This window comes from Bufo gargarizans, chromosome 1 (genome assembly GCF_014858855.1).
Source record: "Bufo gargarizans isolate SCDJY-AF-19 chromosome 1, ASM1485885v1, whole genome shotgun sequence".
Taxonomy (NCBI): domain Eukaryota; kingdom Metazoa; phylum Chordata; class Amphibia; order Anura; family Bufonidae; genus Bufo; species Bufo gargarizans.
In genome coordinates this window covers 57465120-57609298 of record NC_058080.1, presented here as the reverse complement: position 1 = coordinate 57609298, position 144179 = coordinate 57465120, and the positions used below count along the sequence as shown (strand labels likewise).

Genomic DNA, 144179 nt, shown 5'->3' with positions numbered 1-144179 from the left:
CCATCTTTTCTCTCTGAATTTTCGGATGTCTTCTCTGAGAGTGGAGTTCAGGATTTGCCCCCGCACAGGGAGTACGATTGCCCTATTAATCTCATCCCAGACGCCAAGCTGCCTAAATCTCGTTTTTACAATCTTTCCCAACCTGAGAGGATCGCTATGCGTGCTTATATCTCTGAGAGTCTGAGAAAGGGACACATACGACCCTCGAAGTCACCTGTTGCCGCTGGTTTTTTCTTTGTTAAGAAAAAAGATGGTTCTTTAAGACCTTGTCTGGATTTCAGGGAGCTGAACAATATCACAATTCGTGACCCTTATCCGCTTCCTCTGATCCCGGACCTATTTAACCAGGTTGTTGGGGCTAAAGTCTTTTCCAAATTAGATTTAAGAGGGGCATACAACCTGGTCAGGGTCAGAGAAGGGGACGAATGGAAGACGGCCTTCAATACCCCTGAGGGCCATTTTGAAAACTTGGTTATGCCTTTTGGTTTGATGAATGCCCCAGCCGTTTTCCAGCATTTCGTGAACAGCATTTTTTATCATTTGATGGGAAAATTTGTATTGGTGTATTTGGATGACATTTTGATTTTTTCTCCCGATTTCAAAACTCATAAGGAACATTTACGTCAGGTCTTGCTCATCCTGCGGGAGAATAAATTATATGCGAAACTGGAAAAATGTGTGTTTGCGGTTCCAGAAATTCAATTTCTGGGGTTTCTTCTCTCCGCTTCTGGTTTTCGCATGGACCCAGAGAAGGTCCGCGCTGTGCTTGAGTGGGAGCTTCCTGAGAATCAAAAGGCGCTGATGCGTTTTTTGGGCTTTGCCAATTATTACAGGAAGTTCATCTTGAATTATTCTTCTATTGTTAAACCACTCACTGATATGACCAGAAAGGGGGTAGATTTTTCTTCTTGGTCAGTAGAGGCGCGTAAGGCTTTTTCTGATATCAAGGAGAGTTTTGCTTCCGCTCCCATCTTGGTGCAACCTGATGTTTCGTTACCCTTCATAGTTGAGGTTGATGCTTCTGAGGTGGGTGTGGGGGCGGTCTTGTCTCAGGGTTCCTCTCCTGCCAATTGGCGACCGTGTGCCTTTTTCTCAAGAAAACTCTCCTCCGCAGAGAGAAATTACGATGTGGGAGATAGGGAATTGTTGGCCATCAAGTTGGCTTTTGAGGAATGGCGCCATTGGCTAGAGGGAGCCAGACACCCTATTACCGTATTTACTGACCATAAAAATCTGGCCTACTTGGAGTCAGCCAAGCGTCTGAACCCGAGACAGGCCAGATGGTCGTTGTTCTTTTCTAGGTTTAATTTTGTTGTCACGTTCCGCCCTGGAGTTAAGAATGTGAAGGCAGATGCCCTGTCACGTTGTTTTCCGGGAGGCGGGAATTTTGAAGACCCGGGTCCCATTTTGGCTGAAGGTGTGGTGGTCTCTGCTCTTTTTCCTGAATTGGAGGCAGAGGTGCAGGCAGCCCAGTCAGAGGCTCCTGATCTTTGTCCTCCTGGGAGGTTGTTTGTGCCTCTCGCTTTAAGACACAAGATTTTTAAAGAACACCACGATACGGTCCTTGCTGGGCACCCGGGGGTAAGAGCCACACTGGATCTCATCGCTCGGAGATTCTGGTGGCCTGCGCTTCGTAAGTCGGTTGAGGGTTTTGTGGCAGCCTGCGAGACTTGCGCTCGTGCCAAAGTCCCTCATTCACGGCCATCAGGTCCTCTCCTTCCCTTACCCATTCCTTCCCGTCCTTGGACACATCTGTCCATGGACTTTATCACGGACCTGCCTCGTTCCTCGGGGAAGACTGTGATTCTGGTGGTGGTGGACCGTTTTAGCAAAATGGTGCATTTCATCCCTTTTCCTGGTTTGCCCAATGCTAAGACGCTGGCGCAGGCATTTGTTGATCACATTGTCAAATTGCACGGTATTCCTTCAGACATAGTCTCTGATAGGGGCACGCAGTTTGTTTCCAGATTCTGGAAGGCTTTCTGTTCTCGCTTGGGGGTTCGGTTGTCATTCTCTTCTGCTTTCCACCCGCAGTCGAATAGCCAGACAGAGCGCGTCAATCAGAATCTGGAGACATATCTGCGCTGTTTTGTGGCGGAGAATCAAGAGGATTGGTGTTCTTTTTTGTCCCTTGCTGAGTTTGCTTTAAATAACCGTCGTCAGGAGTCCTCTGATAAGTCACCATTTTTTGGTGCATATGGGTTTCATCCACAGTTTGGGACTTTCTCGGGAGAGGGGTCTTCTGGTTTACCTGATGAGGACAGATTCTCCTCGTCTTTGTCATCTATTTGGCAAAAGATTCAAGATAATCTAAAGAACATGAGTGAGAGATATAAGCGTGTGGCTGATAAGAGACGTGTGCTTGGTCCGGACCTGAATGTTGGTGATCTGGTGTGGTTGTCTACCAAGAATATCAAATTGAAGGTTCCCTCCTGGAAGTTGGGTCCTAGGTTTATTGGGCCTTACAAAATCCTGTCTGTCATCAATCCTGTTGCATACCGTCTTGATCTTCCTCAGACTTGGAAGATCCATAATGTTTTTCATAAGTCCTTATTGAAACCTTATGTTCAACCCATTGTACCCTCGCCTTTGCCTCCTCCTCCGATTATGGTTGATGGGAATCTTGAATTTCAGGTCTCTAGGATTGTGGATTCTCGTCTTGTCCGCGGTTCTCTTCAGTACCTTGTTAACTGGGAGGGGTATGGTCCTGAGGAGAGGATGTGGGTCTCAGTGACGGACATTAAAGCCTCTCGTCTCATCAAGGCTTTCCATAGGTCCCATCCTGAGAAGGTGGGTTCTGAGTGTCCGGAGTCCACTCGTAGAGGGAGGGGTACTGTCACAACCAGACAGCTGAGAAGCTCTGACAGAGGCCTTTCAGAACCTCCCCCTTGAGTTCTGTGTTGTGGTATTCAGTTCCTCCTCTCATTAGCGTCTCTCAGCTGTTATGTGTTGGACTAATTGTTTCCCTTTAAATTCTTCCCCAGAATGCTTTTCTGGGCGGCTTATATTTCTTCCTGGAGTATGTGTGCTTGCCCATCTGGTTCTCCTCTCCTCCACAAAGTTAAGTGTTACACTGTTATCTGTTATTTTCTGTTTGCTGGATCCCAGGTGACCCTGACTCCCTCCGTGTCTGGTGTAGGGAGCCGGTGGTCGTGTCCCCTCACTATTGTAGGCAGGGGTCAAGTCCTGGGAAAAAAAGTGTGGGAACTCACCCAAGATCCACTGCAACCCCCCCCCTCCAAAAAATAAAAAAGCACAGAAAATCTAGCATGCTGTAATTTGTGTCGCTGCGGACTAAAAAATAAATTAAAAAAATAGCACTTTTAGAAAAGTTTGTCCTGGGATTCGATCTCATGACCTCTACACAGCAGAAGCAAGGCATATGCCCTCACAGCTATGAAAGCTGTCTAGCTTGCTACTTAAAAAAATATATATATAAGACTTCTACTGTAGGTAACTTTGCCCACTGTGTATGGATGTAGCAGAGCTGGGTGTCTTGGGGCAGCTGTCATGTGTATGGTTGTACACTAGGTATCAGTACACAAGGTATCAGTAGAAGTATCAGAAAAAGAAAAAAAAACACTTTGAGTTTGTCCTGGGATTCGAACTCATGACCTCTACACATTACAGGCAAGGCATTTACCCTCACAGCCATAAAAGCTATTGAGGTAGTTGCTTAAAAAAAAAAAACTAAGACTTCTACTTATACCTAGTGTACTGATACTTAGTGTACAACCATACACATGACAGCTGCCCCAACACACCCAGCTCTGCTACATCCATACACAGTGGGCAGCTGTCATGTGTATGGTTGTACACTTGGTATCAGTAAACTAGGTATCAGTAGAAGTCTTATAAAAAAAAAAAAACACTTTTAGAAAAGTTTGTCCTGGGATTCGAACTCATGACCTCTACACATTACAGGCAAGGCATTTACCCTCACAGCCATAAAAGCTGTTGAGGTAGTTGCTTAAAAAAAAAAAAACTAAGACTTCTACTTATACCTAGTGTACTGATACCTAGTGTACAACCATACACATGACAGCTGCCCCAACACACCCAGCCCTGCTACATCCATACACAGTGGGCAGCTGTCATGTGTATGGTTGTACACTTGGTATCAGTAAACTAGGTATCAGTAGAAGTCTTATAAAAAAAAAAAAAACACTTTTAGAAAAGTTTGTCCTGGGATTCGAACTCATGACCTTTACACATCAGAGGCAAGGCATTTACCCTCACAGCCATAAAAGCTGTCAAGGTAGCTGTTTAAAAAAAATAAAATAAGACTTCTACTTATACCTAGTGTACTGATACCTAGTGTACAACCATACACATGACAGCTGCCCCAACACACCCAGCTCTGCTACATCCATACACAGTGGGCAGCTGTCATGTGTATGGTTGTACACTAGATATCAGTACACTAGGTATAATTAGAAGTCTTATATTTTTTTTTTTAAGCGTTTACCTAGACGGCTTTCATGGCTGTGAGGGTAAATGCCTTCCTCTGATGTGTAGAGGTCGTGAGTTCGAATCCCAGGACAAACTTTTCTAAAAGACATTCTAAATGATCTCGTAGTGAAGGAGATGATGTCATTAGGGGGCAGGGGCGCCATGAGAGGAGTCGCAGGCAGCGGCACCGCACAGACAGCTTCCTCTCAACTGAAGCCGCCCCTTAACCTGCCCTGCACAGTGCGCTCCGTCTCCCCCTGTGAATCTGATTCAGCCGTGTTCTCCTGGCTTGAGGCTGAAAGGGAACGGCGTTCCTGCCATGAAAAAAGTGCAGGAACGCCGTTCCCATGCGTTCCCCCTCCACTCGACCCCTGATTGTAGGGTGCTCAGGGCTTTATAGTCAAGGTTCGTGGATATGCATACCTCCACCATTCGGATCTATGCATAGGCTGAGCAGCCAGGGAAAGTGCCAGGTCTTCTACAGGGGTCTCCCTTTCGTTCCTTAGCTTTTGGATCCAGCGAGACATTTATGCATGTTGTTTTGTCTTGTTACCTGTACACATTCCGTGACACCCAGACAGGGAAGAGTTAGTGCAGTCCAGGTGGCTAGTAGTGTAGTCTAGCTAGCCTGAAGTTCCTGAGCCTCTTTTAGCTCAGAAGATTAACCCCAAGGGAAGAGTTTGCCTCCTGGGAGAAACCTACAGATCCCACAAGCAGAGCAGAGCCAGAGTTCCAGCTAAAACAAGTAAGCTGAAGGGCAGAGGAATCATTAAGCTAAAGCAAGGGATATATACCTGAGGAAGATTATTTGCCAAGGATAAAAGCCAGCATTAGGGCACATGGGCCTTGGAATATAGCCAGCCAGAACAACTGAGGAATAGTGCAGCCTGGTCTGGAGCGTTGATTTTACCCTCTGAATATCTTCCAAGGAACTTTACCTGCCAGTTATAAGAAGCCTGCTAATCATTATTGCTGCAATGTGGAACTGAAACCGTATTGTACAAAGTTGAACTGTTGTTCCAGTAAAGCAAAGTTTGGTTTTCCATACCACCGTGTTCCTCCAATTACTACTGCTATAAAATCGGTGTGCCACCGTTACAGGCACTGGCGTCACGTTTCTTAAAGGGACCTTGCCCCAGGCACATTAAACACCTGCAACATCCAGGGCACCTCATCCACCATCAGGCCTGGTCCCTATATACAGAGAGTGCCCCAGAGGACCCCTGTGCCAGCCTCTCCTTCACTGTTGTCCGTCTGCCCAGGGTTTTCCTTGCCCATTAACCATGACCTCACAATCGCAATACCCTGCAGTTCTGGCGTGCTGCAGTTATGTCTCGGACTATAGTAGGTAGTTATGTACTCACTGATATTCAGCTCTTTGCCTTTCTTCAGTCTCAGTAAAGGTAGTTCAAGCCTATATCTTCTACACACAAGTGATGTAACAGATGTCCTATCCGTCCTTAAAATAACGGTGAGGCTGCCGGAAGCTAATAAGTCCGTCACCTAGATACGAAGGCGCATAGAGCCTAGAATAATTGCTTTGTCCTTCCTTTGTCTTTCCACAATAAACTTAGCAAAATCCACTTGACACCTCAGCCTATTTTCCTGGCTTGACAATCAGATATAAATTGGCTCCTCTGGGCCGTGGAGCCCAAAAAAGAGCTGAGAGGAGAGGGGACCTCTCCTTCCCTTAGCTCCTCACTCCATCTCCTTCTTCATCCAGACTCTAACTCCAACCCCCTAACTAGGCCTGAACTGTGCTTTATATACTGTGGTGCTGTCCCCATCTAGTGGTGGAATGTGTGTAGTGCACCTGACAGCCTGGTAACAGGGATTTCACATAAGAATGAAATACAGCATATACTAACATTTGACATAACAAGCTTTTGAAGTGCCCATATACACTAGTGGGACGCTGCACACCCAGTGAGTGGGAAAATGGCATCCAAGGAGTTAGAAAATGGCACCCAATGAGTGGGAAAATGGCACCCAGTGAGTGGGAAAATGGCACCCAGTGAGTGGGAAAATGGCACCCAGTGAGTGAGAAAATGTCACCCAATGAGTGGGAAAATGGCACCTAATGAGTGGGAAAATGGCACCCAATGAGTGGGAAAATGGCACCAAACTAGTGCGAAAATGGCACTTAATGAGATTAGGAAAGAATGAATGGAAGAAGATTAGGAAATCACCCCGGTGGATCATATATACGATACAAAAGTGACCCAATGGAGTGCCCGTGTATCTACCAAACTTATTACATGGACAGTCAAACTAAACCTGTAGATCATACATATGGTACATCTACAAAGGGTCCCTGACTCCACATACATCTGGAAAGTGGTTGTAGGAATATGTGCGGTCCACTGGGCTAGTACGCACTATGGGGGAGATTCATCAAAACTGGTGTAAAGGAAAACTGGCTTAGTTGCCCATAGCAACCAATCAGATTCCACCTTTATTTTCCAAAGAAGCTCTGAAAAATGAAAGGTGGAATCTGATTGGTTGCTATGGGCAACTAAGCCAGTTCTACTTTACACCAGTTTGATAAATCTCCCCATTGTATCTTTTTGTGGGGACTAACAATATGGCGGCTCTTTGCTATAGTGTGACGCTATTTTACAGACCTTTAATTATTTTTACTTATGCTGCTGTTTTCATTTTCTTACACTAGATGATGGGGGCCCTTTGGGGCCCTATGAATTATAGTTACCACCCACCTGTAGCTACCATATTGAAATACAGTTCAGATGATCTTTCCATGACCGCTCCGTCAGTCATGACTAATGATTCATGTTCGGACTGATGTCATATAATAGAGAAAAATAAAAGCAAAAATGTCATCAATATGTCAACCGCATGACAGGCCTGTAAATATTTCTGGAACAGTGATGCCACACAAGTCTGCTGCTTACCAGGGTGGGGGTAATGGGAGTAGGTCCATGACAGGTCATGGTGGAATCTGTCAGCTACGTAGCAAGTTTCCTTCAGAAGAGAGAGGCGATGAAGAATAGCTGAGCTGTGTGTGTCTGCTGGCCGTATTCTTACTATGATATTGATCTACTGCACCTCCGCTAATCCGTGGAATGAAGTGGCTAAGGCCCCCAGATCATTGTGTATCCAGATGCAGTGCCCCACATACAGTTGTGGTTGTGCATGATACTGCAACCCTGCGCCATTTATTTTAACCCCTTGAGTCCCAGAGACTTTTTTGTTTTTGCATTTCCATTTTTCTTCCCTGTCTTCTCGAAGCCATAACTTTTTAATGTTTCCGTTCACATATGAGGGCTTATTTTTTCCGGGACAAGTTGTACTTTCTAATTGCACAAATTAATATTGCATACAATGTAGTGGGAAGCGGGAAAAAAAATCCAAATGGGGCGGAATTGGGAAAAAACCCCGCAATTCTGACACACTTTTATTGGTTTTGTCTCTACAGTGTTCCCTATGTGGTAAAAATGACCTGTTACCTTCATTCTCCGAGTCAGTATGATTACAACTATACTACATTTATATAGTGTTTTAATACTGAAATAAAATAAAAACTTTGAAATTTTTTTTTTTCCGTTTCATTGAACTTTTATAGCTGGGGCTAATTTTTTGTGGGACAATCTCTAGCTTTTATTGATACCATTTTGGAGTGTGTCTGACTTTTTTATCACATTTTATTCAATTTGGGCAAGTGAAGCGATCAAAAATGGCAAATTGGCCATTTTGATGGTTTTTTTCTGTTTTATCATTTGCTTTATGGGAAAAATATTTTTGTATTTTAATATTTCAGGGATTTTGGGACATGGCGATGCCCATGATCATTATGTTTTTTATTTTTAAAATTTTTCATTTATTTTTATTATAATTCTGGGAAAAGAGATGTGATTTAAATTGTGATATTTTTTAAAACTTTTTTTTAGCCCTCTAGGAGGCTGCAATATGTAACATTCAGTTCGGAGAACAGCCAAGCAAGTGTGCATCTTGGGAGTTGTAGTTTTACCACAGCTGGAGTGCCGGAGGTTAGCTATCACAGGCTTAGGCCTCATGCACACGACCATTGTGTGCATCCGTGGCCGTTGTGCCGTTTTCCATTTTTTTTCACGGACCCATTGACTTTCAATGGGTCCGTGAAAAAAATCGGAAAATGCACCGTTTTGCAGCCGAGACCGTGATCTGTGTATCCTGTCCGTCAAAAAAATATGACCTGTCCTATTTTTTTGAGACGGACAACGGTTCACGGACCCATTCAAGTCAATGGGTCCGTGAAAGAACACGGATGCACACAAGATTGTCATCCGTGTCCGTGATCCGTGGCCGTAGGTTACTTTCATACAGACGGATCCGAAGATCCGTCTGCATAAAAGCTTTTTCAGAGCTGAGTTTTTACTTCGTGAAAACTCAGATCCGACAGTATATTCTAACACAGAGGCGTTCCCATAGTGATGGGGACGCTTCAGGTTAGAATATACTAAAATAACTGTGTACATGACTGCCCCCTGCTGCCTGGCAGGTGCTTCCAGGCAGCAGGGGGCAGACCCCCCCCCCCCCCCCGTAGTTAACACATTGGTGGCCAGTGAATGGCTCCCTTGATTACCGCATGGTGAAATTGTTCCTAACCCGGAAGTGCGCGCTTCTGGTTTTTCAGCATTTAGGTGCCGTGGTCACGCTTGTCCACATCATATAAAGGGTTAAAGGGGTTGTCCGAGTTATGAAAAAAAAATATATATAGCACTGTAAATCTGATGGGCAGCAATATATAACTGAGCTAAGCAAGTTTTAGGTATTTTTCCTCATTTCCCTGGTTCTGGCCCTTTGTTTACCTGCAATAACAACAATCTCTGCCCCTCCCCCTGCACTGCTAAGGGAGTGAATAAGTCTGCCCTGAGTGACCTGTCTGCCTGCTGGGAGACTCAGCAGCATGTTGTATGTAAAGGACTACAGGTCCCAGCTGTACAATGACACTGCTGATACACACAGGATCTTCCCCCTACCTGTTGTGCAATGCTCTGCAGACTCCTCTGTCAGCTCCTGTGCCCAGCATTTGTCTCCTCTCTGCCTGCAGCTACTCAGTAATGCCTTCAGCCCTGAGTCTATGCTGCTGAAGGGGTTAAGAATCCAGGGAGAGAGCAATAAGCAGCAGCCGACAGTGCAAGGGGGCGTGGCCAGCACAGTGACATCTCCTGTACAGATCTCTCAGGCTTGTGCACAAATCCTTATCAGAGCAGGAAGAGAAGCTGAGAAAGGAGCAACTACAGATGCATAAGTGCATGGCAAAGCTGTTACATTTGATTAGTTAGGCAAATTTCACACTAGCGTTTTTCTTTTCCGGCGCTGAGTTCCGTTCTAGGGGCTCAAATCCGGAAAAGAACTGATCAGTTTTATCCCCATGCATTCTGAATGGACAGCATGTTCAGGATGCATCAGGATGTCTTCAGTTCAGTCTTTTTGACTGATCAGGGTTTTCAGAAAACCGTAGCATGTTGTATTTTTACCTCCGGCCAAAAATCCGGAACACTTTGGCTGAACTTTTCCCATTGACTTGCATTAACGCCGGATCCGGCGCCGTGTGTTCCGTCAAACCGGATCCGGCTTTTGCGTGTTGAACCCAAAAAATTAGAAAAAACAGTTAAAGTCCATAAATGGCGGATCCGTTTTTTCCAATGCTTTTTTTCATTGTGATCAAAATCCTGATCAGGATTGAAATGTAATCCTTTTTAACATGTTTTTCCAGATCCGGGGGGCAGTTCCGGTGACGGATTCAAACAACGCTAGTGTGAAAGTAGCCTTAGACACATATAAGGAACAAAAAAATAACTTGGACAACCCCTTTAAATACATGCGATCTGCATTATTACCGTTTGCAGATATTAGCCCCAGGCCTCTGATGTTTGAAACAGCAGAGACCCGCAGGCTATGGCACCTGCTGCACTCACAGGCAGACGCCATATTTAAAACCCCTCCTTTCCCCGTATATGTATGGTGCTGGGACTCAAAGGGTTAATGGGATTGATCTGCTGTAGCTGCCCAAACACTAAAGGACCCTTCATTTTGATGTCGTACAGGCACTGATGAAGCATTGGTGGATGATCCTAAGAATAAGGCCTTATTCACACGTCCATGATGAAATGGGACTCTTTGTGATTCACCCATAAAGATTTCTGCGAAGAATCTGTGTTTGGCCCGTGTGTCCATTTTTTGCTCTCCGTGTGTCATCCGTGTTCTACGGACACTGCACAGCTAAAAATTAATTTTCAAAGTATCTCCTATAAATGGTCCATGAAACATTGTTTGCGTCCATGTTTTTCACAAACCCAGAGACGATAAAGAACGTAATGGATCCGCAAAAACCATGGACCCACGGACTGTGCTATAACATTCCATTACATTGCTAAAGTAGTCACACATACTCTGTTCCATCCATCAACTGCCACCAGCCATATCTACAGTTAGAAGCTCTGACAGTTATAGGGAGAGAGATGCATCAGAAAGGACATGTCAACTGAGAAAGGTTATGCCCAATGAGCTGTGATAGGGAGAGAGCTGCTGCAGACAGGACACTTCTCCTGAGCTATGATAGGGAGAGAGCTGCAGCAGACAGGACACACCTCCTGAGCTGTGATAGGGAGAGAACTGCAGCAGACAGGACACACCTCCTGAGCTGTGATAGGAGAGAGCTGCAGCAGACAGGACACACCTCCTGAGCTGTGATAGGGAGAGAACTTCAGCAGACAGGACACACCTCCTGAGCTGTGATAGGGAGAGAACTGCAGCAGACAGGACACACCTCCTGAGCTGTGATGGGGACAGAACTGTAGCAGACAGGACACACCTCCTGAGCTGTGATAGGGAGAGAGCTGCAGCAGACAGGGCACACCTCATGAGCTGTGATAGGGAGAGAGCTGCAGCAGTAAGGACACTCCCCCTGAGCTGTTGTAATAAGAAAGCTGCAGCAGAATGGACATTCCCCCTCAGAAAGGACACACCCCTTGAGCTCCCAGTTTGAAAAAAATCTAGCAGATCTAGCAGAGCAACTGGAGTAATGAATGTGGAGATCTCTGGACCCATGTGAGGTACAGGGCTGGTTCTTGCTTTGTTAGAAAGTTTATTATGTACTATATGATGTCTGGTTTTAATTTTTTTTGCATTAATCATGGCATAAACTCCTTTAGGCTTCATGCACACGGCTGTTGCCCAGACATGCCCGTATTGTTCACTTTTTCTATTTTTTTTTGCGGTGCGGATGGATCACGGACCTATTCAAGTTGAATGGGTATGCACCCGTCTGCGGCAACCACACGGATGGTGCCCGTGCATTGGGGACCGCAAAAATGCACGGAACGGCCAGCACACGGCCAGTTCATGTGCATGAGGCCTTTAAATAATAGTAAAAAAATTACAAGACACTGGCCGCTTCCTGAGCGTTTCCATTTCTGGGACCTCCAGTGATTAGCTGTATAGTTTTCAATTTCCCTGCAGCGCCACCACAGGGGAAATTAGGCATTACACATGCACTGTCCATCTAACGCATGCACATGGGTCCTCCAGAGACAGAGGGACTCTTTGTAAGTTAAGAGAGGAATCCTGATTGGGTGACAGCTGACCCCCAATAAATTCATAATTCCATGATTAAAATGGAATAGAATGAAAAGACCTTTATTTCCATTCTAGGAGGACAAGAGGAGACGACTTCCTATTATTGCCTGACACCGGCCCAAGTCAAGGTTAAGCTTCTCAATAGAATTTTTATTACACTGTGATGTCTTAATGGTGGCATGGTGAAATATTGCTGCTCCCCTCCGGTTTATAATTAAAAATAACAGATGGTCAGTCTCGGGGTACAAGGCTGACTTCATTCTCTCTGCTAGGAAGTCATTCATAAAGCAGTCAGTGTAAATCTTGCTGCAGGAGTGTATTGTATGGATACTAAATCTTCTTTGAGTGAATTACAATATAGCGCTCACTTTCCTGAGTCATAACTGATGCAGGAGAACATGGCAAGGAATGAGTTAGGCATGGTGGCAGACATGTATGTACAGCGTGATATCCTGTGTACTGAGTGCAGCTATAAGAATACATATGCATTATAGATTTCTCATAAGACCTTAAAGGGGTTCTCCACTTTGGTAAATTCCTTTTTGTTAGAAGAGTCCCTCAGCAATAAACTAGCTGATCATGGGATGTCTCGCTGCTTCTGTGATCAGTTCTAATCTATGTGAAGTTATTTCGTTTCCCTACAGCGCCACCGCAGGGGAAATAAAGCATTACACATTTCACATTGAAATCAATGGCATGTGTATGGGAATGCATGAACATGGTAGGTACTGCAGAAGGATGGTACTTCTGATAAGGGGAGGTGTCTGTGTCTATATGGGCAAAACTTGACAGATGAGGATCATGGATTTGGACCATCTAGAGAAGAGCGTTAGCTCCACCAGAGCTCCAGAACGTGTTATATTTGGAGGTATAATTCAGAAGTGAAAATCTTTGAGCTATGGTTGTGTTTGCTGTATATTGATTTGGTTGTGGAGGTCCAGGAGCCAGCGGTGGTAACAAGTGATCATGGGATTCCATAGCAAAATTTGGAATGGGGCCCACATGGCTACAAGCATTACCAACAGCAAGAACCGAACCTAGAAAACAGTAAAGCTATAATTATTTATGATTTAAGTAGCGTCTAAAGGGGAGTTGACATCTCTTTGACCCCTGCATGTTTCTATTGCAATGCACAGAACTGCCTTTTCCAGACTTCCATCTGGTAGAAGGTTAAGGCATGAGCTAGCTGTCCCTCTCTCTCTTAGAAGGGTGGTACCCTGGTCAAAGGGCTGGTGACCCAGGATCGGTGGCAGAGTATCGCCATCTCAACATCTTCTTCAGAGTCCATGCTACTAAACACTGGTCCCTATCTCCAAAACTCTAGGGGCTCTGACAGCTCAACTTTTATACAGTTTCTATCTGATCCAGAACCTTTTAGTGGGAGAGGTGAAGCTGGAGAATAACAGCCTAAACAAAAATAGTGTTGCAGTTCACAGCTGCCATAGACTAATTGAGACTCAATACAAGTCAATGGGAATGACTAAGCAGTTTCCAGACATAAACAACCATCTGACAGAGCTAAACCGGATGGTCACTGTGTCTGTTTTTTCCTCTGCAAAACTCAGCTCTACATAGTCCCTTATGACAGCAATGAAAAATGGCTAGTTTTTTACAGTACAGAGTGGAACCTTTAAAAGTCTCTTAGTATTAGCTGGCTGTGCATTAGACCGTTCTACAGTGCAGTGCAAATACAGAGAAATAGCTGTGCAAATGAGTAGGATATATTACAATAAACATAAAAAATGCAGTTCAATAATATAAAATAGTGTAAGTGTAGACAAAGTTCATAAGGTAAAATGAAGTATGGGGTAGATGGCTTTGCATAGCCGCAATTGGGGCAAATCTCCACAAGCATCCATACTCTAAAGTACCCTTGCTCCAGGGCACAACGCTATCGTTTTCGAAATGTCTATACATACTTGCACACTCAAGGTGGCAAAAGACTGCCAGAGGGATTATTCCTCTCTCCCTGCTGAATCAACGTGCACGTTCTTAAAGGGGTTGGGCACTTTTTCTTTTGGGGAGGTGGGGGTTGGCAAATACTTCCCTCTCTGGCCCCAGCTGTTCTGCTCGGGTGCCTGAAAGGGAACTTACTGTTTGATTTTGCTACAGCCTATCGTGGTGATTTGTTCCCCTAGCATCAAGTGACCATTTAACATGATGCAAGAGGATCAGGTCACCTCTGCAGCAGAGTCAAACTGGAACATCCAGTGCCCCGAATGGAGTAGCGGAGGCCGGAGAGCTGGGAGTCAATGTCAGGAAGCAGGTAAGTATGCTTCTTTTTGAAGGTCTGCCCAAGTTGCAGCTAGATGAGGTTCTAGTTGAATGACCATCAAGTATGCACCTGCTGTCCCATTCAAAGTCTATGCTGACACAGTGCTCTGGAATATTTGCTAGTAACTTATACTTAGGGGTGCACCTAGTCTTTCTGCTGCCTGAGGTGAAAACTGAAACGGCGCCCACCCCCATGGCAATTTCTTAACATAACCCCTTTGCCACAATGAAAGCGCTCATTCCCCATGGCCCTTCTGCTGCCCGTCCCTTGCCCCAACCTGGTGCTGCCTGAGGCGATCGCCTCACCTGGCCTCATTGGTGGTGCACCCCTGTTTATACTTTAAAAAGAGCTGCACATGCCCAGACACTGCTTCATCCAAACTGTGGTCTTGTGGCTGGAGGGAATGAAGGACCATAGCCCTAGTTTATGTGACTGGTGGACATCTCAGTGGTTGGACCCCTACGATTTGGTAATGTGATAATTGCACCTGGCTGGAATACCCCTACTAATGTATGGCCATCTTCAGTCTCCTTTGTCCTTCACAGAGGGACTGCTTGGCTGCATAGAAGCTGCTATGACCGACTGTACCCTTGTAGTTACACCCCGCCATAATGTATGGTGAAATAGAAGAGGTCCACTGGAGCAACAGCTGCTACATGCTAGCAGCTATTCATTCTGGATCATGGGGCTCATGTAATGTAGAAAGTGATGGTCTAACACCTTCAAAGAGTTTCATCAAATTTTATGTGGGAAAAGAAAAACATGCTAAAGACAATATTTTATCTCATCTCAAAGGTATAACACTTTTCATGGGAAAAATTTCTCGGCTCGTCTCACCGAACCCTGGTGTGGGATTCTCACATAGACGACGAGGATCTAACAAAATTAAAAGCTAATAGTTTATTTGCTCATCATTAAGGGTGTTTTTCTAATGGAGAGTGCCATCCAATCCCCCTGCACAAACACAGCCTGCACAGGTTAGGGAAACAAGAAGTTTAATCATGGTGCTTAATGCATCCCGAATGAAATGGATATCCCGTCATGGAATGCTTTTGTTCTCCTCAAAGCTGCAAGTCATAATATTCGAGGTGGAAACTAAAGTAAAGTAAACAGAAGAATATTGAGCGAAAGTGCTGAGGAATGTCACAGTATGTGTTCAATTTTCTGTCCACCAACATCATTTTACAAAAATGATGAATTTCCCTTTTTTTTTTTTGGGGTGGGGGGGAGTATTTTTGAAATCCCACACATTTTTTTGTTACACTGACCTCCGAACTTCCAGGAGTGAGAATTTATTGTTTTTTTCTGCTTTGTATGTGATATCTGAATCCTGTTAATATTTGGTAAGTGACACAACACTGGTTATTGCTTAGAGCAGCGCATTCCAAGACCATTACCGTAAGTAACTGCTCAGTCAGGCTTAGTGCAAGCCCCAGAACCTGAGCAGGCAGTTTTCTTCTTCATGTGAAATGGTCTACAACACTTATGAGGGGGACTAAAGCTTTTCAAGAGTTTGCTGCATGCACACCTTAAAGGAGTTCTCTGCTTTGGACAATCCCTACTTGATAGAAGCATCCCTTGACAATAAGCTGATCAGAACGTGAATCAATGCTAGGAACCTCACAGATCAACTGTGATCTGTGGGGATCCCTGGCAATAAGCGTTCAGTTTCCCTGCAGCGCCACCACAGGAAAAATAAAGCATTGCACAGTGCCAATTCAAATCAAAGGGGTTGTTTGGGTAATGTAAGACAGGACTAGTCCTCAGGAGCAAGAAACATTCTTGGTAACTTCTCTCAACTCTGGCCAAGAGATGAGAACCCTCCCAAAATTCTCTAATAGGGTGTTGAACATAGGTTTTCTACACTGGACAACCCTTAAATTGAACATGTTTTCTTCTGATGCCACAAACAACAGATGTAGTTGTGACCTCCCCTGAAGATCTGACCTCAGTCTCTCAGATTAGTTCCTCCCCTAGTGACATATGTAATCATGCCATTAGCAGATAGGGCATAGAAGACCAAGACCATCTTTAGATCCACTTTTATCAGTGGGGTTGCCAGGTTCTCCTTTGGTTTGGTCAGAAAGGAACAGTAGTTGATGGATACTGTTGAAGCACATGAGGGCATAAGAAAGAGTAATTGTTGGATACCACTGAAGTACCTGAGAGCAAATATACAGAGAAATCGACTACTCCAAATTACCAGAGTGGATTATGATCTTATTAAAAAGAAGAAAAATCCTGTGTAGGTCTTGAGGAGGGGTAATAAAATGGAACTATTGGTTGTTCTAGACAATCACGTAACACGAAAACCTCAAATTTCCAAAATGCAGTAACACTTGGATAAGAAGGGTTGGCAATTGTTATAAATCATGTGCTTAAAAATTGTCCCTTCCTTTTGAAGACCCTTCACCTCTAACACCTGGTCATCAGATGTTATTACTCAGGAAGACCCAGATTTGATGGTAAATCAAATGAATGTCCATCCATGTACTGTAATACGTGGGTAATCTGCCATAGAGAAATTATGCTTGGAAGGGAAGGGGGTTCAGAATAGGGAACTATTTTGTTAATTTGCCCTTATAGGGCATATGGACATGGATTGTCATTGTGAGACATCCTTTTAGAAGCGTTCTCCACCTGTTTCCATTAGAGATGAAGAGCTGCTACTCTGTTTCTTCTTCCTGCTGGTGTTAAAAACTTCCTACTATGTCAAAAACATCTACAGTACTTACCATGAAACAAGCATTTTTTTTATTTCATCCCCCAATGAGACCAAAAGACTCAAACACAAGAACTAATATAATAGTACATTTTTTTTTCATATTTATTCCAAAATCTGTCCCTTTGAGAAAGCTTCTTTATGGGACCTATTGACAGATTGTGTGTGTCTTCTTTCTATTAGGTTAGAACTGCAGCTGTATGGTATCTACAGTAGTCCTGTGTACATGCGTCTCTGCACGTTGGTTTCTGGTTGTGGTCACGTAGCTGGAGATGCAGTTCTTCATGCAGGTTGTTGTGAACATAACAATCCCATTAAGCTTTCATGATGGAGCCTGATAAATCCGGGCCCACATAATATGTCACTTTCTTTTTTTGTCTTACACAGATAACAGTTCCTGATTAACATCACATTCCAAGTAAGACGTGTAAACCTGTCAGTCAGAGAAGAAGGTGGCATCATCCAACGCCTACCACCAACCTCCCCTATCTATGGGGATGAAACCTGACTCAACACAATGTTGACAAAACAACTGGTAAAAAATGAGGTTTTTTTTCAAATCACACAGTTTTTTTGTCAAATATCTTCTACAGAATCTTCTCTTTTGTATTTAATTCTCACATTTGATAAAGCACCAACATTTTTCCACAGCTCTGTACATCGGTTGTAATAGTCCACATCAAGACCAGTCCCCAATGAGATCATCAAAGCTGAGTTCACTTATGTGTTATAAACTTCGACAGTCTGTTCCGGTAGAGGAACAGACTTCTGGAGTTCACTGTATCCAGACTAGCCGGATACTGCCGTGCACCACCGGATCCCATTGACTATAATGGAATCCGAATAGGGATCTGGACATTTTCTAGCATATATGTCAACTTTTGGCTGGTCTGACCATCTGAAAGTTGGCATTTGTGCTGGAAAGCGGTCAAATCCCCATCAATAGGATCTAGTGGTGCACGATAGTATCTGGCTATAACAGATACGGTGAACTCCGGTAGTCGGTTCCTCTATCAGAACAGACTACCAGAGTTCACAACGCATATGTGAACCCAGCCTAAGATAACTGTTGGTCAAACATGTGTTTGGTCAACATCATCTCCCCCCTCCATATGCATGCACACTTGGCTTGTCTGAGCATGCATGTATTCTCATATAAGGGAATATGCTGATGCCAGTTACCTCTGTCAGACACCTCTGGTCCCACCAACATCGTTGAATTTGGCCAATATTGATCTAATGTGCATGGCCATAACAGTCTACTTTTCCCTATGAACATATGAAGCACATGCAGATGTAGCTCCAACACAGCATTGAAGTTCCTTGGGCCTACAGAGGAAATGATTCTGAGGGCCCACCCTCTGTGTACATAGGACCTTTAGAGCCCTATTTTATTAGAGGTTAATTATTGTCAGGCCTTGGGCCCACCGGATGATCCTCTGGGCCAGTCCGACCCTGGTGTTTTTCTGCACGGGGTTCTACATTCCAAATGGACATCATAAAGAGAGGCCCTACCCCTGAGACCTCCTTCTATGTGCCAGAATCAGAGGCGGATTGGGAACTTAAAGTAGTCCTGAAAAATAACCTAAAAGTGGTCTCTAAATTGTAGGTTAGTCCAAATTGCCGGAAGGTGGAGCAGCACAAGTAGGCAGGGCCAACACAAGCCACAAGTGGTGCAGAACAAAATACCGCCCCAGCAAAACTTAAAACCACAGTGCAGCAAGAAATACTGCCCTACCACTATAATAAAAATGGTGATACAGCTGAATTCAGGAGGGCACCTGCAACTGCAGGCCAGGTACATAATACCTGATGTTCCTAGCATTAATTAATGCTGAGAGCATCAGATCGTTATGTATCTGGCCAGCGTTCGTGTGGAGGTCTCCGGCGGCCCCCTGGGCTTCGGCTCACTGGGAAATTTCCCCATAGAGTGTATTGCCAGTCCACCTCTGGCCTGAATGTATATTGGCTCCCACTTCGGTGGGCACAGCCTGTCCATTCATTAAATGCATTCCAGAAATGTGTGGCGGCTGCATGTTTATGGTGGATACGACTGACTACATAACTGCCATCTTGCTAAGTTATCATAGGCTATGTTCACATCTGCGTTGGAAATTCTATTAGGGGCCCTGTCCTGGATTCTGTCAAAAATGCAGGAAAAAATAGTACAACACACAAAAATACTGGACTCCATAAGCCAAGCTTGACGGACCCCATGACAAACAATGGGATCTGTCAGCTGCCATTGATTTCCACCATATGACAGATTTAAGTTTTTTTGCTCCTATAAAAGAAGCACATAAAAAAAACTGATGAATATCATTTTCAAAATCTTACGGATTAGAACTAGAGATGAGCGAATTTCAGGTTATGAATGAAACGCTTTGTTTACTGGTAAAAGGCGAATTGCCTTATGGATTCCGTTACCACGGACCGTAACGCAATTCTATAACGGAAAGCATAACGGAATGCCTTTAGAGCAGGGGTGCACAACCTTTTTTGATCTGGGGGCTTCATTGTCACATTGCTCTATTTAAAGGGGCCGCAAAAAAAAAAAAAAAAGTTAATCAGCACTATTACACAGGCCGATGCAAAGTGAATGGGGAGAAATGATCGCTACCACAGTCACTGCTCCCTCATTCAGTTCTGTTGATTATCGGCAGCACATTCCTGATTACACGGTGAGATGTGCTGACGATAATTATACATCTTTCATCCTGATAAAACATAATATATAACATATATTATACCGGCCAGATATCAGGGATGAGCGCTCCTATGAAGACTATTCCCAGTAATTGTCCGGAATATCGTGCCGTGTGATGATTTTTGACACAATCCTGCAGCATGGCCTTAAAACAGAAGATTTATACTTACCTGCTCCATCCGCTGTCTCCATCTTCCGGCTGACTATGGGTATAGTCACATGCTCCGATCCAGCCAGTGACTGGCTTCAGTGGTGATGTGGCCACAAGCAGTGTTTCACCGCTGCAGTCAGTCATTTGCTGGAGAGGTGGGAAGATGGAGACAGCGAGACAATAACCAGTAACAACTTCCCTTCACTGCAGAGGACGGCGCTCACTGGTTATTACCGCCTCCTGCACCCAGTTATAGGGGTCCTACAATAACCAGTAAGCACTTCCCTTCACTGCAGAGGACAGCGCTCACTGGTTATTACCGCCTCCTGCCCCAGTTATAGGGGTCCTACAATAACCAATAAGCACTTCCCTAAACCGCTGTTTTAGTCTGCATCTGAGCCACATTTTTTGCGGCTCGGATGCGGACCCATTCCCTTCAGTAGGGCCGCAAAAGATGCAGACAGCAATCCGTGTGCTGCCCACATCTGTTGCTCCGTTCCGCAAAACAGTTATGCAGAACACAATAGGCTGGTATCCGTGTTTTGCGGACCACAAAACACGGTACGGCCATGTGCTCGAGGCCTTACTAGTGGGGAAAGCACTTATTGGTTAACCCTGTAATGACCAGGCCTGAAAAGGCCTTTATGACCAGTCACTTTGTGTTTTAGTGTACGGGGTTCAAACGCGTATAACTTTTTTAGTTGTTGGACTACCAAAATAACTTACCCCAAAGCTAAAGAACAGAACAACAATTGTATGATACAAAGAGAACAAATTTTATTAAACAATTAGTGTAAAATAAAATCACATATATGTTAGCAGCATTACATTCACAGGAAAAATACCCACAGGACTACTATTCACTTTCTCAAGAAAGCGACCGCGAAACACGTGTCGGTATTCAGGACTATTCTGGTCTGTATATTCTATTTAACTGTCTCCTATATGTATTGATCCATCTTGTGGCACTTTGCACTTTATTTATGGTTGGGATTTATTTATATCCTTTATTTATGGGAGCAATTGTTATTTGTATGTATCATGAATAGTAGTCCTGTGGGTATTTTTCCTGTGAATGTAATGCTGCTAACATATATGTGATTTTATTTTAAACTAATTGTTTAATAAAATGTGTTCTCTTTGTATAATAGAATTGCTGTTCTGTTTTTTAGCTTTGGGGTATATTATTAATGTATTAACGGACAGCTTTATATTGTTTTTTTTTTGCTTTGATTATTGGGTGAGTACCAAAAGAACTTGCAGCTTTTTATTATATGAGACAGGGCTTTTTAATATATTTTTTTGTTTTATATTAGTTTATTTAATTTTTTTTTTTTACAGGAAACTGTACAATTTTCATTTTTTTAAGTAATTTTTATTCAAACTATAGCTCATTCTTTAAATATGCAAATTATTATAATTAGTTCCCTATTTTGTTTTGGACCGTTTTATTATATAATATGTATAGTTTCATGTGAATGGGGTGATAATAGTGATGGTTTTGGTTGATGTGGCCATTTTTTTTTCTTTTATGTATTTTATTATTTTTTCATTTTTTTAAAACTTATTTTTAAATAGATTCCTGCTACAAAAAGACCTTTCGGGGACACTGACTTTTTTTACTTTCCTTTTTTTTCCCTTTAATTAGTTTTTTATTTTTTTATATAATCACTTTATTACTTATTGTAAAATATATTTTTGCCACATATATTCCCCAAGAGGTCATAAAAAGGCCGATGTGGGACAGTGAGCAATTTTATTTTGCACTTTTTCCTTTTTATTGCATTTTATTTTTTTTACATTATTTGTTAAAATTCTTTTTTTTATATATTTTTGTAACACGTCTGGGGGACACTGACTTTTTTTGCACTTTCCCTCTTTTTCCCTTTTTTTTGAATTTTTTATTTTATTGTGCTTTTCAATATTTTTTTTTTACTTTATATATATATATATATATATATATATATATATATACTCACCTAAAGAATTATTAGGAACACCATACTAATACGGTGTTGGACCCCTTTTTGCCTTCAGAACTGCCTTAAAGGGTTTCTACCACTTGCTGTGGACACATTTCGTTTTCAGACACTAGCGATCCGCTAGTGTCTGATGTACCATACAAGCCAAGTATTATATTCCTCCGTTCCGCCGTTTTCTTTAAAAAAGCACTTTTATATTTATGCAAATGAGCCTCTAGGTGCTATGCGGGCGTCTTTTCAGCACTTAGAGGCTCCGTCTACCTTCATAAACTGCCGCCCAGCTCCTCGCTCCAGCACGCCCATCTCCTAGTGAAATCGATCCTCCCCCTGCTTCTGGTGTCCGAAATCTCGCGCCTGCGCCGTTCGTCTCTGCATTCGGCGGCATTCGGTGCAGGCGCAGTCAATGTCTGAGCGCTCAGACATTGACTGCGCCTGCGCCGAATGCAGAGACGAATGGCGCGAGATTTCGGACGCCAGAAGCAGGGGGAGGATCGATTTCACTAGGAGATGGGCGTGCTGGAGCGAGGAGCTGGGCGGCAGTTTATGAAGGTAGACGGAGCCTCTAGGTGCTGAAAAGACACCCGCATAGCACCTAGAGGCTCATTTGCATAAATATAAAAGTGCTTTTTTAAAGAAAACGGCGGAACGGAGGAATATAATACTTGGCTTGTATGGTACATCAGACACTAGCGGATCGCTAGTGTCTGAAAACGAAATGTGTCCACAGCAAGTGGTAGAAACCCTTTAATTCTACGTGGCATTGATTCAACAAGGTGCTGATAGCATTCTTTAGAAATGTTGGCCCATATTGATAGGATAGCATCTTGCAGTTGATGGAAATTTGAGGGATACACATCCAGGGCACGAAGCTCCCGTTCCACCACATCCCAAAGATGCTCTATTGGGTTGAGATCTGGTGACTGTGGGGGCCATTTTAGTACAGTGAACTCATTGTCATGTTCAAGAAACCAATTTGAAATGATTCGAGCTTTCTGACATGGTGCATTATCCTGCTGGAAGTTGCCATCAGAGGATGGGTACATGGTGGTCATGAAGGGATGGACATGGTCAGAAACAATGCTCAGGTAGCCCATGGCATTTAAATGATGGCCAATTGGCATTAAGGGGCCTAAAGTGTGCCCAGAAAACATCCCCCACACCATTACACCACCACCACCAGCCTGCACAGTGGTGACAAGGCATGATGGCTACATGTTCTCATTCTGTTTACGCCAAATTCGGACTCTACCATTTGAATGTCTCAACAGAAATCGAGACTCATCAGACCAGGCAACATTTTTCCAGTCTTCAACAGTCCAATTTTGGTGAGCTCGTGCAAATTGTAGCCTCTTTTTCCTATTTGTAGTTGTTGTGCTTTTTCATAAGTGTAAACAGTTATATCTACTTATTTTAGTTATAATGGGTATTCATTGCCTTTAAGAGCAATGTTGATTTATATTCACTGTTTTGTATGAAGTTTCATGTAGGCCAAAGTAAGTCCATGAGAAGATTACTGTGCTGTTCAAAAGCTAGTGTTATTGTAACAATATATTATACATTTAGAAAGTTAGAAGATACACCGCACCTGCAGATTCTGAGGCTTCATTGTTTTCCTATCTGAACATGAATTCCACAGTGTGAGAATTGTCTAGATGTTCCTCAAAGTATATATTCATGTATAAAAAGTTTGTCCCTCAGCCCTGAGACAAGGCCTCTAGATGTCAGAGGTGTGAAGTATTGAAAATATTAGGCATGTATGAGTTAACCCTTAATGGTATGATGCTTATTGCTTATACAACAGTGCCACCTAGATATAAGCAGTTAATACTACATCAGTAGCAAAAGTGCATTCTGGGTAGTATTATGACGTCATGCTCCTTATCAATGCACACACCCATCCAACAATGATTGGAAAGTTCCAAACTCGGAGGGCGTGTTCATCTGATAAGTTTTGGGTTAAGAAACCAGTTACCAGAAAGAAAGAAAAAAAAAGGAGAAAAAGGAAAAAAGAGAAACAAACATTTGGATTATAGATCTCTGGAGAATCATTTGGATTATCGGGAAAAGCTCTTGAGAGCTGGCTGCCGCCGGACTCTGCACATCACTTGACCCTTGGGTAATGTATATTTTGTTTTTATGTAGTATTGATCTAAATTAATTGGCTTGATACTTAGCCAGATACCCGCTCATTTGCGGACGTGTAACGTTAGTTGCTACATCAGTATTTTCTCTGATTTCAGTTACGATGCATATAACTGAAAAAAGGGGATAATATTGAAGAAACTCTTTGTTGGGAATCTTTGTATTCCCTAGTTTGATATCAAGCCAATAATTTATAAGTTTTGTTGCAATACTACCATTATCTGAAGATTGGTCATTTTTGGGTGGAGCAAGGGCTCGTATCTGTCATCTTCTTGATTGAGTTTTCCGCATAATCCATTAATTGTATATCTCTCACAGATTTAAAGCTGTATTGCATAATATTCTTATGTTGGTTGAGTAGTGTTTTGTTGGTATCATATAGTGGTGAATTTTGGGTACTGCATATCATTGTATATTATTGAAATTTATGTTGATTAATTTTTGATTGTATTTTAAACTATTGTATAATAAACCATTTATATTTTTGCATAGACGCTTGTACCCTGTTTTACTGATTGCACAAAATAATCAGGTTCTCGATTGAACTCTTTGAGATGTTTATGTCCATTTCACGGGTCAATATAGTTTTTTATAATTTTTCTTTTGACCCGATAATTTTTTTAAATATTTATATAAAGCATTTGCTTTATATACCCGACATAGTGGAGATAAGTGGTACCCGGTGGGGTCTTCTGCTGTTGTAGCCCACCTTTCTTTCCCATTCTGACATTCAGTTTGGTGTTCAGGAGATTGTCTTGACCAGGACCACAACCCTACATGCATTGAAGCAACTGCCATGTGATTGGTTGACTAGATAATCGCATTAATGAGAAATAGAACAGGTGTTCCTAATAATTCTTTAGGTGAGTGTATATACACTACATAATTTGTCCCCGAAAGGTCCATGAAAGACCTTGGGGGACACAGACTTTTTTTTTTTACTATTTCCACTGTAACTGGAGCATCCAAAGGAGCCCCAGTTACAGGGGAAACCAACCTGCTGTGGGGGCATTATACAAGGCACAGCTGAGCAGGGTCTCCTGACCCTGATTCTCTGCGCTCCTCTGCCCACCAGACACCCGACGATCACGTGATCGCTGGGTTTAAACTGCAGAGCGCTCCATGAGGAGAAGGCAGAACCGCTGATAAACTGCGCCTGCCTTCTCCTTGGCTCCCCCACTCTCACCAATAGCCAGGGACCTGTCCTGCTCCAAACTCCTGCTACAGTGCAGGGGCAGGAGCTGTCATCCTTCTCTGTGCGGCGCTCCAAGAAGAAACACAGCTGATCGCATGATCAGCTGTGTTTCTGTCCAGCAGGATGGGGGCCGCAAACCTTGGCTCTGGGGGCCGCATGTGGACCGCAAGTTGTGAACCCCTGCTTTAGAGGCATTCCGTTATTCATTCCGTCATAATATAAGTCTGTGGGCTGCAAAACGGATCCCTCCAGTTTACGTTATGCAGGAGAGGACTGCCCTGCATACCGTAAACCGGACGGATCCGTTTTGCAGCCCATAGACTTCTATTATGACAGAATGAATAACGGAATGCCTCTTAAGGCATTCCCTTATGCATTCCGTCATAGAATTGCGTTATGGTCCGTGGTAACGGAATCCATAACGCAATTCACCTTTTTACCAGTAAACTTAGCGTGAAAGAATTTAAAATATGAAATTCTCCCATCTCTAAGTCCCATATACTTACTGTATATTGTGTAGGGCATCTGGATATCATAGACTGGCATCCCCCAGTTGACCTGCCCTCCATGCCCTCTGGCGTTCCTGAGTTGTCATCTGAATGCCTATCATGTAATACTACATTTCCCCTGTAGCGGTCACTGCAGGAATAATGTTTGGAAAAGGCACAAGGGAGGAATTCTTCCTTTTGCAGATCTTGTTACAGAATTTGCAATAAATCTCTGAATATTTAGATAGAACCATCAGACGTGATTAGAGAAGCGGATATCAAATGCCGTGTAATTGCGTCACAGCGCTCGTTGTGGTTTCCGGATATTCCAATACCTTCTAATTATGAAATATAAGAAGTAAAGTCCTGAGTGTTATTGTATAATCAGTGGCTGGTGTGAACAGTGATTAATACGGCGGCAGGATTAGGTCATAGATGCTGTTAGCAATAACAATGGATTCCATCTTGGGAAGTGATTCACATTGTAACAGAAAACGGTAACCTTGTTACAGAAAATAAAGGAAATGGATACAGTGTATCAGTGAGGTTTATGCGTCCTGGATACTGTATTACAGCGTCTGCTATAGAGCGCTGCTGCCCTCCAACTCTACCACTTTTGGTGGCATCTCCTCAGTAGATACCACCAAAAGTTTCAGCACTACTCTTTTACAGCTTAATTTGAAACAAATGGTGCATGTCAGACATAGAGGCTTATTTCTCCCGAGGTGGTGCTACAGGGAAAGTGAACATTTACTTACCTGAACGATGAGTGTCCCGGCAGGAGGAAAACCTTAGGGGAACCTCCTAATGAACAAAGTTTTTAATTTCTTTGTAAATTTCAATAAAAATTCCATCTTCATATATGATTATTGTGGATTATTAATTTGAAGGGGTTTTCCATCTTCATATAGTGAAGGCATTTCTCTAAGATATTAAATAATTCGTACCCCCCCACCCATCAGAAACTGATTGATGTGCCAGCAGTGTATGAGCTGCATTTTCTAAAGGCAGAACCACAGCAAGGGTTTCCTTCTTCTGGGACAAAGGTCCAGTTTGCTATCTGTGTATTTATATGGACCAGGCAAAGTGGCTTCTTGGCAACCCCCGGCACCCATCTTGACCCAATTGCCCCTCCTAGTTACTCCCCTGCCGAGAGTTTGTCTGATATTCCAAAAAACAAAGGTCTACTTTTCCCCAGAAACAGTGCCCCTCTTGTATCTGGGACAGTTCTGGTAATACAGTCACTTTAATAAGACTGAGTTGCAATACAAGACACATCCTGTATACAAGAGTGGTGCTGTTTCCAATCTCATACATAAAGCCCCTTTAACTCCTAGGGAGTCTTTCACCTAAAATCACCATTATAGAACACTAACATCAGGATCTCCATTACATTCCCCATATTAGAATGCTGCCTTCCATATTGCTGTCCATCGCCGATTTTCTCAGAGAGAAACACTTTAATTCAATGTGTTAATTAGCTTCTGAAGGTGCCCAGGGGCAGCGTTCATGCGTCCGGTGCCCAGGCCCCTCGGTGATTTTCATACGAAACCCTTCCCCTTTCACCCCTCTGGTTCTTCTAATTACATCCTCCTTATAGTGAGAAATCCAGCACCAGCGCCGTTCAACAAATTCGCCGCGCCTGCGCACTTCATTCCCTGGAGGAGTTGTTTGCCTTTGTAGATATTTTCTACAGACCCCACAGCATGGCAGGACTTACGGTGGTCGTTATACTTACCTGGGTTCCGGCTCCATTGCTGCCTCATCTGCAGGTCCTGGGTCTCCATGTTTCACATGGGTCTTGTGACCGCCGCATCCAATGCAGCGGTGACGTGTCACCCATGAGACAGCTTTGGCAAGTCATTGGCTGCACCAGTCACGTGACCAGCATTAAACCGCATGTTGACGCGGGGAGACCCAGGATCTGCAGAGTCGGCACCCAGAGGCAGGGGCCAGGTAAGTATGACCACCATGGGTCCGGCCACGCTGTGGGGTCTGTAGAAAAGCTCTACAAAGGTGAACAACCCCTTTAAGCAAATATACATTTTGCCCTGTATCTAAATACCCTTGTCAATGCAAAGTGGCTTGTTAGCGCCCCCACCCCACCTCTGGCACTTGGTACGAGGACACCTCTGTTTAGTCAGGGGGATGGAGCTCCTTTAGTTTGAATTGGTTCCTTGCTACAAAGTATCATTGTCCTTAATTTCTAGTTGTTTAACAATGGAGAATCTTTTATTATTGATACATTTGATACAAATACTCTAAACATGCTAGGAATAAAAAAATACATTTGGTGACATTAACGATGAAGGTGAATGAGGACTTTCATCCTTTCGTCTGTGCAGATAGAGTAGACCTTATTGAGCTGGACAAACGATGGAGCCAGCATTAATTTCCTATAGCGGAGACTGACTGAGCTCCTGAACCACAGACTGCTGCATTGTGTGAATGTCACCAGTCTGACAAATGAGCAGAGCTGGTTCTCACTGGGTCTGTCTTCATGGCCCCGGCTCGGGAGCCAGACTCCTGTACATTGTACACACACCTAAGCCAAGGATTGTGTCAGCACAACCTTCCCTTCATGACTCTCAGCCCACACCAATTACCAATCCAGCACACAAAGCCTCCCTCCATACGAGCGCATGAAGTCCACTATTTTATACTAAATGCACTGGAATCAGGTTAAATTAAGAAAGTTATTTGGAACAAGACATTGAAAAAACAGTCATAGGAAAAGAAAACAGGAATAACCGCTGGGTTCAAACTTGACTCAAACATCCAAATTGCTGATTTATACCAAATGTGGAAAGAAGTGATTGTAAAATACGAAATAGGGACGTGAGACACATACAGATAAGTCTGCCATCTACAGCGGTGGCTGAAGAGACTAGGGCTGGGCATCATGCCACGGGTCACTGGGCATGACCACTACAATACTGAATCACCAGAGCTTTGCATTCTGGAGCTGGACACTGCATCACAAGTGACTTATCACTGCACTACTGAGTCATAAGTGACTTGTCACTGCACCACTGAGTCATAAGGGACTTGTCACTGCACCACTGAGTCATAAGGGACTTGTCACTGCACCACTGAGTCATAAGGGACTTGTCACTGCACCACTGAGTCATAAGGGACTTGTCACTGCACCACTGAGTCATAAGGGACTTGTCACTGCACCACTGAGTCATAAGGGACTTGTCACTGCACCACTGAGTCATAAGGGACTTGTCACTGCACCACTGAGTTATAAGGGACTTGTCACTGCACCACTGAATAATGGGAACTAGTCACTGAACTACTGAGTCATAAGGGACTGGTTACTGGATTACCTAGTCACAAGGGGCTGGTCTCGGCATAAAGTCAAGAAGAGACTGGTCCATGCACTACTGAGTCACAAGGACTGGTCACTGCACCACTGTCATAAGGGGCTGGACACTACACTACTGAGTCACAAGGGACTGGTCATGGCACTGCTGAATCACAAGGGGCTGATCACTGCATTAGTAAGTCACAAAGGACAGGTCACTGCACCACTGAGTCACAAGGGACTGGTCATTGCATCACTGAGTCACAAGGGACTGGTCTCGGCATAAAGTCAAGAAGGGACTGTTCTATGCACCACTGAGTCACAAGGCACTGGTCAATGCACCACTGAGTTACAAGGGGCTGGTCACTGCATCAGTAAGTCACAAAGGACTGGCCACTGCACCACTGAGTCACAAGGGACTGGTCATTGCATCACTGAGTCACAAGGGACTGGTCATTGCATCACTGAGTCACAAAAGGTTTGACACCGCACCACTAAGGGACTGGTCACTGCCTCACTGAGTGACAAGGGACTGCTTGCTGCACCACAGAGTCAGAAGGCACTGGTCTCTTCAACACTCAGCCACTGCACCATTGAGTCTTAAGGGACTGGACACTGCACTACTGAGTCACAAGGGACTGCTCACTGTACCACTGAGTCACAAGGAACTGATCTCAGCAGAAAGCCAAGAAGAGAATGGTCACTTACCGCTGAATAACAAGGGATTTGCCTTTATGCCACAGGATCAGTGGGCCTGGACATTGACACAGTAAATCATGACTGACTGATCGTTGCCACACTAATCCATGTGCCACATCTACGAGGAACTGTAACAACTCTAAAATTCTGTTCATATATGTTGTGGATTCCATTAAAAACGCAGTTCCAGATCCATTGCATCACGGACACCAATGGCACCCAATCAACAGAATTGACTTTTAAAAGTGTCTGTGACAGTGGCGTAGCGTGGGTTGCCAGCGCCCGGGGCAAGCCAATTATTGTAACTGTCCTCAATGGTAATAGTGTTCCCTGCATCACCCTCAATAGCAATCCCATTAGTAGTAATGTCCTCCATATTGTGCTCAATTATAAAACCCCCTCAGCACCTCAGTATTAATAATGCTCCCATAGGGCTCCTAGTAGAAATAAGGCCTCCTATAGTGCCCCCAGCAGTAACAAGGCCCCTCTATAAGGTACCCCTATAGAGCCCACAGTAGTAATAAAGTCCCCTTTAGTGTCTGCAGTAGTTATAATACTTCCTACAGTGGTCCAAGTAGATCTAAAGACCTCTGTAGTATCCCCAGTATTTATAAACACCCGTCACAGTGTCCCCTCTGTATCATTATACCGTATATAATAGCCCCCCTCTGTATTATCAGTATAATGAACCCCTTTGTATTATTATTATTATATATAATAGCCCCCTATGTTTTAATAGTATAATAATATAATGACCTGCTCTGTATTAGAAGTATTGGCCCCCTCTGTAATAATATAATAACCCCATCAGTATTAATAGTATAATGGCCCCCTCTGTATTCATAGTATAAGTACCCCCTCTGTATTAATAGTATAATGGCCCCCTCTGTATTAATAGTATAATGGCCCCCTCTGTATTAATAGTATAATGGCCCCCTCTGTATTAGTAGTATATTGACTCCCCTCTGTATTAGTAGTATTGGCCCCCTCTGTATTAGAAGTATTGGCCCCCTCTGTATTAGAAGTATTGGCCCCCTCTGTATTAGAAGTATTGGCCCCCTCTGTATTAGAAGTATTGCCCCCCTCTGTATCATTATGACCCACTCTCTCTCTATATATAGTAATGCTCCTCCCCACCCCCATAGTGCCCCCAGTGCGGTGTGCCTTAGGGTGCATGCATAAAAAATATATATATATATACTCACCTCTCTTCTGCTCTCCATCACCGCTTGTGGCGTCCCGGCGCAGGCGTTCACAAACACATTACTGTGCCCTCCTGCAGCACGTCATCACGTCATCTCGCTAGACCAGACACAGGTGGTCACAGCGAGGTAATCGCAATCTCCTGCACCTAGTGGCCTGAAGCCTATGAAGCATAACAGAGGGGACGGGAGCCATAGGCTTCCATTGCCCTCATTTTACTGCCTGGCGTCCCCTGCAATTTGGCGCCTGGGGCAATGGCCCCCCTGCCCCCCCATGCAGCACTATCAATTCCTATCGAATGTGACAAAATCTGTGACAAAGACTCCTGACGGAGCTTCTGATGCAGATATGAACATAGCCTAAAAACATCTAAAATATGTTATGACTACAGATATGGATTTGGGACCCATAACCTGTATACAATCTATATAGTTTTGTTGTCAGTGGATGACTTATAGAACATTCCAAAATGAATGAAATAGGTGATGCCCATATAATAGTTCCATACAGGACCCTAAATAACACTGCTACACAATTCCCAGATAATAGCTCTCGTGTCCTGAGTTTTAAAACCAGCTTCTGAGGAGAGTGGTGGCCATACACATGGATCAACATGGCCAATTAATCATATGCCTGACTGGTCATACAAACAATCTGCACATCAACATGCCAGACTGAACTGAGACTTCTAAAGATGCTATACCATACAGTTCCGACACAGCCAACAAGGGCCAAGAAATTCAACATGAATGATCGCTGGCATTGGCTGGTCACTGCTTTTCATGATCAACCAAAGTGTAACCTAAAGATCTCAAGACTCAATGCAAAATTTGTAACAGGGCCCTTATGTGCCATGCACCATTTATAATACTGGTGTCTTCTAATGTGCCAGAAGAGCCTATGAGCCTCAATTTCCATGGCCTAACGTTGTCATGTAGCTGCCTTTAGCTACATCCTTGGTAAGTCATTGTGGCCATCTTTCAACCAGTGTGCATGGCCAGCTTTAGATGGTGATGGTCCCAGACCATTTTTCCCTCTTGCCTTTAGCTACCTCCTTGGTGAGTAATTGTCCATCGCGGCCAACTTTCAACCAGTTTTCAAGGCCAGCTTTAGACGGTGATGGTCCCAGGGCATTTGTCCCTCTTGCCTTTCGTTACCTCCTTGGTGAGTAATTGTCCATCGCGGCCAACTTTCAACCAGTTTTCAAGGCCAGCTTTAGACGGTGATGGTCCCAGGGCATTTGTCCCTCTTGCCTTTAGTTACCTCCTTAGTGAGTAATTGTCCATTGCGGCCAACTTTCACCCAGTTTGCCTGTCCAGTTTTAGACGGTGATGGTCCCAGGGCATTTGTCCCTCTTGCCTTTCGATACCTCCTTGGTGAGTAATTGACCATTACGGACAACTTTCAACCAGTTTGCCTGGCCAGTTTTAGACGGTGATGGTCCCAGGGCGTTTGTCCCTCTTGCCTTTCGTTACCTCCTTGGTGAGTAATTGTCCATTGTGGCCAACTTTTAACCAGTTTGCCTGGCCAGTTTTAGACGGTGATTGTCCCAGGGCATTTGCCCCTCTTGCCTCCCTTATTATCCAGCCCATGTATTTTTTTCTATAAAAGTGCCGAAGGCTACTGAGTAATGACTACTCCAAAGCTGACTTGAATAGCACATAAGAAAAGGAAACAAAATTACCACCTCAGAGGTCTCTCTGGTGTATTAACACTGTGTTTGTTATGTCTGGATGGACACTGAGATCAAGTAGTTTTTCACTTTTGGAATAGAGTATTAGCATCAGCCGGCGAGAGATTCTTTTGTGTGTTTACTTTCCCCCGGCCAAACAAAATCTGAAGTTTCTGGAATTAAGGAATTAAACCAACAAATTCTTCTCGGGGTATGTTTAACACTTCTGTCCCGAGATAGCTCTGAGCACTCCATGCAAGCTCTGATCCTGGTAGACCGGAGCATAGGGGAGAGGGTCTACAATCCACCTCTACATTAGTAATTAGATCGCATGGCTGTATGTATTTGGCCTCAAGACTTTATTTCCGAATGTAATTATTTGCTTTGGTGCTTTTGCTTCCTCTGAAGGAAAACATGTCTAAATTGGCTTTTTCCTATAGATGTACAGTATGATAATGGAACCCTCTTTAAGATGAAAATAGCAGGCTTGTCCTCAGCATTTCCAGGTAATAAGAGGCATTTAGAACAGTTAATACTGTGTATGGTCAAGTGGTGTGCTTAACCAATGCCAGAGCTTGACTTTTTTAGGACCCTTGCAAGAAGTCTTACTTCTTAGACTACTTTCGCACTCCTATTTTGGGCGGATCCACCATGGATCTGCAAAAACGGATCCGTTACAATAATATAACTGCATGCACCCGTCATGAACGGATCCGTTTGTATTATTTGCAACATAGCCAAGACGGATCCGTCATGAACTCCATTGAAAGTCAACGGGAGACGGATTAGTTTTCTATTGTGCCAGATTGTGTAGGAGAAAAAAGGTCGGTCTCCATTGACTTACATTTTGTGCCAGAACGGATCTGTTTGGCTCAGTTTCGCCAAGTGGACAGCAAAACACTGCAGGCAGCGTTTTGGTGTCCGCCTCCAGAGTGGAATGGAGACGGAACGGAGGCAAACTCATGCATTCTGAGCGGATCCTTTTCCATTCAGAATGCATTAGGGCAAAACTGATCCGTTTTGGACCGCTGAGCCCTGAATGGATCTCACAAACGGAAAGCCAGAACGCAAGAGAGAAAGTAGCCTTAGGCACAAAGATGCCCGGATGTTTAGCATTTTATTTATAATCAAAAAGATTGTACCTTCCTTATTATACAGTATTTAGACCTCATAAATAGTGTTGAGCGAGCATGCTCGGCTGAACACCAGTTCGGCTCGAGCATCACAGTGTTCAGCCAAATTCCTATACAGCAGAAGTATCATTTCATATTTCACTGCAGGTTAAAGAGGACCTTTCACCTGTAAAAACAATGTGAACTAAGTATGCTGACAAGTAGAGCGGCGCCCGGGGATCTCACTGCACTTACTATTATCCCCGGGCGCCGCTCCGTTCTCCCGTTATGCCCTCTGGTACCTTTGCTCTGTAAGTTATAGTAGGCGGTGTCTGCCCTTGTCCTGTGGGCGTCTCCTTCTCCTAGGCTGCAGCGCTGGCCAATCGCAGCGCACAGCTCACAGTCTGGGAGGTTTTTTTCTCCCAGGCTGTGAGCTGCGATTGGCCAGCGCTGCAGCCTAAGAGAAGGAGACGCCCAGGAGAACAAGGGCAGACACCGCCTACTATAACTTACAGAGGGAAGATACCGGAGGGCATACCGGGAGAACGGAGCGGCGCCCGGGGATAATAGTAGGTGCAGTGAGATCCCCGGGCGCTGCTCTACTTGTCAGCATACGTAGTTCACATTGTTTTTACAGGTGAAAGGTCCTCTTTAACATGTAGCTGTATAGTGTAGTGGTTAAGGTTCTTGGCTCTAATGTAGAAGGGTGGGAGTTCAAATCCTGGCAGGAACTTTTCAGAAACAGAGGCTAAATTTAATTTAAATATATATATTGTGAGACAGTGACAGGTCTCACGCAGGGTAGAGGCAAGGAAGGGGTGGATAGTTCGGTCCACACCCCTATTCCACCACAGGCGAGACCAGCTGGAGGTAATCAGGCTGGCACAAAGCACCTCACCGAGTGTCAGCAAGGGGGAGTGTGTGGACAGAGGCCTGAAGGCTCTGTGTGGTCCTAGCCAGGAGGGCTGAGAGACCACTATTCCCCAAAAGGTACTGGAATTGCCACAGCCTGGAGGCTGCAGTATTGAGGTTGGCTGAGGAAAGCCGCATATGATGTCCAGGTGTGAACTGTGCTCTACAAGTGAGGTAGGGATGTATTTTGTTTAGGTAGTGCCTAGACAGGCAGGAGTTTATTTGCATGTTTTTCTTTATGCTGTGTGCCACAATAAATGCACAGTTTGGACATGAAAATCCGTTGTCTAGTGAGATATCTGTGAGTGTGACCCCCTGAAAAGAGACGATCATATATACAGTACAGACCAAAAGTTTGGACACATCTTCTCATTCAAAGAGTATGACTATGTATGACTTTTCATGACTATGAAAATTGTAGATTCACACTGAAGGCATCAAAACTATGAATTAACACATGTGGAATTATATACATAACAAAAAAGTGTGAAACAACTGAAAATATGTCATATTCTAGGCTCTTCAAAGTAGCCACCTTTTGCTTTGATTACTGCTTTGCACACTCTTGGCATTCTCTTGATGAGCTTCAAGAGGTAGTCACCTGAAATGGTCTTCCAACAGTCTTGAAGGAGTTCCCAGTCCGGTGACTGTGGAGGCCAGGTCATCTGGCGCAGCACCCCATCACTCTCCTTCATGGTCAAATAGCCCTTACACAGCCTGGAGGTGTGTTTGGGGTCAGTGTCCTGTTGAAAAATAAATGATGGTCCAACTAAACGTAAACCGGATGGAATAGCATGCCGCTGCAAGATGCTGTGGTAGCCATGCTGGTTCAGTATGCCTTCAATTTTGAATAAATCCCCAACAGTGTCACCAGCAAAGCACCCCCACACCATCACACCTCCTCCTCCATGCTTCACGGTGGGAACCAGGCATGTAGAGTCCATCCGTTCACCTTTTCTGCGTCTCACAAAGACATGGTGGTTGGAACCAAAGATCTCAAGTTTGGACTCATCAGACCAAAGCACAGATTTCCACTGGTCTAATGTCCATTCCTTGTGTTCTTTAGCCCAAACAAGACTCTTCTGCTTGTTGCCTGTCCTTAGCAGTGGTTTCCTAGCAGATATTCTGCCATGAAGGCCTGATTCACACAGTCTCCTCTTAACAGTTGTTCTAGAGATGTCTGCTGCTAGATCTCTGTGTGGCATTGACCTGGTCTCTAATCTGAGCTGCTGTTAACCTGCGATTTCTGAGGCTGGTGACTCAGATGAACTTATCCTCCGCAGCAGAGCCAGTTTCTTTGTAGCGCTTGATGGTTTTTGTGACTGCACTTGGGCACACTTTCAAAGTTTTCCCAATTTTTCGGACTGACTGACCTTCATTTCTTAAAGTAATGATGGCCACTCGTTTTTCTTTACTTAGCTGCTTTTTTCTTGCCATAATACAAATTCTAACAGTCTATTCAGTAGGACTATCAGCTGTGTATCCACCTGACTTCTCCACAACGCAACTGATGGTCCCAACCCCATTTATAAGGCAAGAAATCCCACTTATTAAACCTGACAGGGCACACCTGTGAAGTGAAGACCATTTCAGGTGACTACCTCTTGAAGCTCATCAAGAGATTGCCAAGAGTGTGCAAAGCAGTAATCAAAGCAAAAGGTGGCTACTTTGAAGAACCTAGAATATAACATATTTTCAGTTGTTTCACACTTTTTTGTTATGTATATAATTCCACATGTGTTAATTCATAGTTTTGATGCCTTCAGTGTGAATCTAGTCATGAAAATAAAGAAAACTCTTTGAATGAGGTGTGTCCAAACTTTTGGTCTGTACTGTATATATATATATATATATATATATATATATACTGTATATATATATATAGTAAGTTTTTAGCCATAATATATTTACATATATTATTATATATTTAGAATATATAATATATTATAATATATGTAACTAAATGGCTAAAAACATCAGTAGTAGTTTCCCACATATTATGCATTCATATATATCAGAAGTATGATTTTATATATATATATATATATATATAAAACAGCAAATACCGCAGCAGCACAGTCAGACCTCACAGAGGTCGGCTTCTCCTCCAAGATATGTACTTTTCAAAGAACGTCAGTCGCTGGTGCTGCGAATGACTGCTGCCGAAGGTGCCGACCCGGAAGTGAACCTGGCTGGAAAAGCGATGAGGGCTATGGGGGTGAGATTTAAATACTGTGAGAGGGAGCCTCCCCTCACACAAATACGTTCAGTCTAAAAGAGGCGCTACCCTCAATTAATACTACAAGAAAATTTAGCCTAGAACCTTCAGAATCACAGGTGCATATCCATGAAGCAAACATGATTATAAAAAATGAAAATGGCTGCACACCATTATACAAAAATTTGAACACGCCCATCTGCCTGGGGCTTCTGAGCAGAGTACGTATGTAGCTGGTTCCTACACTGCCCTGAATATTGTAGGCTTAAGTAAGTCCAAAGAGAGGCAGTATACTAGTGTTAGGGACCCATCTGCGGAAGCCACCTTGACGCCTGGTAGATGGGCCCGACACACGTTTGATCAAATATGTGCGCTAATAGCTTCCATTGACTCATTTATAGTCGGTATTGTACCACATTTATATAGAATGACCCCCATTTCCTAGCTTTATTGTTTGTATGTATAATGGTGTGCAGCCATCTTGGTTTTTGTGATTATGTTTGCTTCATGGATATGCACCTGTGATTCTGAAGGTTCTAGTCTATATTTTCTTGCACTATCCTCAGGATATGTCATCAGTATCTGATCAGTGGGGGTCTGACACCCGGGACCTCCGTTGATTAGCTCTTTGAGAAGGTAACAGCGCTCCTGTTGGTATGGAGCTGAGTGTGATACCAAGCACAGCCGCTATCCAATGTACGGCGCTGTGCTTGGCAAGCTGCAAGAAGGCCGTGGCGCTCACAGAAACGCCGGTACCTTCTCAAACAGCTGATCGGCGGTGTCCCGGGTGTCATACCCCCACTGATCAGATATCCTGCGGATCGCTCATCTGTAACAAAATCTTGGAAAACCACTTTAAAGATCCAGGGCCTAAATGTAAAATCTGTAACTGGGCCTCCAACCTCCTATCATGTTCTAGTTATAATACTGGTGTCTTACTTGACACAAATTGGAACATGTTTAGGCCCAGGCCAGGGTGTCAGTATGACTGCTACCTCTGTGCTCTCTATAGCTATGCCCAGACTGATAGTACTGGTGTCCTACTTTACGGTAGAGGGGTGTTGTCACCAATTATGCACCAGGGCCTAGTCATGACCAGGGCTGCTTTAACCACAGGAAGAACAATGTACCTGCACTAGATCCCGGCAGCTTCTCCCTCCTGGCAGTGGCACCACTTTTAACTGCATCCACATCCTCAGGACATGAATGCATTTGAGAAGTATGGTGGAGCAGGGAGCCATCGCAGTAGTTGTCCCTCTTTACATTCTATCACAGTTGGAAGCTACAGCCAGGGTCGGACTGGGGTACCTAGGGCCCATCAGTAAAACTCATTCTGGGGGCCCAATGCACAGATACATGCAAATATTACCTACTCATACAGCAGTAGGCAGCAGCTAGAAGAGGATTTATTATGGGGGTCCCTGCAGTGACTTCAAGAAAGTGGGTCTCTGGGTAAAGCAGATACTGGCTGGTCTTCCTCTATATCTAGAAGTCATCTCAGCCAAATGATTCATCTATAGTAACATAATAAACTGGGTAGTTTGTTAAATAATCTGTACAGTCTTTGTATGAATGCATAGGCTGGTTTAGATCGTGTGTGTGTAGTACAATCTACTGTGCCGTGTACTACTTGAGCAGGGAATATGGGACTAGGGGCCCTCTGGGTGACTCACCTGTACCCCTGTGGGCCAGTCCGAGCCTGGCTACAGCCACTTTTGCTGTTTAGGTCACTAATTATCTAATTGGCACTGTTGTATTTTGGAGCACTATCAAGATATGGCTGTAAGATGTCATCATGGCGGTCTGTATGGGATAGAGAAGAAAAGGGAGAGTTAACAACTCTAATAAAGACATCACCTGTGACTCCAAACCTTCCCATTAATGTGTCTGAAAAAATTGCTTCTAAACAGAATAGAATTTTCCTTATGATGTTTGTGTAAACAATTAAGATAAAGAAGTCATCGAGAAGGGGACCCACTCGCGACATGACCTTTTCCCATGGCCCACCAATGTTGTAAAATGGCCCCCGGTGAACACTATAACCTCTGCACCCCCTCTAGTCATGTCTTTGAAAGATTGATGGTGGCCAGTCCATAGTGCCCATGCCAGGTTTGTAAATGCGCTGCTGTGTCCTCCAACAAATTAATATCCATTCATTCATTGTTTGATCGGTGGGGATCCGATCACGAGAACAGTGGCCTGTGTATCCCGTCTGAATGCTGCTCCATTCAAGCACACGGCTATCTCCACCGTCCCATAGAGCTGAACAGAGCATGGGTGTCTGCCCGCCACTCCAATGGGGAACATAGGCTCCCTTTCTTGTGATTGATAAGGGCCCCAGTGGTAGGACCCCCATTGATGAGACACTTCACTTATGCTGTGAATAGAGGTTAAGATCTTGCAATGGGACAACCCCTTTAAGGACTGTCTGGCCTCAAAAGCAGTGCTGCATTGGAAAGATTTCTTGAGTATTTTGTCAAATTACTTCTTAGAGTCTAGTGTAAGGACCATAGCTCTCAAAAGGCTACTTATATAGGTGACTGGACCAAGAGTGGTCAGTGAGCCAGAAGAAAGCTGAATGGGACTCAATAAGGCATAATGCAACCTATCAGTATAAAGCAAGGTTGCAGACTTACCCCACCTTATGATGGGCACATAGACATTGTCACATGTATAGTGTATGGAAGGAGTGTAGGGCAAGATAGCTTTGGTTCCAGTTCAGGAACTGAATCAGAGTTCCATGGTGGTCATGGTATCATAATGGTGGTCATGTTTTAAAAAAAAAATGTATATCCTGTGTCTCCTTGAGTGTAGTGTAAGGAACTTAATGCTATACCTGCCCAGAATATGAAATTACCATATTTCTATTTTGTCCAGATCCTCGAATCAAAGCCTACATGATGAACTGAGACTGTTTGCCTTTTATGAGATGAAACAGGCATCCAGTGTATACGCTTCCAAATCTTTTATATCCTTTATTTTGGCCTGTGGCACAACTTTCAGAACAAGAGTAAACAGCGCGTTTCGGCATCTTAGCGCTGCTCAATAAACCTGGCCCATGTTATGTTCCTGGGGAGAATTTTAACAACTTTGGAAGTCAGAACAAATTATATCATAAGGTTTATGACGTGGACACAGAGCCAGTACAAATGAAGGGTCTATAATTATGGAAAGAGTCCTATAAAAAGCAATAGCTTGCAAGCAGCTCAGAAGAACAATGGGGTTGTCTTTAGAACATAGAAATTGAGTTACAGTGCCTTTTGGGTTTATTTAACCCTTTGAAGGCAGGGTGATTTCCAGTTTATTTTTTACTTTTTGCCTTCCAGGAGACATAACTTTAAAAAAAAATTCTGTCCACATAGCCGTAGGAGGGCTTATTCTTTTGCAGGACAAGGTGTATTCTCTACTGTCACTAATATATGTTAAAATCACAGAGAAAAGATAAAAAACAAAGATAAAAACATCCTGCACAATATGTAAATAAATATGCGGATGTCCACATTTATGAAACAAATCACAGAAAACAGATAATAATGCACTGACATAATAGACGCAAGAATTATATATGGACTATGCCCTCATATGATAAAAATCCGAGACTCTTAGCCAATATATTTTGATCAAAACACATCTGTGCCCACCTACCAGCGCCAAGGTGGTCTCAGTCAGGCAGGTCCTACACTAAACCTACCTATGCCGTTGGGCATCTATGTTCAGGAGAGCAGTTCAGGTTTTTTTTAGCGGACCATATGCGGAACCAATAATTTCAATGGGTCCGCTAAAAAAAAGGGAAGGTACTCTGTGTGCATTCCGTTTCCGTATTTCCATTCCGTTCAGCGTTTTTTTTTGCGGACCGTATGCGGAACCAATCATTTCTATGGGTACGCAAAAAAACGGAAGGTACTTTGTGTGCATTCCGTTTTCGTATTTCCGTTCCGCAACACTGAGTCTTGTCCTATTATTGTCCGCAAATCACGTTCCGTGGCTCCATTCAAGTCAATGGGTCGGCAAAAAATATGGAATGCATACGGAACACATGCGTATATTGCGGATCCATGCCCACTTTGCCCATGTGTTTACTGTTTACAAACATTACAGTACAGTACAGTAATGATTACAAATTTTCTGTTTCCATTTGCGATCTGCAAAAAAACGGATAGCATACAGAAACCATACGTAGATTTTTTGCAGAAATCTAGAACGGAAACAAAAACACTACGGATACAAAAAAGGAACAACTGATCCGTGAAAAACAAGCCCTTAGGCATCTTGCACACGACCGTGCGGATTCATTTTTTGCAGACCACAAAATACATACGGTCGTGTGCAAGAGGCCTTAGTCAGTGTTCCCTCTAAGCCTTGGTAGCTGCTGAGCGGAATCGGCTCAGAGCTGGGCACAGCGCCATTAAAGGTGGGCTATAGAAAAACCTAAAATAATTGTCACATTAAAGAGCATACAGTGTAACCCCTGCACCATCCCGTACAATAGAGTATAATCCCTACACCATGCAGTACAGAATACATTATAATCCCTATACCATGCTGTGTAATATACATTATAATCCCTGCACCATGCCATACAATATACATTATAATCCCTGCACCATGCCGTATAATATACATTATAATCCCTGTACCATGCTGTGTAATATACATTATAATCCCTGCACCATGCTATACAATATACATTATAATCCCTGCACCATGCTGTACAGTATACATTATAATCCCTGCACCATGCCGTACAATATACAGTATAATCCCTACACCATGCTGTGTAATAGACATTATAATCCCTGCACCATGCTGTGTAATATACATTATAATCCCTGCACCATGCTGTACAATATACAGTATAATCCCTGCACCATGCTGTGTAATATACATTATAACCCCTGCACCATGCTGTACAGTATACATTATAACCCCTACACCATGCTGTACAATATACATTATAATCTATACACCATACAGTAAAATATACACTATTAGGGCCCTTTCACACCTGCGTTATAGTCTTCCGGCATAGAGTTCCGTCGTCGGGGCTCTATGCCGGAAGAATACTGATCAGGATTTTCCTAATGCATTCTGAATGGACAGTCCGTCCTTCAGGATGCATCAGGATGTCTTCAGTTCCGGAACGGAACGTTTTTTGGCCGCAGCAAATAGCGCAGCATGCTGCGCTTTTTGCTCCGGCCAAAAATCCGGAACACTTGCCGCAAGGCCGGATCCGGAATGAATGCCCATTGAAAGGCATTGATCCGGATCCGGCCTTAAGCTAAACGTCGTTTCGGCGCATTGCCGGATGCGACGTTTAGCTTTTTCTCAATGGTTACCATGGCTGCCGGGACGCTAAAGTCCTGGCAGCCATGGTAAACTGTAGTGGGGAGCGGGGGAGCAGCATACTTACCATCCGTGCGGCTCCCGGGGCGCTCCAGAGTGACGTCAGGGCGCCCCAGGCGCATGGATGACGTGATCGCATGGATCACATGATCCATGCGCATGGGGCGCTCTGATGTCATTCTAGAGCGCCCCGGGAGCCGCACGGACTGTAAGTATGCTGCTCCCCCGCTCCCCACTACTACTATGGCACCCAGGACTTTAATAGCGTCCTGGGTGCCATAGTAACACTGAAAGCATTTTGAAGACGGATCCGTCTTCAAATGCTTTCAGTACACTTGCGTTTTTCCGGATCCGGCGTGTAATTCCGGCAAGTGGAGTACACGCCGGATCCGGACAACGCAAGTGTGAAAGAGGCCTAATCCATTCACCATGCTATGCAATGTACATTATAATTCCTGCACCATGCCGTACAGTATACATTATAATCCAAACACCATGCTGTACAATATAATCCCACAGTGTAGGTGTTATACTGTATATTGCACGGCATGGTGCAGGGATTATAATGTATACTGTACAGCAAATGTATGGAGGTTACACCATGCCGGACAATATAACCCCTGTGGGATAGACAGATGGATAGATAGATATACCTATATACAGCCTACACCTATATAGCATCTATACATATTCAGCCTATACCTATATACAGTCTACACCTATATAAGGTCTATACCTATATACAGTCTACACCTATGTACAGCCTACAACTATATACAGCCTATATCTATATATAGTCTACACCTACATACAGCCTATACCTATATACAGTCTACAGTCTAAACGGTGTAGATTGTACATACAGGTCCTTCTCAAAAAATTTGCATATTGTGATAAAGTTCATTATTTTCTGTAATGTACTGATAAACATTAGACTTTCATATATTTTAGATTCATTACACACCAACTGAAGTAGTTCAAGCCTTTTATTGTTTTAATATTGATGATTTTGGCATACAGCTCATGAAAACCCAAAATTCCTATCTCAAAAAATTAGCATATCATGAAAAGGTTCTCTAAACGAGCTATTAACCTAATCATCTGAATCAACTAATTAACTCTAAACACCTGCAAAAGATTCCTGAGGCTTTTAAAAACTCCCAGCCTGGTTCATTACTCAAAACCGCAATCATGGGTAAGACTGCCGACCTGACTGCTGTCCAGAAGGCCATCATTGACACCCTCAAACAAGAGGGTAAGACACAGAAAGAAATTTCTGAACGAATAGGCTGTTTCCAGAGTGCTGTATCAAGGCACCTCAGTGGGAAGTCTGTGGGAAGGAAAAAGTGTGGCCGAAAACGCTGCACAACGAGAAGAGGTGATCGGACCCCGAGGAAGATTGTGGAGAAGGACCGATTCCAGACCTTGGGGGACCTGCGGAAGCAGTGGACTGAGTCTGGAGTAGAAACATCCACAGGCGTGTGCAGGAAATGGGCTACAGGTGCCGCATTCCCCAGGTCAAGCCACTTTTGAACCAGAAACAGCAGCAGAAGCGCCTGACCTGGGCTACAGAGAAGCAGCACTGGACTGTTGCTCAGTGGTCCAAAGTACTTTTTTCGGATGAAAGCAAATTTTGCATGTCATTCGGAAATCAGGGTGCCAGAGTCTGGAGGAAGACTGGGGAGAGGGAAATGCCAAAATGCCTGAAGTCCAGTGTCAAGTACCCACAGACAGTGATGGTCTGGGGTGCCATGTCAGCTGCTGGTGTTGGTCCACTGTGTTTTATCAAGGGCAGGGTCAATGCAACTAGCTATCAGGAGATTTTGGAGCACTTCATGCTTCCATCTGCTGAAAAGCTTTATGGAGATGAAGATGTCATTTTTCAGCACGACCTGGCACCTGCTCACAGTGCCAAAACCACTGGTAAATGGTTTACTGACCATGGTATTACTGTGCTCAATTGGCCTGCCAACTCTCCTGACCTGAACCCCATAGAGAATCTGTGGGATATTGGGAAGAGAAAGTTGAGAGACGCAAGACCCAACACTCTGGATGAGCTTAAGGCCGCTATCGAAGCATCCTGGGCCTCCATAACACCTCAGCAGTGCCACAGGCTGATTGCCTCCATGCCACGCCGCATTGAAGCAGTCATTTCTGCAAAAGGATTCCCGACCAAGTATTGAGTGCATAACTGAACATCATTATTTGAAGGTTGACTTTTTTTGTATTAAAAACACTTTTCTTTTATTGGTCGGATGAAATATGCTAATTTTTTTAGATAGGAATTTGGGGTTTTCATGAGCTGTATGCCAAAATCATCAATATTAAAACAATAAAAGGCTTGAACTACTTCAGTTGGTGTGTAATGAATCTAAAATATATGAAAGTCTAATGTTTATCAGTACATTACAGAAAATAATGAACTTTATCACAATATGCTAATTCTTTTAGAAGGACCTGTAGGTGTAGACTGTATATAGTTGTAGGCTGTATATAGGTATAGGCAGTATATAGTTGTAGGCTATATATAGGTATAGGCTGTATATACAGTAGATGTAGGCTGTACATAGGTAAAGGCTGTATATAGGTGGAGGGCATGCTGCTGCAGAACACTATCACTGGGATGGTTTGTTCCTGCCAGTGGTTTAACCCCTTGTGTTCTGCAGCAGCATGCCCTCCAGGTCTGTCCCCAGACTCCCCAGCATACTATGTAAAAGGCGCAGCAGGCAGCTCTCGGGACAGAGTCTAGCTTCTAAGATGGCACCGCCTCCTTGTTACCTCTCCCTGTGCACTGCTGCTCAGTCCTCCTCTTCGGTCAGAAAAATAAGGAGGCATAAGTAGCGCGGGAATATGTGGTGGGCGGCGGCCCGCTTACCACGCACACAGAGGAAGAACTTATCAATAGTGTGGGGCGGCAAGTGTGTGCATTTTTCAAGCAGGGTGAGCGGGTGCTGAGCAGACTTATTAAACTTGTGAGTGCGCTCACCTGCGCAGCTTAGAGGGAACACTGCCCTTAGTGTGCTACTCCTAGTCACCTCTATGTTCTCTATCTCCTGAACATAGATGCCTAACGGCATAGGTAGGTTTAAAGTAGGACCTGTCTGACTGAGACCACCTTGGCGCTGGTAGGTGGGCACAGATGTGTTTTGATCAAAATATATTGGCTGAGAGTCTCGGATTTTATCGTATCAGAATGAGGGCTTAGTCCATATATAATGTTTGCATCTATTGTGTTAGTACATTGTTATCTGTTTTTTTTGTGTGATTTTTTTTTAACTATTATTTGTTGCATAAAATGTAGTGGGAAGCTGGAAATTCCAAATGGGGTAAAATTAGAAAAATAATGCAATTCTGCCACAGTTTTATGGGTTTAGTGTTTTACAGTATTCCTTGTACGATTACAGCGATACCACATTTATATAGCGTTTCTTATGTTTTAATACTTAAAGTGTCCCCATTGTCAGAATGAGCCCATTTATTTTCTCTGCACCTTCCCCTGTAATATAAGCTCATTGCTGGGTGCTGGGGCAGTTTTCTTCAGAGAAGTGGTAAATTTGTTGAGAGAACCCCTTGAAGGAAGTTTTCATCTTAGTAATGTTCGTATGATGCTACAGCTTTTCCACTTAGTCTCTGTTCACCTCTCCGTTCCCATTAAAGACAGACACCATGTTGGAACCTGATGCTCCTAGTTATAAGTCAAGCCACAACACAAGTGTGAACACAGCCTTATTAATAGCGGTCTTATGTACTTGTCGTGCTTCAGATTAGCCTCATTCAAAAATAAGAGCCTTGCAGACTATGACCATTGCAATATGAAAGAAACACTTCTATAAGGTGTTCCTGTAGTTAAAGGGGTTTTCTGAGACTTACACACTTATGACCTATCCTCAGGATAGGTCATCAACCTCTGATCAGTGGGGATCTGGCTTCTGGAACCTCTGCCGGTCAGGTGTTTGAATGGGCCTTAGCACTCAGACTAGCACAGTGTCGCACATTGTACTGTATAATAACCCTGTTTAGTTGCCACTTGAATGGGATTGAGCTGCACAAAGGCCATATGACCAATTGGTAAAATTATGTCACAGACCGAGGAAGGGCTGATCAGCAGGGGTGCCGGGATTCAGACCCCCAACCACTGTTGCCAACCTTCCCTTAAAAATTTTCTGGACAACTGAACCAAAAATCATGGACAGCCCAAAATTTTAGGGGCATACAACCAGCCCCCTTTTTAGAAATCACGCCCCCATTCCACCACCTTACAATGTCCTAAACATAATGCCCATGAATCACAAACATCCCAGAATAAAAGGGGTTGTAGCATCTACTATGACATCTTTGTTTATATGGCTGCAGTGATGATGCATGTGACGTGCTGGACGTGCTGGACTTTCTGGCATCACTGCTGCAGCCATGTAAACAAAGACTGACAAGGATGTAACGGGCGAGTGTACACCTCTGTCACAGTGTAACTATGCCTAGTACCATATAAATTGTCCACCTATAATAACAGTGCCCCCCAAAGTCCCACCAATACTAATAATTCTCTCCCAGAGTGCCCTCATTGGTAACAGTGCCCCAATGGTGATAATGCTCCACGAAAGTATCCGTTAGCAGTAGTGCCCTTCATACTGTTCCAAATAATAACACCCCCAATAATACCTGTGGTAGTAGAAGTAATAATACCCCATAACAGAAATCATTTCTCTCATAGTGCCTCCAGTAGTATTTAAGCCCCTCATCATGACCCAGCAGTAAAATTGCTCAAGGTGCCCCTAGTAGTGATAAACAGTGATGGCCAGTTCGCCGCGTTCACCCGCGAACACATGTCGGCTGCCATCTTAAATCACAAGTCCGGCGATGCACAGGTAAGTCCTTACCTGTGCCTGCGCCGCGAGCCGGTCTGAAACAAATGCGGTCACCGGGAACAGGCAGTTCCAAGAACAGCCCGATGAAGGCCCCCGGAGGCTGTTCTCGGAACTGCCTGCTCCCGGTGACCGCATTTGTTTCAGACCGGCTCGCGGCGCAGGCACAGGTAAGGGCTAACCTGTGCATCAACAGACTTGTGATTTAAGATGGCACCCCGCATGTGTTCGCGGGTGAACGCGGCGAACTGGCCATCACTGGTGATTAAGCTCTCCATAGTGCTCCTAGTAGTAATAAACCCTCATAGCTCCCAAAAGTAGTAAGGCCCCTCTATAGTCCCCAGGGTAGTTATAATGCTCCCATATAGTGCCCCCCAGTAATTATAATGCCCATTATAGTGGCCCCAGTAGCTTAAATGCCCCCAGTAACTTGAATGCCTGCTGTAATGCCCCCAGCAGTTTAACAGTCCACTATAGTGTTCCCAGCACCTTAAACCATCCCCTATAGGGCTCCAGTACTGTCACACATGGCCATAGATCTGCCTGGCAGATCTACTGATCATGCTCGGTCTGAGCAGTACATGGGGTTGGAGGACACGGGGGGGATGTAATGGCCGGGGAAGACACTGCCTGCACTACCAGCTCCACTGTAGTGTCCCACTAGGTAGGGGTGGGCACTACACAAGGGTCAATTGGTGTGCGTATTGCTCCTACTCACAAGGAACAGAAAGGTTATATTTAATTGTGCATTTAATGTATGTTCTAATGTGTTTTTGTATGCGATGTATCCCTGTATGATGCAACAGCAGGCCTAGTTGGGTGTAGTTAGACATCCCAGACACTAGAGGGAGATAGGGAGCCCCTAGTATAAATGTCCAGGCCAAGACAGGGAGAGTTAGTGCAGTGCAGAGTCAGGAGTCTGAGAAGACAGAGGTTAGAAAGCCTGCTCCTGACATGCAGCTGGATAGCCCTGGCTGCTAGCTATGACCAGGAGGCTAGTGAGAAGATCCAGCCTGCCTGAAGCCAAGAGAGCCTTAGTTAGCTCTGAAGACACCCCAGTTGCAGGACCCAACCTCCTGGGAGAAACCCACAGTTAATCAACAGCCACGTGAGAAAGATCCAGGGAAAGATAAGTAACCCTGATGGGCAGATGCAGTAGTAAGTGCAGCAAGAATCTAATACCTGAGGAAGACATAATTACCAAGGATTTAAGCCACCCTTTAGGCATCCGGGCCTTGGGATATAAAGCCAGAGCAGGAGTTCTAGAAAGGACAGTGTACACTAATTCTGAGGAAAGGTACAACCTGCTGCTGAGTGCTTGTGAATTTACCTCTGCATATCTTGCATAATTCATACCTGCCATTTTGTGAATAAGCCTACTTGTGGAACTGTGATTGAAAGACTGTGTGACCACCTGCTGTACAAAGTTGAACTGTTCAGTAAAAGTAACGTTTGGTTCACTATTCTACCTGTGTACCTACATCATTCCAACTATCAACCGGCGTGCCACCGTCCAAAGGCACTGGCGTCACGAATCCAAAAGGGACCTTGCCCCAGGCACTCAAAATACCTGTAACATCCAGGGCACCTCATCCACCATCAGGCCTGGTCCCTATCTACAGAGCGTGCCCCAGAGGAACTGTGTCTACCTCTCCTTCACTGCCACGCGCCTGCCCAGGGTTCTCCAATACAGTGAGTAACCCTCGATTGCCCATAACCGTGACCTCACTTCGCTATACCCTGCAGGTCTGGCGTGTTGCACCACCGCTATTCAAGCCTTACAATTTCCACTGGAGTCCCTGTCTTCTCTGACGGCAAAGCGCAAGAAAAGCAGCAGGCAGAAAACTTTCAAGGATAGCCGTGATTTCATTGGTGGCCAGTGGGACTCGTCCTTCTGACCACAGTCACTGCTCCACTTCTCTCCAGCACAGAATCAGCCCCCCTGATATATATGAGCATCGGAGCCGTTTGTTTAGGCGGAAGCCTAGCAATGTTCCCAGTGACGTCACCGGCACTAATGGGCAGGATTCAGCGCTGCCCTAGCCATTTTACAGGCTACAGCAGCGCTAAAGCCCGCCCATTAGTGCCGGTGACATCACCAGGCTCACTGCTAAGTGGAAGCCTCTTCCTAGCTTACCCATGGAGAGCCCCGTACATCACCGGATCTCTGCGCGATTCAGAGCAGGGCAAAGGAGAGCATGAAATGCTCCAATGCCCATGTCAGAGGGGCTGCCTGGGTGAAAATGGGCATATGTCTGGGTTCAGCTCTGAAGTCGGACAACCTCTTTAAGATATCACATGTGCGTGAGTGAATACCACGTGAAGTTCCCAGTATTTGTTGTGGGAGGTTCCATGTCTTGAACCCTCATTCATTTCAGCTCGATACATTGCTTAAATAGCTAGCTTTCTTTGTTATTTTTCACTGTCCAAAATGCGTAGGTAATCCAGTGGGACTACTATCTTCTTTTGCTATGCAGCGATTTTAAACTTTTCCTACAATAAAGGTGAATTTGGATTTTAACGAGCGCAGAGTCATTTTGTTTTGGATAGTAAAACTGCGCTTTCCCTTGGTGACCCAGAGATTAAACATACCCCCCTTCTCCTCACAGTCCTAGTGCTCCCCAACTAGGAATAGTGCCCGCACAGTAATGGTGTCCTTTTTGTGCTCCTACAATGGATTAATGCCCCCTTAATGCCCCACTTTGTGTCCCCATAATAGAACAATGTGTCCTTTTGCACCTCTACAGTAGAACTATGTATACCTTTGGGTCCCCACAATAAAATAATGCCCCCCTTTATGCCCCTACAATAGAATAACACCCCCCCTTTTTGCCAATTAAAAAAATAAATAAAAAAAGACTTAAGTTCCTCCCATTCCCATGTAAAGCTGCTAGATCGTCGCTATGAATTCACTGCATTGCACCTCCTGCAATGGGACACCAGTGTCACCGGAGTGCTCCCACCCTCTAGTAGGTTACCGGTCTAAATTGGGTGGCAGGTAGTCAATGGCTCTTTGCTCTGGCACAGTTTTCATCTGGATCCACATCCTAAGGGCTCATTCGCAGGACTATATGAATGGTTCCGCAATTCTGTGAAACGTTTGGGGACCCATTCATTTCAAAAGATGCGGACAGTACACAGTTCCACGGCCCCGCAAAAAAAAAAAAAAATAGAGCGTGTCCTATTCTTGTCCGGCAAGAATAGGCATTTCTATCATAGTGCTGGCCGTGCGTGGGCGGTCTGCAAGTTGCGGAACGCACATGGGCCGGTATCCGCGTTTTGTGGACCGCAAAAAACACTACGGATGTGTAAATGCGCTCGAAGGATGCAGACTTGATTGAAAATGCTGGGCACTGGTCCTTCCCCCGAGGGCTCGGTCACGCCCCCCCCCCCCCCCCCTGCAACCACGATCGACTCATTTTAATGTAAGAATGTCCACGCGTTAACAAGACAGGTTTAGCTTTATTGTTCTGGTAAAAGTTATGTTTGCCAAGTTAACAAAAAACAGAATGATAATTGATTTGGTGTCTATCCCACAACTCTTCACACCAGCAGCACAGGTCAGGTAAAAATTATCAAAACCAAACCATTCCCCTTACACAAATCCAGCTACACCGTGAAAAAATCTGTGGAATGCAAAGTCAGCAGTATAAAAATGTAAGAAAAGTCAGCTTCACTTAGATTTCAAAGATAGTTCTTGCTATAAAACTATATATATAATGTTCAATAAGAAAATTGTTAATTCAAAGTCTACAACAGATACATTTCATAAAAACCTCAATAAATTATATATTCATATATATATATTTATATATTTATAATTCTTAGTGACAGTTCAATTCATGCACAGCCTTGCATATTCTTATTCCATTACTGGGGGGGTGGGGGGTGGACACGTTCGATATCTGGAATGTACACACAGCAGACAGTTGTAAGAAAATATGAAGAAAAATAAAATTAAAAAGGCACTCGAATTGTAACTAAAACACACCTCCATCTACAATATTTGGCTGCAACGCATGTAGAATTCAGAATTATTAAAAGGCCCATAAAAAGGTGCAATAGTCCATCCAGAATCTCTTCGGTGCATTCTAATTTGGCAAGCTGACGTGGCATTAAAAATATATATATATCCTGGAATCACAGACAGGCTGTGGACTGATTTTAGAGATTGTGTGCATATAGTAAAAAAAAAAAAAGTATATCCCAAGAAGAAAGTTTATAAAAAAAATAAAAAATCTAAATAAAACAAAAAAGAAATAACTAATTTTAAAAAAATAATATCAGTGTCTGTTTTTAAGTGAGAACATCAGAAAACATTCACATTTAAGGTAGGAAAGGAGAGCTGGGCGTCCTTAGGTAGAACACATTTTAAGCAAATTATCTTAGTACATCATTTATAAAATTTGTTTATTGCAATATAGTAAAGTTCTGTCTTTTTTATTTATTTCAATGCAGTCCAAGATATTAAAATAAATACTGTATGAACAAGTTTGATGCGAGCGGATAGTGTTCACGACCTTGCAGGGTGTCCTCTCGAGGTTAATGATGAGCACTCCAATACCAGTTGTAAAAAAATAATAATAATAATAAAAAATAAAAATAAAAAAAATCACACGAATATCCAAAGCAACAGTCAGCAGGAATATTCCATGCAATCGCTTATTATTAGAACTTTCTATTGACCAGCAATCACTCCCACTTTGATAATTACAAAAAATAAACACAAAAAAAATGGTTTCACACTGTAAATGAAGACAAAAATTAGATAAATATAAATTAGAGTATTTTTTTTGAAAGCCGTTGTAAATAATCTCTCTCTGCTGCGCTGTCCTCTTCTACCAAACAGCAAATATATACATATACATACAATCATATAATGCAGCTAAAAAGACTATACATTTTGTACATTTTCGTTTCCAGATAATTTTGAATAAACATAAAAATAAAAAAAAGCAGAAAAAAAAATTCTCTGGACTGTTAATAAGTTAAAGGTGGAGGCATGGTGTGTACAGGAAAGCTAGGCCTAGGATAAGCGGATTAATAAAGTCTATAAATAACTTTACAAATATACAGGGTTCAAACAAAATAATTTTTAAAACTGACAATAATAAAATAAAATAATGTTATGTTATGGATCAGTGTCATTCTAGATTGCAATGCTATGAATCCGGGACCGATAACACTTTTTGTGTGTGTGTGTTTTTTTTTTTCTATACAATTTTTTTCTTATATACATCATGTATGCATGGGAATTTACATTTTGTTACACGCTATTTTGAGGTATTCTCAATCGTTCTGCTTTAGGGTATAGGAGGTTTAGTTAAAAGGGTTGTGCCACCTCACACATTGGTGGCATTTCGCTAGGATATACCACCAATGTCCCACCTATCTCTAGAACTGAGTCCAGCAAAGTGAAGGAGAGCAGACTGCGCATGCGCCGCCATCCTCCTCCATTCATTTCTATAGGACTGCCGAAAATAGCCAAGCAGTGGCTCCGCTATTTCTGAAGTGAATGGAGCGGCGGCTGAACTGTGCACTTCCCATGCATTTCTATGGGACCTCTGAAAATAGCCAAGCACTGGCTCCGCTATTTCTGAAGTGAATGGAGCGGCGGCTGCGCTGTGCACTTCCCATGCATTTCTATGGGACTTCTGAAAATAGCCAAGCTCACCACTCGGCTGCCTTTGGCACTCCCATAAAAATGAATGGAGGAGGATGCGCGGTCTGCTGGCTCAGTTCTAGAAAGGTGGGACATTGGTGCCATATCCTAGTGATGCCCCCAATGTGTGAGATGGGCCAAACCCTTTAAGGAGCAGAAATTACCAGTGGTAATTCATTTTGAACAGTATTTTTTTTAACGAAAGTAAAACATTTAAATTTGTAAATTTAAAAATGTACATTTTACAGCAAATCGTGTAGGCTACAATTTTGATAACTTTTTTAGTTTTAAATTAAATCAGCCATTTTTGCATGTGCTTTCTGATCTGCTACAAGTGCTCGGGGTTAGTGGTGGCAATAGAAGTTCTGAAAAGTAGCAAGTGTGACCAAAAGCATATAAGGATTTGAAGGGGAAGGGGGGGGGGGGGTACTCTGCCTTAATTGGCATGAGCAGACTTATAGGTAAGAGCTCTGTTTCCATCCCTTTCTTCCCCAAAAATATAGAAAAAAAGCAGATAGACTATATGAGCACTCAAAAAGTTGTACTAATACTCAGATACCCAAAAGCAGAACAGTGTTTGAGTTTTGCCCCAAAAACATTCATCACATTGCATGAAAAACAAAAAACAAAACAAAAATACATGCAGTTTAGTTCGGAGTGTGTTCTGATTTACTGGATTCTCTTCTAGCATCACAGGCACAGATTGGTTGCTCCTCTTCGGTCACTAGGAGGGTCACAGCACAAGGATCCCTAGTGTTAACATTCTCCTTTTCAAATATATAAATTCTAATATATTTCTCTTTTCGTCTTCTCTATATCTTGGCACGTGATAAGTTCCTTCAGGCCAAACAGTGCTTCATGACTTTGTATACAGCAAGTACTTTATACGGCTCAAAGAAAAAAAATTCCTTGTAACGACTGGGCACTTCTGTCCATATGCCTCTAGTCTACATTCCTCCTGGGTGTCTGGCTTAAAAAGTCATGTTCTGATGATGCAGTTATATTGCTGGTGCTTAGGAAGACAGACCTCATCTGGAAGAATATCATGTGCAAAGACTGAGTCGTCTCCTGATGAGCAAGTGCTGTGACTATCCTGGCACGCTGGTGAATACTGTTCAAATGGCACAGAGAGGTCGAGGTACTCCTGAAATATAAAAAAGGTAAATTACGATATTCAATTGCATCCAGAAATAAAAAAATAAAAATAATAAAAAAAATCTTCTGATTCTATTTCTTTGGCCACTTGGGGGCAGTAGGTTATTGCTGACCATGAATTGTATAAATGTTATATGTAATCATAAAAATAGTATGATAAAACTAATACAAAGTAAAATAAACATAAAATAAAAGTAATATAATAATGCAAAAATGATAAAAATTTAACGAAAAATGATAAAACTAATACAAAGTGAAATAAAGTAAAATCTAATAAAGCAAAAACGATTAAAATATAACATAAAATTATATTACTAATACAAAGTAAAATAAATAATATAATAATGTAAAATACAAATTAATAAACTAAATACAATTTTAAAATATTAATTTTAAAATAAATATAATAAATAAGCCTAATACAATAAATATGATAAAAATAAAATACAACATAAAATTATAATAAATGTTTGTAGCTACTATTTAGTTCATCCTCACATCAGACAACTAACTCTTTGGTAATGTGTGATTTTTCATAGAAAGGCTTAAGAGCAGAGTGATCAATCGGAGCTAATCGTTCTGGCAGAGTAATGCACAGTGCAGATTTTAAAGTCACGTCATTCATTCGCACAAATTGCTTCAATTACGAGTAAGGAAACAAGGTGTCCCAGTCAGCGGACAGAGGGTCTTTGTGTAACGGGGGCTGGGGGAATTCTACAATGGGGGCTTACAGCATACATCCAAACAAACTGTAGAATTTTTACAGACAGCAATGAACTAGTCAAGTTGTGGTAGTGTAATGCAAGTCGTAGGATCAGTGCTAGGTACATACACTGTACAGTAGTGTGTTGTTCCCCACAAGGAAACATTGATCGTTAGACTCCGACAACTCAATGAGGGGGTCTAAAGACTAACTTCAGCAATAAAATCCTAGACCAATCAAATGTGTATATTTAAATAGGTTGTCTAGTTCACAAAATCCATTTTGAAACAGGATATTAAAGAGCTGTCAGAGTAGATACAAAGACCAACTCTCGTTCTGGTGGACCTGGCATGTCCGTGTATTAAAAACGCAGTCTGTTGATTTCAATGGGAATGGTGTAATGCTTAATTTATCCTGTGGGGCACTGTAGGGAAATGTGTCACTTGCTGCCCGTTTCCTCCACAGATTACATCTATTTGGTGGGGTTCCTGGCATAGCCCACAATCAACCTATTGTTGGAAGACCAATCCAACAAGGGGCTGTCCAAAGCGCACAACCATTTCAAAGTATGGCACCCCAGTGTAGATATCTACACTCCAAATTAACCAAGGATGGTCATAATGATAGTCTACTGTCTACAAATGAATGGCACACACCTTAGTAATGGAACCTCTCCAAAAAATTTGATTTGTGAATGGGTTACAATAACACAGCTATACTCCTCTAAAGGTTACCTATAACATTACACACATACGTGTGGTATTTAAAGACTTACATCAGTAGATGTGACAGTAAGAGCGCGGTCAAGGTCTTCAACAAGCTGCTTGAATGTCGGTCTTTGTGATGGGACAGCATGCCAGCACTCTCTCATAATCATGTAGCTGTGAACAAGAGAACATATATTATCCAAAATGACCAGTCAAGACCATGACCAATAAGGTCCATCCACTCAAAGAATGCTAGTAGACATCTCATGTTGGTGAAGGTTGAAGTCTCTACTCTGTCCTTTGTCCCTTGTATTGAGCTCGGTCTTATTGTTAGAGTTGAGTTGTTAAAGGGGTTCTCCTGGATTTAGATATTGATGACCGACCCTCAGAATAGGATAGTCTGACACCCCGCATCCCCACCGATCATATGTTTTGACTGATGCTGGAAACAATACAGTGGACGAAGCCGGATACAGAAGGCTCCATCCCACTGTGTAGTGCCCATATCAGGGCACTGCAGCTCCACTCCCAATCTAACTGAATGGGAGCTGAGCTCCAGTAAGTTGGCACCGGAAAGTACAAAATGGGTGAAGACTTCTGTTTTTGTCTCTGTCCACTGTATAGTTTCCGGCTCTGGTGGCTGCTGAAACAGCTGATCGGTTTGGGTGTCACGGTCAGGTGTTGGATCCCCACTGATCTGATACTCATGACCTAACCTGAGGGTTGGTCATCAATATCCAAGTCCCCTTTAAATGGAAGAGGATAATCATTCAGGCAAATCAACGCTATGGGGACAAATTTCCAGTGTCCGCTTTCACTCTTGCTGCTCATGTAAGCTACCACTGTCTCCATTGGATACATCTACCAAAGCTACCAGTATAGGAGACCCATCACTGTTAGTCTTATCCTGTCCTCTATGTACAACTCAAGTGGAGTAAATAAAGGATGGGTTGAGGGATAACAAAGATAAACATTAGGCTCCTTTCAGCAGCTGCTTGACACCACCACATTCCTAACCGTTTAGGGCAGGAATGTCCTGATGCCCTTTCCCATGTTCATGATTCCAATTTCTTTCCAACATTACAACAGGGCAAGGGACCAACTTGGAATGGGCCTCTTTATACTGGGGCCCTAAAGCAGCCGCCGTGCCTGTCTCTATGGTACACACGCCCTTGGTTCCATCATCCCGAATTGTTACACAATGCCTATAAAGTAATACAGTGGATGAAGACATCAGTCCTGGGACTTACAGCTCGTGTGTGCAATTGGCTGGCTTGTCCATTCGATGGCCTTCTTTTAAGAGCTTAAACAGTTCCTCAACTGGGATCCCAGGGTATGGAGAGCCCCCCAAAGTAAAGATCTCCCAGAGAAGCACTCCGAATGACCATCTGGGGAAAAAAAAAAAAAAAACATAGAAAAATAAATTAATATTCACAAGGGTTTCTCCAGCAGAATTCATTCTTGGGGAGAAGGGTGTAGGGCATTCATGTGCAACCATGCACAGATAACTCTAGTAGAACTAATTGCCTGGGCCATTTTACTTGTTTAGTTGGAGATCTCTCTGCTGATCCTGCTCATTTGCAAAAAAAATAAGAAATGCCGGGCACCACGTCTAAAACTAAAACGAGCATTTAATCACACCAATGACAGCTCATCCTTTACCCTGCCCCCAACCCTTTTGTAAAGATTTCCACTGAGGCCGATGAATGGAACGAATCAAATTATCCATGCACAAACTGGCCATGCTGGAACACAGCGCTGCAGGGCATGAGCGGAGCAAAGCGATGCTAACCTGTTGCCTACAACTACCGGTATGAGAGCGGATGTAACATGATTAGACACCTCTGGAATACAGTATATCGCAGCAGATCCTGTGCCTTATTCTGACCATCACTCCTTCTTCAAGGAGACATTTTTGATTTTGCGCATAGATCATGAATATTACCAGGGCAGCACTTATGCTGGATGACGTAAGGGCTCATATGTCATCAGGGGCGGACTGGTGATAGACTCTACAGGGAAATTTTTTCCGGTGGACCCATGCCCAGGGGGCCGCCCAAGCCCTTCTTATACGCTATATGCTAGGAGCATCAGGTACTTATGCAGGCAGCCGCTCTCCTGAATTTAAGTCCTCAGGACAACATACAGTTCAATACTGCAGCAGGGTTCGCTGTTAAAGGGGTTGTCCAAATTTTAGAATAAAAAAAATAAAATAAAAAATTGGAACCCCCTCTCTGATCCTCCCCACTGCTGCAGTCATGATGTGCCCATACACCACACATAAGCAGTGGAGCCAATCAGTAGTCTCAGTAGTATATAGCATGCGAACAGCTAGGAAAACAAAGCCCTGCGGGGAGAATTGGTGCAGCGGAGCTGGATTGTATCCAAAAACACCAAAGAAGCAAGCTTTGTGGAACCTAAAATTTTGCCCATGACTGTATGCGCATATGTGTCTATGGCAGAGCTGTATTCCTAATTCTGCTGGTTGTTACTGGAGTCTGTCGCCACGTTGTTGACAAGCACACGCTCTAACAGCCTATCTGAGCTCCGAACACGGCTTTGTAGAACAATTCGTTTTTAATATAATAGACTTGCGGACTCTCTGTGCAAACGATGAAGCAGCAGCGGATACCGAGAGATCCTGCAGAATTGTAAATGCAACTCTGGAATATGTCGCAAGCTATAATTTGGCTCTTTATGCAGAATTTTTTTTTGTGTAAAACCTCTGAACGCCATTGTATACTTTTAATGAAGATGACATCAGCGTTTCTTCCATTGCAATGTGCTTATATGAGTAGAGAAGAAATGTTAATCCTTACACATCGCTCTGGTGGGTGTAGACACGGTCAAACAATGCTTCCGGAGCCATCCATTTCACAGGCAGCCGACCCTGTAATCGGAAAGACAAAAAAACTGACTGTACCATCAGCACATTGGAGCAGCCGCCCTGGCACAATCCCATCTTCCCTCCTAATCCTCTATCTAAACCCTTCACTGGTGACCGCTGACCACAGCTGTGTCCCGGCTGAAGCGCTCAGTAGAAAAAAAGCGGAGACCTCACAACATCCTGTATGAGGATTATCCATTATGTCTCCAGTCATCCCTTCCGAGAATGCCATACCCCCGTTTACCAGGGGTCTAGTCACCATGTCACCCAGCCAATATACACACTTTCTCAGAAAGGGTTAACAATTTTATCGTAGCCGCTGGCAAAGATGGGTGACCACCAATATGACTTATGACGTCCACCAAATGGACCAGGTGTCTCATTATGTGGCGGCATACCTGTCGGACAGCTGTGACTAGAGAGGTTCGTCATTCAGGAGTCCAGCAAAGCAGTCCTATTAATGGACACTCAGCTTTTCCGCTATTGGAAGTGATGGCAGATCGCCAGGACATGGTGGGGAGGAGACCACTGCCGGGGCTTAGATTGAAGGGGCCCACAGCACTATTTAAAACGAAAATTATTGATTCCCTATCTGGAGGATAGGGGGTAAATCTCGGATCAAAGGGGGTCCAAGACTGAGTGGTCCTCGAGTCTGAATGGAGCAGTTGCGGAAGTGGCGATCCATTCAGTTCTATGGGACTGATGTAGAAAGTGCGCCAACAGTCCTAAAGAAGTGAGTGGAGAAGTGGGCACATGGGAACAACCCATACCTACCAACAATGTGGTTGGTTAATTTAAGGCAATGTAGGCCACCAGGAAGGACCACGTATGGGTGGGGCTTATGTAACCCCCACCCATTTTCAGGCTGTCCGTGAAATTAGGGGCATTCCCTGCAAATTAGGGACTGTTGACAACCATGACTACCACTCCATTCGGAGAGGTGACTTGTGGGCATTCTCATTCTCAGGATCGTTGGGATCCCAACGATCCAACCCCTGCGATCCGATATCCTGTAGATGGTTGATCATTTTTGTTGGATAACCCCTTTAAAAGGAGGGACCCCATTCACTTCATTCTCTGTGTCAGCAGGGGATACCAGTGGTCAGGCCTCCACCAACCATTACGGCCTATTGTCTGTTGCCGATAGCAACCAGTCACAGCACAGCTTTCATTTCGTATAGAGCTCTTGAAAAATGAAACCTGCGTTGTGATTGGTTACTATGGGCAACAACTGCCCCACAGTGTCAGCGTATTCAGCACACAATGGGGGAGATTTATAAAAACTGGTGTAAGGGAAAACTGGCTTAGTTGCCCATAGCAATCAAGCAGAATCCACCTTTCATTTTTCAGAGCTCCTTTGGAAAATTAAAGGTGAAATCTAATTGGTTGCTATGGGCAACTAAGCCTGTTTTCCTTTACATCTGTTTTGATAAATCTCCCCCAAAATGTATAATCATTGCCACGGTCTGTGACCTGTGGAGCTTACAATCTAATGTCCCCATTACTGGTTCTCACATCCATATACAGTCTGCTACTCACATTTGTGGTCTTCTTGTAGTAGTCTATATTGTGAATGTCTCTGGCTAAGCCAAAATCTGCAATTTTCATCACATTATCGTCGGTAACGAGCACGTTCCTAGCTGCGAGGTCTCGGTGAATACACTGCAAAGAAAATGGAACGGTTCTTGAAAAGTCTGTGCTAAAATCAAGTATAAATTCAATATAGGCCAACATAGATCCTACAGTCGGAAATGTTCAGGGATAGGTATACTTTTGCAATCAATAGGGGTCATTTATGATGCTGAAATACTCCTATATTAGGCATATTTCAGGTGAAATCTGCGACTTCTCCCTGCATACGCCCGGTCTAAAAAAGTGGGTGTGGTATGGGTGGGGAAGGGGACGAGCCGGCAGTGCCCCAATGTACCTAAAAGCTAAAAAATTCAAAAAATTCTGTGTATACAGCCTCCAGGCAGAGTCATATGTCTCCATGGTTACAGACTACAAAGAAGCCCCATGTAGTCAGATGCAGTAGTCATGACCAAGTTCCTTCCATAACTTCCTGCCTGAAGATTAGCAAGAAAAGGTGGAAAGTGGGAGTAAAGTAGTCCAGGAATGCAAGATCAGAGGCAGGGTCTGTATGTCGTATGCAATCGTGGCGACACATAGGTCTACACAAAACGATAGGATACTTCTAATCAAGTCCATTTGAAAGGGTTCTTCATTTTGGAAATCAAAATAAATAGTTGCAAAAGTATACATACCCCTAAAAGTCTTATCATAAATCGACGAAGACAACATGGAGGATGCTGAACGTAAGAATCAGGTCACTGGTCAGAAAATCTTCATATAGGGTGATTGGTATTTTTCCCTAACACAATCCAATTGTTTCCCAGCCGTCAGGGAATGCTGTGAGTTGTAGTTCCTCCAACAGCTGGAGCGGCACATCTTGGACTCAGATCATCAATATGGGGACCAGAGACCAGCAAACACAGAAAACACTGGAACTTGTATTTTTTTTGTACCGCAGTTTGGCAGTGAAATACGAAAGGTCTTCTATACTAGGAGAAAAAGCATTAGGGTCCATTCACACGTCTGCAATTTCGTTCCGCATTTTTATGGTGCAGCACGATGTGCTGCCCGGATCCGGAATTGCGGATCAGCACTTCTGGGTCCACAATTCCGATCCCGGAAAAAAATAGAACATGTCCTATTCTTGTCCGCAATTCCGGACAATAGGCATTTTCTATTAAGTGCAGACGATGTGCGGTCCGCAAAATGCAGAACGCACATCGCCGATGTCCGTGTTTTGCGGACCCACGAAACACACGGACGTGTGAATGGACCCCAAGTCTATGTACCCTTATCCAGAAACTAGAGAGACGCATCCATATGGATCTAAAGTATGCTACATATCCATATTGACGAATGCATATAGACACAGCAGAGTTGAATTTGTCACTTAATTTGCAACGCCATGTCACCAGCAGTCCTGCAGAGACAGGCAGCTTAAGTGTCCATGGCTAGAGGTGACCCATGCCTCCATAGCTGACTCTAGTGGTTGATAAGGAACTCTTGACGAGACTCTGCACCCTGGATACCGCACTATAGTTCTAAATAATGAAGCTCAGCTCTGCTACATCTGCAAACTTGCTTAGCACTATTAAGTAGCTGCTTCCTGGGCCCTGCAATTTCACACAGAGCTTTCCAAAAAGTGCAAAATTGTGTTTCCAAAAGAAAGATAAAAAAAAAAAAAGTATATGAACCCCTTTTCCTTTTAGTCTGGGCTCTGCTTCAAAATGTGAAGTTCAGAGCGCTGTAGGTTATGGTAGAAGTCATCCGGCTTTGACAACCTGCACAATGAGCTTTGCCTGAAGCATCTGGCGCTGCAGATCTTTCATATACAAAGCCACAGGCAGAATGTGGAAGCTAAAGAGATGCCCCAGTCCTTCATTCTGTGCCCGCTGTGTACTCCGACGGAGGACAAAGAGATAATGGAGCACCCCCCATACTGGATCAGCCCCGGCGAGGGACACCGTGCTGACTACACGGGACTATTGTGGTGGTCTGTTTATCAGCAGAATCATCAGGGGAGTGTTTTGGAGATGAATGAACTGCTGACATCCCGCCGTACCATCCGCTTTCATAAGGAGAATGTTTCAGCCACGCATGCAAAACGTCGCACGCTGAGCACAGAGAGCTGGGGTGAGAATGATCCCTTCATTAACTAGCAGGGGTGTGGATGACATGCTATCAGTGTAACTTAGATCCCCTAGAGAGACATAACCTGAAAAAAAAGAACTGATTATTTCATGGACCTGGAGGCCAGGGTAAGGTACAAATGTAGCAGAGCTATGTACATAGATACAACCCATGTGTGATGTCAGACGACAAGTTCTTTACTGCTACATCTGCACACTTACAACAAGTAAAAATTGGGGCACCCCCGACACAACAGAACGCCCCTTTCGTGGGTTGATTCATAGGACTGTCCCATCAAACCAGGACTGTTGGCAAATATGCATCTGCTCCCTCCCAACCTTAACCTCAAGGTGGATTTGTTGCTAAGAATAATACTAATGTGGCTTTCATTAAAAACCTACTTTTTGAGATGCTAGGTACTCCATGCCACGGGCGACCTGGTAAGCACAGGAGACCAAATCCTTGAAAGTGAGCTGCTCAGCTGGAATCTTGCATGTATCAAATGAGTAGTCCATCCCGGGAGGACGGCGAGCCCTTAAATACTCCCTTAGATTCCCTTTGGATGCATATTCCACCAAGACGTAGAGAGGACCTACCAAAAAAAATAAAAGAAGAAGAGGAGAACGTTACCAAAGACTCAGACCATAAATAACCCTCCATTAACATGGAAGTAGATACAGGGCTGGGATTGTATAAGTATGTCTACTCTAATTGGGACTCCCGTCTATTAGCACAAGAAGAGAGCTGCTGCAGACAGCATCTCTCTCTCTCTGCTGCATCTGACCCATCCATGTATTACTACATGTACAACAACTTCCATTGGATGTTCTCCAGGGGTTTCTGACACCGGACTTTCAGAGATCAGATGATCGTCGGGCTGTGATGAAGATCATGATGAAAGAACCTCTTTAAACAGAGACTTCCTAGTTTGTTCTTCAGTGATCACAAAATTGTTAGACACCATAACCACCTCTGAGATCATGACTAACAACTAGGTATGAATGCTAAGAAGGTGTTCGATCTGCTGTATATAAGACTTTGTTGCCATGGCACACAGACTAGTTGTAGGTCTAGAAAGCATTGGGGCAAACATCCAGGAACAAAAATTTGAGTACCAAGAGGTGAGGCTTGGAGAAGACAACAAGTACCAAACTTAAAGTCCCTTTACACAAAACTATTATCAGGCATATTATATATTGCTTGTCCCAATACAGTGGAGGTGATTACTGCATGTAAATGCAGCTCTTACCTCCTCTGATGAGCAGGCAATTATTAGGATGGAACGGTTCCTTCCCAATCATTGCTTACTCAGTTGGTGCGTGAAAATTCGCCAGTAGGCTTTAAAGGGTACCTGTGATTTCAGGATCAGTGATTGTTGAAACATCACCAAAGGGGGAGGAACCCTGTGCCCCTTCAGCTGTGATCAGCTCTCCTCGGAGAGTGAGCATTGGTGTACGGGAAAGATTCATCAATGGTTTTTACGCCATTAAAAAAAGTCACTCATTTTGGCACATGTCACATTTGTGACTTCTTACCACTTTTTAAAAGCATTGAGCAGAGCCGAAGAAACACAATGCTCAAGCAAGGGGCTTTGACCCCTTTGTTTCAGCGATCGGTGGGAGTCTCAGCTTTTGGACCCCACCCCCTATCAAAATGTTTGAAAAGTCAAACGTTTTAGGAAATGATAGGTACACTTGAAGTATCGTGCCATTGTTTGATGGTTCCAACCGGTTGCAAATCCAGCTACAATCTGTGCAAGCAAACCTTTCACTGGGATCAACTATGGAGTCCATCTACTCAGATATCACCCTTTTATGAGATGTTTCTGATTATTTGGTTTCCTGGAAGAAAGGGGGGGGGGGGGGTTACATATTTTCTGCACATTACTATCCACTACTTTGCTCTTTGGCAAGGAAAGCCATGTCCTGCCACGTTTTTTCCTGAAGCCTGTGCCTCATCATGAAGCGGCTATTGCTGCTTGGAGATGGTAATTTATTACCAATGTTATTTGTGTAGTGCAGGATGTCTTTTATTAGACATCGTTTATCGAAATGTGGAGCAAAGTGCCGCTAATAAGTTCTGGCAGCTCCCCTGGTAGAACAGGAAGAGGCCCATGTCAGGGAGGGGTTGATAAACTAAAGTCCCTTTCCTTCTCCTATCTATCGATTAAAGGAGGGGTTTAGAAATGGTGATTTTTGGAAATATTTGCTTGGCTGCATGTAGCTGAAGAAGCATTTCCAGTCCCTGTGACCAGGTAAAGGTAAGGGGGGTGGATAAGCATAATTTATGGAGGGGCTATATCTTTCTATTCTGTGCTGAATTTATAGATGAGCCAATAAAACAAAAAAAAACAAAGACCAACCTTGGACAAACTAACCAAGATTAGAAAAACATGGCTGCTATCTTCCAAAAACATCACCACACCTGTCTATGGGTTGTATATAGCTCAGCCCCATTCATTGCAATACCCGACACAACCATTGGATAGGTGAGGCACTATTTCTAGAAGAAAGCAGCCATGTTTTACTAGTCCGACATGCTGGGCAGTTAGATATGATCGATTTGCAACAAATCCTAAGTTCATGGTAGATCCAAGAGCCATTCGTCAGCTAGGTCGATATGATGACTCCACAGTATATGCAATGAGACCTTTCTAAAAAGGCTATGGCCTTCTCTTGCTCGGTTGCGGTTTATTTATGCAGATAGCATGGTAATATTTTACATCTAAATTTCCCCCGACAAATTGTCTAAAGGTGGTAGACTTTCAGAACCTTAGCAATTTTACCGACCAAAAAAAATCTCAAATACAAGAGAGTTTTTGAAAACAAACTTTTTAGGTTAACCCATGCTTGGCACACCCCTGCTGCTCTGTAACCCACAGAAACGTACCATCTTGAGTGCAGGCACCCAGGAGGTTGATGATATTTTTATGCTTTCCAATCATCTTCATCATTTCCATTTCAGACACCAGATCCGAGAGGTCCTTATCAGTGGCATCATCTGGAAATTACGCAAAGATCAAACAACATAACTAAGACATGGATCAAAAGAGTAAAAAGCCAGATGATCTGGACGTGGCTAAATAAATTGATATAGAATTCCCTTACTGCAAATGGACTTACTATTATGTCCTACATGTGGTCACCTAATAGGACACAATAGTATGTCCTGGAGATGTTGTGGGCACAGAAGTTGTTCCCTTGTGATCAGGTAGGAGCCCAGCTGTGATCGACTGCTGGTCTCCAGCTGCAACAACCCAGTTCAGAGAAATCGATCCCAGCTGTTTTTGACCCGTTAGTGTCAATAGCAACATTGTTGTTAGAGGAACACGGGTAGCGAAGGGAGCTACTTCTGTCAGCCCACTGCCTTCTCAAGAAGCAACCATGGGGTGTCATTGGATTAGCAAAGTGTAAAAAAAAAAGGCCTTCAGGAATGCCAAATATTAAATTAAAAATAGTCAAAAAATATAGAACAACAAATAAAAAATAAAAAAGTTATGACTATTATGACTGCAGTCAAACTGACCCGTGGAAAAAAAGTTAGAGGGGTATTCTGGTTGTTAAAAGTTATTGTCTATCCACAGGACAGAGAATAACTATTAGATCGGTGGGGGTCCTACTTCTGGGATCTCCACCAAACATGAGAGTGAAGTGGAAAGTTGGGCATGAACACTGCCGCTCCATTCATCTTTATGGGTGCTTCAGAAATAGCTGAGCACTGAACTAAGCTGTCTACAGAAATCCGGTAGAGATAAATAGAGCAGCAGTGCAATTACTCGATTTGCCACTCTATTTATTTCGGGAGGCCTACGCGGGGGGGGGAGATAGGGGATAGGGGATAGGGGATACATACACATGCCTTTGAAGTGCACCTGTCAGTAGATTTGTACCTATGAAACTGGTGACCTGTTGCATGTGTACTTAGAAGTTTTTATATATGCAAATGAGCCTCTAGGAGCAACGGGGGCGTTGCCGTTACACCCAGAGGCTAATCTCTCTCTACAACTGCCACACTCTCTGCACTTTCATTGACAGGGCCAGGTGTGATCAGGTTTACACTGCTTGGCTCTGCCATTCAAAATGCAGAGGGCACGGCAGTTGCAGAGAGAGCAGAGCCTCCAAGTGTAATGGCAACGCCCCCATTGCTCCTAGATGCCAATTTGCAGATGTAAAAACATAATTTTTCTCAGCAATGCAGGTACATATGAACATGGGACCAACACAGATGCTTTCAGCTGTAAAACGCACATTTAACAGGTCAGCCAGTTTCAAATCTGCTGACAGATGCCCTTTAACAACCGGAATACCCCTTTAACCTACTATTTAAACCATGTGGCACGGAAAAATAAGAAAACAAACGCTCTCTTTCTTATACCTTTCAACATTTTCACAGCTACAGTTAAGGCTTTGTTGGGCTTATCCTTATCTATACCAATAGCTTCAGCCATGACAACTTGACCAAAGCATCCTTCACCCAATGGTTTTCCCAGAGTCAACCTAGGACAAATAAAAAAATAAAAAAAATATGTAAAAAAAAATTTGACTTGATTAGTTATTTTCTTGCTCCTGAAGACCCACAACCAAAATGTTAACTCACCTAGATCTGGACAATTCCCATTTAGGGTCAGTCGGCAACCCAAGTTCAGAAACATTGGCCAACATTGTGCCGTCAGTGGAGGACAAATGGGTAATTCTCACCAGTGGGGTGTTGGAATTCATGGAAGAGTTGGACTCCAGAGACACCTGCTTAAATAAAGGAAATAAAAAAAAAAGTGTATTATTGCCCACTGTTGGGCTTCTAAAAAGAAAAAAAAAAAAGGAAAAAGGATAAGGAGGAAGATAGAAATATGAAGATATTTTATGTGGTCTCTGACGGGCAGGAAAGGGTTTGGGTTTCTCTATTTTTCAAGCATTTCATTGCCATCAAAATGTAAATTGGATAAACTCATCACCATTTTTTTCTCTGGCTGGGAATACATTTAAATGTCATTACTATCATTATAATGAGCACCACAGCATGTTCGGGGAATTGCACACCTCCAAGGTTACAGGGAAGGCAACAAACACATTGCAACATATGCTCTCCAGCTCTGATCTGGGATGGGTGGAGGGTATCTGAGTTTAGAAGACATTACATTGCCCTTTCATCTCATTCGGTGTATGGGCAAAAGATCAAAATCCTTCACAAATACATGCAGTTCAGCATCATGCACCCGTAAAGTGGAGAAAGAAGACAGACATGTTAAAAATACCACATGAAAGAAAGTACGGAGGACGCAACGACTGAAGCGCTGGAGGGAAATGGGATACATTACAGAAAATAGAATATACAAATTCTATTGCTTGGTTGAAATACGATAGGGGAGATTTATCAAAAGTGGTGTAAAGGAAATCTAACTTAGTTGCCCATAGAAAACAATGGGGATCCCACCTTTCATTTTTCAGTGCTCCTTTAGGAATTGAATGGTTGAAGCTGATTAGTTGTTATGGGCAACTAAGCCAGTTTTGCTTTACACCACTTTTGATAAATCGCTCATTATTGAAAGGAAACCTCATATGTTAAAAGAGAGCCCTGACAGAGCTGATTAGAGCCCTCCTGGCATTGAGCTATTACTGTACAAGGAACTTTAAAAGGAAGCCATAAAGGAAACCCTTCAAAATACGTGGACCTTATCAGAGTAACTTGCACTTGGCAAATGTTTGACTATGTCAGACCTTTAGTCCATTCTGAAGACCCACAGGGTCCCCTACATGTTAACATGAACATTGGCCTCAGTGCTTGAGTGTGGATATTAGGCATGTATCTTTCATTGCTCTTAGTAGAGGTGGTTTATGACTAAAAAGGTGCCATCTGTATCCCTGCTAGAGTGATTTTTTTAAGCTAGCTTTAAATCTATGTACGGTTCTGATTTAGGATTCATATAATGATCAACCTCAGAACTTGGCCATCGGCCTCATGCACGTGACCGTATGTATTTTGAAGCCCACAAAACTTGGATCCGCAAAATGAAGATGACATCCGTGTTGCATTGATTTTTTTATGTAGACCTATTAACTTCAATGGGTCAGTGCGCCAGTAATTTTTCGGTCAAGAACAGGACATGTTCTATCTTCTGCTTTCCACAAAAAGATAAAACATACCCTATTCTTGGCCAAAAGATGGTCACCTATTGAAGCAAAAAAGGCAACATTTTGCGGTTGTGTGCAGGAGGCAATAAAGAGATAACCCGTAAGAATGAATAAATGTAATGCTTCTCTTTTCTATAAGGAAAATAAATATGAAGGGGTACAAGCATGGGCAAAGTCTTCATCATCTGCCGGTGCCAGTGAAGCATCACTTTTGGTCATGGGATGTACATTAAGTATGGAAACCAATAGATGCTAGTAGGCAACCGGGTTTGGAGACAACTGCAGAGTCTGCTTGTACAGATCATAAAATTACATCTATATTATTAGGTTGTAGAAATGAAGCAAAGTGCAGGAAATTGTGTTAAGAAAGGTCATACCATGCTTGCAATTACACATGCAGAAACCATAGAATTCAAGACTAGAGTCATATGTCTAGAACCATATTTATAGACCACCAAGCTTGAGCACTTGGTAAGACATGACAAAGAATAGGTTAGATTGTAGAATCTTTAGTGAACACTAGTTTGCAAAGCATCCAACATAAGGTAAGACAACGATTTCACCCAAACCTAACAGTTCACCTACAGAAGGAGGATGAGTTACTCATCCACAATGTTGGTCTTTATTTCATGGATGGGTTTCACTCAAGGACAAGGTCATACAAGGTCTTAATCTTTGGAGGCAATGTTGATCATGTTGCCATTAAAAATCTATAATTATTGTAAGAGACATTTCATAACTGGAGGTGGAAGACTGTGTGGTCACCAAATCTACAAGTGCACCACCACTGGTTAGAAACCAGACTAAATGAAACGTATAGTACAACCCAGAAGAAGTATACAGGGTATGAAATGTGAGAAGAAAGAGGGAAGAACATCAATAGTAATCTTGTATCTACTTTCTGTTACCTGTCGTTTCAGTGGAAATTTTGAGACCTTTTGCACTGTTGGAGTGTTCATTGCTTTCTTGGAAGTGTTCTTCATCCGGTAGGTGACTATGATGATAATGACCACCAAGAAGAACACAATGGTTGCAGTCACCACAATTAGGACACTGACAGAGTTGGAGGTAGTGGCTTCTACTTTGACAACTGGTTCTATTGGGGTGAAAAAAATAATAATTTTAAACCTTAAAAGAGTCAGAAAGAAGAGGTGGCTAGATGAGTCTACAAAATTAAATATCCATTGCAAAATACTCAGCTGGCTGTAGGTGAAGTAGCACAGTTTAATAACTTTGTCTAAGATGTGAACTGTTTGGTTAGGGCTGTATTACACCAACAGATTATCTGACAGATTTTTTTGACCAATAATTGGTCAGATGGCCTATTACACACACAGATCTTTTATTATATACATCAACTATTGGTCTGATTGGACAGATATTGGTCAGATAATCTGTTGGTGTAATACAGGCCATAGGGTAGGTTAAAAGCATATTAAGACGACAAGCCGATTGATGAAAAGTCTGAGGTGATCAGTAAGCTCCCTGTCCCCTCAACTGTTTATCATGGCACTACAGTGTGAAAATCATTGTGGCTATATCTGGTACTGAAGATCAGTCCTATTAACTTGAATGGATCTGAGCTGCAGTACCAGACATATCCAAAACCATACACGCATGGCATTGTGCTAGGGTAAAAAAATAAGTGGACAACGTGCTTGCCGAAGAGCATTGCAGCTTCTTCACTTATCTAATGGGCCGGGAAACCAGAACACCACTGATAGACCCTGAAGGGTAGGTCATCAATCCCAGAAAAAAAATCCCTGTTAAAAGGGGTTTTCCGGGTTCAGAGCTGAACCCGGACAAACCTCTATTTTCACCCAGACAGCCCCCCTGACATGAGCATCGGAGCAGTTCATCCTCCGATGCTCTCGTTTGCGCTGCGCTAAATCGCGCTCCTGCAAGGGACCTGGTACGTTACAGAGTCTAAGAAAAGTTCACTTCTGGCGAAGAATTTACTTGGAAAAGGTAGGACATGGACGTATGTTTTATGTTTGTCTGTCTTGTACTAATGTAACAAAGTACTCCATCCCGGACAACCCCTTTAATCACCATACGAGCATAACAGTTAACAATAAATATGGGCCTATTATAGTTACAGAACAATACAATTACATGTAATTCATTGTAAATAAGTCTAGAATCAGTGAAATGAGAACAGAAGCATGCTGTAGCATTTGTGACACAGAAGCAAAGGGTAATGGGACCCAACACCATGGTTTACAGATCAGACAAAGAAGTAATTTGACATACTTACATTATGATGATCATGAAAGATATATGTACAGAAATGCCAAACTAAAAGTTACAAAGTAGGCCGTGTTAAAAGACCAAATCACTTGGGGTTGCTTATAGAAAAATTATAAAAACTTTCCATGGGTAGCACTATAAAAGGATTTAAATTTGATTAGTTTTACCCATGAACCAATGCGATATGCAGCTAATATTTCATCTACAGGTCATATGGCTTTCACCATAAGGGTAAAATGCTTAACTGCACAAATAAAAACTAAACTGGTGAAACCTTGTTTGGCATTTCTTGGGCACATGAAAAGAATTACTGAAAAGATGCGAGAGGGAATACCTGGTAAAACGGTCAGCCAAGCAGTGTGATGTGAATAGCCAATAGAATTCCCAGCCAGACAGGTATACTCCCCAGCATCCTCAAAAGACACATTGCGTAAAACGAGAACCTCAATATCCTTATCCGAGGAGTATACACCCGTAGGCTAAAAAATAAAAGAATGGGAAGAAATAAACTAAAAACAGGACACACAGAGGAAACAGAAGGAAAAAAATAACACCAATGAAAACGAATGCAAAGAAGCCAGAATCCCAGCATGGAGCTAAAAATTGAAAGAGCAACCAGAAGTAGCTTATCACCTGTAGGAGAAAAAAAAAAAAAGATACCAGAACCCTTCACCAGGCCTTCTAAGATCTGTCCCACCAATGTAGCATGCAAGTGAATGAGATCTGAAAAATGGACCCACAACACTACACAAGCAATGGTCCTTCTATATGGGGCAAAACCTAAAAACCTCAGAAATTTGAGGTTTATTAGTACTAGTAAGGGGGTTTAGAATTCATGACCATAGGGGTGGTTAATTAGGTCCATCTTCCTGATATTAGAAAACATATTTTCCAGGAAGAATGATGAAGGACAAGGATGAAGACAACCATTTTGGAAAATGGGACCAAAATGGTTTCTGTTGGTTTTGTATAAATATTTTATTTTGGCAGTTCATGAGCCAGTGTCCTGGTAAAGTACAACTGACTTCAGTTATCTTTTTGATTGAAAGACAATTGGTAGGTTGGACCTTTGAGTACATAGGTTTTGCCTACCAAATGGCTACCTTTATGGTGGCAGACCTTTCTATTTCAGTTTAGAAGGTGCACAAGTTACAATCTGCATGACTTGATTCGACCTCGCAATGTGGGTTGTGGGTTTCTCTTTCATTGACATCTCTTGCACCAATGGTGGCAGAAACACCAAATCTACAAGCAACCAAAGACCCAAGAATATTCAGGATATTTTCTTTTTAGCTTGAGAACTCATTCAAAACCTTGAGTCTATGGTTTTACCTGCTGTTGGATCGTAAATGTTGAGCCAAAATGCAGCTTCGGCTATGCCGATGAAGTTGTTGGCTCTACATATATATTCTCCTTCATCTTTTGATGTCACATTGTATAGAATTAAGACATCATCAGCTTCTGAATTATTGCTTATCCATGTCTGGAGGAACAGCAAACACTCAAACTTCAGAATATGGCTTCAAAATTTGCTCAATCATCAAGAAAGAAATAAGGTAATGTTGGACTGCATCCCGGCAAATGGCTTACTCATATTTAGCAAAAACATATTTTACTCTTAGTAGTTGTTAAGCAAAAATGTTGGGATAGGTGATAAATTTGAGGTCATTAAGGTCTGACTGCTGGAGCCCCCCTTGATCAGTAAAATGGAAGACTAGTCAAAAACATCCACGGTGAGGAGTTGTTGTATACATAAAACTGTAAGGGTGGTATGGTCTATAACATTCAGCACAAACGTGCTGATGGGAAGATCGGTGGGAGCTTCAGCAGACTACCATGATATATTTATCACCTAATTTTTTGTATATTTATATTGTCTTTGAGGATGAAAACAAAGCTTAAAATATAACTATATATAACATATTTCATAAGGAAAATAAAACTTCAGGGGCAAAATATTCCTCATTAAAGTGTCACCAACCATGAACCAATTTTTATCTACCTGCTTGCTATGTCAATTTAAAGGAATTATTCAGGTTTTGTCAAAGTCTACCCTGCCTCAGAAAATGCTGCACTACTGCTGATCTGAAATTGCAGCTCAGTCGCAACATATGAGACTCAACCCATGGAAACGGCAATCCTTTTTTCTACTTGAAGGATAGGCCTTTGATATCAGATCAGTGGGGTTTGACTCTTGGCACCCTCGCCAATCAACTAATCAGCCCCTTCAAACAACTGATCAGCAGGGGTTCCGAGAGTTGGAACCCTCACCAATATGATATGATATTGGTGGGCTATCCTAAGGATAGCCCATCAATTGTGAAAATCAACTGGAAAATCCCCTTAAGAAACTCATCCTATGTTCTTCCTAAACCTGCCCAATGATTCTGTCACAATTTTTTACTACATTCTTTTCAGTTACCACTAAACATAGATTTTTTTGTAGACATTTACATCTCCATGTAGTTGGTTTTACTGAAATGTAATCTGAGTGTGGGACGTATTAACATGTATAAAAAAAAAAAAAATTTCAGGATTGAAAAGCTCTGTTCACACCTGCATTCGTCTAATGTATCTTTTTGAAAATTAAAAAAGAAAGAACTAAACGCTAAAAAATAAGAGGTTAAAATACTTCTATTTAGACAAGTAATGACAAACTGTGTTCAGGAGACTAAGGCAAAAGTCATTATTCCAGAATGAGTAAGTTACCACACAGAATTAACATAATACCACGGTTGAGTGAGATGAGAAGCTACATTTATCTTCCCACCCCAACTGACATGACAGTCAATGACTCAGTTATTGTTTTGGAACAAAATAGCTAATCTTGAATGATTTTTCAGGTTAGTCACTTTAATCTGGTAGATGCTTGTGAAAGACATCTTATTCACCCCAGAAAGAACCACAATTGCTCTTGACCGAGCCTAGCACAATAGACTGAACGTGTTAAAAATAAAAATAAATAGACTTTATCAAGTACATGTTTTAGCATCCAATGGATTGTTGACCATTGATGATTGGTCCCCATAATCAGTGTAATAGGGCCCCTAATATAAAATAAAACCACATGATTCCAGAGCAAGAAAACACCACTTTGGAAGTATAATGACCAAACAACAATTGGTGTGACCATGGGTGATAGGTGAGGGTTCCACCTATCCAGAGTTAAGAGTTCCCCCAACACATTTTAGCACAGACTAAATTAGTAGATGGCCGAATAGGTTTCTGGCTCTCCTTATTATGGTCCATAGAAGATACCAATGCCACTAGGCCTATGGATATCTAATAGGATTCCGTAAAGGAAACACTAGGAACTAGCAAGTAAAGTTTAATCTGTTTTATACATCCCCCAACTCCAGAGATCTAGATATGGTAATGGCACTCATACATATTAATTACTTAGAGTACTCCTTCAGAAAAAGAACTGGCATAGTCTATTTCATGGCCATCAGGGTAGACTATTTTACACAATGGTATTTTACTGATTATGGACAAGAGTACTGTGTCCACCAAATAACTCATTGACTACCCCCAAGAATGAGTCACAGGTCTGCAAAATAGTCTTCTGTACAAGTTCTTCCCCAGCTTTTCAGAAGAACATGAAGACTTCTAATTTATATAAAGCATCTTGACTCTAACACGGAAAATCAATGTGTTCCAAAGCTTACCTTCAAAATTGAGACATAAGGATCTCCATCCTGTCCATATTTACTCCCATTAATTTCCACATGTTTTAGCCACTGTATGTGAGGCTGAGCATCACTGTACACCTTGCAGTGAAATTCCACATCGCTCCCTACTACAACTGTCTTGTTGGCAGGTAACCCTGCCTGGAGTATGGGTCGGTGAGAAGATCGCTCTAAAAAAAAAAAAAAAAATATTCAGCATTCAAGTAATCATTGTATAAAAACACCAAAAGAAGCAACAGTACAATAAAACACAGTTTACTTACTTCATGTAAAAGAAAAAAAAAAAACACAAAACAAGATTTGTAGTTAGGCCAATACTTTTGGCAGGTTTCTTTACCTTTCATTGGACCTACATGAAAGCCTCTTGTCAATGTTATTATATGTGAGAGTTGGAGACCTTCAAAACCTGGTTCTTCAGAGGAGACATTGTGGCTTGTACAAACATCAGAACTGGTGTGCTGGTCCAAGTCAGCTTCTAACAACTTACTTATACCCTGCTAGTCTGGTACTGCTATTGGATATCTATTATATAGTTGCCAAAAACACAATTTCCTTTTCCAGCCTTTACAGAAAGTACATAAACAGCACAACAAACAAACTGGGTATTGTATGGTCATACACATATACAGAAGTTCTTCAGTGAGAAGAGTGTCAAACAAAGACTTCTTAGTAAGGCCCATGCATATGTATGATGAGTTCACAGAAGAAAACCTTATTATGAATAACAGTATACATCTAAGAGCAGTCTTTTTGGAATTCTTGAGTTTCTGCACCTACCTAGCACATCCAACTGAAAGGTCTGTCGAATGGTTCCAAACTTATTCTCCACCACACAAGTGTAGTTGCCTTTATCAGATGGAACCACACTCTCCATGACCAAGCTCCACTGCTGGTGACGAAGCTTTAAAGAAATGAAATAAGAAGAGAAAGGTCATCAAAACAGTAGTAAACCGATTGAATCTAAGGTCCATACATATTGTGATGGTCAATGTGGCCATAGACATTAGATTTTTGGTTGTTGTCAGGGCTGAAAGACGTTGGCTGGCAGCTACTGAACATCTATGGCCATCTTTACGTGTCGAGGGATTTGGGGTACATGAAGACCAGTTCTGGTCTTAACATTTGTTTTTGTTTGTTATGGCTAGTTGTACATATATTTAAGGTGGAAGACTGATTAGGATATATGGACACATTTGATGGGATCTTACCAGCAACTTAAAGGTATAATGATCAGAATTCACCAACACTGGTGGAACCTTTTTGAAAAATAGTTCATGCCAACTTTAATTCTGGCATTCAAGATGAGCAACCTCCCACATATGTGTATGAGTATTTTACTATATATTTTATGGTATTTTTGACCACTTCTACACTTTGATGGCCAGGTCAGCAACAATCGTAAATTTCACTCTGCCCTGTCACTGAAAAAAGTCTAAATCAAGTCCTCACCAGCATAGAAGTCACAAAACTCTCTATTTTTTTTTTGTCAGTATATAGCTGGAAATCTCCAGAGTTTATTTCTCTCTGTCTCCCGTCTCCCCATGGAGACATGCTTTGGCACATTTTGGATCTGGGGCTGAGTAAAGGCTACACACAGGAGCCTGGGAAGAGATAATCCACCAGTTTTTTCAGGGTCATTTAGTGAACATAGACTTACCATAACAGAGATTCCAGGGAGGATTTAAATATTAAAGCTCTTTGTGAAATCTCGGATATAAAGTCATGAGAAATTCTTGCATGAGGTGATCACATTCGAGAGGTGGGTGTTCATTTACTTTGGCTACAGTTTATTTTTATATTCAGAAATGTAAAAAGCTGAATTGTAATAGTAATATAATATATATTTATTACGTCATCCCTTACCTGACTGAAGGAGCCATAATTTTATCCTTATCCTACACTGGCAATAGGGATGAGGCCATCACCTAGTTGGAGCAAACAGTCTGTTGATTCTAGCTGTAATGCCATTCCTTACCATGGTGTCTAATGTTGCTATGAGATGGCTCAAGGCCATCATTAGAAATATCTGGGCCACTTTTGGAAAATGGGGGGGTCCCAGAACTCTCTATTATGTCCATCAATATTCATCCTCTAACTTATTGTTTGCATGTGCCTAAGGAAGGCTATTCAGTAGCTCCATGGAGGAAGGAGATTGGAAAGCAAATTGGGGTCTAAGCATCCACACAAGTGAAATTAGGGGCCCCATGTGGGAACCAGGTTTGCCCATTGTTACCCATTAAATAAGGCCGGCTTGTTAGATTTTGACAAATATTAATTACAGAGAATTTAATGGAAATTTTCCAGTAACATGTAGTATATACTCATAAGACACACTAGTCAAGAACATTCAACCTTTTAACAAGTTCTGTTTGATGGAGACGTGTTTATGTGTGAATGGATAGGGCTCAAGTTCTCAGATTTCAGACTATTCTCCCCAAAATACAGATTGTATCAGGCAGGGGGCTTGTGTCTGGAGCCTGTCACCATGCTGCTGGTGAAGCAGTTTGACTGGCGTCCCGAATATTCAGACTGTGGGGGTCAGAGGCTGAAAGGGCTGCATTCTTTCCTGCTGCACACACACACACATTTGTCTATCATAAAGGAAGACCCTGCTGTTCAATATTGTAGGAAAAATACCTGCATAGTCTTTGCTATTGATCTTCCCATGCATTTAAAGGGCTAGTCCAGACATAATTGCAATGAACACTAATAATGCTGCTTAAATCCCCAAGATAAATAATATAAAAAAAGTATTAAAAAAAGTCATAAAAGGGTTGGCTAAATGTCTTTTTATTCTAATGGTCTCTGCCTTTGGAAAGATATCCGATTTCATACAATGTTTGCTTTCCTTCTGGTGTCACTGTCGCCCTCTGCTGGGCAACATACTTTTAAAGAACCAAAGTAAGAACTCCTCTTAGCCCATTTTGCTGTTCAGAAAATGTTGTGTGACCTTTTTAAGCTAACTATAGACAACTCAAGTTAAATATCTATACTCCACTAACTTTTCCTATGATAAAAATATGATTGGAGATGTCGATTATGATGAAGATAGTATTGACTAGGGCGTTTATTAGCCAATGTTAAATTTACTTTGCAAACTTGTCAAGGCCTTGACACCGATATCACTATTTAAGGTTTCACTTACCCCATTAGGACAGAAGTTAACAGAATGGGTCGGGTCCCTCAACCAGAACCTCCATCAAATAATCAGAATAGAGAATGGCTAAAAAAAGAACATCTCTTGCTTTAAAAAAGTGCAATGTAATACTATATTCCTCCTGTGGGGGTGCTGCAGGGAACTGAACACTTTTTGCCAGATTCCTCCACAGCGTACAGCTGATCGCTGGGGATCACAGGAACATGCTGTGGTCAGATTTATCTTGGGAGGTCTTTCTAACATACAATAAGTTATCCAAAATAGACTGAATATTCACAATTATTAAAGAGGTAAAAAAAAAACCTGATTATATTTGTTATAAAATTGAATCTTTTAGCCCCTTTTATCTTCCATGTCAGACTAGGGAAATTGGCTCTACGGTCCTTCAATGGACATCCAGAAAAATCCATGCCCCCAGTGATCACTACTTTACCCCCGTACCTCCCAAACATTTACAAAAAAATTTACTATGAAAAGTTGCCAGCTTTAGTGATACTCTGAATGGCTGATATCTGAGAATTGGGTAAATTCTAGAGATATTTTGATAAGAACCAATTAGTTGTAATGCATGGTCTAATGATTAGTGACCAGGACCGGCAGATAAGACTAAGACATCGCTAGACTGCTTATCCTCCAGCTCCCTTTCACTTTCTTGGGCTTTGTCACAGGGGGGCTTTGTTTCCACATTCCTTAGGCTTTCAAGAAGCAAACAGAAAACATTTCTATAACCACTGTCACTTATTCCGCCAGTCAGGGCACAGGTCACATGCCTGAGGTCAGACCCTCTGTGGCCATGATGGCTGCCATGCCTATCTCTGACAAAGCAAGAGCGTCTGTGTATAGCAAAGCAGAACTAACAATCCTGGAGGGTGTTTGTAGATAATCTGTCAACTTTAAAAGTAGCTTGACCAGACAAAAGAGACACGTCGCATAAAAAAAAAAAAAAAAAAAATATATATATATATCTAGGGGTGAATAAACTTTTTGTATTTCATTTCATCCTGCGTTGGAGTGCTGCTCTTTTTTGCACATTATATTTCGGGTAAGCTTTATTCCCTTGAGCGTGCACCCGGCCATTTCAAATCTTGATCGGTGCTGCCTCCCATTTTGTAATATATTATATATATATATATATATATATATATATATATATATATATATATATATATATATATATATATATATATATATTCACCAAATGAAGAGGCAGCACTTCCAGTTATTGATGATAGGGTGACGACCCCAAACTTTATTCCCAGCAACGTTTCGGCCTTCTCACTGAGGCGAGTGAGAAGGCCGAAACGTTGCTGGGAATAAAGTTTGGGGTCGTCACCCTATCATCAATAACTGGAAGTGCTGCCTCTTCATTTGGTGAATATATATTGTGGAGGAGAAGCCAGCCTCTCTGAGGAATCTTGCACCCAGTGCACAACATCTGACTGTGCTGCTGCACTATTTGCGAATAAATATATATATATATATATATATATATATATATATATATATAATTCGGACAGCACTCCAAGTAGAAAACAAAATGTATTCACCCATGTGGCAAAAAAGAAGCAACGTTTCGGCTCAGCAATAGAGCCTTTCTCAGGCTTGAGAGATGCTCTATTGCTGAGCCGAAACGTTGCTTCTTTTTTGCCACATGGGTGAATACATTTTGCTTTCTACTTGGAGTGCTGTCCGAATTTCCTCTTTTATATTTGGGCTTTGTACATATGCCCGGTTACGCGTTTCAGACCACTAACAAATATCAGTCCTTCCTCATGAACAAAAAAATAAACAAATAAAAAAACTACAAAGTAAAAAAAATTCAATTTGAAGAAATTGACACAATATTTTATTAGATTTTTTTTTTTTATGTTCGTGAATAGACAAATATGGAAGTTATATAAGGAAGAAAAATTGTTTGGGGCAAAATGTCCCTCATAGGACACAGTTGTAAAACAAAAAAAATAAAATATAAAATGGATGCTTACTTACAGAAACAGCGCCACACCTGTCCACGAGTTGTATCTAGTTTTGCACTTACGAGCTGCAATACCACAAACAACCTGTGAAGATGTATGTCGCTGTTTTGGGGATAAAGCAGCTGTGTTTTCCTATTCCTGTCCAACGAATACTTCAGGGAACATTCTTTCAATATTCAGGAAGTCAACAAAGGGCTGGTATAGTATAACCCATTTTTATTTTTATTTGCATAGGCAATTTTAACGTTATAGTTTTTTTATTTTTATTCTTTCCTGCTTCTTTTGTAGTAATGCATTTCTAAGCTCTGCTTAATGTGTACACAAAGGATTACGTGGAGTCTTCTGGCACAGGATACAGTGTAGCTACTTTCGTTATCACGTGTGTCATGCGGCCAGACTTTGACCTGAACATTCCAGGTTGGCCAGTTTTCCCATCTACAGTCACCTAACGAGGGAGCATGTGAATACATTTTTGGCATTGCACAAAAACCTAGCAGTTTAAGTCTGAATAAAGTGTGCACTTGATTTGACCAGAATGCACAGCTAAAAGGAAAACTACATCAAAAAAACATCTGCGCCAGTGTATATTACCTAAACAAAAAAGTACAAAAATATTATCAACTGTTAGGTTACTTTCACACTGGCGTTTTATATTATCTTTAACATATTTTTAACATTGCCAAAACGGTTCCATCATTAACTCTATTGAAAGTTAATGCGGGAACGGATCCGTTTTCTATTGTGGCAGATTGTGTCAGAGAAAACGGATTCGTCCCCATTGACTTGCATTGGGGTCATGACGGATCAGTTTTGCTCTGCATCCCACGGACGGAAAGGAAAATGCAACATGTTGCGGTTTGCTCTCCGGTCTGGTAATGCAACTAAACGGAACGGAATGCATTTTGGAGCATTCCGTTCTGTTCAGTTTTGTCCCCATTGACGATAAATGGGGACAAAACTGAAGCGTTTTTTTCCGATATTGAGCCCTTATGATGAACTCAATACCAGAAACTTTAATGCTAATGTGAAAATACCCGTAGCTGGCTATACAGATTACATCAATGTCTGACGAACCCGCTTATTTCTGCAGGATCGGTCAACCATCTCATGTGGAGGCCTTCCAACTCAGCAGATGTAGAGGGGGAGATGGGTCGGGCAGTTGGATTTCGTCTTGACCAATTCTTTTTTTTTCCTTTTCTTGTCTGCATCTACCCATTCAGAACGCTCCGTGTGGGGGTAAGGAGAGATGGCAGTTGGCCAACTGCCTGTTCAGCCGACTACTATCTAAAAGGTACAGTCAGCTTTAGACCCCAGTGGGCTTTTATCCAGCTATGGGATACACTGTCCACTAGACTTCAATCAGAACGTGGGTAGCTATTAGCAATATTTATCTGGTGCCGGGAGACACAAAAGGCCCTTATTTATCTGGCGTAAAATGATGATAAAATGTGTTGGGGACAATGGCCGTCTTCATCATGGACGATAAAACTGGCGACTTTTTAGGCTTAAGGTGGGAATTAAATCTCCCCCAAATTGTTTTGGCTCTTCTATGAATATGGTCTCACCTACACCAATGTCTTGCCATTCACATAAAGGTTTAAGACTAACCTAAAAGATTAATGTTCAAATATATTCAGTCAATGACCTTATAATGTTGCCATAAAGAGCCCAAAAGTGTTCTACGACTGATTGGTTTTGGCAAAAAAGGAATTTGGGGCAAATGACCCTTCCAATGGGACCAAATGGGCATCCAATGCCTACCGAAAAATGAGGTGCTTGCTTAATTATTATCAAAGTCATGTCTCAAAGGCCTGTTTGAAAGGGTGAACATTAACTTATAGGATAGCTACCTTACATCTGGTGGTATTAGAAGTAGAGCTTGCTAAGAGTGCAGCCTACAAAATTTCTCACGCTCATAAGGTGATCTCCATAAGGAGGTATAGTACCCCCCCATATATTGAAAAATTGGGCTTTTTTGTTCGAAGGCATTAATCAAAATGTTACTTAATAGTTTCCTCAGGTGGGAGAAGTGGGGTTATCTCTGAGCACTATTCAAAAACAGACCACGAATAGCAGAAATTTTTGAAAACCATTCTTCTACATAAGACATTCATAGCCCATTACAAGATCCAATGTCTCATAAGAAACTAAGGAAGCCACCTGGAAGCAGACACCATGCTGACACCGAAGCACGAGCAATGTATTTGCATATTGCAAATGTTGACACGTTATTCAACATGCAAATCAAGAAAATGAGAAAATTATAGCGGTTAGCAGCAATCTGTACACATAAATTTACCTTGATTCCTCCTATGCGATGTTCCCCTCTGAATTCTTTACCATTTTTCAGCCAGTAGATAGTAGGTTGGGGTTTACCAGCGGCGGCGCATCTAAATCGGACAGTACTAGCAGCTGGAACTGCGAAAAGAGTCTTCTCCATTTTTTCCGGTTGGGTCCAGGACGGAGGTTCTAGATTACAAAAAAAATAAAAATTATATTGGATAATTTCATATTTTACTTTTATGTAATTTCAATCCTTATTTAAACAGATTTTTAGTTTTAACATTTTCAGTAATCGGGAGGGGGGGGGGGGGGGTTGGGGGAAGGCCTACTGGGATATTCTTGTAGGTAAAAGGGTTGTAAAGCATTAGAAAAATGTCACTGCTTTCATCCTAAGTGCTACACCAGTCCACATGTTGCATGTGGTATTGTAGCCCAGCCTCGTTCACTTCAACGAGGTGCAAAAACATATGCAACCTGTGGATGGATGTGGCACTGTTTGCACGTTTTTTTCTAATCTTGTTTCCATAAGTGCTATAGAATGGATAGCGCTACATATACGTAGTCACCTCTATAATGAATCTCCTTTGGGATTCGGAGTCTTGTGCCTGACTCACCCGATGGGGATGGGGTTATGTGTGGTTATGCTGATGGGATCGGTGCCTTTAATATACATTACAGATGACTAAATAATGCTGAACTACTGACGTAATGTTGCCCGTTAAACAGACCCTCAAAAGTGGCTTAAAAATATCTTGGCCAAAAATAGAGACAGGCACCTTAGGGGGACATTTAAAGGGCCTACCCAAGTATAACACAGACATTCCCAGAATGGGTGACCAGTGGTGGTACTTACCTGGTCCCCAACACTGGGTCCGGTCTCTGTTCCTCCCGAGCCAAGTCTTCCTCTCTACAGTGCTGAAATCAACATCCGTTGATAGAGGGCAGCGCGTGACTGCTGCGGCCACATGCAACAGCAGTGACCTTCTCCCCTTGCATCACATGACACAAAGGGAGCAGGTCACAGCTGTGGCCTGTGAGAAGAGGAAGAGCCAGCCCGGGAGCGACAGAGACTAAACCATGCGGCGGTGACCAGGTAAGTATGATCACCACCAAGGGTCGGCCACTCTGGGAGGTCTGTGTTAGTATCGGAGTCACAATACAGATTAAAAAATAAATAAAAAAATAGCTCATTGAAGTGGTGACATAGTTAAGTCCAAAGTTGCACTCTACCAAAAGCAAGAGAGAAAAAAAGACAAAAAACAAAACAAAATAATGAACGCAAGAGAAAGAAAAAAAAATAATTTACAGCGCATTTATGGAATAAAGCCAAATGTAGGTCAACGGTACAAATATTGACCTTCCTGCATAATCTCATGTACGGTATGTATACACTTGGACTACAGCACAGAAGTGACACAACCCATTCAGCTTATCATTCCTCCTTATTTGCAGTGCTGCACTGACAAAGTCGACGCCTAAGGACAATATTGGCACAAGGCAGCTCAATTTTCAGATCGATAGCACGCACAACAATAAATATTGGAGTTTCGCAAGAACAATACGCAATGTTGACCTAAACCTACGGCACCGTCATCCACGTACATCCAAACGTACAGCCAAGTGGGGGGCAGAGAACCTGAGCGTACTGCAAGTCAGTGGTCAAAGTTCCTTAGGACCACCATACTTGTACAGAAGGTTTGTCAATAAAACCCCACAAAAATGGAAGCAACTGATGGCCACCATACTGGATCCAGATGGGTCTGTCTCCTGCTGGATTTTTAGGACACACAAAAATATTCTTTGGTACTCTGCCAAGCCAGTGCAACTCAGAGTATAGGCTGGTGGCTGAAGGGTAGCCGAAAATCACCTGTCTACTAATGGTAACAGTAGTTATACATTGATACGGGAGAGGTGGAGGTGAAAATGTCAATCTACAGCTATGGATTTCATTAATCTGTCTTGTACATGTAGTGGCAGCCATATTGGATGTCAACTACTTTCCCTAAAACAGACAGAACTAATCAACTTGACAGAGTGGCCATTGTGCCCATGCAGCCAGCAGTATAAACAATTTCATTAAAGGGGTTTTCTAGGACATTTATTTTATGGCTGGCTATCCGATCAACTTTTCTCTAGTAGCGCTGTAGATCCGTCTATTGTGTAGTTCCTAATCTACCACAGAACTGCTGACTGGCTGGGAGGTAGGGTGTCTTATCCCTACCTAGCAGATATTGATGGCTTAGCCTTAGATCATCAATATCAAACTACTCGAAAACTCCTTTAAAGGAGTTGTTTCACTGGGAACTTTGGTGGCATATTTGTAGAATGGAGCGTCCAACGTTCGGTTGAGTGGACCGTGCATGCACGGTCATTCTGTTCTGTGGGATCGTTGAAGATAGCCAAGCCGAAATGAATCGACAGCCCATCGCACAAGCGTGGCCACGGTTCCATTCACTTCTATGGCACTGTCAGAAATAGCTGAGCTAACTTTGGGTGTCCCGTTCTAGAGATAAGTGGAACCCACACCTATCTGACATTGGTGGCATATCCTAGAGATATGCCACCAATGTTCCACGTGAGATAGCCCCTTTAAATGGTTTTGTGAGCACTTTTATATGGATGATCTAAGCCACCAATATCTGCTTGGGGGGAGGTCAGACTCTCTACATCGTTCTCTTGGGAATTTTATTCTACAGATAGGTGTGGGTCCCACCTCCACCAATGTTCCAGGTGAGACAACCCCTTTCAGAGTCAGACATAGGTTTCCAAGCAAATACAGCATAGACTGGAAGAGAAAGTGTATCTTCTCAATGTTTATGCTTATAAAAAAGTGAAATAAACTGGTCATGTTCAGAAAATGTATGCCCCTCCCAGCTAAATTTGTTGTTTGCATTCTGGAGAGGAGCAGTTTCCATGAGCCCTAACTGTAATAACATAATACTTGCTATAATAATACCATGCATGGTTCACGTACAGGTAACAATACGCCTGGCAGTGGTTAAAAGAGGGTGAGGCTTAGTTGATAGCAACAGCATCAATGAATTTAAACAGGAGAAATTTAGTCCAAATCCCGAGTATAGTCAACCTGGGCAAGCTGCCATGTTCCCTATTGCTTCAGAAGCCAAGAAGAAGAAGGAGCATTGAGAACTCTATAGCAGAAGTGGCCCCAGAGAACTCCAAAATCGAAATATCTGGAGGAGTGGACATCCAACATTTTCACTCCGTAAGCTCAAGGGGGGATGAATACTTAAGCAACAATTCTGTGGGACAAAGCGGTCCTTGGAAAGGACCAAGATGACCATTCGACTATAATCAATCATTAGTCCATAATTTTTTTTATGCTAATTTGAAACAGATCGGACGCAGGAACGGTAGTCAGTGATGACATCACTGTTTCCACTCAATACAAATATACACAATAAAAAAATTATAATTTCAGCATATTTGTAACAGCAAAGCCCCCGTTGCTCCTAGAGGCCCATTTGCATATATTAAAACATCATTTTTCTCAGCAATGTGGGCACATATGAACATGGGACCAACACAGATGCCTTCAGCTGCCAAATGCAACAGGTCAGCCAGTTTCATAGGTACAGATCTGCTGACAAATGGTCTTTAAGCAAACTTTAGAATATATATATATATATATATATATAAAAATAAAAAGTATACCAAAAAAAGGAACAAAAAAAAATTGAATAAAAGTAAATAATGCACAACGAACAAAGTATCCCAAAAAATGACAGCGCACTGCAGTAGCTGAAATGATCAGCCGTTTTCTGGCCACCTTCAAGCTCACATCTATCTGAAAATAAACCCCAATAATGCCAATGGTAACAAGCAGATGCTTTGGCAGAGAAGCTCATTTTTTCCCCCCAGCGATCCAGACAAGCAGCGACAGGCCAAAAGTGGGTCCCTGCTGAACCATTGCTAACTTTTTACAATTTGACTGCTACATTTAGAAAGTAATTGTCTGTCAACGCTAAGGAACGCTGCCAACTCTGTCCACGTGAGACAAACACGGCTCCGCAGAATGACAGTAATGGTTTTTCTTTGTACTTGAATCACACAGACTCAAGTTCCTTAACTTCATCTGCGAAAAAGCTAAAATCACAGACGGCACTGCTGAAAGCAGGTCTGGGATTAGCCTATGGCCCCTGGACACATGTATGGCACTAGGGTCTGCAGAAATGGATTTAAGATCTCGGGAACCAGGCTGTATTTTATGATAGGCAATATTAATAGACCTTTTTTGTATTAATAACAGATTATGTAAAAAGCAAAAAAAGAAAGAAAAATGTAAAAAAATACTGTAGGTAGATTCCAGAAATCTGCTCAGATAAGTGCTCTACTGCTGCAAACTTAGGTAGAACTACCATTCACCAGTCTAGGAAAGCTGGGTAGGAGGAAGCTGCAACTAGCCCAAACTTTGGAGAAAAGGAGGATTAACAACATTTTTTGGTGGCATGACGCTCCTTAATAAAATTCACTTGCCTAAGAAATGCTAATAAATAAAATGGCCACACAGCGCACAGATAAACCTTTGTTGTTTTAGAGCTATTAGAAGCTGTTTGCCAAGGACTTTGGGAAGCGCAGTATAATTACATGTTAAGCCCATCAGAATTTGGCAGAATCCATTACAGTTTTAATGCTTTGGTTGACTAGAATCCCCTAATTAGTGCAGTCATCGGTGAACAGGTGGCTTCCATGAGTTCCAAAAAAATGCAGGGTGCAAGATCTGCTGAGGTCAATGCCACCTGAAATCAACCACCTGAAAAAAGTGAACCCATGGCTTCTGATATTAACAGACTTTTTGGAAAGTGAAGCTTCTCTGATGTGGGACATGTTTGTACAATTTCAAAAACCTACATGTTTTGAGGCCATCATTGTTCTTGTCTTTTAAAGCTTGCCAGAGACACAAAAAACACTGGAGCATATTTCAGCTGTTTAGTCAACTACAAAGTTAAACTCTTAAAGAAACACCGGTCATGAAAAATATTATACATTTTTCAAACCAGCACCTGGATAGGAATACTTTTGAAATTGCATTTAATTAACAATTTAGTATAGCCACTAAGCTATTCAATAAAATGTATCTGTATAGTGCCACCTGCTGTTTGTTCTTTTCCTTATTTCCTGTCCACCTCACTTAGGTGGTCGCACATGCTCAGTTTAAATCTTCAACTATCACCAGCCATATCTTCTCTTAGAAGCTGTGGCAGTTACAGGGAAAGAGCTACGGCAGAATGGACACATCCCTGAGCTGCCAGCCTGAAATAAATCTATAAGTAAAATTGGAGCAATGAAAGTAGAGATCTCTGGTACCATGTGATGTATAGGACTGGTTCCAGCTTTGCTAGAAAGAGATAGTCATGTACTATATGATGTCTGACTTCAACTGTTGACTTCTGTAGAAAAACTAGTCTTCTAAGCACCATCAAGAGTGTCCTCTTACGTCTACCACCATCTCAAATGGACTTTCATATTGGACGGATATAGGCCATTCATTTGTTTCAGCTGACAACTGGCTGAAGTTTTTGCACAAACAACCTACTGGATAAAGAAAACAAAATTGTCAAATTGTCAAGCTAAGCTGTTCAAGGACATCCAAACAAAGAACCCTTTAGAAACATAAACAGGACCACTCTTCATTGGATTGAGACCTTGGATTTGATGGAGTTGGGTGGATGAATTATCTACTAATTTTGTACATGTAAGACTTATGTAATGAGGGAGCCTTACAATCAGAACAAAGAAGTCATCTTTCCTTAAAAATCAAAATTCACAATATTACTCGTTACGATCAAATACATGACGCCAATTAACGATTGGTAATTTTAAAGCCATCAATTATGAACACATCTGACCTCGTCATCCAAAAGGTAGATGTATTAATTTAGACTTAGAGACAGCTAGACCTCTCTATAAGCCAGAATAATTTCTTTCCCTAAACAACAGAAAACCACCTTAAAACCTTTTTTGAAAAAAAATTCTAGTAGCATTGGCTACCAGGCTCCTGGGATTTATCCAACCCTGATGAAATCTTTCTTAGAAAACCAATACGTCTTAGAATTTCTAAGAACTTGAAGTGAAATATTCAGAGATGTGTTTCTCTTAATTTTACTGGGAAATAATTTTTTATTTAATCAGCCTAGAAATAATTTAGAGACATATGTCTCATATAGCAGAGTTACTGCACTTAAAAACTCTACATAACAGTTTTCCAAAAAGCAAATCACCACTTAAATCCACATCTCCTCACTGGAAACTACCGTAAGTTTTATAGACTCTTGAAAAAGAGAATACATTTTAATCTGTAATCTGAAACTTCTGAGAAGTTAAGTCTATATCAAGACAGACTGTAACCGATTATTCTGGGCTCCAGTTCAATGTTAAATAAACTTCTTTCCAATACATAGATTTTTTAGAAACAGAGATATCCCTTTAAGAAAGGACAAACTATTACCACAGAAAAAGCTATTATTCACACCCGCTAGAAGAGAGGAGATATTTTTGTCTGCCCTGACATTAAATATATGTTATCAAACACTCGAACTACTGACACACAGTCCTCTGTAATGGAAAATTATTTTTGCAATTCAGCTTTGAAATATATTATAGTGTCTACTCGGAAAAGAAAAATGCTCCACTGATTTAATACAAGTAAATCACATAGAACTAACCAGTAGCAAAATAATTTGTTGGCTCCCCATTTAACCACTTCTTCACTGGATGGTTGTTGCATGGACTGGAGTAAAATTCTGAGTTTCAGAATGGGGGATTTTACAAGGCAGGGCTCGGAAATATTTACAAGATAAGCAGGATTGGACGGGCCAGTACCAGATGATCCTCCAGTGGGCCCGACTCCAACACTGCACTGAAGTTTGAAGGTCCAGAAGAAGGCAACCCAATTTAGAGCTAAATCTGGAGCCACCCTTTTGCCACTAGGGTGCAGTTCTTATGTGATGATCTACAAATAATCTTCCCGATGATTTTCCCTGTGTGCACAATAAAAACTTAAAAAATTACATTACTAGGCCCCACAAATCACAGTCTGAGAATAGGTACTGGGTATGAGCAGATGCCCAGACAACGTTTTAGGGTCATGGTTTTACGGTTTACATCAAGACAATTGGCATGGCGTTAAAAATGTTCTCCTTGTTTGCATAGGTTTCTTCGGGATTCACCAGTTTTCGCTAATAAGTACTAGGGCCAATTAACCTATGTATGGTGGACTTGTGAGACCCGCTACGCAAAGGGACTCCATGCAGTGGAAATATATTTGAATTCTTTTACCTTTACCATTTTTGGAAGTTTTATACACAACTTTTGTCTTTTTTTTCAATGGTACAGACAACAACCGAGGTGAGGAAACCAGGTTGGTATGCAGAGAAGCTTCCTGTGTCATCATTCCAGGTTGTAAAATAAGAGCATCTTCCAGCACAGACATTAACTGCACCTTAACAGAATGTTCAGCACACTTGGCCGTGACCAAACCTGGCAGAAGCTTCCGATTATAAAAACAGACTGTCCCTTCGCCGTCACTAAGAACAAATCCAGCTTCAAGTGCATAGGAATTTTCATATACACTGGTGTCATTCCAAAAACGACAGCACCCAAACAGGCTCAGTATAAGACTATGGCTTCCAAGACCACCCCATCGCAACATGCAAGACCACCTCATTGCAACGTGCGAGACCAGAGAAGTGTACCTATGCCACTTTCAAAACATGGAAGGGCGAGAATTAAAAGTTTTGCTCATATGTAATGTTTTTCAAAATGTTTTTTTTTTGGGGGTTGCTATATAAAGACTATAATGCCTAAGTCACAACCAAAGGGGGCAACAGGGGGAAGGGGGAGATTTATCTGCATGGCAAAGAGCATAATCCAATGTTGAAATCGGCGTAATAAATTGACATGCGGCAGTCAATTTAAGAGGAAGCACTGCAAGTCACTTTAAGAGGAAGTTGTTTTGTTTTTTTAAGTGTGTAGATGAGATTTCTTAAGATGTCATCCACATTGCTGCATGCAAATCCGCAGTATATACATCCCACTATAAGATTAAAAAACATGGCTAGTTTCTTCCCAAAACAGAACCACTCACGCCCATGGGCTATGTTTGGTATCGCATCTTCACCTCTTTAAGATCTCTACTGATGCACTTTAGAAAATAGAGGACAAAACCTTCAGGAAGCCAGTGACTAGAAGAGCAAGTAAGCTCCACTGCCAAGGCGCATGCAAAACTGAAACTCCCGGACCAACGAGACTGTACTAGACAAAATGTTCCGAAAACACAATTATTTTAAAATATTTCCCCAAAAATGTAAAAGAAACAAAAAACGCTGAGCCATAACATGTTTCACCTTACACCGAGCGTCTGCTTTATATTTCAGGTAAAAATTTGTCAGTAAATTCACCGAGTAAGACAAGAGGGGCCAGTGTAAGAGGCAGCCCACGGAATTCTTTTGGTTACTGCTGCAGAAAATGTTGAATTGTGTCAGATCAGGAGGTTCTTAGCAAATGAACGGTTCTCCAAAAACCACACACCATCACTGATGGCAAGGACTGGCACCATCCAAGCCACAATTGCTGGCCGCTTCTCCTCGTAAGAGACGTGCTGGAATAAGAGTTACTACCAGGGATACGTGCCTGATTTTGTTTAAATAGTAAGTATTGAGTAAAAGAAATCTTTTCGAGATAAATTTACAACTAAAAGTGATTTAGAGTACAAAAATATTTAGTATGCCTTGACAGATCACAGCCAATCAAACTTTATGCTTAACCATATGCGTTCTGTGGTCTTCCTACCTATTTCCATTAGTATTTTTTACATGCTTGGTGGGATCAACCAACTACGATGCAAAGTCTAAGCTGCCCATAAACAAGATAAAAAACTGGTGATATAGGCAACAAATTAGCTCATAGTTTCAAATTTGTATGAAAAATTTCAGACAATTGCCTGCCAAAAACATGATCCATCAAGTTGAATTTTTTCAGACGTGGTTTGCTGAAACGAAAAGTTCTGCATGGTTGGCCAAACCTGGCAGATTATTTGTCTATCTTCACAAGCCCACTCTTTTGTTTTTCTGCCAGTGTGGTCTGGAATGTTAAGAGTTGAACTACTCATAAGAACAATCCAATCCAATGTTTGATCTCCCACATTCCGGTAGATCACAATTTGATGTTTAAGGCCAGCTTAAGGGAATTTTCACACTAGCTAACTCACCGCTAGTGCATGCGTGTCCCCGGACTACCACTCCGGCCCCATTGACTATAATGGGGGCGAGTTGGAGTTCTGGTGGCAGTATGGCAAAAATGCAGAGAGGTCGGAATAAAACTGCATGTTTTAGTTTCACTCCGGCCCGCCCCCATTATAGTCAATGGGGCCGGAGTGGTAGTCCAGGGGCACGTGTGGACTAGCGGCAGCACTGATCTGTCAGGCTGTTCACCCGCCGGAACAGCCTGCCGGAGTTCCTTGCCGCTAGTGTAAAACTAGCCTAAGGGACATTTCGGATCTTCAAAAACTTGGATTTGCCTAACCATACGCCATTCTTTCCCTAGAGATAACCGGCCACTCCTCTTCGTTTCATAACAATATCATGCATGTTGCGCCCAACAGATCTTTTCGAAGAAAGAAGGCTTCTGGTCTAATTTGCCCCCAATTTGTAGACTTCTACATTTGCCCTAAAATAGGTTGTCTCATAACCTAGAACAGAAAGGTACTCCATACGAGCTGCTGCCACTTTGGTGGACTCAAGCCACTGATATATTACTATAAATGTTTAGCTGACAGGAATGGTGGTTGATATCCCCTGTAGAAGCTACAATCTTAGCCAAAGTGGTTGTCATTCAGCTTTCTTAATAAATTAAAAAATAAAATAAAATCAGCAATTTTAATTTTGTTGTAAGTTCCCGTTATGGTCAATGATCTGTTTTTGGATACCATGAGCAATGAATAAACAGAATTGGACATTGTGATCACTTCTCCATAAATGTCCTCCTTTAACAAGGAAGCATCTCATAAGGCACCTCGGTTTTCATTTGCTGAACCCACGAGTTACGTCTTGTTGTGGGAATAAGTTAAATCACACACAGATGATATTGTACATGGATCTGTGCCTGTGGATCTCAAGGGCTAGCAGAAGAAATATTTTGCTTTAAAAGCCGCATACATTACAACATCTGTGTATGATTTGTATACTATTCCCAGCCAAACCACCACAAGACTGCAAATACAGGTAGAACATCCAATGTCTTGTCGCGTCTGCCGGCAATCAGAGTGCTGCAAGGCAAAGCCTACGCATAAGGTACATATTCAGAAAAGTTGCAATTCAGAATCGGTAAAATGTTCCAATGATAAATTGTTTAATTATTGTTATTAAAGAGGCTTTCAGAAAAATTATTTTAGCGGTGTAGCCTCTGGATATACTATAAAAAATGGATGGCTGATGATCATTGAGAAAAAGGTCCTCATTTCTGGTGAAGTATTGGTCATTTACATTCTTGATTAAGGATCTCTTAAGAATGCTCTGAAGACTGGGTGGGTTCTCAGCACATGGACCGTCACTGACAAACATGTCAAAAGATGCTTAAAAGCATACTTACTAATACTTTCTCAGTAAGCTCTCTCTCCTTTCATGCTCAGATAGGTGGTCACAAATGGTGGGGCCGCCTTTAGGACCTACATGGCTCCAGATATACAGGCAAGGAATATCTTTATGGGAAATTCCCTTTAACCCTCTGCAGCTAGTCATGGTAGACTGCATGACAGAAAGCACTATTGATACTGCTTCTGGGATCTACATGATAATGTCTCATTGCAAAAATAGTACCTTTCCAAATCTGGCTATAACTATAATTGCATCAACCGAATGACAACTGGCTACCTGCATAGTATATATGACCCCCATAATGTCACATAACCAGTTGGATATGCTGTACAAGAGCCTGGAAAACCCATACAACAGCAATGGCTTTAAACAATGAAGTTAGGCAGAAAGGTTAAAAAAAAACTAAAAACTAAAAGAAAAAACAAACAAGAACATACCTCTTTCCTCGGCTTCTTCATCATCATCTTCATCATCATCGCCAGATGACGGCATGTCTGTGAGAAAAGAGAAGTGGCAATTAAAACATGTACAGGTCACTGGGAACTTGACCTTCAAGCTGTTGGTTTGGCTAGAAAAATTTTTTAGAGAGAGGTTGTTGAGTGTGAATACCGACAGTTCAAAAATATTGCCTGCAAACCCACCAATTTTTTTTTCAATGTTGTGATTATTGTTTTGATGGGTTTTGACCTATTGTCTTTTGGGATCATGTTTTGTGGGTTCGGCTGACTTTTATGTAATGTATGTAGTCAACTTAAAGGGTTTGTACTAAGATTAAAACAGATCGCCCAGGCACAGGATAGTGGAGAAGCATCTGATTGGTAGGGGTCTGAACAATAGGACCCCACCGCTCCTAAGAATGGGAGTCTCTATTCCCCCAGAAGTATAGAGAGGTGGCCTTCTTTCCTATCAACATTATCTATCGGGAGTAAGTCGTGAGGTCCCCACATACACATCATAGATGGCCGTCACGTCTTGATGATCGGCATGGTAACCCAATATTTATCTGGGGCCTTAACTTTTGGCCAAAATGGAAAAAACAACAACACAGTGGATAGTGATAGAAGAAGAAGAATTTTTGCACAATGATAACTAAAAGGTAACATACATTTTTGAAAGCTAAAATTCAAGATGGATAGTTAAAATATTGAAGTACAAGGATCTACACAATGTAGCCTGATAAAATATTCTGATAACTCTATAAAAAAATAAGGCAGAAGCCTCGACAATGCCTGTTAGCAATTCCACAGAGCTTTCTGCCGGAGGGAATACAGTGTGAATATTTCCACTTAGAATTACTGCTCATTCCTGTTACATAATGTATGACTGCTACTGCAGGGCTCCAACATGAAAATGAGAACAATTTTAGACAGTAAAAAGTCACTGCAGGTCACGTTTTTTTTTTAAATTCTGTTAAAGAATCCCTTCATCCTTGCAGTGATCGCACATCTGTATTTATATGATTTATTAAACATAAGGGGACATAAGGATTTATACTGTACAATAAAGTCAAGGAAAGGTTACAAAAGCATTGTCCGGTTAACTGTGGGAAACAGCCATCTTTAATACAGATAAAAAGGTTTTAAAAAAATTAAAATTTTTGTAGAGAAATTGTGGGTAGCATACATCAAGGTCAAACGCGCAAGTACATTTTTGGTGAAAGGGGTTGTGCCAAGATAGAGACCAGTGTTGAGCAAATCGAGGTCCACGAAGCGGACTTCGATATGAATTTCAGGATAAATTTCATTTGCCGCAAAGCCGAATTTCCTCGTGCTTCGTGTTAGCGAATCCATTTATACTGAAATAGTGTAAAAAACAAACCAAAAAAATCATACTTGCCTGATCCATTTGCTTGCGACGGCTGTCGCCATCTTGCCTCAAGATCTCGCACGAAATCCTGTGCGTGGGAAAGTATGACATCACCACGACAGCTGGCCTGATGACATCAGCAAAATTTCACGACAGATCTCCAAGCAAGATGGCGGCAGCCGGCCCGTCGTAACCAAATGGATCAGGCAAGTATGATTTTTTGGGGGGTTTTTGTTGTTATTTATATTAGATGCCGCCATCATGTATGAACGTGGCATCTGAGGGGTATAATGATGGGGAGCGGCGCAATCGCTGCACCCAGTCATTGCACACACTACTTACTAAGAAATGTGCTTGGTGACAAAGTAATTCATCGCAAAGCAAAATTTTTGGTAAAATTCGGCACATTTTTGAATAATTCGCTCATCTACAATAGAGACATTTGACTAGTGGGACCATCACTGACCATTAGTATGGCAGTCCCATGTCCCTGTATGAATGGAGCAGTAGGTCAAATATGTGAAATGCGACTAATGGAGACCGTGGAGTGGTGTTGCTTCTACTGCAGCAAATCTCTGGTGAAAAGTGAGAGAGGTAATCAAAGCAACTAATTTTTCCTTATGAAAGCAGATGCATCCCCTCCCATATACACTGATAACCGGTAGATCACCAAAAACAAACATTAATCTAATCCCATCCAGTTCGGCGCCATTTACCTAAATGGGACCGTGCTGCAATTCCCTACACAGCAAGTAAAAGAGCCGTGAATGGGACACGGGACTAAAATGATGACATGGCTTCTTCATATTTAGGATTGGTAGGGATCCAGGAGATTGGATCCCTACCGGTTATGAAACGATGACATATTCTTGTAATATACCATGACTTTATAGCCCTTTAAAATATTATATTACTTAAAAATTATAAGACGTCCTTTAAAAGTAGGCAGCAAATAAACTCACGTTTTGATAGTTTATTTTAGTTCTAACCAAAAATCCCAAAAATTCTTGAAAATAAAAATAAGACGAAATTGTTGGATTTGAGATCGAGAAACTAAAAATAAACATATTCCATCTGAGCCTTAGCCCCTTACCCCTGATACCACATTAGAGCCCAGAGAATAGGAGACTTGATCCTTTAAAATGTCTCCATTATTACCCTCCCCACTATCAAAACATTTTATCACCTCCCTGAACACACAGCTGTTTTCCATTCAAAAGTACCACCAGCTGCCCAATTTCAGCCCCCAACTTGCACCCTTGATCTCTAAAGCATTTTAATGCAATTTTATAGACGAAAACACATTTTAAGACCTCTGACGGAGTTCATCGGACTCTTCTCCTGTTACTATTTTAATAGAGAAGAGTAGGTGATGGGTTTAAGGAAGGGGGGGGGGGGGGGGGTGGGGGGGACCACTAAAAAGTCTAAAAAAGCTCTCTTGACTATTTAATTGATGTGACCTCCAAACGTCTGCTGGAATTTCCAATAATAGGTGATTAAAAGCAGATGTACGAGAAGGTAGCAGCAAAAAAAGAAGGTGAGGTCTAAAAAATTTTGTTTGAGTTTTCCCTCTTAATCCTGCATAGAGACAAAGATTCCCCCCTGAGATGTGACACAACTCCTGCAGGTCGGCTGGCAGCTTCCAATGAAGTAGATGTCCTGCTGTCTACCCCTTGTAGATGTAAAAAATTCTGGTCAGGCTGTAGAGTCGATTTACACAGAGCAAAGATAGTGTTGATCTACAGCTAACCCAGCTGGTCTTAATAATTAATTACATGCTCTGGTAATTACTTTCTAATTACGTGTTGATAATTAACTCCTTATGACCTCCCTTTGGTCTTCATGGTGGCTCAGAATTTTTCAATTTTTGAATTTAGAAGGCTGAAGAAATATCAAGACATACATCAAATAATTCTGGCTTTACATGACATTTTGGTCAGGTCACAAAATCCCTTGACAATGCAGAGGTCTAAGAATAGGCAGATTTTTTTTTTATGACACTAGATTTCTTAAATCATTTTTTGTTACATTTTTAAAAGACCAAGGCTTTGGGCAAGACCTGGTAGATAGATGGAAGGCCACAATTTGAGCCCAAGGTTACTTTCACACTAGCGTTTCTATTTTCCAGTATTGCTCTAAAATGCATTCCGTTCCGTCCGCATACCGAAGAGCATACTGCAGCATGCTGATGCGGAGCAAAACAGATCCGTCATGACCCACAATGCCCACAATCTGCCACAATAGAAAACGGATCCGTCCCCCATTGACTTTGAATAGAGTTCATGACGGATCCGTCTTGCCCATGTTACAGATCATACAACCAGTTCCGTTCATAACGGATGCAGACGGTTGTATTATCAGTAACGGAAGCGTTTTTGCTGAACCCTGCCGGATCTAGCAAAAACGCTAGTGTGAAAGTAGCCTTACTTTGACCACCAACTGTAACCATGTTCTTCATGTTCTTATTTAAACAAAATGCCAAGAACTTACCAGCTACTCTGATAGTAAAGTTCCGCAAAATCTCAGTAGAGCGCAACAAAGTGCAACTATAAATCCCCGAATCATCATAGGAGATATTTGTGATCTTCAGCAGGTTCTGTCTTGCGTGTGTTCGGTTGTTTTCCCTAACTGCAATCCCATCTTTTAACCATAAGATAGACATGGAAGGGCTCTCCACGCTGCATGACAACTCAATAGTCTCTCCAACACCAAACATTAGTTCATCAAGAGGGCCTGATTCTTCTATGAGGTAGTCTGAAAGCAAAGAAAACGACACAAACATTAACATGCAACCATCAACTTCAAAACTAATCAAGATTCATTTCATGCCACCCTTCTGATAATTATCATGGGAGAGCTGGCAAGAAGGACAGGTGGTCAAATGGGCGTTAACCACATTGCCCTTAACTATATTGGGTGGCTTGTTAGAAGCTTAAAGGGGTTGGTCCAGACGATGATGGCATATCGCTAGCATATGCTGTCAATGTCAGACAGGTGCCAGATCCACCTCCGTTCACCGTTAATGGACTTCCGAAAACAGCCAAGCGAGTGCACTCTTTGGAGGTCCTATAGCGGTGAATGGAGAGTGTAGTACTGCGCATGCATGGACACCTCTTCATTCACCGCTATGGTACTGCCATAAAAAGCCGAGCCAGTGCTCAGCTATTTTCATAACTCCTATAGGAGTGAATGGAGAGCACACTGCGCATGTGCAATGAGCTCAGCTTCACTTCAGGGGGTCTTGTTCTGGAGATAGCTGGTCTTAGTGGGACCCACACCTATATGACATTAAGGGCTCATGCACACGGCCGTTGCCCGGCCATATTGCGGCCCGCAATACACGGGCACAGGCCGCGTGCATCCCGCATCAAGGATCATGGACCCATTAACTTCAATGGGTCCGCAATCCGGGAGATGCGGAATGGAGGCACGGATTGGAAGCACTACGGAGTACTTCTGAGGGTTTACTGTACGTGCCTCCGCACCACAAAAAAGTAGTGCATGCACTACTTTTTTGTGGTGCGGACCGTCGGATGCGGATCGTGGACTCCATTCAAGTGAATAGGTCCGCGATCCGCTAGGATAATATTGTATTATTCTCATATAGTAGTAATAAAGTCTTGCAGGACCTTACAGGGACTGTGAAATGCCTACAGGCATGGTCCTCACATGCATGTCAGCTTAACTAGAAATTGGCAAGCAAGCTGCTTCAAGGGATCAATCCAAACACATGCTCCGTTATAATTCAGTTTCTCCATTGAGGGAGCAAGCCCTTTCACGTTATTGCTAATGCAAAAACACAAAATGTTTTCATCTACATGGTTAATTAAATTAGTCGGCAGAAAAAAAAAAATAAAGCACAAAAGGAAAAAATTAAACAAAAAATAAAAATAAAAATAAAAACTGAAGAAATAATTACAACTAATTTTTCATGCTATTTGCACTTGGCAGGGGATGCTTATTTTAGTTCAGTCACTGACCCTGCCATTAAAACGGGCTCTAAACCAATTTGAAAGCTCAAAATAAACACCAAGCTGTAAAATGCTCTACTAGATTTATACTCCGCTTCTGCTTCCTGTCAAAGGCTTCTGTCAGGACATGATATTTAGACATTTCTTAGCACTGCAAATCTGCCCAAAAGGCTTGTCAGTATAACACCCCTCAGGATCGGTCTTGTCAGAATAATTACGCAAGTGATAAACAGTTTTTTTGCTGCTAAATGTACAATTTTCTTTTCACCCTGACTGAAGAGAAGAAAAAGTGAAAAAAAAAGACAAAAAAAGTCAAGGATCAAGAAAACAAAAAAAATGACCCAACAAAATACAAAAAAAAATAAAAAAAGTAGGAAAAGATCAAGAAAACAAAAATACAATAAACCCTCACTTTTACAAATTATTTTTGGACAAAAATATATTAAAATTTTTAGAAAAGCTTGCATATATACACCTCAACAATTACAATTAGCCTTCACAAAGCATCAGTGAGTGAGCCTAAAGGTTTCTGTTATATTGAAGGGATTTTCACTAATGGCCCTTTCTGCCTCCTTATTACCTCTGGGTACTGAGGGTCAAGCACAGGCAGGTGGAGTAACAGCTGGGCAAAAGTTTTTTTTTTTTTTTTTTTAAGCCCGGAGCAGCAAATCAGTCATGTTTTGACAACTTTTTAGACCAGGCCCCGTTGGTGACAAGGCCGAATAAATATTTAAGTTTGGGCATGACTATCTTGCTTCAGGGTCAGTTTCTAGATAAAGAAATAAAAGGCTGACACTGTTGATTTAACTTTTAAAAAATTTTATTTTGACATTTTTCTTTTATACTCAAAATCTCAAGGAAAAATAAAATAAAAGAAATAAAGATCTATAGCACCACCAGCCATAAAACTCTATGGTTCCTATAGCTCTGCCTTAGCAAATAGTTAAACAGGTTCTAGATGACTGACCCCTAATGCTTCTTTCTGCCAATTAGTAAGCGGGTCTTCTCTGGGTCAGCTGTGCCCTGGTATACAGCCAAACTCAGCATGCATGAAGGCGGGAAGAGGCTCAAGTGGTTTGTTGATAAAACAAGACATGCCTTGGTGAGCATGGTCTCCTTTTTTAAGCCAAGAAGATAAGGACCACTCGTGGCACGGTCTTCACAAAGAAGGCGTGACTGGAAGATTGGCTCCAGCCACAAAGGATGCTCAGCAAGAGCTGTACAAACAGACAGCTGTCTACAAGGACACCAGAAGCTCATTCATTAACCGGCTCCTCAAAGAAACCAATGCATAGAAACTGCAATGTTTTATCCCTTTAATAGTCTAAGACATACAGTAGCTCGATTCCTAGAAAGAAGGACATACGTAGATAGCTAGTCATAGCACATAAAACTTTGTCAACAGACAAAAAAAAATTGACATTTGTACAACAGTGTATAGTATAAAATCTGTTATTTGGTAAGGATAGTCATAATTAGTTATCTCTACTCAAGTCTTTGCGTCAACGTTCATGTAAAGTGTAGGGTCTGGAGATTTTGACTTTTAGTCCCCTACGGTGCCAGATTTCTAGTTTACATCAGTGCTTGGCTTCAACAGGTCTAAACCTCCAGTTCCAACATGTCAGACCCACCTTAATGCCCGTAAAGTTGCGGCCCTAATCATGGATAGGGGACCATGTAAGGGATTTGCCCCAGGTTGTAGGAAGTGAGAGAAGGGTTGGCGTCTCCTTGCCTGTATTTAGATGCACAAGTAGGACAACAAACAGAAGCTTTGCCCTGAGTATAGGAAAAGTCTACCCATTACTCTAGCCCCATTATTTGTATCCAATATAAAGGAAAACCAATAATTCTAGCCAAAAGCTCCAATATGTAGAGATTTGTTAGTCACTTACACACGGTAAACTAATTCCCAGCTCAAAATCCTTTCATTGCAGTAAAAATTAAGTATTGCAAATGGCCCTGTTCTCCCCATTTCTACCTTTCATTAAACACATTGAAAAGATTATTGGTGTGTGTACCGCCACCTTTGGAAGATAAAGAGCATTACAACTATTCCAGACAAGATGATACAATAAGGAAGGATATATATTTTTTAAATATATTTATATTTTTTGGCAATTCTTTTTCAGGACCGTATTGCTGAAAACGAAGAAAAAAGCCATTTGGCCTACATAATATTCTTTGATCTCTTCAAAAGTGTTCATCCCAATTTTTTTTTGATCAGCGCAAAGGAGCGAAGCACATTAACAACCTTCAATTCCTACAGCCCGAGGCCTCCAAGTTAATATATTTACAGGTCATCTTGACTAATAAAGTGGAAAAACTGCATCAGGCATTTGGATTTATGTATATGAGCTTGATGTATTCTTTTTCTAACGAAACTGAGGTGGAAATGAAGATAAATGTTCATGTCTCCGTTCAAAGTAAGGGAAGCCAGAAGAAAAACTAACGAGCATGTCCTCATATTGGATGCATCAAAAGAAACCAGACACTAAACTAAAGAATTTCAAAATTTTGGGCTAAGGTCATCTATTGTTACATAGTTAATACAGTTGAAAAAAGACAAACGCCCATCAAGTTCAACCAAGGAATAGGAGGGAACGCGAATCCCAGAAGGAAATGAGACTCAGATTTCTACACGTTTTCATAAGCATTAATGTTTTTTACTTTTAAGAATTCGTCTAAACCCTTTTTGAAACTGTCCACTATTCCTGCTGTGACCACGTCCTGAGGAAGTCTATTCCACAGATTCACAGTTCTTACAGTAAAGAAGCTTTGACGCTTCTGGAGACTGAACTTTTTCTTCTTCAGTCGGAGGCAGTGCCCCCTTGACTTTTGAGGACATTTTACATGGAACAGCTTTTCGCCGTATTTTTTGTATGGCCCATTTATATACTTGTACAGGTTAGGCTACGTTCACATCACCGTTTAGCCTTTCCGTTCTCCTGCTCCGTTTAGGGGCAGGAGAACGGAAAGGACGGGTAAGCACATAACTGACACCAAACTGAGTTAAACGGAGCCTGAGGACCCCATAGACTATAACGGGGTCCGTTATGTTTCCGCTCAGAAGATGATTTTTAAGCGGAGACAAAAGTTGTGCATGCGGGACTTTTGTCTCCGCTTAAAAATCACCTTCTGAGCGGAAACATAACGGACCCCATTATAGTCTATGGGGTCCTCAGGCTCCGTTTGACTCAGTTTGGTGTCAGTTATGTGCTTATCCGTCCTTTCCGTTCTCCTGCTCCTAAACGGAGCAGGAGAACGGAAAGGCTAAACGGTGATGTGAACGTAGCCTTAATCATGTCCCCCCTTAGACGTCTCTTCTCAAGACTAAATAAATTCTATTTTAATCTTTCTTCATAACTAATGCCTCCAGGCCCCTTATCATTTTAGTCGCTCTCCTCTGTACTTTTTCCAGCTGCAGTGCGTCCTTTCTATGTACTGGTGCCCAGAACTGAACTGCGCATTCCAGATGAGGCCGCACCAGCGCTTTGTAAAGTGGTCTCATTATATTTATCCCGTAAAGATTGTTTCCTCCAAAAACAGCAGCAGTCAAATGGTTGAGTTATACTCAAGAGGTTATAAATTCAATTTAAGAGGGTTATCACTTCTGCCCCCCTGCCCCCCCCCCCTTCTGTACATGAGGACACACTGGTAATCAGCTGACCACAGCAGCTTTGGCAGAATAAAGCCCTGACGATCAGTGGTCACTACAGAAAAAAAATGTGGTATCACAAGGTGCCCATTCCAATGACCATGTATCTGGAGTCATCCAGAGTAAGACCCTGAGCAGGAAGGTTATGGGCAGGAAAACCACTTCGTAGGCCATTCGTGTTGAGCGAACTTGTGTTTTAAGTTCGGCGTCTAAAATTCGGGTTTGGGTTATCAAAGAATCACGTTATGGATTCCGCTACCACGGACCATAACGTAATTTAGAATCCATAACGCGATTCTTTGAAAACCCGAACCCGAACTTTAGACGCAGAACTTAAAACACAAGTTTGCTCAACACTAGAGGCCATCCATTCCAATAGAGCAATTGGAAAGAGGTTGTCCTGTAGCAAAACGTCTTCCACATCATTGCAAAATAGTTGGGTGATAACCCTTTTGGCTACTATGTACATAAGAGTACAGCACAGCGGCTTAGTGGTTAGCACTGGTGCCTTGCAGCGCTGGGGTCCTGGGTTCAAATCTGACAAAGGACAACATCTGCATGGAGTTTCTATGTTCTTCCCGTTTTTCTGTGGGTTACTTCCAGGTATCATAATACGGTTGAAATGTTGCATAGTACATAACATAAGGCCACAACATCACCATATTGAAAAAGTAAAAATAAATGAAAAAACAAAAACAGTAAATTGACAATATGTCCCCCTTTTTTGTTAGAGTGGAAAAATTCTTCAACCTGGGGACTCTACTAACACACCATAGTACAGCAACCACTATGACCTGGATACACAATACAAAAAAAACATCTATTAAGAACATAAATTGCTCCACTTATCAAGCTGCTAAACAATCAGAAGGACGTCCGAGTGATTTCATTTTACGAGAGAACCTGATATATGTTGTGTAGAGCAGGGCTTTGCAGGAGTGGATAGAAAAACAGATGTTACCATGAAAAGGCCTATAAATCTGTCTCTGTTCATAGCCGCTGAGCAGACTGTATGAAGCATAAATCCTGATTTGTATCTGTAGAGTGATTCCAGAAATGACCTAGTACTCAATCGGGTCTGCGGCCCCCTTATATTGTTTCAGAGACATGTCTACAGGCCCCTTACTTTGTATCAGAGACACAGCCACAGCTACAGCCCTCTTCCTTAAAGTGGTTTTCCGAGACTTTTTTTTATTTTATTTTTACTCTGGATAGGTCATCAGTACCTGATTAGTGGGGGTCTGACACCCGGGACACCCGCCAATCAGCTGTTTGAGAAGTCACCGGCACACACAGAAGCACTGCGGCCTTCTCTCTGCTCACCAAGCCCAGCGCCATACCTTGTATAGTGGCTGTGCGTGGTATTGCAACTCACTTCAGTTGGGCTGAGCTGCGCTTGGCCATGTGACCAATAAACGTGATGTCACATGGTCTTCTCAAAACAGCTAACAGACCCCCACAATCAGATACTGCTAACTTTTCAGAGGATAGGTCATCGGTTAAAAAAAATCTTGGAAAACCCCTTTAAGACTAACACAGAGATACGGCCAGGGGTGCACCTAGCCTTTCTGCTGCCTGAGGTGAAAAGTGAAACGGCGCCCCCTCATGCCAATTTCTTAACCTAACCCCTTTGCCACAATGAAAGTGCTCATTGCCCATGGCCCTTCCGCTGCTCCCAGCTGGTGCTGCCTGAGGTGATCGCCTCACCTGGCCTCTCTGGCGGCGCACCCCTGGATACGGCCATGCACCGGGGCATAACTAAAGGGTTGAAACAATTCTGAAGCCACTTATGACATAAGTCACATATATATGTTTAGATTACATTTTGTAAGCCCCCGCGGTAAATGTGACTACTACGGATACCTGTTGTAGGAGCCCGTGTTACGGTCAGCATAGCTTGCTATGGGTGCATATTGTTTCTCTGATTTTAAAGGGAATCTGTCAACAGTTTTGACCATGCTAAACCGCTGACAGCACCAGATAAAGGCTGAAGACAGCAGTACAAACATGCCTATTATGGAGCTTTTATTTTTAGAAGTAATGTGAATATGAAGTTGTATTCTGCCAGATTCTTCTCCTGCAACTGCCCAGGAGGTGGAGCTTCTTGGCGGAATGCTCTATGCATTGAGCTGCCTCATAGCCCCTCCCCTCTATTGTGAGCGACAGCAGTAGTAATCTCCTGGTTGGATGCTATAGCCAGAGCCAGAGCAGAGGGGATGGGCTGTGAAGTAGCTCCGTGCAGACTGTAATTCACAATTAAGCTCTGCCTCCTGGGCACTTGAGGAGCAAAATAAAATGTCATCTTCTCACTACTTCTGATGATAGATGCTCCACAAAAGGTATGTTTATACCACTCTTCTGGTCCCTACCTAGTGCTGTCAACAGTTTAGCATGGTCAAAACTGCTGACAGACACATGCAGAGTTTTTCTTTTTATCTCATGGACACCGATGCACTATATGGCGGTACACAGAATTCCTAAAGGCCTGATATTGGACATGTATAGGCTTCATATCCCACCATACAGCGTCAATATTCATGGCACTTTCATACAAAAAAATTGTAACTACAAAAGGTTAGATCTCTACAGGCAACATTCAAGATTTGCTGAGCTGTATGAAAACCCAAGCTATTCACTATCCATCTCATGTAAAACACCTGCAAGGAGAAAGAGAAAGAAAAAATGGTAATGCTTTTGTTTTTCAGGATTCAAAGTGTGGCGTACATTTACTTCTTCCAAACACTTTTTGAAAAAATTAAAAAGTTTTTGCTCACGTGACAACAGGAAATGGCCTTGTAACCTTTCTATCCCCCTCAATTCACAGCTATATAGAATCAAACCCCGGCCTCCATCTGAATGCTTGCACTTTTACTGTGCGCTACCTAATCTTTACTGGATGCAGGCAGCTGGCTGCAAATACCCCACAATAATAGGCTTAATCCCAAGTATCCTGGAAAAGCCTCGACATCTAAATAAAGAAGGAGTAAGAAAAGAACAGCCCTGTCACAGAAGAAAACGGCAGAATCTTAGATATCGGCCCGGGACAAAGGCTTACAACTCACACAATGAGCTAAATGATGCAGGGCGGCTAATTAAAAGCGGAAGTGCAGGCTCTACACAGTTAATGTCATGTAGGAGTTTGGAGTCCATTCAAAACCGGACCCCCGACTGGGCCCATATTCAGCAAGAATTAATTGTCATTCCAACTACGAGCGCCCTAGTTTCAAACTGAAAATTATTTCCTAATAGAACCCTCAAAAATATATCCAAAAAGGTCAACTTAGGCACTATGGTTAGAAAATACACTTTCTTAATTTTCTTTAAATGTGGTACAAAAATAAAAAAATAAAGACACACAGGAATAAAAGATGCCATGAATGTAGAACTCTCCCATGTCCCTACCCACCTTGGGCTAAATGGGGATGTCCAATGTGCTTACTATCAAAGCAAATTCGAAATGTAATATTTGGTGATACTATTCAAAAACCAGTTGGAGAGTATTGGGAGCCGAGGGAAAGATAAATGAAAGACAATTGGACCATGTAAACCAATAATCCAATATTTGGAACATACAATGAGATATTGGTATGACATATATGGAGGATCACGACAACAGGTAGTGCTCACTATCCAGATGTCTGACGATTCCATAATTGAACACAACAGGCAAGGAACTTGACAAAAAAATTGTATAAAGTCCCAAAAAGTTGTCTGATAGAAACTGGTTTAGGACTAGATGCACTTTGGGTATACTTGCTTTTGGCCAAAGGACTCCTTAGTGAACACCCTTTTAGATGAACCAAGAACTAGGAGGGATTTGATGTAGTGGGTCATGATGGTCTGTGGGTAATAATTCAAAGTGGGATGGTTATAAAAAAAAAAAAAAAAAAAAAAAAAAAAAAAAGAAGAAAGAAAGAAAGGGGGACAGACAGAATCTAAATAATTCAGACTTAGGATTCAAGGGATGGATTCCAAAATACAATGTTAAAGATGTAACCAAAATAGGTAATTTAAGAGCCACATTTTGAACAAAAGTTTGCATTTTTTAGGGGCCAAGACAACAATTTCCATTTTCTAAAATTGAGTATGCACTCATCAGAACATTTATCAAACAGTCACATCTATCTATCTACCTATCATTAAATTTCTAAAATTACTTGGTTTAGGAATTTGAATGTGATAGAAGATTTTCTTTTCAAAAATTAGACAAATTAAAGCCATAGATTTGCCTTAATTGCAATTTTCTCATCTAAGAAACTGTGTGCAAGAAAATACTGTCCATCACATGGAACATTGCAATGAAATAGAGAGAGAGAGAGATGATGAGAAATTACTTTCGGGTAGGTGTCAAAATATAGGTGATTTTCCTAAGGGGGAATTCCACACATAGCAAAAGACATGTGCCACGTTACAGGTCACATTTAACATTTCTCACACGATGTGGTTGCAATTTGTCTCAATTACAATAAATTACGGACAAGTGAGGTACTATTAAGTACACTAGCACATTAACTCTTTGACAGCTCATAATTTTCTTCTCATTAATTGCCAAGAAAAATTTAGTGCGTTACATTCTCAATTAAAAAAAAACAGGCTCCATCAAGAAATCAACATCTTCGCAGATGGCAGAAGAACGTTTAATACCATATTCATATTTTCTTTCTGATGGGTTCCTTGCCATCACCTTTTCTTCAGCTCCACATCAGATAGCATTTCTTACATCTCCACTACAGCTTACCACTCCCTCTGAGGAGTCAGTATCTACTGAGACTGGAAGAACTTGGAATGTCATAGCAAACAAGTTCTGAACACAAGAAGAGAAAGTCAAATGTACCTTATGTCTAAGGGTGGCCACAAACATTAGATAAAACATACACATTAGATAAAACATCAGCTGAATCCCTTGATTTTGTTGGGATAGGCCACCTAAAATCTGTCAATAGAAAGACTTAATAGAGTTTTGTCAAGCTCCACTAACAATATCATATATGTGGAGACAACTCAACCATCTCAAATGAAACTGGAATCATACAGGTTGGACTTTTGTCTGCCCCTTTGTTTCCTCCAGCCAACTGATCATTCATCCAATAACTATCAGGTCTATGGCCACCATAGCAAACGCAAATAGTACATGAGACTTTTCCATCATGTTGGAAATTGTATGACAAAGTTCTTACAAGACCATTAGAAATGCTGATCCCCACTTGTACAAAGCAGATTTTTGTGCCCTAATCATACTACTGGGCTGCATGATAGGCCATCAACCAGAGTTCCATGACATTTAGGCCTCCACAACTCAAGGCTTTCTCCTCTCATTGTCAAAGCAGCTACCACAAACCATCCAGTTATTCACAACTTCTCGAACATAGTACAGGATGCAATTCGCTGGCCTAATCGTCCTACATTAGATTTGTTTGCTTTCTTCCAAAAACAGTGAAATAACCATCTACAGGTTATATGACACAACCATAGGCAAAAGTGGTGCTGCTTCTTTAAGGCTTGGTTTCTTTAAAGCCCTTCATAAAAATTTTGTATTTTGTCGTCTGAACCTGCTGAGAAAGGCGGGTTTGGCCAACACTCTAATGTGTGTGAAGAGCTACCAACAGTGAAGTGAATATTTTTAACCAATCCTTTTGTTCTTAAAGGAGATAAGCCACCACCAGAAGTGTCTGGCACCAGCTTTATCCTCTGTCAAAGTAGCTACCACGAACCATCCTGTTATTCACAACTTCTCGAACATGGTAGAGGATGCAAAGAGCTGGCCCATTATGGAGAATCCGACTAACAATTGTGGTAGACATTTTAGAGGTCGCTTTGATCAAGGAGAAGATGGGTCCATATAAACCCAACATAAAGATCAAGACAATAAAAATCTAATAACTACAGTACTAACCACAATTTTTTGAGTGTAGTGGTTCCTTTAAAATGAAACAAGCAGCACAGAACATTTTTAAAAGGTCTGCTCCAGCCAAAACACCAAGTATAATACAAGCAACTTCCCCCATTCTTAACAGTATAATCTATTCCCAGGAAAGCGTTTGCTCTGCGCAATAAGGAGAGTAAATCAATTGTGAATGAATGAATGAAGAGCAGCATCTGGAGTGGGGATATCATTGATGGGATATGGGACTTCTGCTCCGAGCCTTTGGGTAATCCCAAGATTAAAGGCCACTGAATGCAGACACATCCAATATTTCCTGTGATGTAAGGAGCTTCGACATAAATGGATTTTGTACAGAGTACATTACAGATCTGAAGGGCTGCATTTCAAAGGATTAGCGAGTAGCTTGCCCACAGGAGAAATGTTCTTATTGCCACCATTTCCAAGGTTCTTTGCTTGTTTGGTCGTCTCTGTTTCCATGTCTCAATGATCATTATGCAAAACACTGCAATTATTGACTGCCAAGGGCTCATCTTACTTTACGAACCAGAGATAAGTCAATCTGCGACTCAATCTAGAGTTACCCAATGGCCCCAAATGTTATTAGACCAAAATATATGCCGTGCGCTACGTGGACTAATACTATTATGCTATGAAACTGGTATCTAACATGGTTGAGAGGAATGCTTACTGCACAAGAGTCCTAAATCATGTCAAGATACACCCCATTATTAAGCCTAACCTAAGAAGGCCCCCACAATGGCACAGAAGTGCCCGTTGTAGATAAATTTGCCCTTTTCAAAGTCAAGTTGTGGAATACTTGAAAAACACGGACCATGAATAGATACCATGAAAAACAGAACTGCCGGCAGATATGAGGATACATCACAGCATAGCTAGGCAGTTTTGACCTTCAGGAAAGCTGGGTGACAAACTCAGAGATGGAATGGTTGTCTCAGATTTCCCACAGATAAAAAGCCATTCAATTTCAGAAAGTGATCAATACCAGAGGCTATTTTTAGGTGGATTTTCCCTTTAAAACTGAACACATGCTGTAACTAGAAAACAGAGTTGTTAAAGGGGTTTTCAAAAAAGTAAATACTGAGGACCCATCTTCAAGATAGGTATCAGATCAGTGGGGGTTCGAACTCCCGGCATCCTCGCTGATCAAGCGCTGAGGCCTTTTCATAGTATACCAAGCACAGCGCCAGACACTGTGTAGTCGCTGTGCTTGGTACTGCAACCCCAACAACTTTAATGGTACTGAGGTGCACAAAACCATGTGACCGGAGGCCGAAAGGGTCACCCAATGCCACAGTCCCTGCAAAAAGCTGATCGTGGATGTGCTGGGAGTTGGATCCCCACCAATCAGATTGATAGGTCATCAATATTTAAAGGGAGTGTTTAATACTAAAGACCTAGCATCATGATGGCATCAGTATCTGATCGGTGGGGGTCCAACTCCCGGCACACCACCGATAACTTGTTTGAAGAGACCATGCCACTCTGTGAGTGCTGTGGCCTCCACTTTCAACGGTCACGTGGCCTAGGCAAAGCTCTGTCCCATTCAAGTGAATGGGGCCAAGCAGAAATACTAAGCACAACCACTATCCAATGGACTGCACTGTGCTTGGTAAGAGGGAGGCAGCCTCTACAAATTGCTGATCGGTGGGAGCTCCGGGAGTCGGACCCCCCTCCTGAGGATAGTTCATTAGTCTTAATCCCTTAGAAGCCCCTTAGAGGGAAATTATTTCTAAATTCTATCTTCTTTACATGTGCTGCACAGCTCAATGCAAGCTTTTGCTCCCAGTTATAAGTCATTTTTAAGGCTTAGAGCAGGCATCCTCAAACTGCGGCCCTCCAGCTGTTGCAAAACTACAACTCCCAGCATGCCCGAACAGCCTACAGGTATCTGCCTACAGCAGGGCATTGTGGGAGTTGTAGTTTTACAACAGCTGGAGGGCCAGAGTTTGGGGATGCCTGGCTTAGAGGCTTAAGGTGTACTGGCCCTTTAAGGTTTTTAGTTATAGGAACACAGTAGAACCTGTACCCCTGTGAAACAGAATCCGGAGGGGAGCTGCGGAACAGCACAGGCTTTCATCATCTAATGACTATAAATCAAGGCTAACATTTTCACTTTCATGAACTGAAAGCCAATCGTGCACGACAAAGGGAACATTTCATTAAATGGAAATCAATTAACTTTGCGGCACAGATCACTTGGCAGAGTCTGGGACTGCGGTATCGATATACGATTTACAGATCAACCGACTGGGGAAACTGAACCCAAAAAAAATAAAATAAAATAAAAGAAGAGGATTTCAGTCTATACCGATCAGCATGACCTTCTTATTTGATGAATACAATTCCAGAATGTCAGTGAAGACTGACACTCAGTAGTGAGAGAGGGGGGGGGGGATTTAGCCTCTTATCAATGCAGATTTATATATATTGAAATACTATATGACATCTAAGTACGTTCTAGCGTTTTGACCCTGTAGATCAGGGTGGGTTTGACGGCACAATCTGTTAGAGATTTTACAATTTATTTTTAGCAATGGAATGTGAAGGAAAATTTTGTTTTTACGTCAATTATGTTCCAATTACCTTGTCCTGGAGTGAAAGGTGTCAAAGATCAATTAAGAGGCGGTGTCGGCATGGAGCGTCAGCCTCTATGTATAGACGGCTTCATTGTTTGGTGGGTGGGTGGGAGTTTGCCCCAGTTCTGAGGTAACAAAATGTAACGTGACCACTCACAAGAGACAGGGCTATCTCTGTTTAAAGGGGTTGTGCAGGGGAAGGAGTTGTCAAAACCCCTTTTATGCGCTGGCATTTTTTTTTTATTCCGCCTGTTGCCATAGCGATGACATCCACAGCGAGTCTTCTACTAATGACTGTCTGTACATTTACATTGCCTTATCTTTCAGTGTGAACAAAAAGACACTTAGCTGCCCCGGCAACTTCAGCGGGATTATCAGGGCCAGAAGTGTCACTTGAGCTCGTATCATCTGGAGATACATAGGGTCCCTGCCTGCTCTTCAAGTCTAGACTTTCACACGGACGCATGATCCTTCCGACTTTCACCCAGTATACTTCAGGAACCCAGATAATAAGGCAACAAGTAATCTTCAAGATAACCGGCTAGGAGCCAAGACTAGAAGTTGCTTTGGAAGCACAGATACCTAATCAATACATTAAAGCGGTAGCGTGGTTTAGAAAGGCCTTTTTAAATACCCCATTAGGGCACTTTGGCCCATCTGTGACCTCCATTTATTAGCCAGAGCATCACTTGCTCTGGAGGACCCAACATGTCCATGTAGTAGGCTACTTTCACACTAGCGTTTTTTGCTGGATCCGGCAGAGATCAGCAAAAACGCTTCCGTTACTGATAATACAACCGTCTGCATCCGTTATGAACGGATCCGGTTGTATTATCTGTAACATAGCCAAGACGGATCTGTCATGAACTCCATTGAAAGTCAATGGGGGACGGATCAGTTTTCTATGGTGTCAGAAAAAACTGATTCATCCCCATTGACTTGCATTGAGGGTCATGCCGGATCCGTCTTGCTCCTCATCCCAGGACGAAAAGGAAACTGCAGCAGCTGCTCTCTGGTATTAGAATGGAACAGAATGCATTCTGGTGCACTTCGTTCTGTTCAGTTACGTTTTGTCCCCCATTGACAACGAATGGGGACAAAACAGAAGCGCTTTTTTCCCGGTATTGAGACCCTATGATGGATCTTAATAGCGGAAAATTTTAACACTAGCTTTTTGTTAGAGGTTCCTCTAAAAATAAGATGATCTCTGGGCATCTCTCCACAGTGATCAACTGTAATCTGTGCTTGCTTTCCCCTGCAGTGCCTCCGCAGGACAAATTAAACATTACACACTACTTAATAAAATCAGTGGGCTGTCCATGTAAGGTTATTATATGGACAGCCCACTGATTTTAATAGGTAGTGTGTACTGCTTTATTTGTCCTGCGGAGGCACTGCAGGGCGAAGCAAGCACAGATTACAGTTGATCACTGTGGAGAGATGCCCAGAGATCATCTTATTTTTAGAGGAACTTCTAACAAAAAGGGGACAACCACCTTAATATAACCATGGTAACATTCTAAATGACACACATATTTATGGAGGCCAAAACACTAAAAAAAAAAAAAAGTCTTCCCTGGACTAGGTTCACATCTGCGGTGGAGGTTTTGGCAAAAATAAAAATACTGCTACATACTGGTGTTTACACCGGACAATTGACAGACCCCATTATGGTGAATGGAATCCGTCGGGCTCTGGCAGTGTCCAGCCGAATCGGGTGGTTGAGGTATTCTGTACCTATGCCGAAACAGAATACCAGAATCCTAGAGCAGATGTGCACTTTGCCTTATGTAGACATTGGAGCACAAAAACCAAATATACAAACATAAAACAATTTCATAAGGTAAAAAAAAAAAATTTAAAAAAACCCCACACAATGTAAATTCATACTAAAGTGGTGTTAAGTGGCGCTATGCACTACTAAACACTGTTTCTCTCATGCTAATATGAGTAGAATATAACATATTAGTATGACTATTACCTAAAAAAGTAAGTCGTTTACCGCCATTTCTAGAAGGTTCATAAGGTGCACTAGAAAACTACGTGCCCCCCCTTCATGTGAACCACATATCTCTGACTGACAGAAGAATGGGAAAGATATCAACCAAGTCCCACGATTCAACGGGGTCACAGATAACTGCACAAGATTTTCCATGCATTTTACCGGAGAAGAAAGGTCTTTTAAAGACAATTATCTTCTTAGAAGCAATTACTGGCTCAAACAGAAGATAACGCTCAAGGACATATCACAACAAAACGGGTAAAAAAAAAAAAAGCCAAAAGTTTGTAATTCTTTTTAAAATGTGCCCGTGAGAAATTTTCACTAGGTATTTCACAAGACGCTTACTCAAGGCTTCTTACCTCAGGGATAAATATCTTACTAGCATTTTTCCCATAAGCTAGAAAAAACATAACTTGGATATCTAGAGAGAACGAGAGACATAAGTAGCTGCAAAACATATCTGGTGCCGAACATCTCCAGGAAACAAAGGTTCAAAAAAGTTGAATGACAACCGGGCCAAGTAGTGGTGAACATAAAAATAAGATGGTTCGATGTCAAAGCTCAAACTAAGCTCCTCACTATAGAGATTGTATCCAGGATTGAAGGGTTTCGTGGTTGATCCCTCCTCCATGACTCTTGGGTCCTTTCTCCACTCCATTGAGTACCAAGAATTCATTTGCAGAGGGAGCCCTGCTGAGACCCAGTAGGAAAGGGGACTGGATCAAGCAAGGTTGAGCTCCGTCTTTCCAAAGACGTCACATCAGCCACATGTTCTACCTCTGTGGTGTGTATATCTAAGTGGCTTCCTTGTTTTCACCAATGGAATACAGTTGGGCTTCCTCCATACGCACAATATGGAGGAAGTTTGGCGGCCTCAGAAAATCTAATGCAGCCCAATCTCAGATCCAAAATAGAGATCCAGTTCTGAGCCTGGGCACAGATTTTTATATTGTCCTGTAACCCTTAGGCAATCTGCTCTCATTGCTTTGTTTGGGGCAGAGGTGGTCTCAACAATTGGCCAGAACATCCACATGGACTGAAAGTAGGGCGTATGGGCGTCCTCATCTACCAGGACATCAAGCATTCAGTTTGCCATTGCCAGGAGGGCTCAACAGGGCGTTGAAACCGCCCTATGGGGGTAATCAGTCATTTCCCATCCCCTGACTGGCAATTTAGAGCCCAATTCCTCTTCCATTTATGTGATGAAATGATAAAAATTGTCGTGGTAGCAATACCCCCCCCTCCTTGAGGTAGTGTTCATGAAGCCAGAACGGTTTTCCCATAAAGTGCTGTTGCTTCCCATAAAAATTAGTCACAGCATAGAGAAGTGGACAGAGGAGCTCTTCTTACCCAGGAGTCAGTGTTTACTGGAATGAATAGAACTTTACCAGGCAATAAACACTGACACTGACTGTCACTGACAAATCACACAGGGCTGCACTGGGTACTAAGCCGAGGGCACTCACCTCACACCATGACTAAACTCTCCAGCACACTGTCAGAGAAGCACACATTTACTACTGGCACAAACTACCTGCATATTACGCCCTGGTGATTTACGATGCATCGGAACATGCGGGATCCAACATGTAATATGTTAATTTGCAGGTTTTTGTTTGGGTGAGTGTGTGTGGGGGGTTATTTAACTGCTGTAGGAACACCAAATAGGTGCAGAGAGGTCCACATGAAGAATCTGGTTAAAAACTTTGACATGGAAAAAATTAATTATGTTGGTGGAAAAAAATGTATTATAAATATGTTGGTGGTTGCCTTTCCCCTAATTGTAGCCTGAAATATAGTGCAATCTCCATTCACTTTTAGCCCGTCTGATATTCACTTTACAAGCTGCTCCGAGCTTCAAAATTGAATAAATGCGAATATGTCCCTCACAGTAATACATGATGGATCTGTCTGTCCAGGATGCTGCTGCCTTCCCCCAGATTCAGCATCACCAGAAGTCAGGTAAAAGGACTTAGGCCTCTTTCACATAGGCGTGTGTGCCCCGTGGTCGTGCTGCGGCCCGCAATGCACGAGCACAGTCCGTGGGGCAACCGCAGCGGATCGCGGACCCATTCACTTGAATGGGTCCGTGATCCTGCCGTTCCGCAAAAAGATAGGACATGTTCTATCTTTTTGTAGAACGGAAGTACGGGACGAAACCCCACGGAAGCACACCGTAGTGCTTCCGTAGGGTTCCGTTCCGCACCATTTTGCATCTCCGGATTTGCAGAACCATTGGAAGTGAATGGGTCCGCATCTGTGATGCGAAATGCCCACGGAACGGCACCCGTGTATTGCGGATCCGCAATTGAGGTCCGCAATACGGCAACGGGGCGCGCATGCCCGTGTGAAAGAGGCCTTACACTCACACTGCAGAAGCAAAGCGCTGGCCGGCAGTTAAAGGGATTTTCCAGGATTGGTATGCTTTTTTTTTTTTAACACGTATGCTCATGTAGTTTGCTTACTTCGTGTACATCTTTCTCAATGCTTCTCAAACAGCAGGTGGCGCTATACAGATACATTTTATTGAATAACTCAGTGGCTATGCTAAATTTTTTATTACATGCAATTACAAAAGTATTCAGATCCAGGGGCTGGTTTGAATTTTTTTTTCGTAGGACAACCCCTTTAACTCCCCAGAATGACAATTAAATTTTTTTTTTAAAAAGGCGCCATACAGTGCACAATAAATATAGCATTGACCTGTCCCAGAACTGGTTTGATTAATTATTTGAATGACTGGTTTTTACTGCCATTCATGTCCAGTTATATGAATATCAATGCAAATTGGCACAGAGGTCCGCGATGCCCCCCTCTCTCTATTTATTCCACCCTGAATAGAGTGACCGTCATATCAAGGCTGCAGAAAGAGTGCTCTGACCTTGCTAATCATCTCCGTCCTAGCCAATGAGCGGATTACACATTCAAATACCCTCCTGCAACTTCGATTCATTCATAAAAAAGAGGAAAGAGGGAAGAAAAAAAAAAAAGGGGGGGGGGGAATAGTCCCCTCCATGAGGCCCCCAGTGTTTTTGGCTTGGACTCCTTTCAATACTAACCCCACCATCTGCCTTGGTCTTCCTAGGAGCAGAACACTTCCCTGCGGGGATGTGAAAGTGGACACGGCTTCTATATAGCCTAATGGGCATCGTTCATATTAGCAAACAGGCACATAGCTCCAGAATGCCTGCCCTTCAATGCCTGTTTTATGCAGCCCGCTGCTAGCACAAAGCAGTGGCTGTTACCTCGCCCGCCGCCCCGTGTGGAGCATTAGCTCACTAGGGGAAAAAAAGAAAAAAATAAAATCCTTCCAAGCCGCTTTTATGGAAAATAAGCGCTCAGGCTGTTAACGTAAAAATCTAGAGGACAACAAGCGCCACTAATGAGCTAATAACACATGGACCATTTCACTAAGAGAGCTTTCCTTTCATGGCGTACAACCTACATGGGGGGAGAAGTCGCCTTTGTGTGGGGTAGCAAAGTTCTCCTCGGTACCTACGAGACCAGCGTCTCCTTCCTGGCACAGGACGCCGTTCATCTCCACATAAAAAAAAAAAACGGTCCGTGTGGTTAACCCTCGCGCTACGTGTGTGGTCTCCTAGCCTGTTGTCACCAAATGGTGAAAAGGTTCCTCTAAAATGTCTGTTGTGGTCGGAGGAGAAACCAAATTTCTGAGATAAGTGGCGCCAGAGGTCTCCAAATCCACCCCCCTTACCCACTAGAAAAAATATATATAAAATCGTCCATGCGGGGTTGGTCCAACTTATCAACTATCCATAAGATGGGTGATAAGCGTCTTATATGCCCCCAGTATCTCATAGGTGGGGGTCTCGGTGGGACCTGCACCTATCCTTAGAACGGAGCCCGCACCGTGCGCACCGGCTATTTTTTTAAAGTCCTACTGAAATGACTGCGCAAGCGAGGCCGCCACTTCATTTACTTCTATGGGGCTTTATGGAAATTGCCGACTATTTTCGGCAGCCCCATAGAAATGAATGGAGGGGCTGCCCTGCAGGCGCGGTGCACCCTCCTGCACTTTGCGACCCTGGTTCTAAACATAGGTGCTGGTCCCTAGCGATATGCCCCCAATGTCCAAGAGGGAACAATCCCTTTAAGGGGCCTATTTTACTAGGGGTCCATTATTGTCAGAGCCTGGGCCCACCAGAGGATCCTCTGGTACTCTGGTGGGCCAGTCTGACCCTTTGCACGTCCCCGTTCCATTCAGTTTTAGTGGAACTGATGGAGATCGTGGTTGTACAGTGCTCGGCTGTCTTTATCAGTCCTGTAGACTTTGTTGCCCATAGCAACCAACTGGCGCAGGTTTCATTTCTTACAGTGAGCTTGAAAAGTGAAAGCTGTGCTGTGATTGGTTGCTATGGGCAACAAAGACAGTTTTCATGAATCAGTTTTGCGTTTCGGTTTCGCCCGGGGGTTTCTATTTAAAGCGAAATGCATTGACTTGGCCGGCTACACAGGCCGCTGATCGGGGGCCAAACATTGCCACGTGTAAACGTCATATGGACACAAAAATGCCCGCTCGGCAGTATATCGCTGAGGGGTGTTCACAGAGTACAATATCTTTGGCGGCCGTTCATTCAGGCAATTATCCGCTTGTGTAAAAGGTCCTTAAATACGCCTGCTAAATTGTCCATCAGCACTCCGCCCGTGTAAATGGACCTTCATTTTTTTGTCAGAAATAGTCCGCTTTTCAGACTAGTAGGCGTCAATAAAGAAGGGGGGAAATTACCTTTAAAATGACTTAGTTGCCCTCAGCAACCAATCAGATTCCTCCTTTCATTTTCCAAAGGAGCTCTGAAAAATGAAAGGTGGAATCTGATTGGTTGCTATGGGCAACTAAGCCAGTTTTCCTTTATACCATTTTTGAAAAATCTCCCCCAAATGTTAATAGCCGCCCTGTATGCCAGTGACATCACTAATGTATAGGGGGGTGCAAAGTGGCTTCAAATGTCTGTGGCCAGCTTTAGTGCCCCCTTGTACGCCAGTGAAATCACTCATGTATAAAAGCGGGGAGGGAAGTGACTTCAAATGTATATGTTTAGCTTCAGCACCGCCTTATACGTTAGTGACATCACTAACATACAAGGGGCGGGGCAAAAGGACTTCAGATACATACAGTATGTCCAGCTTTACTGCTGCCTTGCATGTTGGTGACATCACCAATCCCCATTGACTAGATAGCGCACAATCAGGGACAGTCCCGCCAAATTCGGGACAGCAACTATGCGGGTCTGACTTTTGCAAGCCCATCCTGTGAAACAGACTTTAAAAGAAACCGGTTTTCTGCAAATTTTGGGCTTTGCCCATTTCTGCTGACAGGAAATGAACCGGTATGGACCAATGAGACGCGGCCTTATAGCCTGGTACAAAATTATGGAGGCGCGCAAAAAAAAGATAATGGACGTCGTGAGGGATACAAAAGGAAAATCTCGCCAAGCCGATTTACCCCATATCTGCTCCCGCCCGCTACCACAATTCTATAAGAATAAAAATGGCCGACTATATGGAGGCTTTAAATTTCACAGTAAAATCTCATCTTGTTCATCCGATCTTTCAGCATCTGATCTATAAAAACAGCGTGCACGCTCCAGCACCTGTGACGGGACAGATGTGACCGCAATCTGCGCGGCTCCCGGCTCTGCTACATCACGTAGCAACACCAATTTCTTACAGGAGAGGGAAAAATAATCTCAACCCAATCCATCTCGCTGGAATTTAGCAGCACTTAAATCACAATTTCTACTGTAGAGCTCAGCGGTGGGTTAACCCATCACGACCCGTCTACAGAGTGTGGGAAAGAGAAGGGGATGCCACGTGTTACATGTACACACGGATGTCACGTCTCCCGGGGTCACTGAATGCTCCTATGTCTATAGATTGTTCCGGGCTGGATGTAAAGCCTATATATTTATCATGGAGGGCAGCAACCAATCAGAATGACGCTCTCATTCTTTTTCCAATGGAAAATTAAAGCAGAAATCTGTTTTGTATTCTGCTTGCTGTCAGTGAATGACACCATTCTTAAAGGCAGCCTGTTAAACCAGGCACATTGTAGAAAAAGCTCAGCCGAACGTGATGATACCTTTCACATAGTGATCTGTCGCTTAATTCTGGAGAGAAATAACCTTTTAATCATATGCAAATGAGTAGTTAAGTGCACCGAGGGCGGGCCAAAGCGTCTCTGTGCACCCTTGCTTCTCCTGCTCCCTCTACTTGATTGATGACTATGCAGGGACCTGGCAGTGCCGATCATAGAGAGGGATCGTCTGGCTGAGGAAATGGGAAGAGCAAAGGTGCACAGAGTGGCTTGGACCCGCCCTCAGTGCACTTAACTACTCATTTGCATATAGATTAAAGCAACTTATCACTAAGTGAAAGGTATCACTGTGTTCAGCTGAGCTAGCCCTAAAACGTGCCTGGTTTGACAGACTCCCTTTAAGAATGCTCTCATTCAATGACAGCAAGCAGAATACTTGCAAGGGATAAATCAAAACAGGTGAGCTATTCCTACAAGACACTGTACCTGGCTCATCAGTGACCTGTTCCCCTTGTCCTTTAAAGCACACTATAATGCAATTCCAAAAAGTTTCCATTCACTGAACTAAGCAGATCTCTTGAAATGGCGAGACTAAGGTTTAATCTACCATTTAGCATATTTATGTTTTGATTACATAGCCCTCAACGAGAAGTCCAAACCCCGCAGATGTTGCAAAACTACAACTCTCAGCGTGTCACGTCAGGGCATGCTAGGGGTTGTAGTATCGCAGCAGCTGAAGAATCATAGCTTGGAGACCTGCAACGGACTAGAAAGTGCCGTCAGTCACAGATGACTTCTTCTTGCTCAGGCTATCGGACTACAACTCCCATCTGTACACGAACAAGCATGCTGGGAGTTGCTGTCCAACCCTGTTCAGTAAAAGAAAGCACAATCCATTGAGAAGAGCGCCCGCCGGAGGTTGTTGTGACAGCTACAGGAAGATTTTCTGTGGACTTTCTGAAGGGTAATTGAACTAAAAGCTTAAAATACAAGGATACAAAGAAGTCGTAAAAATGGAGGTGGGGGGGGGGGGGGGGAATCTTCCACGGTAAGTGTTCGTCTCGCTAGACAGTAATTACTCTCTTCTCATGTTGATTCTGGCAGGATTACTTTCTCTCGCAGACAATGAAGCCAGGTTATTTCATTGCATCGCTGCCTTTCATTCCCTTCACACAATGTATTAAAGGTGGGATGCAGTGGTCTCATCAGATAGCGAGATGTAGCGGTGCTGGGTGCAGCAGAGCGGAGGAATTTACATGTAAATATTATTGGTCTGGATAATCACCCATGCAAAATGTATGGCAGTGCAGATAGTGTATGTCTCTTTAACAGGCTAGTTTTGGACAGATGCAGCAGAGCTATTTACCCTGCTATAGCTTTGCAGATATTTTGAAGCGCATGTCTCTTTAACAGATGCAGCAGAGCGATGTTGGTCATGTACACTACATATCATGCAGATTTTTCAAGTGTATATCTCTTTAACAGGCTAGATTTGAGCAAAAGAAGCAGAGCTGAACAAGGCAGATGCAGCAGAGCTATGTTGGTTGTTTACCCTACCATATCATTGAAGCTATTTGAAGTGTATGTTTGTATGCTAATATTGGGCAGATGCAGCAGAGCTGTGTTGGTCATTTACTGAATTACAGAAAACAGCTGTGCAACATGCTGACACATTATCAACCCCATCTGTGGTTTGGATGACACTACTACTACTGGAATGCAGCCAATGAATGAGGCCTCCTGCAGACGACCGTGTCCGCAAAATACGGATACCTTCCGCATTTTTCTCACTCCCATCAATAGAAGAGACTATTCGTGTCTGCAATACAGAGAAGAATAGGACATGTTCTATAATTTGCAAAACGGACATATGGATGCAGACAGCACATAGACGACACCGCGTGCATCCATTTTCTTTTGCGGATCCGTGGAAATGAATGGGTCCGTGTGCAAGCCCCAAAAAATGTGGATCAGACACGGATGCAATATACAGTTCCTTCATGTACAGCAATGCTCCCCAATCTGCAGCTCTCCAGCTGTTGCAAAACTACAACTCTCATCCTGTCCTGACTGTCTGTGGATATTAGGGCAGGATGGGAGTAGTAGTTTTGCAACAGCTGGAGCTCACGGTTGCACAGAATGGAGGCCATCATTAAGCACACGTTACAACCAACCTGAGGGTCTGGGACACACATCAGACCTCCTAGAAATGGCACATGCAACTACGATGACATATCAATGAAGACAATGATAAGACTAATCGGCTTTGAAGGGGCCACACGTGGCCCCTGAGCTGCTTAGCCCATCAGCATTCCACAGCTCATCTACATCCAGCTTTCCAAAGAAAGCAAAGCAACAAGTAGATTCAATCCCATCATCAGACGTGTCAATGAGACAATAGTAATGCATATCATCTACATACAAAGCAGCAACACATTGCAAACTCATCATCGCTACACAGCAAGGACCACACAAGAACCAGGGCCACGCACTAAATCATAACCAGAGAAACTCATCATGACATAGAACACTCGTCTGACATCTGTACGTGGCTCAGCTCACAATATAAATCAACACAAGCAGGCTGCAGCAGTATACAGACATATCATGCAAATGTAGGTGTGCTGAGTTTGTCACTCGGCACAAGCATTGTGATATCAACTGTTATGTGCGATTTTACATAGGACTGCACGTAACTGTACTGCATTATTCATCAAGAGAGGGATCACCATGCGGCGTTGTTCTCTACACAATCTCACAGCAAAATGATAAGACAAATGTAGGCTCTGCTATATCTGCATATAACTTGTAAGATAATAGCGCTTGGCTCTGCTACATTTAGACATATCTCGCTCCATTTTATAACCTGTCAAGTCAGTAGTGACAAACTCAGCACTGTTACATCTATCGACTATCTAACTGTATATTTATAACATGTCTGAACTATGACCTAGAAGTGAAAAACTTACCTCTGCTACATCTTTTTATATCTAGCTATAAACGCATATTTAGAAGCTAATTTGTAAGACAGTAGTGACAAACTAAGCTCTGCTACATCTTCATATATCTAGCTATGAATGTATATTTATAACCTATCTAGCCCGTAGGACAGTAGTGACAAACTCTGCTCTGCTACATTCATATGTATCTGGCTATATAGTTATAACCTGTCTTTCCTACAGTAGTGTCAAACGCTGCTGCTACTACATACATCCAAACGTAGCAGTGCTGAGTTTTGGACTACTGTCTTACACGTTAGACAAGTTACAAACTTATAGCTAGCTATATGCAGATGTAGCAGTGCTGAGATTATTGCTACTGTCTTATAGGATGGACAAGTTATACATCTATTGCAAGATACATATAAATGTAGCAGAGCTGAGTATGTCACTTCTGTCTTATAGGATGGACAAGTTATAAATCTATTGCTAGATATAGCTAAATGTAGCAGCGCCGAGTTTGTCAATACTGCCTTATAGGATAGACCAGGGATGCTCAACCTGCGGCCCTCCAGCTGTTGTAAAACTACAACTGCGCACAATGCCCTGCTGTAGGCTGTTCGGGCATGCTGGGAGTTGTAGTTTTGCAACAGCTGGAGGGCCGCAGGTTGAGCATGCCTGGGATAGACAATTTACACAACTATTGCTAGACGTAGCTCTCTGTAGCAGAGCTGAGTTTGCCATTACTGCCTTAAAGGATACACAAATGACACATCTATTGCTAGATATAGCTAAATGAAGCAGAGCTGAGTTTGCCAGTACTGCCTTATAGGATAGACAGGTTATACGTATATGGCTAGCTATATCTAAATGTAGCAGGCTGAGTTTGCCATTACTGCCTTAATGGATACACAAATGACCCATCTATTGCTAGCTATAGCAGAGCTGAGTTTGCCAGTACTACCTTGTAGGATAGACAGGTTATACATATATGGCTAGCTATATCTAAAATGTAGCAAAGCTGAGTTTGTCATTGCTGCCTTACAGGATAGATGGGTTACCCCTTTACAGTTATGGCTAGATATAGCTAAATGTAGGAGAGTCGAGTTTGTCACTACTATCTTCTTAGCATACACAGATCAAAATATTTAGCTAGATATATCTAATTGTAGCAGAGCTGAGTTTGTCACTAACGTCTTATAGGCTATGTAGGTTATAAATATATACAGTTATAGCTATATATGTCTAAATGTAGCAGAGCTGAAATTGTCACTACAATGTATTGCTAGGCACAGTAAAATACAGCAGAACTATATATGTACAACCTGTCGTAGTGACAAACTCGGCTTCGCTACATCTTCCTATAGGTATAACCTGTTGATCCTACAATGCAGGGTACAAGGTGCCGCCATCGGCTCACTTATAACCCCGCTTCTACAATAACTGGCCGATTACCCCCGCCATAATACAATCAGGGTCTCCCTTTGATGTGCAATGACCTCGGACAAGCTGTGCATTGTACAGCACTGTACACACATTAGGGCCCCTCAATAAACATCCAGCCCTGCGGCAGCAGAAGGGTTAATCTGCAAGTCAGCTAGCCCAGTGATTAATTAAGGTCCTCAAACAATGTCCCCCCTGCTGACCTCCTATGGTGCAAGCCCAGGACAGCATGCAAATTCTGGGGCTGAGCACCGTCCTGGGCCAGGAAACCCTGGGTGGACCCGCACCCTTACCTGCTGGTTTTATCTCCGGCTTGTCCTCTTCTGATTGTGCAACTGGAAGCCTGGCAGCTGGCACCCCGCTCACCGTCACCAGGGAAAAGCAGAGGGTGCACCACACGGTGATCATTCCCACTAGTATCCCTTTGCACGGGGATAGCCTGCAGCCCCCTCCAGCCTCAGGCATCCTCCGGTTGCATACTTTGCTCCGCTGGTCTCAGCACTGTAAATCCGGGCGCCGGTCTCCTTGACCAAGGTGGCAACGACCTAGAGAAAGCAGAAGGAGAAGAGTCAGCCTGGTACCTAGAGGGCAACAAGAAACCTTCACACCTCACTGTGGTCAACCTATAGGATGGTGTGCCCCCATCTCTGCCATGACTAATGACTGGGAGAGGTCAAGAGATGGACTGGTTATCCTTTAAACGGCACAGGGTGGGCAGAAGACTTGAGGGGCGTCGCATTACTCCTTGTTTTGTATCTATTTTGTAAATATTGCACATTGATACATTGTAACCACGGGAACAATAAGAATGTATCCATTCAGTGACAAGGAGATACCCAATGGGTCCTTCTCCTTAGGTGCCCACAGACATTGGCACCCTGGTAGTACCAGAAGCTGATACAAGCATGGGTGGGGGCAATGGCCCTGTGGCTCTATGGCTGTCACATAACTACAACTCCTAGCATGCCTTAACAGCCAAAGGTTGTGAGTTGTAATTTAGCACCAGCATTAGGCAGGAATCACACCTGCAGTTTTTATTTTATATTTTTTTTAAGAAAATGCAGATCCCTCAGTGTTTCCTTGACATGTTTGATTTTGGACCCACTCCTGTGTTTCCTGCCTAAGGGCTCATGCACACAAGCGTATTTTTTCTTCCGTTTTTTTACAGGTCCATATGCGGAGCCATTCATTTCAATGGGGCTTAAAAAAAAACCAGAAATGACTGTGTCCGTATATCCATTCTGCAGAAAAAAATAATAGAACACGTCCTATTCTTGTCCGTTTTGCGCGGAACGCAAAATACATACAGATGAGTGCATGAGCCCTAAGGCTCCCTGCACACAGGGGTGGATATTCACTCAGATTTCTTCCCATTTCCGCACCAAAACCTGCAGAGTTTGGCACGGTTTTTGCTGCAGATATCACCCTTTGCATTGCAACGGACATGCTGCGGATTTCAAAATCTATGTAGGTCAGTGTCTGCACGTAAAAAAATCCGCAAACTGTACGTAAGATTTGTCAAATCTCGCTCACTTTGCTGGTACGGTGTTACATTGCGATAAAAAAAAAACGCACATAAACCGCAACGTGTGCAGGTATCTTTAGGGAGAATTCACACGTAGCAGATTTGTTGCATACGTTTCTCCAACTGTCCAATTTATTCGACCGGCGCTTGTCGCCATCCACGCGCGTGCTGCCAAAACGACCCCATACCAGAGGCACGGAACTGATTTTTAGAGGCAGAAATTTTTGCAACAAATCTGCCATATGTGAATATACCCCAAAGGCCTGATGCACAGAACTGTAGTTTTCCTGCGCATGCGATCCCCCTTCATTTCCATGCGATCCCCGGTATTTTTGAGGATCCGTGTGGCTGTTCCGCAGATTACAGGACACGTCCTGTTCTGGTCCGTATTGCAGATGAGGATAGTCCTTTCTATTGATGGGAGTGAGAGACGTGCAGAATACACGTGGAAGGTGTCTGTACTCTGCGGACCGAAATATGGACCTGGCTGTGTGCATGAAGCCTAAGAGCCACGACTATGGGGCGATATCAGGAGACTACAGCAGCACATCCAGGCGGACATGTGGCAGGCTGCAGTCCCTGAGCTTCTGATAGACTATGCTGGCAGAGGAGTCCTCAGTGTACACAGCTAGTCCAGGCTGCAAAACTTCCAGGGACTACTACCTGTCCACATACTTGTGCATCAGTCTTGTCACTGACACATTTCTACTTGCAACCTGTACCAGTGCACTGCACCCCCCAAGGTGCACATCAAACAATTGCACTGCACCCCCAAGATACATGCCTCACCAGTGCACTGCACCCCCAAGATGCACGTCAAACGAGTGCACTGCACCCCCAAGATCCCTGCCTATCAAGTGCACTGTACCCCCAAGATCCATGCCACACCAGTGCACTGCACCCCCAAGATCCATAACCAACAAGTGCACTGTATCCCCAAGATCCATGCCACACCAGTGCACTGCACCCCCAAGATCCATGCCACACCAGTGCACTGCACCCCCAAGATCCATGCCACACCAGTGCACTGCACCCCCAAGATCCATGCCACACCAGTGCACTGCGCCCCCAAGATCCATGCCACACCAGTGCACTGCGCCCCCCCAAGATCCATGCCACACCAGTGCACTGCGCCCCCCAAGATCCATGCCACACCAGTGCACTGCGCCCCCAAGATCCATGCCTCACCATTGCACTGCACCCCCAAGATCCATGCCTCACCAGTGCACTGCACCCCCAAGATCCATGCCTCACCAGTGCACTGCACCCCCAAGATCCATGCATCACCAGTGCACTGCACCCCCAAGATCCATGCATCACCAGTGCACTGCACCCCCGAGATCCATGCCTCACCAGTGCACTGCACCCCCGAGATCCATGCCTCACCAGTGCACTGCACCCCCAAGATCCATGCCTCGCCAGTGCACTGCACCCCTCATCCCTGTGGCTACACTCTATCTGCACATTCAGATTGAAATCTGCTATCAACTTCATCGCAACCTGAAATCTCCGGATCTGGAAGCTTATAGAGCCTGCACCGTCCAGCAGAGGGGTCCTCGGGGTCACAGTCCAGCAGGGGGGATCAGGCTCCATGCAGTGTCCGGTGGGATCCAGCACCTACCTGCTGCTCTTATAGCTCCAGAGCCCGGGGGAGCACAGCTCCGGGTGCCCAGCTCCTCTCCTCCCGCTCTACACGAACAGAGTGCCGGCCACTCAGCTTCTCCTCCCCCCTGACAGCAGCTCCAATGTGTTGGGCGTGGTTACACCGCATAACCACTCCTCTATGCAAATATTCAACACGCCCCCTCTCGGTTCTACTATCAAACACGCCCCCTTTGGGCGGTGACGTCACCGCATCCCTCAGAACGTGTGTGTACTCCTGAGGGATGGAGACGGGGAGTTAACCCCTTTGTTGCCTGCGGCTTGTGAATGAGCCGGTGGAATAAAATACTAGAAATAATTTTGTGTGAAAAAACAAAAGTCATGGAAATCCTTGAAAATGTCTGAACTGCTGCTGAGAACATGCTGAGAGGTGACAACAGGGGTGCAGATCATTTATTGCGACTAGGCTATGTTCACACAGAATATCTGACAACCTACAGGGCTGCACATGCAGTATAGCAGGACACTATTCAGTTGTGCAAAGTCTGTACATTATGGGTGAGAGTTATCAAAACTGATGTAAAGGAAAACTGGCTCTGCCCATAGCGACCAATCAGGTTCCTTCTTTCATTTTTCAGGACCGCTTTGGAAAATGAAAGGTGGAATCTCATTGGTTGCTATGGACAACTAAGCCAGTTCTACTTTACACCAGTTTGATAAATCTCCCCCTATGTGTCTGGAAAAGCAGAGTGCCAACCAGTATCCATCTTTTGTATTTTTATCAATAAATTTACATTTTTATACCATTCCCCACTTGTTAGTTTTGGTTTACCCAGTATGGCAAGAAAGTCTGATCGGTGGGGGTCCGACCGATGTCCCCCCCCCCCCCTTACATATTACGGGAACAGAGGACCTATGACCCCCAATATAAATGGAGCAGTGGTCGAGCATGAGCCCTGTCGCTCCAATCATCTCTATAGGACCGGAGATACCTGAGCGATGCACTCGGCTTCTCTCGGGCCCTCCCATAGAGATGAAAGGAGCGGTAGCGAGCATGCTCAACCTCAGCTTCATGCATACGGAGGCAACAGGACCCTTTCTCATGACCTGTGGTGGTCCCAGTGGTTGACCTCCACCGATCAGACTCATCCCCTATCCTGTGACTAGGGCATACCTTTAAAACTTGGCATAACCCTTTAACAATCAATATGGCCCCCAATCGTGTCCTAAATGGGTTGTCAGCCAGCCTTTCTATGCTTCCACTACGTCACTACACTAATGGGCTGGTTTGTCTACTGATGGGGTCACCTACCATCGGACAGAGCCCCTTCCATGGCTATAGGGAGCAACTTTTTGGAAAATGGGCCTTCTGACCCTACCATAATGCACTGCCATAAGGCAGACCACTAGATTTACTTATGGATGAAGCATGGTAGAGACCACTGTGAAGCTGGCATTGTGGGCACCACTTGAGGGTATGACCATAAGTGGTTCCTAAATTCTGATCAGCCACTTGTGCTCTCCACATCTCTCCAGCTTCTCCGATTTTTTATTTTTTTTTTGTCTTTTGGCTAAGATGAAGTGCAGTTGTAATGCCCCATAGTGGCATTACTACTTCTGCACCCTGTTACTGTCTCCTATGGGCTAATATAGTGTCATCTTATGCATTTATTTCAAGTCCTTCACAATGCGCATTCCTATTTCTTGTAACTGCTATTGTTCATATAATTTACCTGGTTCACCAGAAGGTGGCAGTAAGCATGGCAGAGCTACATTTGGAGAGAGTGCAAGCCTTCTTTCCATTCTAACTTTCCCTCGAAGGCCTCATGCACACGACCGTTGTTGTGTCCCGTGTCCGTTGTTCCGTTTTCCGTGATTTTCTGCGGACCCATTGACTTTCAATGGGTCCGTGGAAAATTTGGAAAATGCACCGTTTGTCGTCCGTGATCCGTGTTTCCAGTCCGTGAAAAAAATAGGACCTGTCCTATTTTTTTCACAGACAACGGTTCGCGTTGGGTCCGTGAAAAAACACGGATGCACACAAGATTGTCATCCGCGTCCGTGATCCGTGTCCTTTTTTTTCCTATCATTTGCAAGGCAAACTTGACTTAGATTTTTTTTCACTTTCCTTCATGTCTGCTGATCCTCCAAAAATCAAGGAAGACACACGGAAACGGATCACGGAACAACGGAACCCCGTTTTGCGGACCGTGAAAAAATACTGTCGTGTGCATGAGGCCTAAGGAGGAGAGGGGACTAGTTAGTTAGTTAGAGGTCAGTCTAGATTACCCCTTGCTAGGGGAAGGAAGCAAGGGCTGGGCACTTCGCCGTTGGATGTGTCCATGCCCAACAACAAGCCAGCCAGAGCACCATCAGCTCTGCTGGATGTGGAGGCCACAGCTTGGAGCCTATGAAGCCAGGAGGAAAAGTTCCCTGGATTAAGCTAGAGTCAGACTACAAAGAGAGAAGTTGCAGCATACAGCTAAAGCAAAGTTATTCAGTCAGCACAGCAAAGCCACAGAGCAACAGATGTAGCAGAGTTGATTTTGCTTGCCTGCCAGAGTTAATGCTAAAGCCTGCTGGGAACCAAGACAAAGCCTGAAACTGTTGAAGAAACGTTTATTCAAGTAAAGCTGTTATTGAACTTCATCACAAGGTCTGGACTCAATTTATTTCTCCATCCTCTAATTCAACTACCCTCTATTTGTCTGCTTCGGACAACAACGCCTGGGGTTCCAGCATATCCAGGTAGGAGGACCGTGACACATGCACAACACATTAAGGGACATTGTAGGGCCACCCTATACCGCTTGGCCATTCCTACATCTGGGTATCATCTACTATATCATTAAAAAGGGGCCCTGTGCCCTTGTTGCTTCCCGGCAACTGGCGTCACAAAATACTTATCTCATCTTAAAAGGGACTCCTTGTCGCTGCCATGTGTCGCATAGTTATTGCTCGTATCAATGATATGGTAGACCAGTGGTAATGATTGGATACTAACACATAGTGGAACGGTTCGTAAGGGTCTCTTGAATGCCATGGAGGAGTCTCTTGTAGGTGACCAACCACCAAAGGCTGAGTGGTTTAAAAATCTGAGGAGCAGAAGTATCTCCTGATAGAATAGTGACTTGATGGGTGCCCGAAAATCACTGGGGATGAGGTCCACTGATTAGTATGGCACTTTGCCCGCTCTTTACTTTCTCACTATTTGCCCATTTTCCCAACTCTCATAAATCAGAGGGATATTTATAATCCAGGTTAGATGTGGTGCCCTCTTGACCGTTTAGAGGTGTCTATGTGGTCCCCACCCACTGCATTTCAACTCCTGGAACAACTAGTTGTAGAGCTATGGAGCATGCAACATCCTACGTAGACATCATGACCCAGAAGGACTCACTAAGCTTCGGTGGGGGCATAAGTGGTCCATGACCCTTGCAGGATTCCTTGGCTTGAAGTATTATGGAACATTGGGGGTCTTTTCTTGATTTGGAGTGGGCTTGCATTGGAGCGCACATTCACTTCACACTTTTTATGCACTTGAAGGAGAGAAAGCAGCAACTTGTGCTTTCAAAACTCACAATTTGGAAGTGGCGGGTTAGACGTACTGTTGTCACCCCCCTTTCAGCGGAGGAAACAACAAGGGCTCAGTGTACGGTCCAGGCTCAGAGCTGGGGTGCTCACTGATTGTAGCGTTCCTCTGTGTAAATCATGACATAAAAACATGACTCTTGATATTTTAATGGTGACTTCATCGTCCCGTACAAAGACCAGAGTGACGGCTCCCTCGCCAGCAATGATTTTGTCACCGAGATGTATTAGGCAAAGTTTTGTAGTGAAATCTTCCAGACCCCCCGTCTATAAACCAGAGGCATTAATAGTTAAAGAGCGGCGTCTGTTCACTAGGAAGGATTAGTGAATGTTTAAACATGTAAGAAATGACCAAACCGTACAAATAATGACTCAGAAGTGGAGCGGGGGTCTCTTCATTGTCTTATCATAACCCTTAGAGAGCTCTCTGTCTTTCACCATTAGATGATTATTTGAGCCCAATGGCCAATGAATGATGTCCTTAGGGTTCTGTGCCAGCTGATGGCACCTCCCAGCTCCATGGCACTATAATATCCCCTTCCCTTCTGGAAGACTTGGGCAGTCCCTACCAATCAATGGTCATCCCACCATAGCCCATAGAGAATGGATTGACCTACCTATTGTCAGCATCGGCCAACCATCTAATGTGTAGAGGGTCCTCTCAATTTGCCTTTGGTGGCTCGGAGGAGAGATGGATTGGGTAGCTTGATTTCAACATGCCCTATTCTTTTGTCTTGGTATATAAACCACTGGAAGAGGTGTCTGGCAGTGGCTGCCCCTACATGTAAGATGAATGTTGGCTGAAATGTCCGTTTTGTAGATGATTACACAATCATCCACCCTTGCGGATGGCAGACTGTTATCCGGCAAAAATGTGATCTGTCCGCTTGGATTTCTGGCTGTTGTGTGTATGGCATGATTGTCCATCTGACCATATACAGTAAATCATTTACCACTTGGCATGTGCCCACTGGGTTGTTTAACTTTTTGTTTATAGTCCGTCCCTCGTCTGTCCATTTGGGCTGGCATGTTGATGGTCATATGAACAATCTGATGGACAATTGATCAGCCATATTCCCTGTCAACCTTACTCCCATGTTCTTATTCAGACCATGTTCATGTTCAGCCAAGGCTACCGGGTATATGTATGGGGGCTTAGGTGGGATAGCCTTCTGCTGAATTAGCTTTCCGCACATCTAATGTGCATGGCCAGCCTAAGACTGAAAAGATATTGAGGGGTATTCCATTGTATTGCACCTACACAGCTTTGCTGTGGACTAGGGATCCTGGGGACCACCAGAGGAAGTTATTTTGGAGACCCAATTGCTATATCATCAATAAGGTTAGATAGATTTGGAATCAAAGAAATATACCCTAGTGATTGACACCAAAGGCAACCAAATGTTTTTTCTTCTGGATCTATGGGACTCATTATGATATCAGAGCCTGAGCCCACCGGGCGGATCCTCTAGTACTTTGATGGGCTAGTCCAACCCTGAAAGTTCAGCAAGTATGGTAGGCCTACCAGAGCAACTGTTTGACTAATGGGGCAAGCCTATTATGGATGAATCAATTAAAGTTAACTTCAACGTCAGATATTTTTTGTTTTCGACAGGATTTATTGCCATTTTGGGGGAGAGTCCCACATCCTAACAGAAGGTAGGCTCACAGGAAAAAAGGCAGACTGGTGGGAGGGGTGGCATGTCTTTCTGCTGCAGCTCTCTCCTTATCACAGCTCAGAGGGGTGTCCTCTCTGTTGCCACTCTCTCCCTGTAACTGTCACAGCTTCTTACAGTACATAAGGCTGTTGGCCATTGAAAGATGGAACTGAGCTTGTGCAACCACCTCAGTAGGTGGACGTGCAACATCACTATACAAATTAAACACTAGGGGGCGCCATTATAATCAAGTAAAAACAATATCTCACAAATGGAACATTTTTGTAACAGTAAGTACGTTGCAACAGTAATGAATTATTTTCTACTGAATTATATTAAAATAACACTTAATGGTGGCACCTTTAAGGAGTTTCCTACCGGAGACCCATTAATGGGTCATGCCATAAATGTCTGATGTGTGGGGCTCTCCAAGCTGTAACCCCCAATTTTTCCAGGAACGAGGCTGCCCAGCCCAATGTCTTGAATTATGGGATTAGTGGTCATTCCATTTTTCAATTTTTGGTCATAAGACGCCATTTAGAACAAATGCTTCATCTGGTGCCAAACCTAAAAGCTCCCCATAATCATAGTCTGTAATATCAGATAATCCCTTTCTCTTTTACACTGTTATTTATTCTGCTGAGATGTGAGGTGTTGGCGTATTTAGGGAAATCTTACTCAGCAGTTTTATATATATATACACACACCATACAGTAAGTAATGTCCAGTGCCGTGACCACGCGTGGTGTCAGGCTCGGCCAAGTTTGGTCCTTCAGCCCTATGTCATTTTTCAGATGTATTGTTTATGTAGAATTAAGGCAGGAACATTTTTAATTAATGAGAGCTCGTGGCGTTTGATGTTTTTCTCACTCTTTCATGTAAATTAAGGAAATTAATAAGTCCCTGATATTCAGCTTTTGAAGGCTGATGTATATTCGAAAGCTTTTCATCATTTTTCCGGGGGGGGGGGTTCCAGGTGAGGTTACTGTATAGTATATAATAAAGAATCTAGGATGTAAAGACTAAGCCGATTTCGACTGTGTTTTTGTCTAAGTGGCTGCCCAAACGCGGTTGACGCATGGGTGACAATGGGGGATCGTCATACTCTTCGATAGATTATTCATATGTGTCTACCGGTAATACCATCGTACAGCACAAAATACCGCCCCAGCAGAACTTAATACCACAGTGCAGCACAAAATACTGCCCTCGTGGAATCTAATACTATGGTACAGCACAAAATACCGCCCCAGCAGAACCAAATACCACAGTGCAGCACAAAATACTGCCCTTGCAGAATCTAATACCATGGTACAGCACAAAATACCGCCCCAGCAGAACCAAATACCAAAGCTCAGCACAAAATACTGCCCTCGTGGAATCTAATACCATGGTACAGCACAAAATACCGCCCCAGCAGAACCAAATACCAAAGCTCAGCACGAAATACTGCCCTCGTGGAATCTAATACCATGGTACAGCACAAAATACCGCCCCAGCAGAACCAAATACCAAAGCGCAGCACAAAATACTGCTGCCTGTGCCACAGTATGAACTGAATCATTATCTTGAGGATGGCAAGTGACGGCAGTTGAGTTCAGGAGGGCACCTATGGCTGCTGTCCAGGTGCATAAGTACCTGATTCTACTACATCAATAATGCTGACAGTTCTTTATGTACCTGGCTGATGGCCAAGAGGTGGGCTTGGGCGGCACTCCGTGCATCAGCCCACCGTCAGTCTGCCCATGAGTGGCGGAGAAAGGCTGCTCGCAGGGGGACTATATGTCTTTCTGTCAGAGTTTTCATTTATGTTTAGAACATGAGAATGCGCCAAGGGCGGACTGGCCATAGACCCTACAGGGAAATTTCCGGTGGACCGATACCCAGGGAGCCAGCCAAGGTACAGCCAGCCAGGTACATAATGATCTCATGTTCTCAGCATTACTTAAAGGGGTTGTCCCTCAAAAAATATTCTGCAGATTTCACACCAGCACCTGGATCTGAATACTTTTGTATTTGCATATAATTAAAAATGTAATATAGCCAGTGAGCTATTCAATAAAATGTATCTTCATAGCGCCTCCTGCTGTTTGCTCTTTTCCTTATTTCTCTGTCCAGCTAGCTGAGGTGGTCGCATATGTTCAGTTCCATCCTTCAACTGCCACCAGCTGCATCTACTGTTAGAAACTGTGACAGTTACAGGGAGTAGCAGAAAGGACTTGTAACCTGAGCTGTGATAGGGAGATACAGCAGAAAAGGCACATCCCCAAGCTGTGATAGGGAAAGGACTGCAGCAGAAAGGACACGTCCCTGAGAAAGAACATGTCCCATGTGCTGTGATAGGGAGAGAGTTGCAGTAGAAAGTACATGTCCCCAAGCTGCGATAGTGAGAAAGCTGCAGGCAAAAGGACACACCCCCTGAGCCTGTGATAAGGAGAGGGCTGCAGCAGAAAGACACGCCTCCTGAGCTGTGATAGGGAGAAAGCTGCAACAGAAAGAACACGTACCTAGAGCTCACCAGTAAGGACACATGCCCAGATCTGCCAGCTTGATATAAATCTAGCAGAGCAATGACTGGGGAGATCTCTGGATCCATGTGAGGTACAGGGCTGGTTCTAGCTTTGTTAGTAAGAGATTATCATGTACTATATGATGTCTGATTTTCATTTTTTACATGAATGATTGGATAACCCCTTTAAGGATAATTTTATAACTTCTTTGTATTCTTAGAAACCTTCTTAAAATCCTCTCTTTATGTTCTCCCCTTCTTCGACCAAGTGCAAGGATTTGTAGAAGTATTCATTTTAGCAACTGTCAAAACACGTACCTGCTCTGTGTATTCTGTGTTTAAAGATTTCACTAGAAAATGTGGCGGTATTATAAAGAGGTAGAGCGTATGAAGGATGGCTCCGTCCCCGGTCTGGTTTATATGAGGAGAGGGAGAAGCATCCACACAACCCCCTGCGAACCTCTTCTAATATTCATTTCATTTCTCCGGCTGGTCATGTACTTACAGTGAACCTCTCGCCACGAAAATCATATATCCCAACGTATGGAAACCCAACGGCACAGCAGTCTCATCTACTTGAACCCCTTAAAGGGCTCTCTGCCTGTTAGAACGATCCTTCGACAATAAGCTGTGATTTTTTTAGGGGAAACCTGACAGCAAGTCTTCAATTTCCTTACAGCACCCCCGCTGGGGAAATAAGGTATTGCACAGTTCTCATTGAAATCAATGGGGTTGTCTGTATAATGCAGGACAGGACGGGTCCTCCAGAGAGAGAAAGATGCTCTTTATAACCGCTAATAACTCTGGCCAAGAGATGAGGATCCTGGATACTCAGAATTCAGAAATAGGGTGTACAAAAAAGAAATAGGGTGTAAACTAGTCAACCTCAGCCAAATCTGTCCTCCAAGGATCTGATTTCCATTCTTTACTCACAATATCTCAAGAACTGCAGCTTTAATTTTTAATATTTTTTTGCTGAAGTTGCTATGTGAGTTGTTTTTTTGCTTGTGGAGCAGCCGCTTCATTCAGCTTTATGGGACTGCTGGGGGCTTGCACTCGGCTATCTCCTGCCATAGAGTGGAATGGAGCGGCGGACATGTCCACAAACAGGGGACAAAGGATCTTTTTCTAATGACCCCCGCCGATTAGACATTTATCCTTATCTTGTGGATAGGAGGTAAGTTGCCTTAATGGGACAACATAATAACATTTGCAAAGACAGGTGCACTCTGCGGTCTTACTAAACCCTCATACTGATGTTAAAATTGAGAGATTAGCCAACATGTCCTACGGTGTAGGACATTTCTAAGCCCGAGGACCGCGCCAAGGTTTCTCAAGTAGCTCTGAACCTAACACTCACCTACCTGTGCCGTATGGGCAATAACAGGTGCCAGTGGGCAAATTACAGGAGCGTGAGGTCCGACTCACAGACAACTCACCAGTTACCTCCAGCATGCTAGCAATGGGAGGAGGGAGAAGTCTGCGAGTCCCACTCAAGACTTGCTGATATGGCCCAGGCCTCGCAGGTGCACCTAAATGTAGCCACATTTTAATTGGAGTCTATACACCTCCAAGCATCTCTATATACAAACCAACAGAAAAAATGGCATGGTGTTAAACAGGCAGGAAGTGCTCAAACCCATATACAGTTGTGCATATACACTCACCTAAAGAATTATTAGGAACACCATACTAATACGGTGTTGGACCCCTTTTGCCTTCAGAACTGCCTTAATTCTACGTGGCATTGATTCAGCAAGGTGCTGATAGCATTCTTTAGAAATGTTGGCCCATATTGATAGGATAGCATCTTGCAGTTGATGGAGATTTGAGGGATGCACATCCAGGGCACGAAGCTCCCGTTCCACCACATCCCAAAGATGCTCTATTGGGTTGAGATCTGGTGACTGTGGGGGCCATTTTAGTACAGTGAACTCATTGTCATGTTCAAGAAACCATTTTGAAATGATTCGAGCTTTGTGACATGGTGCATTATCCTGCTGGAAGTAGCCATCAGAGGATGGGTACATGGTGGTCATGAAGGGATGGACATGGTCAGAAACAATGCTCAGGTAGCCCGTGGCATTTAAACGATGGCCAATTGGCACTAAGGGGCCTAAAGTGTGCCCAGAAAACATCCCCCACACCATTACACCACCACCACCAGCCTGCACAGTGGTAACAAGGCATGATGGATACATGTTCTCATTCTGTTTACGCCAAATTCGGACTCTACCATTTGAATGTCTCAACAGAAATCGAGACTCATCAGACTAACATTTTTCCAGTCTTCAACAGTCCAATTCTGGTGAGCTCGTGCAAATTGTAGCCTCTTTTTCCTATTTGTAGTGGAGATGAGTGGTACCCGGTGGGGTCTTCTGCTGTTGTGGCCCACCTTTCTTTCCCATTCTGACATTCAGTTTGGAGTTCAGGAGATTGTCTTGACCAGGAGCACAACCCTACATGCATTGAAGCAACTGCCATGTGATTGGTTGACTAGATAATCGCATTAATGAGAAATAGAACAGGTGTTCCTAATAATTCTTTAGGTGAGTGTATATACAGGGGAGCAAATCCTGCACTTGTGGCCCATTGCTAACGGCGATCCCCAGCAAAAATGCATACAGTGGAGGATGCCCGCAGCGGACCACAAGTACCACAATAGACATCCTACACAAGATAGCAATTATGTGGTTGTGATAACCAATATAACAATATAATAACATTTGCAAAGTCTGCGGTCTTACTAAACCCCCATACTGATGTTAAAACTGAGAGATTAGCCAACATATCCTACTGGGCCATATCAGCCAGTCTTGAGTGGGACTCGCAGACTCCTCCCTCCTCCCATTGCCAGCATGGCTACATGCTGGAGGTAACTGGTGAGTTGGCTATGAGTCGGACCTTACGCTCCTGTAATTCGCCCGCTTCGCCTTTAAAAATGTGAAAAAGATAAAAACCGCATCGGTTTTTCCAGATGACAACCGGAGAGAGACGGATCCGGTATGGCAATGCATTTGTGAGACGGATCCGCATCCGGATCCGTCTACAAATGGTATCCGTTTGAATACAGATTGCCGGATCCGGCAGGCAGTTTCGGTGACGGAACTGCCTGCCGGAATCCAGCGACGCTAGTGTGAAAGTACCCTTACACAAATCTTGTGTACACTTTGCGGACTTTTTCCGTGCGGAAATTGACCAGCTGCACGGATTTAAAATTAAATAGCATGTCAATTATGTTTGCGGTTTTAGCTGCGGATTTCACCCAGGGTGAGATCTGAGGCAAAACTGCCTTAATTCCGGACCAAAAAACGCAATGAGACATTTTGGATTTTGGTGCGAATATGCTGCATAAATGCAGATAAATACACACGAAAATGCGTGCGGATCTTATGTGCTTTCACCTGCACCCATGTGGCTGACATAAGACAGCCCCCGAGGTACTGACTAGACTCAGAACTACCGATTAAGAAACTGTTCTAGAACTGGGAATAACCCTTTAAGTCCTGGTTGACGCCCCATCCATTTACAGTGCCTGGGGTTAAGGGATTCAAGTCTTATGTATGTGAAGGTCCTCGCAACTGGAGATATGTGAGTTCAATAAGTGATCAAAGGGGCAGATATTTTTCAGGACTCAGTACAGAAATGGCTGATAACAGGGAACAATAGCGCCAGCCAATGGAGACAAGGTAAACTTTATACAGAAAAACCTGGCCATACACACATGTTTCTTAGACCTGGTTCAAGTGTATTATAACTATATAAATTGTTAAAGGGCCCAATGGGCCATTATTACCCAGGGGCCCAGACTGCTCTCAACTCTGCTTCCCAGGGGATGACTGGGAACTTAAAGTGGCCCTGGAAAAAACAAAACGTGTTGTTGTAGGTGGGTCCAAATTGACAGAAGGCAGAGCAACACATGTAGATGGGGCCAATCCAAGTTGACAGAGTCAGTAATATCATACTGCAGCACAGAATACCTCCCCAGCAGCAGTCCCTCTATGGTGGCCATCAATAGCTGCCAAGCTCTGTCCCTAATTAAGATATGGAGCAGGGGGCTCAGGAGGTGAGATGTGGGACACAGAACCAAGGCAGACCTACCTTTAGCGTGCTGCCTAGACTGTCCCTAATAATGACCCCTATTGTGCCCCCAGTAGTATGTACCCAGCCAGCCTCAGTGAGGATAGCTCAGATGGCCCTGTGGGGCACCTGTCCACTAGGAAAATTCCCTGTAGGGTCTATGGCCAATCCGCCCCCGCCACTTTCTCTAGTAGCCTTTCTTCCTCTTTATCTTATTTTATATCTTTTATTATACTTTTAGGCCCTGATTTATCAACATTGGTGTGTCCTCTGCACTGCTGGAGGAGGCCTCCTCCGGCAGTCCGTGAGCCAGAATGAAATCTACGGTAGCTCGGAGCTGCTGTAGATTTCAGCTATTATTTACACCAGTTTCTGGCGTAAAATAATAATGAATGTTCCCCACCCTCACCACACCCCCTTTTCGGAAACCCACAAGGAGGGTGTAAAAATGACTTCGCGACTTTTTAACACCAAAAAAAGCATAGGGAGGGGGATAAATTTCCCCCTTAGTTTTTTGTTTGCTTTGGTTGGCACAAATGGTGGTTCGCAGCGCTAATGTCTGCCCCGTTCTTGCATGTTCCATATGTAATAGTCTAAAAAAAACAAAAAAACAATGTAAACATGGTCATAAAAATGTATAAATAAAAAAAAAAAGTACTGAGAACCATTTCATCCTTGGTACAAGCTGTGCTTTAAGGGGGGTATTTCTCGCTGTTTGTCATACTCCTGCTGTCTCAGGCTGGCAAGACATTAAAGGGGGTAACGGAGTTAATACCAAGGATAGAGAGGGAGAGACACAAACTGGATGGCGCTAAATTACATATTTCTGTCTAGGCTGTCCAAGGACAGACGGCATTGATAACAGGAAGCTGACATGCTGTACATAAACTTGTCTGGGCCGAGAGCCTCCTGCTACCTTGTAAGGGCACACGTCGTCCTATCTACAGGAGGTATGAAAATGAAATATTTATTGTCTTATTATGTTAAGGAGTATGTTAAGGGAATTCGGAAATGAAGTGTCCCTCGCACTGCTCAGTGATGTCAGGTCAGCCTCTTGCACACGAACATGGCCGTATTGAGGCCCACATACAGCGGGTCCGCAATACACGGGCACCGGCCCGTGTGCAATCCGCATCGCGGATGCGGGTCCGTTCACTTGAATGGGTCTGCAATCATGGAGATGCGCAATGGAAGCACGGATCGGAACCCCACGGAAGCACTACAAAGTGCTTCCGTGGTGTTTCTGTCCGTGCCTCCGCACCGCTAAAAAATAGAACTCGTTCTATTTTTTTTTTTGCGGTGTGGACGGATCACGGACCCATTCAAGTTGAATGGTTCTCGATCCGTCCCGGCCGCCGCACAGATGTTGCCCGTGCATTGGGGACCGCAAATTGCGGTTCCCGATGCACGGAACAGATGCGCAAAGTCCGTGTGCAAGAGGCCTCAATCTAACACACCATAGTCGGCCATGCTAAAATACCTGCGTCGGTTTTACTTGTCTGAGCTCAGTAGTACCCTCTGGAGAGGTAGCCTCCAACTTGTTGAGGAGCTACAGCTCTCAGAATGCTGGGGGTTGTAGTTGCATAACAGCTGGAGAGCCGTCGATACTTCAGCTGTAGTAAAACTACGACTCCCAAGATGTACACTTGCTTGGCTGTTGTCAGACCTCCATAGAAATGAATGGAGCATGCTGGGAGTCGTAGTTTTACCACTGCTGGAGGTTAGCCATCACTGTTCTAATCCATATGTGCAGTATTCTAGTACTTGGTGGTCCTAGAAAAGAATGGAGGGGGTCAGCTTTCAAATGTGATCATAGCGGTTGTCACTTCCCTTCCCCCATTTATCTTGCTAGGTATCCAAAGGTTTAGCCATAAATATAAAAATCCTGGACAATCCCTTTAAAGGGCATCTGTCAGCAGTTTTGTACCTATGAAACTGGCTGACCTGTTGCATGTGCGCTTGGCGGGTGAAGGCATCATGTTCATATGTGCCCGCATTGCTGAGAAAAATGATGTTTTAATATATGCAAATGAGCCTCTAGGAGCAACGGGGGCGTTGCCATTACACCTAGAGGCTCTGCTCTCTCTGCAACTGCTGCGCCCTCTGCATTTGATTGACAGAACCAGGCAGTGAAAACATCATCACATCTGGTCCTGTCAATCAAAGAGAAGAGAGCGCAGCAGTTGCAGAGAGAGCAGAGTCTCTTGGTGTAATGGTAACGCCCCCGTTGCTCCTAGAGGCTCATTTGCATATATTAAAACATCATTTTCTAGGAGTAAAATATGTGCATGCACATGTTGAAAAATATGCCGTGTACCTGAGGCCATATATAAATAAAGCTTAATCCATGAAAAGCTCTACAATCTTATTTCTTTAATTTTCCCCCAATTTTTCCACGATTTGTGCTTGCTGTCAGTGAATGGAAACACACACAAAAAAAAAAAAAGAAACTACACACCCCTAATAAAGTACACACACACAAAAATACGTCCCCCTCCACTTTAGCATCCACTCCACCTCTTTGGCAAGTATACAAATTAATCTAAATTTTTTTATTTATTTTTTGTAAAATACAGCTTTTTCTGTCCTCCCCTACATGCCGAGAAGATGGCCTGGTATGCCCAAGCTCAGATGTGATAACGGATCCCTCGTACAAACAGAAGAAGACGACTCCATATGGAGCAGAGTTTGAAGCAACCTCAATGTGTTTCTCCAATGTAATCAGATTTTCCTCTCTAGTCACATCCAAAGCGAAATCCAAAATGATGCTTTATCCGCGGTGTCAGATTTAACTCTTAGCTCTAAGTGTGAAACTGTTATGGAGGTTTTCTGGTAGCAGGATAGCCAGCAGAATTCCGATGTTATCTTTGGGTGTGAATGGAGAATAAAGCATCATGTTCTCATTAATCTTTACAAAAAAATGTAAAGTGAAGTATTTAATAGTTTCTACCCTGCGGCAAGTCGCCTCTTACGAGGCAGGGATCTGCTAGTGGCTTTTAAAGGGTTAAGAAAAATTCCATGGCTCCCAGCAAAATAGTGATTTCACACTGTGCGCAGAGCTGGTGCCGCCGGCGGCGTCTCTACTATATATGTGAGCGGGCAGGTGACTGCTGCCTTCTTATAGGCACCGATGAGAAATGCTCATAAAGAGCTTGTTGTACATGAAAACAGAGAGGAGTAAAACGCGTCATGACGGCTCTCCTCACAAGGAAACGCGTGCTTGCAGACTGCAGACAGAAAATGAGAGTTTATGTGTGTGTGATGGGTGTAGTGTATGTGTATTATGTGTGATGGGTGTATTGTGTGTGTATAATGTGTGATGGGTGTATTGTGTGTGTATTATGTGTGATGGGTGTATTGTGTGTATTATGTATGATGAGTGTATTGTGTGTGTATTATGTGTGAGTGTATTATGTATGATGGGTGTACTGTGTGTATTATGTATGATGAGTGTATTGTGTGTGTATTATGTGTGATGGGTGTATTATGTATGGTGAGTGTATTGTGTGTGTATTATGTGTGATGGGTGTATTATGTATGGTGAGTGTATTGTGTGTTCATTTTGTATGGTGAGTGTATTGTGTGTGTATTATGTGTGATAGGTGTATTGTCTGTGTGTATTTTGTATGGTGTGTGTATTGTGTGTGATGGGAGTATTGTGTGTGTATTATGTGTGATAGGTGTATTGTGTGTATTATGTGTGATAGGTGTAATGTGTGTGTTTATTAGGTATGGTGAGTGTATTGTATGTGTATTATGTATGGTGAGTGTATTGTGTGTTTATTTTGTATGGTGAGTGTATTGTGTGTGTATTATGTGTGATGGGTGTATTGTGTGTGTATTATGTGTGATGGGTGTATTGTATGTGTATTCTGTATGATGAGTGTATTGTGTGTGTATTATGTGTGATTGGTATATTGTGTGTGTATAATGTGTGATGGGTGTATTGTATGTGTATTATGTGTAAGTGTATTATGACTGATGGGTGTACTGTGTGTATTATGTATGATGAGGGTATTGTGTGTGTATTATGTGTGATAGATGTATTGTATGTGTATTATTTATGGTGAGTGTATTGTATGTGTATAATGAATAATGTGTGTATTGTATGTGTATTATGTACGTTGTGTATGCTGTAGGTATGTTTGTGTCTGTCATTTGTTTTATTGGGTTTTCTGTATAATATGTATATGTTTTTGTATATATGTATGATTTGGGATTGAATGTATTATGTGTGTTGTTTAAATATATGTATAATATGTGATTGAATGTGTATTAGGTGTGAAGTGTGTGGTAATTAATGTTTGCATTGCATGTATATGTTTGATTTACGGCTGTATTGTACTGTATATGCTGTGTCTGCGTTGTACATATATTCTGTATGCTGAATGTGTATTATGTATGATGTGTGTATTGTGTATATGATGTACGTGCCCTGTGTCTGTGTACAGTCTTCTGTACTTGTCACACTCCTGGCGATGTATCAGATGACACAGATAATGACACTAATTTCTTGACTGACAAGCATTTTAATCGTTCTAATTTGGTGTAATTCTGGAACATTAGTCCGTGTAGAAGAGTATGACCCAGACAGACCTGCATGGAGTCACTTCTTTTATCAGTTTGACCTCCAAATAGTCATGTGATGATAGATAGATACACTACGTGCAGAATTATTAGGCAAATGAGTATTTTGACCACATCATCCTCTTTATGCATGTTGTCTTACTCCAAGCTGTATAGGCTCGAAAGCCTACTACCAATTAAGCATATTAGGTGATGTGCATCTCTGTAATGAGAAGGGGTGTGGTCTAATGACATCAACACCCTATATCAGGTGTGCATAATTATTAGGCAACTTCCTTTCCTTTGGCAAAATGGGTCAAAAGAAGGACTTGACAGGCTCAGAAAAGTCAAAAATAGTGAGATATCTTGCAGAGGGATGCAGCACTCTTAAAATTGCAAAGCTTCTGAAGCGTGATCATCGAACAATCAAGCGTTTCATTTAAAATAGTCAACAGGGTCGCAAGAAGCGTATGGAAAAACCAAGGCGCAAAATAACTGCCCATGAACTGAGAAAAGTCAAGCGTGCAGCTGCCAAGATGCCACTTGCCACCAGTTTGGCCATATTTCAGAGCTGCAACATCACTGGAGTGCCCAAAAGCACAAGGTGAGCAATACTCAGAGACATGGCCAAGGTAAGAAAGGCTGAAAGACGACCACCACTGAACAAGACACACAAGCTGAAACGTCAAGACTGGGCCAAGAAATATCTCAAGACTGATTTTTCTAAGGTTTTATGGACTGATGAAATGAGAGTGAGTCTTGATGGGCCAGATGGCTGGATTGGTAAAGGGCAGAGAGCTCCAGTCCGACTCAGACGCCAGCAAGGTGGAGGTGGAGTACTGGTTTGGGCTGGTATCATCAAAGATGAGCTTGTGGGGCCTTTTCGGGTTGAGGATGGAGTCAAGCTCAACTCCCAGTCCTACTGCCAGTTTCTGGAAGACACCTTCTTCAAGCAGTGGTACAGGAAGAAGTCTGCAAGGTAAGAAAAACATGATTTTCATGCAGGACAATGCTCCATCACACACGTCCAAGTACTCCACAACGTGGCTGGCAAGAAAGGGTATAAAAGAAGAAAATCTAATGACATGGCCTCCTTGTTCACCTGATCTGAACCCCATTGAGAACCTGTGGTCCATCATCAAATGTGAGATTTACAAGGAGGGAAAACAGTGCACCTCTCTGAACAGTGTCTGGGAGGCTGTGGTTGCTGCTGCACGCAATGTTGATGGTGAACAGATCAAAACACTGACAGAATCCATGGATGGCAGGCTTTTGAGTGTCCTTGCAAAGAAAGGTGGCTATATTGGTCACTGATTTGTTTTTGAATGTCAGAAATGTATATTTGTGAATGTTGAGATGTTATATTGGTTTCACTGGTAAAAATAAATAATTGAAATGGGTATATATTTGTTTTTTGTTAAGTTGCCTAATAATTATGTACAGTAATAGTCACCTGCACACACAGATATCCCCCTAAAATAGCTAAAACTAAAAACAAACTAAAAACTACTTCCAAAAATATTCAGCTTTGATATTAATGAGTTTTTTGGGTTCATTGAGAACATGGTTGTTGTTCAATAATAAAATGAATCCTCAAAAATACAACTTGCCTAATAATTCTGCACTCCCTGTAGATAGATAGATAGATATGAGATAGATATTAAATAGATAGATAGATAGATAGATAGATAGATAGATAGATAGACAATAGATATAGAATAGAGTTTCTAAATTTCTTAATCACCTTCTAAAATGCTAAATAACGGAGCTATTAAGGCTGCTTTCACACTAGCGTTCGTTGGTCCGTTCGTGAGCTCCGTTTGAAGGAGCTCACGAGCGGACCCGAACGCCTCCGTCCAGCCCTGATGCAGTCTGAATGGATGCGGATCCGCTCAGACTGCATCAGTCTGGCGGCGTTCAGCCTCCGCTCCGCTCGCCTCCGCACGGACAGGCGGACAGCTGAACGCTGCTTGCAGCGTTCGGGTGTCCGCCTGGCCGTGCGGAGGCGTGCGGATCCGTTCAGACTTACAATGTAAGTCAATGGGAACAGATCCGCTTGAAGATGCCACAATATGGCTCAATCTTCAAGCGGATCCGTCCCCCATTGACTTTACATTGAAAGTCTGAACGGATCCGCGCAGGCTACTTGCGCACTTGCAAAAATTTTTAAAGTTATTAATGCAGACGGATCCGTACTGAACGGAGCCTCCGTCTGCATTAATATGATCGGATCCGTTCAGAACGGATCCGATCAAGCGCAAGTGTGAAAGTAGCCTTACCTAATGGGAGAGAATATTAAAACTTGACCTTCACACCTCCCCCCGTTGACACCCTATATGTCCCTGTGCACATTGCAGCGGC

The 144179-nt window shown here is 42.9% G+C and overlaps 1 protein-coding gene across 6 annotated transcripts; it reads right to left on the bottom strand.

The window, feature by feature from the left end:
- Positions 1–52574: 52574 nt before the first annotated feature.
- Positions 52575–125525, bottom strand: FGFR3 (fibroblast growth factor receptor 3). Of its 6 annotated transcripts, none has more exons than XM_044295462.1 (18): positions 125434–125525; positions 122581–122832; positions 96232–96495; positions 92373–92429; positions 81342–81511; positions 74687–74810; positions 73889–74079; positions 71553–71703; positions 68873–69066; positions 66439–66584; positions 66217–66338; positions 64732–64842; positions 62244–62434; positions 59680–59802; positions 58073–58143; positions 56504–56641; positions 55322–55427; positions 52575–53832 (listed from the first exon to the last, which is right to left on the bottom strand). In XM_044295462.1, the coding sequence occupies exons 2-18, from the start codon at positions 122750–122752 to the stop codon at positions 53668–53670; spliced, it is 2496 nt and encodes an 831-aa protein (XP_044151397.1). In that variant the 5' UTR covers positions 122753–122832; positions 125434–125525; the 3' UTR covers positions 52575–53667. The 6 variants fall into 6 exon arrangements, with proteins under 6 accessions (XP_044151397.1, XP_044151402.1, XP_044151407.1 ...); XM_044295467.1 differs by having other exon boundaries at positions 66439–66587; positions 68879–69066; XM_044295472.1 differs by having other exon boundaries at positions 68879–69066.
- Between the last annotated feature and the right edge of the window lie 18654 nt (positions 125526–144179).

Bases quoted from the DNA above. Each gene is read 5' to 3' on its own strand.
- FGFR3 (XM_044295462.1), bottom strand. From the start codon at position 122,752: ATGCCTGAGGCTGGAGGGGGCTGCAGGCTATCCCCGTGCAAAGGGATA. The intron at 62,435-64,731 runs GTACGTTTCTGT...TTTTTTTGGTAG, and splicing joins GGGTGCCTGCACTCAAGATG to GTCCTCTCTACGTCTTGGTG. The intron at 55,428-56,503 runs GTAAGTCCCAGG...TCTTGTTCACAG, and splicing joins GCCAATTGCACACACGAGCT to CTACATGATTATGAGAGAGT.